The sequence below is a fragment of the Primulina tabacum genome, chromosome 8 (genome assembly GCF_025594145.1).
Source record: "Primulina tabacum isolate GXHZ01 chromosome 8, ASM2559414v2, whole genome shotgun sequence".
NCBI lineage: Eukaryota > Viridiplantae > Streptophyta > Magnoliopsida > Lamiales > Gesneriaceae > Primulina > Primulina tabacum.
In genome coordinates, this window is record NC_134557.1 from 7,186,571 (window position 1) to 7,315,901 (window position 129,331).

General features: G+C 34.2%; 12 protein-coding genes and 2 long non-coding RNA genes across 20 annotated transcripts; 8 read left to right on the forward strand and 6 right to left on the reverse strand.

The window, feature by feature from the left end:
* Positions 1–10,963: 10,963 nt before the first annotated feature.
* On the forward strand, positions 10,964–12,429 carry LOC142553483 (dof zinc finger protein DOF2.1-like). Its single transcript, XM_075663764.1, has 2 exons — positions 10,964–11,210; positions 11,466–12,429. The coding sequence occupies exons 1-2, from the start codon at positions 11,160–11,162 to the stop codon at positions 12,255–12,257; spliced, it is 843 nt and encodes a 280-aa protein (XP_075519879.1). The 5' UTR covers positions 10,964–11,159; the 3' UTR covers positions 12,258–12,429.
* A 4,987-nt stretch (positions 12,430–17,416) lies between these two features.
* LOC142554351 (interactor of constitutive active ROPs 3-like) lies at positions 17,417–19,025 on the reverse strand. Its single transcript, XM_075665027.1, has one exon. The coding sequence runs from the start codon at positions 19,023–19,025 to the stop codon at positions 17,685–17,687; it is 1,341 nt and encodes a 446-aa protein (XP_075521142.1). The 3' UTR covers positions 17,417–17,684.
* Positions 19,026–22,939: 3,914 nt separating this feature from the next.
* LOC142553484 (LOB domain-containing protein 15-like) lies at positions 22,940–23,932 on the forward strand. The gene is made up of 2 exons (XM_075663765.1): positions 22,940–23,210; positions 23,335–23,932. Exons 1-2 carry the CDS (start codon positions 22,989–22,991, stop codon positions 23,695–23,697), a joined length of 585 nt encoding a protein of 194 aa, XP_075519880.1. The 5' UTR covers positions 22,940–22,988; the 3' UTR covers positions 23,698–23,932.
* Positions 23,933–31,635: 7,703 nt separating this feature from the next.
* On the reverse strand, positions 31,636–32,463 carry LOC142554814 (uncharacterized). Its single transcript, XR_012822211.1, has 3 exons — positions 32,307–32,463; positions 31,826–31,892; positions 31,636–31,754 (listed from the first exon to the last, which is right to left on the reverse strand). It is a non-coding gene; the product is annotated as an uncharacterized LOC142554814 (long non-coding RNA).
* A 1,958-nt stretch (positions 32,464–34,421) lies between these two features.
* Positions 34,422–37,848, forward strand: LOC142553485 (uncharacterized). The gene is made up of 6 exons (XM_075663766.1): positions 34,422–35,061; positions 35,802–35,990; positions 36,114–36,353; positions 36,496–36,713; positions 36,794–37,048; positions 37,429–37,848. The coding sequence occupies exons 1-6, from the start codon at positions 34,677–34,679 to the stop codon at positions 37,702–37,704; spliced, it is 1,563 nt and encodes a 520-aa protein (XP_075519881.1). The 5' UTR covers positions 34,422–34,676; the 3' UTR covers positions 37,705–37,848.
* An 18,205-nt stretch (positions 37,849–56,053) lies between these two features.
* Positions 56,054–72,236, forward strand: LOC142553486 (tRNA ligase 1-like). Of its 2 annotated transcripts, none has more exons than XM_075663769.1 (27): positions 56,054–56,784; positions 57,603–58,097; positions 58,386–58,436; positions 58,603–58,685; positions 59,254–59,353; positions 59,851–59,929; positions 60,463–60,586; positions 61,204–61,310; positions 62,235–62,363; positions 63,521–63,585; positions 63,693–63,857; positions 64,147–64,307; positions 64,417–64,448; positions 64,940–65,115; positions 66,131–66,210; positions 66,877–66,942; positions 67,018–67,307; positions 67,590–67,697; positions 68,330–68,427; positions 68,850–68,910; positions 69,185–69,261; positions 69,351–69,422; positions 69,504–69,580; positions 70,261–70,345; positions 70,440–70,535; positions 70,828–70,986; positions 71,575–72,236. In XM_075663769.1, the coding sequence occupies exons 1-27, from the start codon at positions 56,620–56,622 to the stop codon at positions 71,968–71,970; spliced, it is 3,597 nt and encodes a 1,198-aa protein (XP_075519884.1). In that variant the 5' UTR covers positions 56,054–56,619; the 3' UTR covers positions 71,971–72,236. The 2 variants fall into 2 exon arrangements, with proteins under 2 accessions (XP_075519884.1, XP_075519882.1); XM_075663767.1 differs by having other exon boundaries at positions 56,055–56,784; positions 70,261–70,341; positions 70,433–70,535.
* Positions 72,237–72,426: 190 nt separating this feature from the next.
* Positions 72,427–74,674, reverse strand: LOC142553487 (exonuclease V, chloroplastic-like). Its single transcript, XM_075663770.1, has 7 exons — positions 74,353–74,674; positions 74,167–74,268; positions 73,926–74,047; positions 73,624–73,773; positions 73,398–73,545; positions 72,809–72,885; positions 72,427–72,737 (listed from the first exon to the last, which is right to left on the reverse strand). Exons 1-7 carry the CDS (start codon positions 74,548–74,550, stop codon positions 72,530–72,532), a joined length of 1,005 nt encoding a protein of 334 aa, XP_075519885.1. The 5' UTR covers positions 74,551–74,674; the 3' UTR covers positions 72,427–72,529.
* A 2,533-nt stretch (positions 74,675–77,207) lies between these two features.
* LOC142553488 (vicilin-like seed storage protein At2g28490) lies at positions 77,208–80,079 on the forward strand. The gene is made up of 5 exons (XM_075663771.1): positions 77,208–77,609; positions 78,261–78,442; positions 78,588–78,668; positions 78,736–79,158; positions 79,397–80,079. Exons 1-5 carry the CDS (start codon positions 77,255–77,257, stop codon positions 79,853–79,855), a joined length of 1,500 nt encoding a protein of 499 aa, XP_075519886.1. The 5' UTR covers positions 77,208–77,254; the 3' UTR covers positions 79,856–80,079.
* A 1,173-nt stretch (positions 80,080–81,252) lies between these two features.
* Positions 81,253–83,849, forward strand: LOC142553492 (protein disulfide-isomerase 5-1-like). The gene is made up of 4 exons (XM_075663782.1): positions 81,253–81,510; positions 81,982–82,040; positions 82,146–82,321; positions 83,561–83,849. The coding sequence occupies exons 1-4, from the start codon at positions 81,385–81,387 to the stop codon at positions 83,653–83,655; spliced, it is 456 nt and encodes a 151-aa protein (XP_075519897.1). The 5' UTR covers positions 81,253–81,384; the 3' UTR covers positions 83,656–83,849.
* A 1,322-nt stretch (positions 83,850–85,171) lies between these two features.
* LOC142553491 (4,5-DOPA dioxygenase extradiol-like) lies at positions 85,172–86,270 on the reverse strand. Its single transcript, XM_075663781.1, has one exon. The coding sequence runs from the start codon at positions 86,220–86,222 to the stop codon at positions 85,305–85,307; it is 918 nt and encodes a 305-aa protein (XP_075519896.1). The 5' UTR covers positions 86,223–86,270; the 3' UTR covers positions 85,172–85,304.
* Positions 86,271–89,851: 3,581 nt separating this feature from the next.
* LOC142553489 (E3 SUMO-protein ligase SIZ1) lies at positions 89,852–105,924 on the forward strand. 3 transcript variants are annotated; one of them, XM_075663774.1, is made up of 18 exons: positions 89,852–90,131; positions 90,318–90,434; positions 91,748–91,828; positions 92,308–92,350; positions 93,676–93,751; positions 94,122–94,281; positions 94,437–94,570; positions 95,341–95,409; positions 97,175–97,262; positions 97,360–97,435; positions 97,996–98,069; positions 99,019–99,126; positions 99,575–99,736; positions 103,380–103,484; positions 103,697–103,777; positions 103,864–105,097; positions 105,204–105,242; positions 105,336–105,924. In XM_075663774.1, the coding sequence occupies exons 2-18, from the start codon at positions 90,411–90,413 to the stop codon at positions 105,344–105,346; spliced, it is 2,565 nt and encodes an 854-aa protein (XP_075519889.1). In that variant the 5' UTR covers positions 89,852–90,131; positions 90,318–90,410; the 3' UTR covers positions 105,347–105,924. The 3 variants fall into 3 exon arrangements, with proteins under 3 accessions (XP_075519889.1, XP_075519887.1, XP_075519888.1); XM_075663772.1 differs by having other exon boundaries at positions 105,204–105,924; XM_075663773.1 differs by having other exon boundaries at positions 93,679–93,751; positions 105,204–105,924.
* LOC142553493 (uncharacterized) lies at positions 101,017–103,373 on the reverse strand. The gene is made up of 2 exons (XR_012821950.1): positions 102,268–103,373; positions 101,017–102,163 (listed from the first exon to the last, which is right to left on the reverse strand). It is a non-coding gene; the product is annotated as an uncharacterized LOC142553493 (long non-coding RNA).
* A 3,450-nt stretch (positions 105,925–109,374) lies between the features above and the next one.
* LOC142553490 (auxin response factor 4-like) lies at positions 109,375–114,340 on the reverse strand. Of its 4 annotated transcripts, none has more exons than XM_075663779.1 (12): positions 113,510–114,340; positions 113,341–113,397; positions 112,855–113,040; positions 112,685–112,769; positions 112,528–112,618; positions 112,027–112,191; positions 111,804–111,923; positions 111,627–111,702; positions 111,384–111,546; positions 110,526–111,274; positions 110,232–110,422; positions 109,375–109,901 (listed from the first exon to the last, which is right to left on the reverse strand). In XM_075663779.1, exons 1-12 carry the CDS (start codon positions 113,888–113,890, stop codon positions 109,835–109,837), a joined length of 2,331 nt encoding a protein of 776 aa, XP_075519894.1. In that variant the 5' UTR covers positions 113,891–114,340; the 3' UTR covers positions 109,375–109,834. The 4 variants fall into 4 exon arrangements, with proteins under 4 accessions (XP_075519894.1, XP_075519891.1, XP_075519890.1 ...); XM_075663776.1 differs by having other exon boundaries at positions 109,377–109,915; positions 111,477–111,546; XM_075663775.1 differs by having other exon boundaries at positions 109,377–109,915.
* A 6,779-nt stretch (positions 114,341–121,119) lies between these two features.
* Positions 121,120–121,873, forward strand: LOC142553494 (protein transport protein Sec61 subunit beta). Its single transcript, XM_075663783.1, has one exon. It carries the CDS (start codon positions 121,269–121,271, stop codon positions 121,578–121,580), a length of 312 nt encoding a protein of 103 aa, XP_075519898.1. The 5' UTR covers positions 121,120–121,268; the 3' UTR covers positions 121,581–121,873.
* The last annotated feature ends 7,458 nt before the right edge of the window (positions 121,874–129,331 follow it).

Here is a 129,331-nt window from a genome sequence, read left to right on the forward strand (position 1 = left end):
GGCATAAGCAATAACATGCCCTCGCTGCATCAGAACACATCCCAACTCTCTGTGAGAGGCGTCGCAATAAACCACAAAATCACCAGTACCGGATGGGATAGTCAGCACCGGAGCACTGGTCAATCTCTTTTTCAACTCCAGAAAACTGGTCTCGCATTCTTCAGACCAAACAAATGGAGCATTTTTCCGAGTCAGCTGAGTAATTGGTTTAGCAATACTCGAGAAATCTTTAATAAAAGGACGATAATATCCCGCTAAACCCATAAAACAACGAATTTCGGGCACTGACGTCGGTCTTGGCCAAGAAATCACGGCCTCAACTTTGCTGGGATCCACTGATATCCCATCTTCGGATATAATATGCCCCAGAAATATTATCTGTCTCAACCAAAACTCGCATTTCGACAGTTTAGCATATAATTTCTCAGTCCTTAAAATTCGCAACACAGTTCGTAGATGCTCAGCATGCTCACTCATATTCTTTGAATAAATCAAAATATCATCGATGAAAATAATCACACATTCATCGAGATATTTCTGGAATACACGGTTCATCAATCCCATAAACACAGCTGGAGCATTCGTCAAACCAAATGGCATGACAATAAACTCATAATGTCAATACCTGGTTCTGAATGCTGTTTTCGAGATATCAGAATCTCTGACTCTCAGCTGATGATATCCCGATCTTAAATCAATTTTGGAATATACTGAAGAACCCTGCAACTGGTCAAACAAATCATCAATACGAGGCAAAGGATATTTATTCTTTATCGTTGCCTTGTTCAGTTGCCGATAGTCGATGCAGAGTCTCATCGAACCGTCTTTCTTTCTTACAAATAGTACTGGAGCACCCCAAGGAGAAACACTCGGTCTGATATACCCCTTGGCCAGTAAATCTTCCAGCTGATCTTTTAATTCTTTCAATTCAATTGGTGCCAGTCTGTACGGGGCTCTAGAAATCGGAACTGTACCTGTCATCAATTCAATGCTGAAGTGTCTCTCTCTAACTGGAGGTAATCCCGGGATCTCATATGGAAAAACGTCAGCAAATTCACGTACCACTGGCAAATCAGCCAATGATGGACTCGACTTCAGTAAATCTACTGAATATACAAGGAATCCCTCTGCTCCTTTCTGTAACAATCGAGTCATAGATAATACGGATACTAAAGGAATTCTCGATCTAGAACCCTTACCGTAGAATTTCCACTATTCCGTCATATCTGGTCGGAATCTCACTATCTTGTGGAAACAATCAACTGTAGCTCTGTACTTGGTCAGCATATTAATACCGATAATACAGTCAAAATCAGACAACCCCAGTACAATACACTCTAACTCAATCTCATGCCCGTCATACTGTAGTATACAATGTTTTACAGAATTTACGGATATCAAACCTGTCCCTAAAGGAGAAGAGACAGACACTACAGTAGCTAAGGACTCTACAGGCAATGCATGACTTAATGCAAATCGTTCAGAAATAAAAGTATGTGAAGCACCGGTATCAATCAATACATAAGCAGGGTAACCACATAAAGAACAGTTACCTGCCACAACGTCATCTGGTGCTTCTTGGGCCTGCTCCTCGATCAAAGCGAATACTCTGGCCTGCTGTCTAGGAGGCTGGCTAACAGTCTGGCTACCTCCTGGCCTCTGCTGTGACTGGGCTGGCGCTGGCTGGAATGTATGAACAGCAGCTGATCGTCTCTCAGTCTGTGCTGCTGATCCCGATGACTCAGCTCCCTGAGATCTTTGGGACCCTCTCTGTGAACACACTTTAGCAAAGTGTCCCGGCTGTTTACAGATGTTGCAACTACCAGTTACTCCCTGGCATTGCTCAGTTGCATGTCTTCCTCCGCAAGTCTTGCAATAAACTCCAGTGTAACTCTGGCTCTGTCTGGAACCACCGGAGCTGGAAGAACTGCTGCCAGATTTCTTGAATTGCTTTCCCCTGGCTTTCAAAAATTCTTTCTTCCCTCCAGTGCTGCTGCCAACCTCAAATCTGGAAGGTGGTTGTTGTGGTCTCGGTGCTGGAGGCACAAATAAAGCCCCTTTCTGTCTCATCAGACCGGCTTCTGCTTCTTTAGCTCTGTTCAGGGCGTCAGTAAAGTTATTCGGTCGCCCTGTGTTCACCAATGTGAAAATATCTGGGTTCAAGCCATTGATGAACTGATCAGCAGTAGCTTCCTCACTATCAGCCACATGTGGAGCAAATTTCAACAAGGAGGAGAACTTTGACACGTACTCTTCTATGTTCATCTGTCCTTGCCTTAGATTGGCAAACTCCGCCCCTTTGTCCTTCCGGTACGACACTGGAAAGAATCGTTGATAAAATTCAGTTCTAAAAACATTTCAGGTGATAGGCGTACCTCTATGCTCCATGGCTCTCTTTCTAGTAATCCACCAGTCCTTAGCAACATCGTGTAATTGGTGTCCAATTAATCGAACTCGCCTCTCATCTGTATACTCCAATGAGTCAAAAAGCATTTCAATATCATCAAGCCAACCATCGCATTCCACAGCGTTCTCTGTTCCTTTCAAAGTTGGCTGGTGAAATGACTGAAATCTTTTCAGTAACGTTTCCATTGGAGTCGGTGTTACATCCATTGGAGGATTTGATGTACTTTCATGTTCTGGTACTCGTCTCGGAGGCATATCTGGTTATCAACAGAATTAGTAACGCAAATACAACAACCAACTTCAGTCCTCCTCTGATCATCTTACTGCTGATCTAGAATCGGTGCTGATCCATTCTCAATAAAACATATTACTATATCAAATCAGATAAGCAAGTAACATGTATTAAAGCAGTAAGACATGCTAGCATTCAAAAGCAGGAAGGAAATCCTCAATCTACCCCGCTCACTAGCCTCTTCTATCTCAATCTAAAAGATCTATCGCTGTGATACCACCTGTTGTGAGGACCCGGACGCTAATAATCTTATTAATCGTCATTGGGACTAATTTAATTAATTATAATAAACAGGGTCTAATTTTTTTTTTAAAATGCGGAACGTAATGGCATACATCTTAACATACACGTCAGTATTAAAAGTACAAATCTTGCACTATATACAATCAGTCTCAACTAAGGTTTAACAACTATAACAAGTGTTTAAACCCTAACTCTAGTCCAAGTCCGTAGTCTCCACTCTAACTCGATCTTCCTTCACCTCTGTGACCCTGAACCTGTCTCACCTGTTGCTATGCACACATACAGACAAGACAACAGCCGGATAACTCCGGTGAGATATAAATATCCCAGTATAAACAATGTATCAATGCAATCATATAAAACATATATAAAAGTATAAACAATCATTAAAACATGTATCTAATCTGACTACATGAATCAATACGAATCTGTATTGAAGTCAATGACTTATTATCTTATCTCAACTTATTTCTAATTTAGACTTTGGTATGCTGTATCGAATGTCTACAATAGACGTCGATCTACATCTAAGCTCATCGATACACCGTAAGTCTAGAGTCTTCGCGGTTCTGACAAAGACTCGGCGGTTCTGCCCTAGCTAGGCTGATCTGCCCTAGACTCAAACACTGGCTCTGCTATAATTCAATAGACTAAACATATCAATCTGATAATCTGCAAATATCAATGCAATACAATAAAGTATGTGATTTTGGGAAACTCAAGTCAAACTTAACTCGAGTTGTGCAATCCCGAATCAACATTTATTTATACCTTTCGTTCTGTCGCTCTGATACAATCGAATTCTCGACTCAAAGTCAGTCAATGTTCAATCTGGCAATGACAATATCAATATTCTGTATCAATATTCTAATCAAATCACAACATCTCTGTTTTATCAAATTCTGACGGTACAACAGTACAATCTTGCGATACTGATAATACTATATCAGTCTATACCAATTCCAATCATTTACAATCAACCACCGTACAAAACTAATATCAATTCTAGTCAATCTTATTCTGAAATTCATAACAATTCTATATGATATCCGTTTCTTAATCTGACTTCGATTCTCCGCTGTCTAACATGTCAAGAACAACCTATATGACGTGTATTCAATTCTAACAACATCATAATTTCAAAACATGTCAAAACGTAGTAAAACTTACGTCCTGTAGTAGCTTGCGTTGATAGGAACACAGTACCGAAGTCGGATTTAAAATCTAACGGACGGATTGATCGCAAATCGAATTCTAAAATTCAAAAGCTATTTTCCCTCGAAGCTTTCGTTTCCTTTCTTTCTTCTGAAGCTTTAAGGATTACTGTATATATATATATACACACGTAACATGCACAAGGACGAGTGGCTCAATGTTTGTAGCACACGTCTCGCGCATATGCGCGACCCCAATCGGCGCATATGCGCGAGACACTCGGTCTCCGCGCGTATCCTGCACATCGCCTCGCGCATATGCGCGAGACTCTCTGGAGTTCCTCGCATAGGCTTCGCGCATATGCGCGACATCTTCCGCGCATATGCGCGAGGTCTTCTGCCTGTTTGGCGCATGTGCGCGCATCCGGTAGCGCATGTGCGCCGATGCTACTGTCCTCGCACATCAATTTTCACACGCGATCTCATTTCGTGTCTCGGTTAGCCCTTTTATAATTATCTCGATTAAAAATCAATAATTGTAATTTAACACGGTATAAAATCTCGGGCATTACATTCGATTTGCTATAGTATCCCTCCATGCATTTGCATTTGCTCGTTGTTGTTCTTCAGTGTCAAATATTTGATCAAAGTTGTTATCCTCGTAAACTTGTTCTGATGAATGTTGTGGAACTTCATTCTTTGGTTCAACTGAAAATTCATCAGAGAGACACTCCTTTCGAAGAAAATTGTGCAATTCAACACAAGCCAATACAAGCTCCGCCTGTGTTGTATATGAAAATGGAGGAGCAGTTTTGAATATTTTGAATCACGATTTAAATATACCAAATATCCTCTCAATGACGTTTCTCAAAGAGACATGACGAAGATTGAACAACTCTTTTGCATCTTCAGGGTGACGACCTTGGCCAGTAAATTCATGGAGATGATAACGAACACCTCTAAAAATAGCCAAGAATTGACGTCGATTTGCATATCCACAAACCATTAAAAAAATTTACCTATCGAACAGAATTTGTAGAATCAATTAACTAATGAATAACATCTATAATCTTGAAAATTTACAAAAGTTTAAAATAAGTAGCATATATAACAAAAAAAATACATTGTGGCACTTTAAGCCCGTTATTTCTTGATAAAACATATGTTAATATGTTTGAATCATGGGCAGATCCTTCCCACCCATTTTGTACGTAGATAAATTCTAAATTAAAGTTACAAGCTGCTAAAACATTTTGAGAAATTGTCCTGTGACAATTACGATAACTGTTAGTATTTTGCCCATACATTGTTGGAATATGAATGTCATCAATAGCCCCAAAATAAGCAAATAACAAATAAGTCTCCGACACAAAATAAAATCAATGAATAGTGATATGGATCAAACTCCTACAAAAACTTTCATAAGAAGCTAACAAACATATACATCTTTTAAACATATATTGTTAAATTATCTCCAATTTGTTCATCTTGGTACAATATATGATGACCCAATGTTGATAATTTCTTAACTTCAACGGAATGAAATATAGAAATTGGAACATATTGTTTTTTTAAGAAACTGATAGACCGAAGCCTTCATGTACACTACTGATGAATTATATATATATTGGACATTAAAAAATTACTAAATTTTAATAAAATATAATTATTTAAGTATTATAATATTTTCCAATTCAATTGATTATTATAAAGTTATCAATAAATTAGATTCATACAGTGCCTAACTTCTTCAAATTTTTTCTCCTTTTTTTGTTAATTAAAACAATAGAATTTAACATCAAAATGGTGAGACATGAGATAATAAATAATAATGAGATAGTAGTAACAATGGATGCCCAGTCCTGTTTCTAGAGTGGGTCTCATGTGAGACCGTCTCACGGATCTTAATCTATAAGACGGGTTAACCCTATCCATATTCACAATAAAAAGTAATACTCTTAGCATAAAAAGTAATACTTTTTCATGTATGACCCAAATAAGATATCCGTCTCACAAATACGACCCATGAGGCCGTCTCACACAAGTTTTTGTCTCTGTTTTTATGGTATTTTTAGAGCTGGATTTTTTAGCTTGTCCTCGCGAAATTTTTTTATCTTGTTATTGTTTTCTTATGTTATAAAATTTCAATTAATTCAAATTTAAAATATAAAAATTGAAATATAAAGATTGGGAAATCTGTGTGGCATGTTCCCAAAGCAGATTCTTTTATTCATAATGATGACCACCAATTTCCATATATTTTCTGGCACAGTTTTCGAACCTACTTTAGCTTTAATTTGCTTCTCCAATTTTTGTTTTATAATGGACTGGTCCTAATTTTGACCAGTCAACGAACTGGCCTGACTGATGCTGATTGGCCATAAGACACATTGGCCCACGTAGTTTTGTGGAATCATCATAATAGAAATCCCAACCCTATACGTTTGATCCTATGATATAATATTATTAAGTTTATAACAATATTTTCAGATTGATTCTTTTTTATCAATCTCTCTAACTCAATTCTATAATCGCCTCAGATTCCCCGAATTCTTAGATAAATGAGATCAGTAAGTCAAATACTTTTGATTTTTACAAGATACTTCAAAAGATATTATGGGAGTGCGTGTGCTATTTGAAAACACATTAGTGATAATATACCATAAAATATTACAGATAAAATTCTTTTATCTCAAGAATCTTTATATGTGAGATGCGGTCAACCCTACCGATATTCACAATAAAAAGCAATACTCTTAGCATACAAAGTAATATTTTTTCATGTATGACCCAAATAAGAGATCCGTCTCACAAAATACGACCGTCGACCTGTGAGATCGTCTCACACAAGTTTTTGTCTTCTATGAAAATCTCGGTGTCCAATTTATTATTCATTTTCGTATTTATTATCTCAAGTTGTCGTACGTGTGACCAATACTTCATAAGAGATTGTTCCAAGGTAGTATCCCAACTGTTGATCTAAAGGATATAAAAGAACCAGCGATTTTTTTCCACGAAACGTAATGTGACCTGAAAAAACACTTCTTCCTCTTAGTCATTTGGATTGAGGTTGGAGTACTCGAAAAACGTCATCCCAAGATATATAATGAACTTTCTACGTTATCTATTTAAATCGTTTGAAATTCTTACGGTTCAATTTATCAATTACTTGATATAGTTATCAGACAGAAAAATATTTAAAACAAAAACGAAGACCACATAAAATAAAATCGACCAAAAGTGTGATTTCCTCGCCTTGTTTCCAGCCAAACATATTTCCTATATTGCTATTATTATGTCTTTTGAATTTTATGTACAAAGTGAGACATACGACATTTTCATGGGATCCCAAGATAATGAAGAGTGGACTCAATCATTGTTCGTTTATGGCGAGCTGACAGAAGATGACATGTTAGAATATTTCTTGGGTGACATTGATTTTCCTCACCAATCTCAAGAATCTTGGATCGAGATGTTGGGAAAAGAAAAAGAAGAGAAGAGAAGAGAAGATCGGATATGGATTAGGCCCTATTTTGGGGATTTCTAAATTTCTTGATTGGATGATAATTAAGGGCTTTAGTGGGTGGCATGTGGTGTGGATTTTATTACTTGATCCATCGATCGATGGAGAGAATCAATTCTATGTTATTGATAATTTATGACAAAAATTAATGGTTGCTTGATATGGAGGCGAGATTATAATATTCATAAAGGAGTAGGTATCTTGTGAGACGATCTCACGATCTTTATCAGTGAGACAAGTCAATCATACCCGATATTCACAATAAAAAGTAATAATGTTAGCATAAAAAGTAATATTTTTTCATGGATGACCCAAATAAGAAATATGACTCATAAAATACGACCCGTGAGAACGTCTCACACAAGTTTTTTGTTTTCATGAAGAGGGTTGGGTTATATTTTTATCTTATATAAGAGTAGTTATCTTGTAAGACGGTCTCGCAAATCTTTATCTGCGAGACAATTTAACCCTACAAATATTCACAATAAAAAAATAATGCTTTTAGCATAAAAAGTAATACTTTTTCATGAACGACCCAAATAAAATATCCGACTTACAAAATACGACATGTGAGACCGTCTTACACAAGTTTTTGTCTTCATGAAGAGGGTTGGGTTATATTTTGTATCTTATATAAGATTAGTTCTCTTGTGAGACGGTCTCACAAATTTTTATCTGTGAGACGAGTCAACCCTACCGATATACACAATAAAAAGTAATTTCTTAGCATAAAAAGTAATATTTGTTCATGGATAACTCAAATAAGAGATCTGTCTCAGAAAATACGACTCGTGAAACCGTCGCGCACAAGTTTTTTCTCTTATATTACTGTTCTAACGGGTCGTGATATACGTAAAGTGTGTTAACATATAAAAATAATATCAAAATTTTAAATTAAAACGATATGAGAAAAAAATATAATAAAAAAAAATAAATATGATGTATGAAGCTACGTATATGTTAAAATAATATTTTTGAAATTATAAAAAATTTATACAAACATACATGATTGTATTGTTGGATTTAACTTTAATTAATAATGTATATATACATTATGAATTAAAATATATGTACGCACTCGGTACTTCTCATGATTTCACGTGACCAACAACATTATTTCGTAGGATGGCTTTAAATATTTCAAACTAGGTGTTGAAAATTTATTCACCTCATTCTTATTATAATATCTTGCCTCACCACCTTCTCAACCCTCCGGTTATTCTTAGTTGCACTCATCTCGTCAAATAGGTTGATCGGATTGATAATTTCTCAACCCGACCAAATGACGTGTCGGCTCGCCTTGACTCACCTAATATAACTAAAAAATTTCTGGGACTGCTGAGTTGTCCAATCTCACCAATTGGTGGGTCGTGATAGGCTATGGGCCGACCCACCCTGTTAATCATTTTGAAAACTCTATCTGTAACAATGGAGGTACGATTTTAACATATGAGGTTACATAAAGCTTCAGAAAATCCAGAGAAAACAAATTCATGAATATATCTATTTCATGTCAAAACATATTTTTTATTTTTTACGTTGAACTCTTTAGCGAGTCTGATGATCTTTGTCTTTATTTACATTTGAGGTTGAAGCAAATTACTATAATACTTCCCAACCTACGGATTATTTAGATAGACATACGAAAAATGGAGAACATGAAAACGAAACAAGGGCTTAAAATAATTGAGTTGCATATTCCAAAACGAGCAAATTTGGTGAAGAACTCGTAACGTCACTTGGCTCACAAGAGACATGATTGAGAGTCCACAAAATTCCAAATTAAGTTACCCGATCTTGTCAAACATTTCGTTTTCCACGCCATGGAAAATATGAAATAATCACTCAACTCAAATATTTGTCCCTTTCCCACACAATTACATGCACACACATTAAAATTGCTTGAGCTTAATAATTTTTGAGAAAAAAAATATGAGAATTTATGTTACACAGAACTCTTTTGATAACATCTTACATATCAATCTCTTGAAGAGATATATTCACACGATACCGTCACATAAAAGACTTACTTTATATGTTATAAGTGGTATAATCATTTAAAACTTCGCATAGATAAATATACAAAAATATTTTTAGGAATCCTAGTTATAGATTATAAACAAATGAACTAAAATAAGTTTTTATGATATTTTTATTAAATAAAAAAAACTATATGTAATTTGATAAAGGGAATTTATTTTTGGTTTCTAAAAAACATGTTTTACATATGAAAATTAGTTACTTTAAAGAATATGTCTCTTGTGAGATAATCTCAAGAATTTTTATCTGCGAGATGAGTCAGTCAACCCTACCGATATTCACAATAAAAAATAATATTCTTAGCATAAAAAGTAATATTTTTTCATGGATTACCCAAATAAGATATTTGTCTCACAAAATACGATATGTGAGAGTGTCAATATAAATATTTGAAATGATAAAACCGGATTAGATAGTGTGTAATTTGGCATCGTAAATTTGATCTCTATGTAAATTTTTTGTATTTATTTAAAATAATAAATTACTAGTTAATAACAAATAAACCAAAATACTAGAACAGTGAATTGATCCAAGAAACATATGGTCATATGGAGATGGTAGCAGCAGCGGCAGCAGCATGGTCCCCCTTCTGGCGTCCGTTTCAAATGGTTGCCGAGTAGGGCCCAATACCGTTGCATTTTCCACGCCAATGGACCCACTCTGCAAAATCTGCCTAAATTCAATTCAGACTTACGTTATTATCTTCCACATTATTTTATTATTATTTTTTTTATCGATTGTTCTCACAAAAATATATAGAGTAGGTCTATTATGAGACGATCTCACGAGTCTTTATCTGTGAGACGGGTCAATCTTACCGATATTCACAATAAAAAATAATACTCTTAGCATAAAAAGTAATATTTTTTCATGGATGATCCAAATAAGAGATTCGTCTCACAAAATACGACTCCGTCTCACAAAAGTTTTTGTCAAATATAAATTGTCAACATCGCTGATGGGTTTACTTTCATTTTCCCCACTTTGAAGAATTTTCTTTCAAATTATCTTTTTCCAAATCAAATTGGCATCAAACAAAGTGTAAATTAACTAAAAATAAGGATTGTATTTGTAATTTCGGAATAGCATGAAAGGACAAATTTGAATTGGGTAAACAGATTCACCAAAACATTAGTTTTTTTGAAGGTAATATTTTTTTAAAAAAGAATTAAATTAGATAGTGTGAGAGAGAGAGGGACATGGGCGATTAATGTTATAGTCCAAATTTGAACGAGGATTGTGGCATGAGCTGTGAAGGGCCCTCAGCCACCCTATGCCCAACTTCAGTACGATCCCCGTAATCATTACATACACAATCTATCTCTGTATCCACAGCCCCACACTGTCTTCTCTCTCCATCAGTATATATACATGTATATGTACGATGTTGCCCTTGTAGTATTTATATTTATATGTATGAATACCTCTGCATGATTTTCACATAGTTGATCTTAAATTGTACGAGAAGTTGAGGTATATTTTCTGAGAAGCTGAGGTGTGAATGGGGATGGATTCTTCTAGTCAAGCACAGCACCAACTCCAAGTACACCAGGTGGGATGTGGGTGTTCGTCTGTATTTATATGTTTTTTTTTCTTTGATGTTCGAGTGAAAATATGGTTTGATGATTTGAATGTACAGTGCTGAATCGGTTCGTATTTTACTGGTTTTCTGTTTCGTTTCGGTGTTCTTGAAGCTAAATGAAATGGGTTTAAGTTAAAATAATTGATTCTGCAGATCCTAGTTAGATTTCATTTTCTAAACATGAATAAGTCTTTCTTAAGCTGGAAATCAACTATATGATTGCAGGAAATGGCTTCTGATCAAACACTAGAAAGCATTTTGGTTTGCTCAAAAACCCAGCAAGAAAAGAAACCAAGGCCTGCAGAACAAGCCCTGAAATGCCCTAGATGCGACTCAAACAACACCAAGTTTTGTTATTACAACAATTACAGCCTCTCACAGCCGAGGTACTTTTGTAAATCTTGCAGAAGGTATTGGACAAAAGGTGGGACTTTGAGAAATGTTCCGGTGGGCGGAGGCTGCAGGAGGAACAGAAGATCGTCGTCTTCGTCTTCTTCATCATCATCGGCATCATCGAAACGGTCAAGCCAAGAACAGCCGCTGATCCCCATTCCAGGTTCAATCATTCCATGTTTGGCGAATGTGTCCTATGATTCCAATGATGTTAGTCTCGCATTCGCCAGGCTTCAGAAACAAGGACAGATGGGTCTGGATGATTATGACTTTTTAAACACGGGAAATCATCCAAACGTGCCCTATAACGATCATGTTCTTGGATCTGATGCTGTCAGGGGTGGATTTCTCGAAAACCCGTTTGGGTTTAATCACAATCTGTACAATGGAAACCTGCAGGGAATCCAAATGGGAATGGGTTTTGAGGAAATTAACAGCGGTACGACAAGTTCCACAGCCGTCACAGCGACAGTGAAGCAAGAAATCTGCAGCGCGAAAGAAGGTGAAAACAAGGTTTTGTGGGGATTTCCATGGCAGAACATTGGAGGGGATGTGAACACAAGCTGGAATAATGCGCTTGGATCGACTAATTGGCATGGACTTTTGAATACTCCTCTGATGTAAGAAATAGTTAAAAATGGGTAAAATCAAACATGTATGCAAGAAGAGTGGTGGGGTGAGGGTGGTTCGTTATAGGGATTTGATGGTTATTTTGTTTTCTTTGTCATTATAACTTAAATTTTAATCTTACGGCTATGGATTTGGTCTGTACTAAGGGGGATTTGATTCATTTTGAATCAAATTTACTGTTTATTTCTTTTTTGGTCATAAAATCTCTTAACTTCCCAGATCCACGAGTTACCAAGGTTCGGTCGACCCTACCCCTGCGGGCACTCGATCCAACGGCTCGGATTTTTTCGAGCCAATTTTTTTTTTTTTTTTACATGGAGGTGGGCCCGGATCACTCATGTGGAGTGATCCGGGCCGTTCATTGCCCGTGCAGGCACTGCCTGCACGGGTAGGATGAAACAAACCAGTTACCAACATGTTAGTCGTCATGATATATCGGTTGAATGGTCTTAAAATGAATTCGGCAATATAACATTCGAGTTCTAACATGTTTTTTTTATCGTTAAATCAACAAAATGTTAATATAATAAGTATGCATTAGTTTTAACACGCGAAAATGTTAATATAATATGTATGCTTTAGTTTTAACACGCGAGCGCGCACGCACACAAATATATTCATGCGTACGCATGAGATCTGGGTTATGTTTTTTGGGAAATCTGTTGGGTTATGTAAAGAAAGTGACTAACTGAAGAATTTGATGTTCATAATCTGAACAATCTGAAACTCTGGACAAAGTACTTGGAATTGGCAGTGTTAAGTTCTCAAGAATGTTCTTATATTATTAAATGAGAGTACATCGTCATATATTATATTGTTGAAGGGGTTTTCGAGATATATTCTTTCATAATTGTTTCTTATTTTTAGGTAGATGTATCCCATAAAAGAAATTGTGATTGGAATTCTATAATTATTATATAATAATATTAAAAAAATTGTGATTGCTATAATTATTATATAATAAGGGGGACTACTCAGTTTCCACGTCCTTGCCGGACCAAATCTTACTAAGATTTGGGCGTGAGTTCAAATTCCATGTAAAATAATAAAAAAATGTACTATATTCTAATATTTCATATAATACAAGGTTTGGCTCTTTGCTAGGGGCTGCCTAGGTAGTTACTACATTTGGACACGCGGCCACCCATTATTTTAATTAATTTTAACGTTCAATTAAGTTAATATATCAAAATAATCTTTTTATTATATCAAATTACAAAAACATCCTTCAAACCCTACTCATCATCAATATCTCTTTCAATCTCTTTTTTTATCTCATCAATTCCATGGTTAAGAGCTCTGAAGCACATCCATTATAGTTCTTCAAATATGTATGAATTTCATTTTTTTGTCCACATAATTTTTTAATACAAATAATGATTAATTTTTTGTTTATAATAAAATGTATGCATATATATATGGCAAAACAGTTTTGTTTCTGTCAAATTGTTGAATATATTGACTTGATCATTGTCATGATTTTTCTATAATTTTAAGTTTTTTAAAATTAAGAATATCTTTAAGTTGAAATAATTGGATGATTTGCGATTTACTGCAATTGAAATATGTGTGAATTTTTTGAAATATTTGTGAATTCTTTTATTTGTATATATTAATGAAAGAAAAATTCGCGATAAATTTACTGCAATAAAAATATTTTGAAATTGAAATATGTTTGAATTTTTTTTATTTGTATGTACTAAAATTTGTATATTTATGTGTTCTTACTGATTGTTGAAATAATTCTTTTGCTGAGTTCTTGGAAACCATACAAACTTATCACATAAACTCGAGTTCTAAGATCTTAGTATGGAATTGATGGAATGTCACAGAGTTATGGTGAACTTGAACCGTCTCCGATGGAACCTCCTATGTTGAGTTAAATATTCTTAATATTAGATTTCAATTAATTATCAAATATTGAATGACACAAGTTTATAAGTGCATAATAATTAAGAACAGAGATTGAACAATGATTGTAAAGTAATTTATTTGAAATAATGAACAAAAATGTAGAGCAACGGCGGAGAAGAGGAATGAGGTCCATGCCATGAATCAGCCTCTTTATTTATTTATGTTTTCCTGATAACTAGTTAGACAGTAAAGAATTGGAGTAAATAATTTAGAATAAAAAATGTAATATATGATATTTCAGTTATACAAGACATAATGTAAAATGTTTCGTAAAAAAACTATTTTTAAAATTATGACTTTGAAATATGTTAAAATAATCAATTTCTCAATTAAAAAACTACGTTCTAAAATAGGACAATTACAAAAAGTGTGATAATATGACATAAGAATTAATAGAATTTGGTTAAGATTTTTTACCAAATGGTAAGGATAATAAGACCTTAAGACTTAAAAATCAATGTTTTCATAATCGGATCATTGATCAAACCGATATACATTAAAGTAACGGTTCAATCGGTCAGACTGGTTTAACTGTATGGTCTGATCGAAACACTGCTATATTATATAAAATATTAATATAATACAGTAAAAAATAAGTTTTTAATTATAAAAATTTTAAGTTTGCACATACAAAAATATTTACCAAATTTTAAAATCTAAACAACACAATACATATATCAAAATATAAAATGTAATTATATATATATTTTAAACAAAATATTACAAATAAAATAAGCTCTAATACTATAATAATAATATTTTTAACAAAGTTCAAAATCCAATAATCATATATTTGTATAAGAATGAATAAAATATAAGATATTAAATATATAAATAATTAAATTCTCTAAAAATTCTTCAAAATTTTTGAATTGTGAATGGAATCGATTATTTTTTACTGGTTCACTTCGACCAGTTCTTGATCGATTTGACTATTTTAACAGTTAAAATAATTTTTAAGTATGAATCAACCTGACTAGTTACCGGTTCCCCGTCGAACCGGCCGGTCCGATTCGATTTTGAAAACATGGCTTAAAACCCATGTGGTCTTGGTTTTAAGAGGTTGTTTGGCTCAACTTGTAATATGTTTGAGAACTTATAAAGCCTCAAAATTTGTTTGATAATTTTTTTACTATTAGTATAATAATTTAATTTTAATTATTTATTATAAGCTTAATAATATGAATTTTATCATAATAATTTAATTGATAATTATTATTTTAATATTATAAATATCCGTTGCCGTAATAATAATATCAATAATTATTATAATCGTGGTTAAAAAATAATATGTTAAAAATAATTATTGTATTATTTTATAATGTTATGTGTTTTGCTAATTATTATTTAAAAAATCTTATAATACAAAACAAATATAAATCTTTGAGATTCATTTTATCAAAACAATTTAACAATTTATTTTTAAAATAAGCTCTTAAAACAACTTATAAAACTCTAGAAACTTATAGATGTTTTTAATAAGTTTAGTTAAATCACCCTCTAAATCTCATTTACGTAGATAATAGTTAAATTAGATCAGAAATTCATCCAACTCTGTCGTATGAAAAGTGATACTCAGTGAAATTTAGGGTCTGATTCCAGTAAATGTCACTAATCCAAACGCATGTTTCGAATTTATCCTAAGTCTGAAATCACAAATAAGACCGTTAGAAGAGAACCGAGAGGATGTTCTGGTGTAGCCCCTCCGACGCTCAAGTCAGAGACCGAGGATATAAGTGGGAAGCAGCTAAGATTGCTGCTGAAAAATAATATAGTGAATATGAATGTGTTGGACACTCAAATCTGATATTTATAGGAGAATACATGGGCCTGTCATTAGCCTTCTACCTTGGTTGGGATGAGCTAGGGGTCCAAAATCTGATTTGGATCTGATCTTAATGGGGTCCATCCATGAGATATAAAAAAGAAAGAAGGAAAAATAACCCGAATTTTAAAGGATCAAAACAACAATATTTTTATGCAACATACGATTACGATCAAAATGTTTGAATTCAAGACTTCAACTTTTAATTAGATCTAAATGTTTGCCTTCTACTAAGGGACAGCTGCCCATTTTCAGATAATTATTTTTGAAATTTTTATTTCTTTGTTTGTCTGTTTTTTTTCCCTAGAAAATATATGAAATCGTTTTCTTTAAATCACAGTCTTGTTGTCATTGTCGGGAAGACTGATTTTTTGGACAGTCAATATTACTGCTAAATATGTCAGCCAATCAGAGCTTGAAATTATTGCAACAACTGATTAATGCCTTAACCTGCCACAGGAAAAAAAAACATCTATTTAGTTTGAATGGTATAAAATGATATTCCACGACACCATTTATTTAATTTTAATGCTAAACTAAATCATAAATATATTGGAATAAAAGCTTCTTTTTCCTAAAATAAGAATTTTAATTTGGTAAAAAATTAAGAAGGAAAAAAACCAAGAAATATGAATTTGGTTTTCCGGGGAGAAATACTTTTTTTTACTATTATATCCAAACAAAAAAATGATTAGATTTTATAAATATATATATATAAAAAAAAGGAAAAACTTTGCTTACAAGGCAAATGCTTATACATGTAAACTGAGCCAGTATTTATATAATATTAATATATTGAAAAATTATTCCTATGCATACGGGTCCACCTGGGTACCTAATCTCGGATCCAGACATGTACCCGATACGAGTTTGGAGTATCCAAAAACTTAATTTGAAATGCCTTTTATAAATGGACATAATTGGGCTGAATTTAGTGGACTAAAGCCCATTTATACTCCTATACCAGTTGAGTATTTCAAACATCAGGCCCAACGTTAATTTCACAGCTCACAAAGAAATATTTACTAACGTTTCAATATGATTTAATATTAAAATGGATTCGAGCAATTTTGCTTATGAGAATCATTCGTATTTTTCTAAGTACCGAAGAAGACATCAACGTGAATTGTAGTGATCCTCAAATCCAATTTTACGAAAATAGTTCAAAATTTTAGCTTTGCCCATACTTTCATCTCCTATTATTTGAAACACCATCGTAGAAGTATTGAAAAAGAAAAGAAGTCAAAACAACTCTGATTTGCCAAGAAAAGAATTCAAAACAAGAACATGAACTCTAACATCATTGATCCATCAACAAAAATGATGAAAGTTGATTTTTTCACATGCTAATTGACGAGTTGAAGTGGAAAACACCAAGTGACTGATATTAGTCACAAATAGTAAAGGAGGGCAAAAGTAAAGAAACTGTAAACATGGATAATTATGTCCGAAATAGTTCTGATAACTGGTAGCAAGTTGGTTTACTATAAACCAAGATTCTGAATCACCATGTCGAGAAAGTACTTGAAGAGGGGAAAGGGGAGGAGTGAACTTGGCAGCGAGACAACAGCGTGTCTATAAGAAGAAGAAATCATGGTAAACAGTCTTAACAAAGTGGTTAGTTTAACAAAAAAAGGTATATGGTGTAGGAGATAGTGATCATCATTAACAAATGAGACGTCCTATTTCTGTTGTTTCTTCCACAACACTCCAAACCTTCTGAACAAGTTGGCATTTTTCTTCTTCAATATATCTTCATCGATATCATCTGCATAAGTAGAATTAATATTTCCCATTCGGGGGCTGCAGTTGCTGTCCATTGATCCTGTTAACTCCGTGAAATGTCTGTTGTTGTTACCTGCTGAAAGCATTGCTGTTGCTGCCTCTGCTGCCTTCCTCCACTGATCTGACTGAACAGTTGGCCTTCTTAACTCAGTTTCCATCTCTGCATTTGCTGCTTGTGCTGCCTCCAGCTGCTCAGCCATTTGTGCCGCCCTTCTGTTGCTCTTCTCAACTTCCTCCGTCATGTACGTGATCTTTATAAGAGCCTGCCTCTCGGCAGCTCCCGTTGACTTGAGATCATAAACAACTTTAGCACTAGCTTTACAATGGCTGATGTTCTTGATTTCCATTCTCAAAGTTTCATTTTCCCCAGATGCACTCAGCCACTCTCTCTCTTTATCCACTATCAGGGCTTCGATACTTTCTACACCTGCCTTAGATTTTGCGAGCTCCAACTCAAGTTCATTTCCTCTCACTCCGGATAGCATCTTCTCGAATTTTAGTGTCAAGACCTCATTCTCCTCGCTTATACCTTGTAGCTCGGTTTCTTTATCAATCAGGTTAGCCTTTAACTCTTGAATTTCAAATTTAGATTTCCTCAGTGTTTCCTCGAGTTCAGTTTCTCTCTGAATTGATGTAGATTTTACAAGTTCCAGCATTTCGACCGTATTTCTCATCTTCTCTGTGTTTTGAGCTTGTTCTCCATCGTATCTTATCTTAGCAGCTTCTAAAGCTGAGCTTAATTGTTCAACTTCAACTTTCACAGAAGCAAACTCTGCCTCAATGGATTCTTCCCCGGTTCTGTTTCTCACAATTTCAGACTCACTATCTTCCTTTTGATTTTGAAAGTCTCTATTACAAATATCAACCTTGAGTTTGCTCACAAGTTCTTCCAAGAATTTAACTCGGGCCTTCGACTGGCCAAGCTCAGAAGCTACATCCTCATATGCTTCCGTTGTCTTATGTCCATCGGACCTAAGTGTTTTCACTATTATTTTGGCAATTTCAAGCTGAGTCAGAGTTTCTACTCCTCGCTTTTGTGCATGTGTTTCAGAATCTTTGCATTCTTTTAGCTGTTTCTTCATGTCTTCGACGAGTAAGTGAGTCTCTCTCAAGTGTTCTTTCAGTGCATCAAAATCTTGTCGTGTAGATTCTGAATCTTTGGTCTGAGTTGCTTCAGACTCGGAGACTATTTCAAGCTGGAATTTAAGTTGTTTCGTGAGAACCCGAATTTTCAGCATTTCAGCAGCAATGCAAAACTCCAGCAGAAGTTAATATTTCCAGCAGCTAGCAATATTCAGTAGCAATGGAAAATTCCAGCAGAAGCTAACAATTCCAGCATCAGCTAATATTTCAGAAGTTGATATTTTCCAGCAGATAGAATTCCAGCAGCAAAAGAACGAGATTCCAGCAGACAGTTACTAATCCAACTCATGACTTGTAACTGAAGCATTTAAAATGGAATAAAGACTGTTAAATGCAGATTATGACCATTAATAGGGAGTCTAACAGTCAGATTTTGGTCTATAAATAACACCCTCAAGTATCTGAATTGGTGTTACACAAATCTTGAGATTATTACTTAAATTTTCGAGCTAAGAGAGTGCCTTGTTCGAGCTGTAAAATCCAGTAGCGAGAGCAACCAGAATTCCTAGTAGACTTCAACCGAAACTCTAGCAAATTACTGTAAGTGGGCTTATATATAAATATCTTGAAATCCGTTTGATAATTCTGTTTTAAAGCTCAGTTTCTGTATGTTTGATTTCTGAAATATGATTTTGAAGCACTGAAACTCCCTAGTGAACTAATGTTAGGAATATATATTCTGAATATGTCTGAATTCTGATTCTGATTCTAGCCTCACCCCTTAGAGGAGAGAACATATAGAGGACTGATATCAGTTTAGCCATGAAATTCACTAACGTGCTCAGTGCTTACTAATTCTGATTTCTGTTCTGAAACCTGTGATATCTTAATTCTGATTTCTGTTCTGAAAATACGAGTTTTCTGTATATTATTGTATTACTGTTTCTGTTAAAAACGATTTCGAAAACTGGGAGTTATTCTTGCCCCTGCTTACTGAGTGACAATCATATCACTCAACCACCAAACCCATATCAGATAAGAACGAGGAAGAAAAGTTAGAAGAAGGAGCAGATTCAATTCTGGGGCTGGTGAAGAAGACCGTTGTTTATCAGTTCTAGTTTATGTTTATTCCGCTGCATTTGTTAAGACGTCGTTATATTTGCTTTTACATTTCCGCTGTAAAACATTTGGCATTTCCGCTGTATCAGACATTGAATTATTCAGTAATTATGAATAAAAAGACTGGTTTCTGAATTTTGTACTTCTGAGACTTGTTGTTGTCGAATGTAAATTTGAGAGCAATGCCGATGTCAACCAATCCCCGTCCCAGAACGTGACACTGCAGCTTGAAAGGATTCCACAAGAATCGGACTCGATCGAAGCTATTTTCGATATAGAGCCATAGCTGAGCAGCTGATTTTACAATGTAGTCACCATACGGACCGCTCCAATTTAGTAAATCTAAGAATATTTTTTCCCTCAACTTGTCATTTCGAGCAACACTTGGGTTATCTGATCTTTATAGCATTTTTTTATGTGTGCATATATATGATTTCATGGGAAGAAGGATCAGGAAAAAGTACAGCAGTCTTATTTGGGTTTAGAAAAGGGGAAATAGATATTCATAATAAAATATTTTGTGATGTACTTTTCGTATCGTATTTGTATCCATTTATTTAACTCACCACGTACATTATGAACATTTTTTTGACCTGGGAGCCCGGAAGTTACTTTAAGATGATATCGGTCTAGATTTTCAAACTAATACAATAATCTATAAATTATGTTAAAAAAGTAAATAGTTTTTAATCATTGATCGAATGCTCACCTACTCCATCAACTCAGATACCAATTTTAACGGTGATGTGAAAATTTCATATAAAATCTAACTGTTATTTACACAATTGGGATTTGAACTCAAGATTATATAGTCTTGAAACTCGCCCTTGATTACAGGCTTAGAGAACTTTATACATGCAAAAATTTGTGTGAGACGGTCTCATGGGTCGTATTTTGTGAGACAGGATATCTTATTTGGGTCATCCATGAAAAAATATTAATTTTTATGCTAAGAGTATTTCTTTTTATTGTGAATATCGGTAGGATTGACCCATCTCACAGATAAAGATTCGCGAGACCGTCTCACAAGAGACATACTCCTTTATACATTAAGAATATCTTAAATGTTGGTGTTGGTTCATTTTATAGGAAGAAAATATAGCATATAAGATCACTCTTTTTACTTTTTTTTTTCATTATAGAACAACAAAGATTGTTTTTTTTAACACGTATTGCATGTGTCAACTCAAACTACCAAAAATTAATTCATATTGCAATACTAAAGTAAATTATCACATTATTGAATTTTATTAAAAATTAAATTGAATATGGATTTTATATTTAATTCATTTCGCAAAATATTTATTTAAAGTCTTTTTGTTTAATTTTGATCTTTCATTCTTTTATCTTTTTTTTTTTCTTTCTGGTTTTCTTTTGGCTCCTTTAGTGATGAATAGTAATAACTTGTATCATTTGGTATCTCAATCTTTTGATCTTTGTGTTCTTTTTTTGCTAGAGTTGCGTCTCTCTTTGGGTTGGTTTATGTTTTCCTTTTGTGCTTTTGCATTCCTTTGTCGGTGGAAGTCTTCATTTGCTTCAATTCATTTTTCATTTCTATCACACTATTTATTTTATGCGATTTATGTATTGCAAATAGCCGATTTGAATGTTTGACTGTCATTAAATACACATATTATTTTGTTAAATTATTTTATGAAATGAAATTTCATGATTTATATCATTAAATAAAATTAAATAACTTAATCAAATTTCATTATTTATTACATGTTGGAAGAAATCTTTCACGGGTACTTCGATCAACAATGTGGCAATATCTTTAAATAAAGTTGGTCTTGCAAAATGCTCATTTTCTTGAACCAATAATGTCAAACAATATCTATATATTGTGTCTTATATTATTATTTTTTGGATTTTCAATTGAACCCTATGTTAAATTATTTGTTACATTAATTTTTGAAATTATACTGATTTTGATTAATATACTTTGGCAACTATCTTCATATATAGTTGTTTTGATTATAGCTCTCATATAGTTGTTGCATGTCCCGTAACACGATTTTTATGTAATAATAACTTACGATTAAAAAGTGTATCATCATTTTTTAAAGTAAATTGTTCATCATGCTTTCATCTCTGCTACTTCGTTACAATAAAGGTTGAATAGAATTTTCGTTGTTGCAAATGATTGGAGCTGTGTTATATATAAAATATTTTACTCCATTATATAGTATATATTTTTTGTAGATAAAAATTTTGTACCAATTTTAATATGGTCCTTAAACGTCCGTACTTTTTATTTTAAATATGTACACTAAATTTTTTAACATGCTGAATACTAAATAAAATTCAATAAAATCTGTACACTAAATTTTCCAAGCATGCATCAAACTTGAACATAAAATTTAATTTAAAAAAGCCTTTAAAATATTTTATTTCTAAATGCACAAAAATATTTATCCAAGAATTGCAATTCCAAATAAAATACGAAATGTATTTTTCTCTTATGTCTATAAATCATTTTTCTTGTACGCTGAAAAACTCGTATTAATACAATGAACATAATTATCGAATCAGAGGCGTTACAATGGACATGATAAAAATTATATGATACTGCAATATACTACATGTCTTTGAAAAATATTTGGGCATAGATAATACAATAGTCAAAATAAAAATAATCATTCATTAGTAACAATAAAAATTACTAATATAGTCGATGGAATCCTAAGCTGCATACTTATAACGAACTTATACACTCGCATACTTATTAAAATTTCATAATTTTAGGTTTGAAACCAATATGTTTTAGTCATTATCCTAATTCCAACGAACCCTGGGAAAGCAAACAACTCTGCATGGTCCCATTGTGACATCGATCGAGTTTGAAAGCCAATAGTACTTTTTCAAAGAAAATTACAGGATTTATAGCCCTTTCCTTTGCCTATAAATACCATTCAATTTGTGTAGCATGCCAATCAAAGGAACTCCCTCCAATTAATATAAATTCTATTTCTTGGATTCCATCTCTATTATCAACAATGGAGTTTACTAAATCAACACAAACAACAGTTGCTGCGCACTCGCTCCGGTCGTCTCCTCCCCATTCTGTAATTCTAAGCCCATGTGCTGCTTGCAAGATTTTACGCAGACGATGTGTCGAGAAATGTATCTTGGCTCCACATTTCCCTCCGAATGAACCACTAAAATTCACTACGGCTCACCGTGTGTTTGGCGCGAGTAACATTATCAAGTTGCTGCAGGTATATATATTTTTTATATTGAGTACTTACACAAACATTTCTAAAAATTAAATATTCAGCCCGAATTATTTTTTTTAATAAAAAAACTGAAACATTGGACAAATTCTTGAATTATTTATTACAGTACATTCCCGAGCGACAAAGAGCTGATGCAGTGAGTAGCATGGTGTATGAAGCCAATGCAAGACTTAGAGATCCTGTGTACGGATGCGCAGGCTCAATCTGCCAACTCCAAGAGCAAGTCAGTCTACTCCAAGAACAACTAGCCAAAGCACAAGCACAGCTTGTCAACATGCAATGCCAATACACCAACCTCAAGGCCTTCATTTGCATGGAAATGACACAACCGGTTCGCGTGATATCGTCGGACGATCAGCCATCGTTCGATGATGTTAGTGACAACCTAAATAGTTTCGAGACTAACTCGAGCAGCTTCCTAGATGAAAACAACAACAATGATACTTTGTGGGAGCTCCTCTCCACATGAGAGATCAAGTTTCACATGATTCAAGATTTTGAGTCATATTGGACTTCTATGGGATATTGTGTTCTTGTATAATTAGAATAAAGATCAAAATCCTGAATTGAACTATTTGGATTGTATTATCGTACTACAAGGGAGAATGTTAGAGAAAAAGTTTATAGTTAGGTAAATCTAATAATTTCCAATGATCATTATTCTAAAGCAAAGACATGTTCTTGCCTCCATGTTATTTTATCATTTAAAAGATGAGACACGTCATAATCTAAGTCTCATCTCTTGCTTTATTCGTTGAACTCGTAACTACTTTTTGGTTACCTACTAATTCATGTCTTCGTCATCAACCTTTCTTCTTTTCTTTCTTTCTTTCTTTCTGAATTATGTGTCGTTTTTTTTTCTTTCGATTTACTAGTTCATTTTCCTCTCTTTTCCGATTATTTTTCATTTGGTCTTTCGTCTATCTTGAATTTTTTTTGCTATTTGTTAATATGTATCTGACTTTTTTTTGGGTGTAAAATAAGCTATATATTTTTCTCTTTGATCTTTTTTTTTTTTTTTGAAATCTTGTGAAAACACTTGTCATATTATATCCAAGTAAATAAAATCGATAGTCGATAACATTTTGAATAAAAGGTCCGGAAAATTTGAATTCTTTTTTTCTCGGGGGTTGTTTGTTTGATTGTTTCATTTTTCCATCCAACTACTAAAAAAATTCGATGAGGAAAATGGAATCAATTGTTTGACCAACAACCTTTCTTGCTCCCATTTCTTTAGGCAACGTGGAGTACTTCAAAATTTTAGCTTGATTTCCATGAAATTATAATTAACACACACACACACACACACACACACACATATATATATATATATATATGCATCGTATTATGGATTGTAAAATAGAAATATATTGTTACAATTTTGTTTTATCTCATTGATACTGAAAGAAATATTTTATTCTTTTATTCTTTTGCTAAATTGATATTATTAATTTAAGATTTTGACTTTCTAAATTATCAAATCTTGCTTGATTTAATTCTAAATGATAATATTTTGGTTTACTTATTTGTAGATTATGAGATCTTGCTTGATTTAATTCTAGATGATAATAACTTGATTGATTTATATCTAGATATTATATGATTTTTTTAATATGATTTTTATCTCCAAGATATTTTATCCATGTTTAAAAGAGTGCTATCCCTAATGAAAATATTATTTCTATATTTTCTAGGACTATTTTATGGATGGATTTTAGGTCAAGCAATGATTATATATATGAAGAACTTCACGGCCGCAAGAGTTGGAGAGAGTTGGACTGGGGAGCTTTTCACATAGAAGAAAATATAAGAGTCCAACATATATTTGCTCTGCAGTTTTTATGTGATCGGGTGGTCACTTTATTGTGCAGGCTGAAGTTGTGTGTGATCGTGTGATCACTTTGTTGTGGAGAGGATCAGCCGGAGGTTTTCGGAGTGTACGTAGAGGTCGGCACGAGAGTTCTTGCATAGAAGAAATATACGAGAGCCGAGCCTATTTTGATTAGACGTTTTCGTGTGATCGGGTGATCACGTTACAGCGTAGGAGAGCTGATGGATTTTTCTGAACACATACAGAGTTCAGATATTGAAGATTTTCGTGTGAAGAATTTGGATGATCGATTCACAGATTTTGTGTGTTGCTGATTGGTGTTACCAACACTCAAGAACAATACTGACGCAGAGTGTTGATCGAAGAGTGGTTTCGTTTGGTTTTAAGCAATACGTGTTTGTTTTATGCATCTAGATTTGATTTGTGTTTTTGATGCATATTTTAATTCCTTGGAGTGTCAAGGAATTTAATTTTGTTATTTTCACCAGTATTGTTTTGGTGTAAACGATTTACATATTTTTCTAATAAAATTTTTGCCATGAGGCATCGTACAAGTATTCGTACTTGTGCATAATTTAAATCTTGTGTTAATTTATTAAAGTTTTATTTGTGTGTTAATAATTAATTTCCGCTGCATTTTGTGTGCTCGTGTTAACAACATCAGAGCACAACACTAACTTCTGATACACACATTATAATATTTTAATTTATTTACTGTATGTTTATGAGCAACATTCCTTTCAGATACACACAAGTTTATACATACATACATACATACATCTTTATATTTGATTAGCTATGTACGTTTAATACATGTGAGACTTGCTTTTAAATCCCTGGCAATATAGTTAATTGTGTGTTCAGTCTTTGTCAGACCGATACTTTCTTTGTAATATCTGCTTCACGCCAAAAATATTTATGCACTCTGTGGGTCCATAATTATTTTTTCGGATGAAATTCGATACAAAACATCAAAAATCTATCAGAACAAATTATTTTAGATTTGATACAAAAGATAAAATTTTGAGTATATACAATTGAAACAACTATATTAATATCAACTTACCACACTTGTTTGTGCGCTCAAATATTATATATTAGTACCCGATATTTTATACTGAAATGTCATATATAAATATCACATATTCAATTTTTTGTATCAATTTATATCCGAAAAAACACATGTCATTAATACCAAAATTTGTTATTAATGTTTGCGTATTCAAAAATCATATATTTTTGTCAATCTGAAATAATTAGTACTCAAATATCATATATTAATATCAGATTTTCAAGGTTTTGTACTGAATTTTCATCCGAAAAAGACGTGTCATTAATATCAAAATTTGTTATACATGTTTGGGTTTCAAAAATCATATATCAGTGTCAGGTCAAAAGCATTTATTTCTGAAAATTCATATATTTGTTCCAAATTTTCAATGTTTTGTATCGAATTTTATCCGAAAAACACATATATGCTCAAGGAGTGCATAAAATTTTTTTGGTTAAGCATAACTGCAAAAAAAAAAAAAAAAAAAGATTTAATAAGGACTCAACAAACATTTAACTATTGGAACGACGATTTATTTATCCTTGGCTCATGTTAAATTCAAAATAGTTATTTTTAAATTTCCTGTAATCAATCGATCAATATAAGGATTATTTGCTGTCTTGCAGTTGCGCATATTTATAAGATATATAAGCGCTTATTCCAAGAAAACCAAGCAAGAAAATAACTTCAAATCATGGACATGTTATCGATACAAAAGAAATAAAAATCATTTCAAATTATCGTAAACTTTTGAAAATCAACAAATTGGGTTACAATAAAACATTTTCTACACGTCCTAGTACATACTTTTGTCCGCTATCGTGTAATGTCGTATGAAAGGACCAATATAATAGAATATACTTCACTTTATATATATATATATACATAAATATATGAATAATTAAATATCTACAATATACTATAGATAGACATGTGGTGATGTACCTTCAATTTTAGAATGAAAATGAAAAGTTGGAAAAATTAAAGTTGAGGCAAGTGTTAGAATATTTTTTTAGAGGAAAATTTTTGCTTTATCTTGGTGTTTTGATTTGTGACAATTTTTTCTCAAGATACAACAACTCTTTCTTAAAATAACAGCACTCTAAATTGTTAAAATAATAAACACACAATTTATGATACTCTTTTTTGTAAAGAAAGAAGTAGAAAGGAAGCAATATGAACGTAATCTATGCATAAATTTGACAATCAAAATTTCTTTGTTGATGTCTCTGATCACATGCATCCATTATTTGGGACATGTTTCATGCAATATATGTCTCCTTTTCCAAATAACTTATTAAAATCGTCAAAAGACATCATTTGAATACAATGTACCATGATAAGTCACAATTTTGCTATTATGCGTCGCCAGGCGCCCTGGAAATTCCAGGTCACAAGTGCTGAGACGACGCCTCCCTTGTCGTTTGAGAAATTTTCTCGTAGCTTTTAAGCCACACATTTGAACGTTATTATTTGATCGATTTTTTTTATTTTTCTTTTGTTTAATTTCTATTCATTAAATTAAAATATTTCAACAAGACATGCATACATGCATTACATTTTATATATATAAATTTTGACTTGCTCTGTCACGTAAAATTAATGAATTGAGTTGATAATATTCTGTCCCATCAAAATAAAGGTAAACTACCTAGCGACATTGTTAGAATTAAATTTATTGTGGAGATGCTAAGGAAAAACCAGTAGATGTTGGATTAAGTACAAAACCAGTAGAACCAGTAGATGTTGGATTAGTTCAAAACCAGTAGAACCAGTAGATGTTGTAAACCAGAAGTACTTATATCGCGCTAAAACCTGCTTAAATAATTTCTTAGCTAAAACCAGAACTAGAAGGATACAAAATTCGAAATATACACTAACAGAATCTTGCGTATCTCAAAGTCTCTAAATATTACCGTTGATCTATTAACGTGATACCAGCATTTATTGCTTCATTAAATGCCATTAAATGCTATACAAGAACATTCAAGACGGTATACCATTTTTGGTATGAACTGCGACTGATTACTTTTGATGTATTCTGCAGGGTCCATTTTAAGCAATAAAGCTGAACCACCAAAAAGAAAAGAACCGTTCAGTTTTTGAACGTTGAATAGAGCCTATATATGGAGATGAAGGATTTCGTGAAGTAACACGCAGCATTGAACAAAAATCTGAATTGAAAAACATCATTCGAGCATTGTTAGAACTTTCAGTTATCTAAAGAGCTCAAACACTAAAAAAAGCAGCACACGCTTCATTGCATACTCTTGATCATTGAGATCATATTGTGCTAGCTATTTTTCGTTATATCTTCTCAAGCTATTCACTTCACTATTTCATTGATAGAAGAATTTGTAACTGAAAAAGAGTCTTTTCCAGAACTTGAGATCATTCAAGAAGTTGAGTTGTAAAGCTAAGAGTTTCAATAGGCGAAGGGTAAGTCCTGTTGAAGTGGGTGTGTACAATTGTTGTGCTGTATTCACCAAAGTCTTTTAGTGATACCTTCTGGAAACAGAAGAAGGGGAGACGTAGAAGATTCATCTTCGAACTTCCAGAAACAAATCTTGTGCTATCTACTGCTTTTCGACTTTATTATTTTTCACCCACTAACCAACAGATCGTTTTCCGCACATTATCTTGTGATCTGCTGGTCTTTATACTTGAACAAGAATCGTTAAAATCTCTAACAGGATTTTAGCACATCATTCGAAAAAATTTAATAAGTTGGCCATTGAGTTTATTCAAGCTCCTTCTAAACTCAACCCGATCCTCAACAGACATTCAACACAAAATTGGTCTCCCAAAATGGAGAGTCACATGCTATAATTATCGCAAAACATTTAAATTGGCCGGATAATTAAATTGCATGTTTTTTTTAATATTTATTTGTTTGTTTATACTCTGTATAAATGGAAGCACATTTCAATATTTCACGCGATATACCTTGGTTGTCCACACTTGACAGGGCAGGAGCCAAGTATGAAATTGATTTTATATAATTTGTGGCATTGTTATTATTTTATTTTTATATTTGAAATTTAAAAAAAAAACGATGTCCGGACAATCTTAGCATACTTATATTCTGTCTTCGACTTTGGAATATGTGCTATTTAAACAGCTGTTACATGTTCATTTAACAACATTTATCAATTAAATAATTTTGATGGAAACTATTTATCAAGGTTCTAAAAAGCGTGAAGTGCTCCGAAGCGCGGATGTCGAGCTCTAAATTTTTCAAGCTTAAGCGATATTAGCACATGCTTAAGCGTGAAAACGCGTTTTTTATTTTTAGTGCAATTGTAATTATCTCAAACCAATAAATAAATAAAATAATACATAAATATGATAAATTTAAGTCTGATACATTAATTCTCATATTTATAAAAGCATAAAAATCTCAAAATTGCAATCTTTATTTGTTTTTGCAACTAGACCACATTGAAAAATGTTAAATATTTGTCAAATTATTATCACACATGCTTAATCATAATTAAAATTAAAAAATAAACATCTAAATTATAAACCTAATTTATTATTTAAAAATAAAAAGACATACCCAATAAAAAAATAAAAAATAAATAGATACGATTAATTGTGATTAAGCACACTTAGTTAAACGCCTTAATTACGCTTAATTCGATCAAACTACCGTTTAATCGCTTTTTTTTCGCTTTTCTCCGAAGCGGCGCGTTTTTCTCGAGCTTCAAGCTTAAACGCGCTTAAAGCGAGCTTTTTAGAACACTGCTATTTATTGCGTTTTTTCAGTCCTAAATAAATCATTTAACTGAGTAATGATCTCTGGATGAATTAAGATAACAGAACAATTTCAAAAAGACAAAAAATTAAATTTCTATACAACATTTTTGAAAAAAAAACCCACAATTTCTAAATCTTGTTTGATTCATCGACATAATTATACAAAAATTCAAATACTGGATTAGAGTATTGACAGCGATTAGCCATCTACTTTGATTGGAAAATTAGACCACACTCTGTAGGAGAAAAAAGTATTGGTATATATAAATAAATTGAATAGACCGAAAATAAATTATATGGTCGGCAAAAATTTATAAAAGAATATTGTAAAAAAATCATATTTATTTAAACATAACTAATTTTATCGATTTTTTAAAAATAATTAATAATATATTTATATATATAGGACCAAATGCTTACCGCTTTACCAAAAGTTATAGCTAATGGTAATGGTGCAACTCAAATCTTTTAAACCGCACAGCAGCTCAAGCACTACGGTTCGATCGCTCTACCAAGCATGGATAATTATTGCATCCAACAATCTCCCTCCCAATAATTGCATTCCTTGCAATCAATGAGAATCGAACACATGACCTTGGTTCTGATACCAATTGTAAGACCGAGTATTTGCCGCTTTACCAAAAGCTATAGCTAGTGGTAATGGTGAAACTCAAATCTTTTAAACCGCACAGCAGCTCAAGCACCACGGTTCGATCGTTCTATCAAGCAGAGACAATTATTGCACCCAACAATATATATAGGTGACATTAATTACACCTCATTTAAAACACATTCAACCATGTTTTTAAATACAAACTACGCATAAAAATGAAATAATTTTAGTTTATATACTTTTAGTTTTTTTTTTTTTTAAATGATATACTTTTAGTTATATGTCAAAAGATTTGACAAATACCAAATTATTATTTGTATTTTTGTTCATATCATCTGACTTTTAGGACGTGGGGATAATTTTACCAAATTAATATTAATTTATCTGTTTCCCGTAGATTACACATAACTATTTTAATTCTAGTCGTCGTAAAAGTTGATCAAACGTGATATGAAACAAAAGACGTAAGGTAAGGTCTTGTTCTTCGAACAGAAGACATAATATGTAATATCTGACATTAAATAGTGGATTGAATTCTCAGTTATATATTATATGGTATTTTTCAAAAAGTTTTATTAAAACATGGTGTTTTTTTGATAATTCTTGTACAGGCGGAGGACACAAAAGTTATATTGTATATATATATATATATATATATATGAATATATATTTTGGTATTCACATATTACATATATATTAATATATATAAATATAAATTATTAATATTATTTTAATTTTATTATATAAAAAATAAAATCATATATTTACTATGTTAGTAATAACTTTTTTTAATAAAGTTTTTTTAAATCCAAATTATTTTTACTTTTCTCATTTTATTATCTAAAAAAATACTGTACTTGGTTTTTATTGTTATGATAATTTTATTTTTAATTGCATTAATCAAAATATTTTTCCAATAATTTTTTTTATCTAAATATAAGTACATATAACAGTATTTTGATGAATTTTTTTATTTTAAATTAAATCTAAATGATTTTTATTTAAATGTAATGGTGTAAATAAATTGGACTAATTCTTTGTAGTTAATAGTATTTTAAATTATTTTTGGGGTCTTAAATGCAAGAAATGTCATCACGTAAGAAATATAGATAATGTTTGTTTCTTTTTGTGTTAAAAATTCCTACCTTTTCCAGAGAAAGCCCCCATGCGATGACCTGGACATCTTCTGGAAGCCCCATAGGAAGAAGCATCTCCGGTCTAAACATGCCCGAGTTTCCAATTTCGACCCATTTCTGTAAACCTTCATGATAACTGTGAAACAATTTCAGTTAGACTATTTTCCAAAGTAAAGTTTTAGCCACTTGGGATGCTTCGGTTCTGACCTGAAGATTTCCATGCTGGGTTCGGTATATGGATTATATGCAGGTTTGAATTTAAGCTTGGACATTCCTAAAATGGACAGATGGAAGAATCATACTCAGCAATCATGTTTGAATGAAGAAACTGTTACAAAAACAACACGTTTTTCAGTTAACAAGAGTTTTTATAAGAACTGATGTTTGATTGGATTGTTACTCCTAAAAAACAAGTAAAAAGCCCAAGTAAAGAAGCCAAAAAATGTAGCTTTTACTTCTCTTTAAATTATTTAAAAAATCTCTATCATATACAAAGCATAAAACTACAACTTATTTAAAAAAAACACATAAATATGTTCTGCTTGTGAGTGTTTTTAAAGCCAAGTACTTCTGTGTATCGCTCTTATTTTGTTCATTAAACGTTAAGCAACCTTATCTTGTCAAATCTACTTCAGTGTTGATACAATTCTATAAAGATCAAACACGTTGAACAGTACTAGGTATTTACCAAGACGAGAAAAGAAGTCGTGCAAAACTCCAATCAAATGCCCAAGGGTAAGTCCGCGATCACATATTAAGCCTGCCAACCGTAAGACAGTTTGAAAGTAAGCATAGAAAAAAGTGAAAACTACCACTCAGCCAAAAGAAACAAACATTATCTATATACTCAGAACAGCAAATATAACTGGCACAATTCACATCTCAATTCAAAGAAAATACAATCTAACTAGATAGCAAAGCCATGAGTTTATAGAAAGGGAATATTCCAGTTTACAGAGAACTCACAGACACGCATGATCATACGTGATTTGTTCCTGTCCACAATCTTATGAAGTTTAACCAACTGCTTGGAATCCAATCAACAAGTTCGGGAATACATTCCAGAACACATGCATAGCATATATGATGCCTAATGTAAACATACAGGAGTAGAACTGTAGAAGGGTCAAAGAAGAGCTGAACATTTAAAGATTGTTACTCACCTCACCATTTTGAATTTGTATAAGCAGACCCCTCACTTTGTCATCAACATGGTCGACCTAAAACAAATCGCCAAAGCAAGAATAGTTCAGCATTACAAGAACTATCATTTGTTTTCACAAATAAACAAGTTCTCACGCGCGCAAAGTCACATCTATTCGTCTAAAACATTTCTAAAAGCTCAGATTCAGTGGGGATTACCTTTCGTGACACCTGCAACTTTCCCATCTCTATCCATTTGTTTTTTATGGCCTGTTGGCTGCCTATTTTGACAGTGGAACACTTTCACGGCATCAAAGACTTGCTGATCTATATGTCATTTGCAAAACTTCATCGTAAATGGAGAAATTACCATATTTGTTGGCATGGTGCTGAGATTGAGGGCAGCTGGAAGGTTGATTTCTTTCTTTGATATTTACAAGTGAAGCACAATAACGTCATGCCTGATCTGATTTTTCCCATCTTTATTTTTTACAAATAGAGTAGTATTTTAAAAAAATTAAAGTTTTTTTGTTTGTTTTTGTTTTACCATTATACCCACTTACATATAGTTTGATAATTTACTAAAAAATGAAAATCTGATATCACAAAAAAAAAAAAAAAAAAAGGGTAGGTGGTATGACATAATCTTCTGTAGTGGAATATTGTCGCTGCATTCATTGCAATGATCAATGCGACCAAAAAACTAACGCTTGCGGTGATCTGTTTTGTTGGATTTCTTTCCCATTTTTAGATTTCAAAGAGTAAAAGAAAATATTATGATTCTTGTCAATTAATATTATTTTCATTATGTATATATATATATATGGAGCAATAAATTTAAAGGTTCTTTGGGATTCAGTCCTCCGAACATATGTTATAATTTAGTTATCATGGTATCTGAAAAACTTAGTTCTAATTCTATGTTCTGATATGTTTTTTTTATTTCAACTCTTTAGAGTTAAAAATTCGAATATTATATTACATATATTCAATTTAAGTTGATTGATATCCGATTTAAGTTACTTAATATCTGAAATGTATGCATTTCTATCATATTTTTAATAATATATATATCATATTGTTCCAAAATAGTGTTGACATTCAATATAAAAATTATAATGTGATTCACTTGATACTTGAAATTTGTATATTTTTGTGATAGTCTCAATGATTTGTATCTATATTTATTGTTTGTGTTTTCGTGTCTTACATATTATATAAATAATATATAAATTAAAACTTATTGATACTAAACCCTTAAAATTATGTCACGATTTCAACTATCTATACGTATTTGGACTAAAAAAATGATGAAATTGAAATGAAAAAAACACGTAGAAACAATTCAAACTGAGTTTTCTGTTATATGTAGACAAGCAAACATTAAGAAAAATTAAACGTAGATATTTCCAATTTTTTAATACTATTTTCACTGCAATTTTATTGGGAGGAATAGCAGCAAGTTAACGGCCGTTAGCCCCCCGTGCACGGCGGACCCCACCACGACGCCACCGCCGCTGTCATCAATCCCATCACCCTCATAATCGCAAAGCCAGTATTGACGATGTGGCATAAGCCTGGCCCTTGATTCAGTGCCCAAGCTTGCTTTTTTTACCTACTGGCTCAAGAACATTGCAGTTCGGACCCCTACCTCTGTCCATTAATGACAAACAAAAACAACTCATGCAAATATTATAGACTACATAATATATAAATAATCAAGAAAACGGCGTTTGATTGTCGATAGCTTGGCTGTCCATTTCATACATATGTACGAATACAATGGAATAGTTGCCAGAAAACCTCGTCTACTTGTAATCGTATTTGAGTATAAGCTTTCATTATAGCGTGTGAAAGCTTGAAACTGACGCCGCTGTGGGATTTTCTTTCGGAACCCATCTGTCGAATTCTGTTAATGTCTGAGGTCAACGAGTCAACGGCCTGGAGACCGGAATTTACGAATGTTCTTCTTGACGATGGTGTTGGACAAAATGGTTACGATTACAGCTCATCCGGAGTGGGTGGAAGAGCTCCGGCCGGGGTTGCTGGAGATTGGAGGTTTCAGGTGGCCGAGTTTGCGAAAGGGGCTGCGGAAATGAGTGTAGAGTTCGGGAAGGGATTGAGGGATGTGTTGAAGCAGAGCTTGTTGCGGGATGATTCTTTGATAATGAGAAAGTTTAAGGGGCCATGTATCAAGATTTGTACGAAATTGAGGTATTTGAATCGGTACCTGCCAGAGGATCGTGACCCTTTTCATGCTTGGAGCGTGATCGCTTGTGTCTGGATCCTTGCTCTTGCAGGTGAGTGTTGGTACGGTGTGAATTTGCTCTTGCTTTGTGGGATTTTATCGGAATTCTGTTTCTTGAATGGGACTGTGATTCTTATACAGTGAATTTACCACAAATTTGATTGCACGTTTGAATTAATGTGGAAACTAGCATGTTTATTTTTCAGGAATTGCTGTTGTGAACTCTAAACGAGCATCACTTGTTGTGTAGTTCCTGACGATGTCTTATTTGGTTGTGAAGTTATAAAAGAATGCTGGACAAATTGGGAGGAATCCATGTATCTAAGTGCGCTGATTCTTTTAAGATTCTGGCGTTTTGCAAGATTCTGGGGATAGGATGCACAAAACACATGGAAGGAGTTGGTCTGATTGTAGCAACTGTTGTTATTTCAAGATCTTGTAGTTCCAAGATCCTAAATTGGATTTAGTATCTAGCAATGTATAAGATCTTGGAATGAGGATTCAATTAAACTAAAATAGTGATGGGAAGTCTATTCAAAGCTCTTTTGAAACATGTGACTTTCTTGTTGTTTCGTTGTCGATCTTCTCTTGTAAATTTTTAGATTCCCATAGTTTCCCTCGGAATGAAAGGCGCAATGGGCTTAGTTGACTGGGGACATGGTGGTCGATAAAAACTAAACCCAAGTTTGCAAAATTTTGTCTTAAATTAGTTGTTGAACATGGAATTTGCTGTGTTATGAAATAATTTTGTCCGTTCAGATTGATAACTGATAGAATGAACATGATCTGCAGCTTTAATTGTAAATACTAATCACCCTACAACTCCTTTGGTTAAACAAATGAAGATTCACCCTACTAGCGCTAGCCTCATACTGCTTCCAGATGGGAGACGCTTAGCCTATCAGGAGCAAGGCATTCCTTCTGATCAAGCTAGATACTCAATGATTGTTTCTCATTCTTTCCTTTCATCTCGACTTGCAGGTATTTTTTTTATATTAACCATATTTTATTTGACTGGTATAGAGTTTGATGTACAGTAAAAAAGGAAGGCTAAAAGTTTCACTGAACTTTTTGTGTGGGCTCTGCTTTTTTTTTTAAACCTAGGAATTCCTGGTATCAAGGGTTCCTTACTGCAAGAGTTTGGTATTCGGCTTGTGTCCTACGATCTTCCTGGCTTTGGTGAAAGCGATCCTCATCCTCATAGGAATCTCGAGTCATCAGCTTTGGATATGTTCCACTTGTCTTATGCTGTGAATGTTACTGATAAGTTTTGGGTTGTGGGCTATTCTATAGGAAGTATGCATGCTTGGGCTGCTCTTCGGTACATTCCTGATAGGATAGCGGGTTAGTTCATGTACTAATTGATCTCTTTCTGTTATTTGAGCGGAAGAAAGTTACAACTATTGCTTCGATTTATGGTGGAAACCAAACGAGTGACTCTTGCCTTCTACATGTCATTTTGACTCATTCTTGGTTAATTTTTCAGGTGCTATCATGGTTGCACCAATGATTAATCCGTATGAACCCAGACTGACTAAGGAAGAGACACGAAAAATCTGGGGGAAATGGACAACCAAGAAGAAAATGTCGTACCATTTAGCCCGGAAATTTCCTAGATTACTTCGATACTTCTATCGTAGAAGTTTCCTTTCTGGAAACCATGGTCAGATGGAAAACTTGCTTTCCATCTCATTTGGGAAAAGGGTGAGCCATCTTAACTAAAAGCCATAAAAGTATTAAAGAATTTTATGCGTTCTTAGTTAATATGTTTAGCGAATCCATAGGATAGAGCTTTGACAGAGAGACAGATGTTTCAAGACTTTTGGCAGAGAGATGTCGAAGAATCGATTCGACAGTTAAACGTGAAACCATTTGTTGAGGAAGCAGTCTTGCAAGTTTCAAACTGGGGTTTCAGCATTGCGGACCTCAAAGTACAGAACAAACACAAGGGCCAAGGGCTTATGGTTTGGCTTAAATCACTTTACGGTTCTGCTGAAAAGAGATTTGATGGTTTTCTTGGCCCTGTACACATATGGCAGGTTAGTTGACAATTTACTTTTCTGTTAAATTTCAAAACAATTGTTGGCCCACCTTCCATTATCTCGAACCTTTTGGATAAAATGGTTTCAAGAAGATATCAATGACATTAGGTTAAATGCTAAAAACTTTTGGTGCGCAAAATCCCATATATGTAAATAATTTAGTTTTGGGTGCTTGTTTCTATACCTTTAATTTTATTGCTCGATGCATGAGTGTGTTAACGTGTTATTTTTTTATGCTCAATTTCCTATGGGCTTGACCTTTCGAGAGAAAGCAGTTTCGATGATGGATTTCAAATACCTATTTAGATGGTTGTTTATTATGTTTATTCACTTCAGACCAACAATCTTTCTTGTATTTGAAATTCCTATTGAAATAGGGAGGTGAAGATAGAGTTATCCCTCCATCAATGAGCGATTTTGTGCAACGAGTTTTACCAGACGCCATGCTGCATAAACTCCCATATGAAGGCCATTTTACATATTTCTATTTCTGTGATGAATGTCACCACCATATGTTTAGTACAGTTTTCGGGAACCCTCGAGGCCCTCTTTCCGGAAATGTGGATCAAGGTCGGATCAGTGAGGATCAAAACACGGATGGGATGTTCAGTGATACGGTAATTGACAGCGAAAATATTTCTAGTTTAGCTTGAAAACGTTGGTGCTGGAAAACACAGATTTTCTTGATATCTACTCTGGTTTTCTTAATTGTAATTGAGGCAAGCTAACGAAAAGTATAGAATACGATACATACAGACAGGTACTTGCATGAGAAAAATATGATTACGATTCACGAACCCAACCATTTGTCGAACTGAGACATTTAGTTTAGTTTAGTTTAGTATCACATGCACTGTAAAGAGGGACTAAAACAACAGATTGCCAAGAAATTGAAGACCTTGTAAACTTCAATTCTTTTCATCTCTATTGCACCTACATTGTTTGATTCTTGGTTTTGTAATGGCATGATGCTCTCACAGCTCATCATCAGCAGCTTGTTACGATGGCGGATTAAATTGTTATCGAGAACGAAATTCGTCTTCTTATGATATTTTCAAATCAGTTTCTGTAAAAAATTTCTTGCCCATTGCGTGGAAATAACTTACTGATCATCATCTCATTCCTAATATGGAAAGACTAGTTAGTCAATGGATGAGATTTGGATAATCAACACATCACACACCTTAGGTCCTTAATCACACGTGCACACACAAACAATTGATAATATTTTTAGAGCCAAAAATTCATTTTAGGGTGCAAAAAACCAATTGTATATATTTAGAGGATTAGTGTGCCAAAAATCGAATTTTATGTGATTTTAACATACATTTGACATGCACATATCCGTTTGATGTGTATAATAAGATAATTAAATGATAAGTAATTATAGTGATTAAAAATAGAGAGATTTTCTTAAATAGGCTTCACACAAATACTATAATCAATTTTAGCCTTTAGTTAAATTAATTTACCAAAATAATCTTTTTATCATATCAAATTACAGAGATATCCACTATCTTTTAATTCCTATATCCACCATCAATTTCTTCATCTCAAACTCTTTATTTTATTATCTCATCAATTTTGTGCGTATAGAACCGTGAAACACATCAATCCTATTTCTTTAAACAAATATGAATTTATTTTTCTTTTTTTAACTTAATTTTTATGCAAAAAAATTTGATTTTATATTGATATTATTGTGTGCGTAGGTATATGGGTTATGACAAATTCATTCTGTTTTGAAGGTTTGTTGTGCATACTCATAAACTGTTAGCATGGAATAAGGTAGAGATTTAATTGAGGCTATCGGATTTTTTGTTTATATTGCGTAAACTCACATTGATGTAATTATTACGTTTCATAACCATAGTTATTGATTATTTTGTTTATATTATTTTGAATGAGCAACAATCGTAATTAAAATATTATAATCTTGGTGGTTTTGTATGCACTAATTCAAACTAATAATTCATAATTTTATTAAAATATTTTATTGATATAAGTAAGTAGTATTAAAAAATTAATATATTATAAATTAAATAATACAGAATAAATGTTAAATCAATTCTTAAAAAGAAATAATAGATAATTAAATAAATGAATCATGAAAATGGAACATGTGTGGTCATAAAAAATGATAAGTTAGGATTTTTTAAATTATATAAGACATAATGCAAATTATGTAATAAAGAAGGTCATTTTTAAAATTATGACTTCGAAATAGACTAGAATAATCAATTTCCCTTAAAGATATGAGATAGTGATAAATAGCACAGTGAGATAAAATAAATGATGTTTTATATGATTTTAAAATTGTGGATTAATTTTAAGTATTATTTTAAAATGACCAAAATATCCTCACTATATATATATAATTATCTAACCGAAATATAATAAACAAAAATAAATAAATAATAGAAAATAAAATAATATTTTATTACAATTCATTTCGTATTATTAATTAATATCTTTTTTTCTTGTTAATATTTATTATATAATTATTTTTTATTACTTAGAATGATTTTATTTATTATATATTGATTATTTCTTATTAGTTTTATTACTAATTCATTCTTATTTTACTAATTATTCTTCTTTCGACTCGTCATTATTATTATTTATCATAAAAATATTTCTTATTATTTATTATTAATTTTATTATTATTATATAAATCCTGATATTAATATTAAAAATTCAATTTTTTTCTAAAATTTATTTTTTATACAGTTATTATTTTCGTTATAATTAATGATATATTCTTTTAATCGATAATTTAATTATAGTTTCATTATTAATTATAATTATAATTATTTCATAATTTTATTATTAAATAATTTCTTATTAATTTATCATTTTGCATGTACGGTGCGGGCCATGTAAGGCCCGAGATTTTAATTACTGTAATTCGAGATTAATCTGAAATGATTTATTTATTAATTGAGGTGATTATAGACGAAACGGATCAGACCGGGAGAGCCGAAAGAAGATTTGACATTTTGTGCAAGAAGAGTCCCCGCGCATATACGCGACATGTATGGGCGCACATGCGCGAGGAAGACAGAACCATGCGCGCGCACGCGCGACTTAGATTCGCGCATATGCGCGAGAGGTCCAGAGAGTTGGGCGCACATGCGCGACCTCAATACGCGCACATTCGCGGAACGTCCAGAGAGTTCGGCGCACATGCGCGGCAGAAGGCGCGCATATGCGCGAATGGTGAAGGCACGAGACAGTAGGTCTCGCGCATATGCGCGACTTATGTGCGCGCATATGCGCGAGCAGTCCGGTAGTTCGGATAAGGCTTCCGGCGCATATGCGCGGCTTTGTGCGCGCATATGCGCGCGACATGCAGAAGGAAAATAAGCCACTTGGTCTTGGAATGCTCGAAGATGTATATATATATATATATATATATATATATATATATATAAACATATACGTTTAATCTTCAGAAAAGGAAAATCAAAGGAAACGTTAGTAAAAATTGTCCTGAAAGCTTAGGATCGCGATTGTGCCAAATCCGTCCGTCTGATTTTGAATCCGACTTCAGTACTGTGTTCCTATCAACGCAGGCTACAACTGGACGTAAGTTTTGTTACGATTAGATACGGCTTGAAATTATGATGTTGTTAGAATTGAATAGGAATCATATATGGTGTTTCTGATACAGTGGACATCGTATAATCGAAGTCAGATTAAAGAACAGACTGGTTATGTAATTGTTATGATTTTTGGAATTGATTGATTGAGATTCGATATCAGATTTGTATTGTTATTGAAATTATGAGTTGCACCGATATTGATTATGAGTTCTGATATTATATATGTGGTGTTGGAATTGACGGGGTTATCGAGACCGTATTGTTATACCGTCGAAACATCCGTAAATTGATATTGATCAGACTCGGCATTGGTTGAGATGGTATTGTGGTACCATATGTCGATTGGCATTGATCAGATTATTTTTTGATTTGAGTATTAATCAGAACATGTTTCGAACTGAGTTATATACTGATATTGTATCTATTCGATTGTCATTATCAGATTGGGTATGGACAGAGTTGACTTCAATACTTCGTCTTCGTCAGACCGAGAAGATAAAGGTATAAGTTAATGTTGAGTTGGGATTGCACAACTCGAGTGAGGTTTGGCTCGAGTTTCTCTAAATCACATACTTTACCTTATTGTATTGATTTGATTGATATACTTGTTCTCTTGATTGATAGACAGCAGATATTAGACGAGTAATCTTGTGACAGAAGTGCCTGATAGTGGTGGGATCGCCACGGGCACATTGCACGATGTCACAAGATAGTGTATTGGCGATAGTGCCAAAGTCCGTCACCGGATGTTTGGCTATCGATGTGGATAGAATTGTAGCTTCTTCTATTACTGGTGATCGGTACCGTATCGATGTGGATAGAATTATAACTTCTTCTATTACTGATGATCGATATTATATCGATGTGGATAGAATCGGAGTTTCTTCTATTACTGGTGATCGATACTATACCGATGTGGATAGAATCCGAGCTTCTTCTATTACTGGTGATCGATACCCTATCGACGTGGATAGAATTGGAGTCTTTTCTATTACTGTTGGTCGATATGGGAATGCCAACTTCTGGAAACCGGGATCCCTAGACTAGGATTGAGTCTAGTCTTAAACGTGAAGTCATGAGTCTAATTGACAGTTTATATCGAGTTATGTTGATTATGTTCCTGAATATGGTACATGATGAATTATGTTCCTGATGATGGTACATGTTTAGAATAGGATTTATTCTTGATATGGATTTATATTCTGATTTGAATAAATGTTAGACATATCTGTTATATGCTGTTACATTGTTTTTATGATTGCATGTATACATGATTTATACTGAGAATGTAATTCTCACCGGAGTTATCCGGCTGTTGTCTTGTTTGTATGTGTGCATGGCAACAGGTGGGATAGGATCAGGGTCAGGAAGAGAACGAGGCTGGACTAGATAGCGTGGAGATCCGGGCTTCGAAGCAACTTAGGATTCAGCACTGATATATAGTTGAACCTAGTTGAATTCGTGTAGATAATACAAGATTATATGTTTATGTTTAATATGTAATCTGAATTGAATTACATTACGTTTCCGCTTTGTATTTAAAAAAAAAATTTAGACCATGTTTATTATAATTGTTTGAATTATTCCTAAAGACGATTAAGGAATGAATTAGCGTACGGGTCACCACAACTAGGTGGTATCAGAGCATTAGGTTCCAGAACAGTAGGTTCTAGAACTGTAGGTTCTTGAGATTGAGATAGAAAAGAGTGAGCGGGGTAGATTGAGTTTTCTTTCCTGCATGTGATTTACTTAATGTGGAATTACATTGTGTATGCTAGCATGATATTATGTTTACTGTTTTTAAATACATGTTACTTGAATACCTGAGTTGATTTGGTAATGTGTTTGATTTGAAAATAAATCGGAATCAATTCTTGATCAGAGGTAAGCTGATCAGAAAGGGACTGAGATTGATTTATCTCATGTGATGGCTAACTCTTGTGGTAAGCAGATATACCTCCTCGAAGAATTCCTGAAAGGGGTAGTACTTCGATTGATCAGATGGATGAGACAGAAACTTTGATGGAAACACAGATGAAGAGGTTTCAATCGTTTCAACCGCTGATTCTGAAGGGTAATGAGACACCAGTGGAGTGTGAGAATTGGTTAGATGATATAGAGATACTGTTTGATTCACTTGATTATCCAATTGAACAGAGAATTAAACTGGTGCCCAATCAGTTACACGAGGTCGCTAGGAGTTGGTGGATTACAACCAAAAGAGTATTAGAACAGCGGGGTACGGTGATTACGTGGGAAGTCTTTAAAGCTGAATTTTATCGACGATTCTTCTCAGGATCGTACCGAGAGGACAAGAGAGCAGAGTTTGAGAATTTGAGACAAGACCAACTGGATATTGAAGAATATGTTGCTAAATTCTCTACTCTACCGCGTTTTGTTCCTCAGATAGCTGGGAGTGATGAAGCTGTAACTGAGCAGTTCATCAAAGGATTGAATTCAGAGATAGTTGCATTGATAAATATGCAGCGACCTTACCATTTTGCTGATACTTTGAATAAAGCAAAAAAGGGCTGAAGCGAGTCTGATTAGACAACAAGAAAGGTGGTGTGCAATGCAACCCCAGACACAATAATTCCCTCTCCGATTGGATTGTGGCAGTACGAGTGGGAAGCAAGATTTGCTGAAAGCTCGAAAGAAACAGTTCAAGAAGTTAGGGAGCGGTTCATCTAGCTCCAGTGGTTCTAGCCCGAGTTACACCGGAGTTTATTGTAGAACCTGTGGAGAGAGACATCCCATGGAGCAGTGCCAGGGAGTGACTGGTAGGTGCAATATCTGTAAACAGCAGGGACACTTTGCTAGAGTCTGTCCACAGAAATGTTCCCGAAGATTTCAGGGAGCAGAATCATCGGGTGGTAGTGATCGAGGAACAGACCCAGGACACACGTGATGATATAGTGGCAGGTAATAATCTTTTATGATTATGTTGCATATGTATTGATATATACTAATGCATTCCCTACGATTATCTTTGACTGAGTTGCATTGGTATATGTTGTACCTGCTGGGTCTGTATTACTGTAGTATTGATCTTTGTACCTTTTGGGGAGAGAAATTGATATCAGTGAATTCTGTGATATATTGTGTACTGCAGTAAAAAGAGAATGAGATTGAATTAGATTGTATTATACTTGTGTTATCTGATTCTGACTACATTATTGATATTAATATTCTGACAAGTACAGAACTATTATAGATTCTTGCCAGGAGATGGTAAGATTCGGACCTGAAATGGTCGATGAACGAATGATATACTGTAAGGATTCTCGATTTTGAATTCCTTGATATCCGTATTATGTATGATTCGATGATTATCGAAAAGAATGGAGTAATTCCTTATGTATTAAGTTGATTACTGAAGTTGAGCCTATCTGGGAATGATTTGTCAGTAGCAGGAGAGTTGCTATAGTCGTTCCAGATGAAATTCCGGGTTTGTCTTATATCAGGGAGAGCGACTTCAGCCTTGATTTGATAGCAGGTATGGATTTCATTTTAGACTTCTGTACAGAATGATATTGATTGAATTGAAAGAATTGAAATGTCAGTTAGAAGATTTACTGCCTGAGAGTTAGAGTTACATTTGATTATATGTTTCTCGGGGAAATACTTCAGTTCTGTGTATGGGTTGATAGATCCTGTGTTCCGAAGTGTTCTGATGACCTTATGCTCGTTTTATCTAAGATATTTTGATATATTCGCAGCGTATGATTGATTGAATCGAACAGTTGAAATCTGTATTGAATATTCTGGGAACCGAGATTGTTGTATACAGAATTGTTCGACTATGAATCCAGATTGCAACAGATTGTACTCAGAGTCTGTGATATCTGAAGATAGTATACTGATTAATTGTAGCACAGTTGAGACAGTGATCAGTGGCTAAAAACGACATTGATAATGGCAAAACTTCAGAACGTTCAAGCCGGCTCAGAGCTGATGTTAAAAATTACAGCAGTTCCGAAGTTTGATCAGATTGTTCAGAACTTGATTTCGATAGTCAGAACAGTGTGTCAATCAGAATACCAGGTAGGTAATGCTTTATTTTATATAATTAGCTGAATTGTTTGTGCTAGATATTTCGAATTTGAAATGACAGATATTGTCAGAGGCACACAGTAGTAGATTCAGTATTATTCTGGTAACAGGAAATGTGTGATAATTCGAACGGACAGTTTTGATGTAAACAAATGAAATTAGTTAAGTCAGAGTTTGGATTGAAATGTCTAAATCGCTGACAGATGAAGACAGAAAGATAGAAACCAGGAGATTGGTTATACAGATTATCGATTCCTGAATAGAAATAGGAGTACAATTCTATGGATATGGTGATAGACTTACCGAAATCGTGCCAAGAATGTACCAGGATGTGGTTATGATTGAACGATTGTTCAAATCTGCATATGTATAATGTACAGAATGACGTACAGATATGACAAGACGACTGAGAGGTATGTCAGAAAAGGGGTCAGATTGTGTTGAATGCCAGAGTTAATTATATCATACCGTGATTTTGGTTGATTTTGTACTTTTGGCAGAATGTATAGCATGATTTTTTATCTATGGTTTATAGATTGACGGATAGTCGGAGCGAACTATCTAAATACTGGATGATATCAAGGAACTGTAGTGCTGGATTTTAGCACTAGTGACCTGATGTCTTGTCACTTTATGAAATATTGTACAATAATAGCTATTAGATGAGTATTGAGATAGCTACAGACGAGACATTGTACAGTGAGTACTGCGGATTTCCGCTGAATGAGAATGATATTGCGGTGATGCCTGAGATTGGATTTGACGGGATCCAAGATCTGATAAAGAAAATGAAACTGATTCAGAAACAAATGAAGATAGTTCGGAAATTGATATGAACTATGCCAACGTCGGGCGATGACTGGTGGTGTTTGAGGCCGGTATTGAGTTGTTAGGAGCTATTGATTGGTATATACGGATGTTGTATAGCCAGTATTTGCAATTAAGATTTCAGAATGATTTTATAGAATAAGTTTCCGGAATGAACCTCTATTATGCATTTCTTCTTTATCTGATTTGATTGCCTGTGATTTCGAGGACGAAATCGTATCTTAGAGGGGGAGAAATGTAAGGCCCGAGATTTTAATTACTGTAATCCCAGATTAATCTGAAATGATTTATTTATTAATTGAGATGATTATAGACGAAACGGATCAGACCGGGAGAGTCGAAAGAAGATTTGACATTTTGTGCAAGAAGAGTCCCCGCGCATATGCGCGACATGTATGGGCGCACATGCGCGAGGAAGACAGAACCATGCGCGCGCACGCGCGACTTAGATTCGCGCATATGCGCGAGAGGTCCAGAGAGTTGAGCGCACATGCGCGACCTCAATACGCGCACATGCGCGGAACGTCCAGAGAGTTCGGCGCACATGCGCGGCAGAAGGCGCGCATATGCGCGAATGGTGAAGGCACGAGACAGTAGGTCTCGCGCATATGCGCGACTTATGTGCGTGCATATGCGCGAGCAGTCCGGTAGTTTGGATAAGGCTTCCGACGCATATGCGCGGCTTTGTGCGCGCATATGCGCGCGACATGCAGAAGGAAAATAAGCCACTTGGTCTTGGAATGCTCGAAGATGTATATATATATATAAACATATACGTTTAATCTTCAGAAAAGGAAAATCAAAGGAAACGTTAGTAAAAATTGTCCTGGAAGCTTTGGATCGCGATTGTGCAAAATCCGTCCGTCTGATTTTGAATCCGACTTCAGTACTGTGTTCCTATCAACGCAGGCTACAACTGGACGTAAGTTTTGTTACGATTAGATACGGTTTGAAATTATGATGTTGTTAGAATTGAATAGGAATCATATATGGTGTTTCTGATACAGTGGACATCGTATAATCGAAGTCAGATTAAAGAACAGACTGGTTATGTAATTGTTATGATTTTGGAATTGATTGATTGAGATTCGATATCAGATTTGTATTGTTATTGAAATTATGAGTTGCACCGATATTGATTATGAGTTCTGGTATTATATCTGTGGTGTTGGAATTGACGGGGTTATCGAGACCGTATTGTTATACCGTCGAAACATCCGTAAATTGATATTGATCAGACTCGGCATTGGTTGAGATGGTATTGTGGTACCATATGTCGATTGGCATTGATCAGATTATGTTTTGATTTGAGTATTAATCAGAACAGGTTTTGAACTGAGTTATATACTGATATTGTATCTATTCGATTGTCATTATCAGATTGGGTATGGACAGAGTTGACTTCAATACTTCGTCTTCGTCAGACCGAGAAGATAAAGGTATAAATTAATGTTGAGTTGGGATTGCACAACTCGAGTGAGGTTTGGCTCGAGTTTCTCTAAATCACATACTTTACCTTATTGTATTGATTTGATTGATATACTTGTTCTCTTGATTGATAGACATCAGATATTAGACGAGTAATCTTGTGACAGAAGTGCCTGATAGTGGTGGGATCGCCACGGGCACATTGCACGATGTCACAAGATAGTGTATTGGCGATAGTGCCAAAGTCCGTCACCGGATGTTTGGCTATCGATGTGGATAGAATTGTAGCTTCTTCTATTACTGGTGATCGGTACCGTATCGATGTGGATAGAATTATAACTTCTTCTATTACTGATGATCGATATTATATCGATGTGGATAGAATCGGAGTTTCTTCTATTACTGGTGATCGATACTATACCGATGTGGATAGAATCCGAGCTTCTTCTATTACTGGTGATCGATACCCTATCGACGTGGATAGAACTGGAGTCTTTTCTATTACTGTTGGTCGATATGGGAATGCCAACTTCTGGAAACCGGGATCCCTAGACTAGGATTGAGTCTAGTCTTAAACGTGAAGTCATGAGTCTAATTGACAGTTTATATCGAGTTATGTTGATTATGTTCCTGAATATGGTACATGATGAATTATGTTCCTGATGATGGTACATGTTTAGAATAGGATTTATTCTTGATATGGATTTATATTCTGATTTGAATACATGTTAGACATATCTGTTATATGCTGTTACATTGTTTTTATGATTGCTGATAGGCTCGTAATAGTTGATATTTTTATTTCCATATTTCCCGTTATTTCAACCTCCGATATGTTTAATTGATACATTTTTGTGTAATTTTATTTTAGGAGGAACTTTCGCGGTCTTGGAGCAAATATGAGTTAAAAAGGTGATGTTTATCACATTTGAAGTTTCCAAGATAGAGTTTGAAAATGAATGACCAAACCAGAAGGAGTCTTGGAACAAGGCGTGGCCACGCCTTATGATGATGTTTCAGCTGCCAAAAAAAAAAAAAATTGCAAGGAGGAAAATATAGATAAAACATTATCTATTATTTTATATTTTAGGAATTAATTAGGGTTAATTCAGAGTTAGTGGGCTTTTAGCTTAATTTTTTAGACCCAAAAACCAAGCTCCACTTCACGTAAAGAAAAAAGAGGCGGCTGATTTTTGACACAAGAAAAAAGAATTCTCCAATCCAATCACCACAACTCACGAAGAGAGAAGAAGAAAAAGGCTCAAGAATTTCTTACCTCCTTTCCACACTTTTAGGCTAAGTTTTATTTTTGATTCAAGGGATATTTTTACTATTTCGATTTATCACTGTGAGGCTTTTTGTGCTTCAATTTAATATTTGTGTTTGTTCAAGTATTTGTTGATTTATGATTTATTTATATGAAAGTTGTATGTTGATTAATCTGAAAATTTAATTCGATATATAATTTTCTACTGCTATCCATGAATTCAGTGATCCGTAATTGTCATGAACGATTGGTACATGAGTAGCAATAGATTAAGTGTGTTGTGCTATCATAGCATATTTAATCTAAATAAATCAACGAAACTCGATCTATCAATTGCAGCTATCTCGGTTGTTAGATTTAGGATTAACTGTTTTCACAAAACGAAAATGCTATTTTTAATTAATATGGAACGCTATCGTGCCCAGTTAATTATTAATAAGTTTTGACTGGATGCTGGGTTCGGTCAATTATTTTAGGAAAACACAAGAATTTTAGCGGCTATCCCTATAATTCTAAAGTTAATTGCTTGTAATTGCATGAATAAATATATGTTAGACGATGAACAGTGATACAATTGAATAGTAGAAATCCCTTGAATCGAGCTTGATAATATTAATTTCCATTTAATTAGTTTTTCATCTTGATTTGTTATTTCTTCTTGCATGTTAAATTATTTCTAGTATTTTATTTAATTCATATCCAAAATCCCCCATTTATTTGCATTTTACTCGAAAGGAATTATCCCCCGTTCCCTGTGGATTCGACCCTGCTCACCATTACACTAGTTTTATTTAAAGAGTAGGAATTTAAGTTTGGTGGCACAACGACAGCGCACCAAATTTTGGCGCCGTTGCCGGGAAACGGTGCAAGGTTAGTTTTTTTCGAGTTTTTTTTTTGTTTTATGCTTTGTTCTTCTCTTACAGGTGATTCATCAAGAGAAGAAGAATTTTAGAATTTTTTTGTTGTGAAATACTTCGAGATGTTTCATCGACAAGTATTCACAACTTTTGCTCAACAAAACGGAGAGTCATTCTACGCAGCATGGGAGAGATTCAATAATTTAATAACAACATACAGGAATCATGATTTTTCTAACTATGTTCTTATTCGAATTTTTCTTAAAGGGTTGGATACAGTTACACGAAGATGGGTATTTAATAGAGCACTAACAACTGGTAGTCCACTACTTAGTCGACGTGAAGACAGTGTGATATATTTGTTAAATGATATGGCCGACTTTGACTACCATCAGTATTGGGATCCTTCGCTGCAGAGTTGGAGCCACCAATACACTCCTGAAATTAGCCAATCTGATTTTACAGATCAACCTTTCGAGCATCAAAAAGATGAGGGATATAGTCTGGAATTAATCATAAGCCGATTGAATGATATGGTAAACAAGCGCGTGGCATTGAATGAGGAAACTGTTGAACCTCAGTCAGAAGAAGTTTTGGAAGAAATATCAAACGAAGATGAGGCACCAATGAAGTTGAGAGATGACAAGCTCCTGAGACTATCGATTTGAGCTCGTCGATAATATTATCATGCATAAATCTAGGAGATCCTTGTCTTTCTCCATTGCCGATTTCAACAGATTTTGTTCTTCAAGAGCCAACGATGATACTCTCATCTCATGCCTATTATTTAAAGTCACGTTTTGTTGAGAAGACGAGCTTACATTGCATACATCAAGCAAAACTTGAGGGCACATAGAACCAAGACCCATATATGGTGTCATATGACACGTACTTTGGGCATCAGCCGCTCTTTGAATGAGTGCTTTTGAGGGTCGAGCATAACGACATTAAAAAAATTGCGCTGATTGGGAGGCAACCCAATTTTTATTTTTATTTTTCGTTTTTATTATTTTGATTTTTTTCCTTTTCTTTTTTTTTAAAAATAGTACAATTTTTGTTACATTTCTGCAGAAGATGTCTTCTAACAAGGCGTGACCACGCCTTATAAGAATACCACTTCTGCGGGAAAAAAAAAAAATCCAGTAGAGGTTTTCGCACAAGGCGTGGCCACGCCTTGTTGAAACACCTCTACTGTTAAACAAAAAAAAAATTGAAAAAAAAAAATTTACAGCAGAGGTCTTCGCTTAAGGCGTGGCCACGCCTTGTTGAGACACATCTACTGAATTTTTAAACCAAAAAAAAAATAAAAATTCTTAACCTACTTTTTTTTTTCCCTCTCTCTCACAGCAGCCTCCATCGCATCTCTCCAAATCCCCTCTCCCATCTCGCGCCACCTTCTCCAGCGTCATCGCGACCCACCAGCCGTCGCCGCTCGTCTGCTCTAACTTCCATAACCGAGCCACACTCTCACGTCCCCACCACAGCAGTAGATGATGTTTCTTTACGATGCTCATAATTTTTCAGGGGAGTTCTCTAACTTTTCCTACTATTTTATCGTTTTAGTTGAGCATCTTTTTTTTGTCATTGAGGACAATGCCAAGTTTAGGTGTAGGAGTTTGTGCGAGCAATTTGACTTTACTGTGGGATTTTTTATTTTTTTTCTTATTTGATTTTTAGTCTGTCGATTTAATTTTTTAGGATATGGAAAAAAAAATTGAAAAAAAAAAAGAGGAAAGATATTAACGTTGTTAGTTCTAAGCACGTAGTTCATTTGTTATCTCTTTCTTCTGAATCATGATTGCCTCCTATGCGAAAAAAATGATGTTTTCTTTGCGTGCAAATGTTTTTGCATGCTCACTTTTTACATTATGAATAAGTTGCTCTTGATGATAGTTAGAGAGGACAAGTGTGTGGGATTTAACACAATTGCTATATTTTTTCTTTGGTGAGCTTTGAGCCTATGAGCAATCATGATATCATGCTCCATTTTCTTTGATTGTGTGTTGTCATTGCATTGTTAATTTTTCTAGAACTTGCATTGTTATACATGTCTTTGTCAACACTTTATGGTGGATTAGGTGCATAGACAAAATGATAAGGGCATTAGGTTTAAACCATTTTCTTTCGCATCATCTAAGCCGTTCTTTGAGCCTACCCTGACTCATAGACCACTAGTGAACCAAGTTTGAGCCTCAGCCTTTTTCTTTGAATAAAAAATAACCACACTACAAGCTGTGATAAATCCTTTTTGTTGGTTATCCCCCTTTTTGAACCTTGAATTGGAAAATCATGTAAACTTTTCACACATAGCATCACTCAATCCAAAATAGTGTGAATTGCCGGAAAAAGTCAATCTCGAATCCTTATAGTAACCGTCTACGAAAAAAAAACAAAAAAAAAAAACAAAAACAAAAACAAAAACAAAAAAAAAGAGAGAGAAAGAAGAGAAGTAGACGAAGTGAAAAAGAAAAGAAGAGCAAACAAATAAAAAAAACGAAAAAAAAAACGAGGGCTCTTGATGTTATAATGAGGTTGAAGATGTTATTATTTGGATGCAATTGTTTTTGTGAAAAGTGCATATGATTTCTCCAATTCCATAGCTCATTGTTTCCTTTTATCCTACCTTACCTCCTAGCCACGTTACAACCCATTTATAGCTCTTTTTGTTTGTGTATTTTAATTTATTCATTTAGTGGAAGGATGTGATATATTTGCAAGCCTATGGTAAAAAATTTCAGTACATTTGACATGAGAGTTTGTTGGTATATATCATAGACACCAATGAGCGGAATGAGTGAATCTTGTGAGGAGTTGTTAAATCCCATGCATTTTAATTTCTACACATTCTGATTGCAGTGATTGTTCATGATGTTATTTTGTGAGGTGTTCTGAAATTAAAATGTCTTCTTGCATGAAAAATGTTTTGGATAAGTAGAGGAAGTGGAAGGAGGACGAAAAATTGAGATAATGAGTTGATCTATTTTATGCTTGAGGACAAACATCGTTTAGGTGTGGGAGATTTTGATAGGCTCGTAATAGTTGATATTTTTATTTCCATATTTCCCGTTATTTCAACCTCCGATATGTTTAATTGATACATTTTTGTGTAATTTTATTTTAGGAGGAACTTTCACGGTCTTGGAGCAAATATGAGTTAAAAAGGTGATGTTTATCACATTTGAAGTTTCCAAGATAGAGTTTGAAAGTGAATGACCAAACCAGAAGGGGTCTTGGAACAAGGCGTGGCCACGCCTTATGATGATGTTTCAGCTGCCAAAAAAAAAAAAAATTGCAAGGAGGAAAATATAGATAAAACATTATCTATTATTTTATATTTTAGGAATTAATTAGGGTTAATTCAGAGTTAGTGGGCTTTTAGCTTAATTTTTTAGACCCAAAAACCAAGCTCCACTTCACGTAAAGAAAAAAGAGGCGGCTGATTTTTGACACAAGAAAAAAGAATTCTCCAATCCAATCACCACAACTCACGAAGAGAGAAGAAGAAAAAGGCTCAAGAATTTCTTACCTCCTTTCCACACTTTTAGGCTAAGTTTTATTTTTGATTCAAGGGATATTTTTACTATTTCGATTTATCACTGTGAGGCTTTTTGTGCTTCAATTTAATATTTGTGTTTGTTCAAGTATTTGTTGATTTATGATTTATTTATATGAAAGTTGTATGTTGATTAATCTGAAAATTTAATTCGATATATAATTTTCTACTGCTATCCATGAATTCAGTGATCCGTAATTGTCATGAACGATTGGTACATGAGTAGCAATAGATTAAGTGTGTTGTGCTATCATAGCATATTTAATCTAAATAAATCAACGAAACTCGATCTATCAATTGCAGCTATCTCGGTTGTTAGATTTAGGATTAACTGTTTTCACAAAACGAAAATGCTATTTTTAATTAATATGGAACGCTATCGTGCCCAGTTAATTATTAATAAGTTTTGACTGGATGCTGGGTTCGGTCAATTATTTTAGGAAAACACAAGAATTTTAGCGGCTATCCCTATAATTCTAAAGTTAATTGCTTGTAATTGCATGAATAAATATATGTTAGACGATGAACAGTGATACAATTGAATAGTAGAAATCCATTGAATCGAGCTTGATAATATTAATTTCCATTTAATTAGTTTTTCATCTTGATTTGTTATTTCTTCTTGCATGTTAAATTATTTCTAGTATTTTATTTAATTCATATCCAAAATCCCCCATTTATTTGCATTTTACTCGAAAGGAATTATCCCCCGTTCCCTGTGGATTCGACCCTGCTCACCATTACACTAGTTTTATTTAAAGAGTAGGAATTTAAGTTTGGTGGCACAACGACAGCGCACCAATTGCATGTATACATGATTTATATTGAGAATGTAATTCTCACCGGAGTTATCCGGCTGTTGTCTTGTTTGTATGTGTGCATGGCAACAGGTGGGATAGGATCAGGGTCAAGAAGAGAACGAGGCTGGACTAGATAGCGTGGAGATCCGGGCTTCGAAGCAACTTAGGATTCAGCACTGATATATAGTTGAACCTAGTTGAATTCGTGTAGATAATACAAGATTTATATGTTTATGTTTAATATGTAATCTGAATTGAATTACATTATGTTTCCGCTTTGTATTTTTTTTAAAAAAAAAAAAAATTAGACCCTGTTTATTATAATTGTTTGAATTATTCCTAAAGATGATTAAGGATTAAATTAGCGTCCGGGTTCCCACAGGCCACATGCAAGCCTTGGAGATAATAAAAAAACCTAAAAATCGTGAATGATTATTTATTAATCAACCTCTTATCGTTGAACCAAACTCTAGTATATTTTGATATAGAAGTTGGAGTAAGATGAGAAGGAGTTGTATGTTAATATTAGGGGTGGACATAATTTGGTTAAAACCGAAATAACCGACCTGACCAAAAAAATTCGGTTTAAATGGTTCGATTTTATCGGTTTTTAGGTCGGTTACGGTTTCAAAATTAAAGAAATTCTATTTTTCGGTTCGGTTTACGATTTTGATCATCCGAAAATCGAAATAACCGAACCGACCATATTATATTTAACTATTTGGATTTTTGTATAATAAGCATTAGTCATGTGACAAGTCCAATATTGACTACCGACTAATTCTCTCGTTTGAGAGTTAGGATTGAACTTAGTCATCACTAATCATTATACGTCTATACATCTATCAGCTGTTTTCTTTCCTTCTACATCTAAATTTGCGCAACTCCATTCTCTGCTTCAAATTTCAATCTTCATAGCCCATGATACTTCAATAACTTATCGCTTTGTTTTTCTTTTGAATGATTCATTAATCATTATTTTATTTACTGGGTTGTTATCTTTCAAGCTCTCGGTTCTGTTTCTTAGATTGTTAAGTCATAGGTGTATTGTAATCATATATGTTCTACTAATCTATTCTCATTGTTTCTTTAATATGTGTTGCATCTATCAAGTATCAAGCGATGTATAATTTTATTTCTTAACAAAATGTTATAAAATCGTATATAATCGACCATATAAATCGAATCGTATTACAAAAAAATCAGACCGAACTGTAATAAAATGTTTTGGTTTTGGACCATATATATTCAAAAGATAGCACCGAAAATCTAACCGTTATAGAAAAAAACTAGACCAAACCGACCGATGCTCACCCCTAGTTAATATTAACAAGAAATTCTTTTATTTTAAATGTTATGTCAAAACTATGACAATTTAGTGGATTGTCTATACTTGTACGTGAAAACAGAAAGTGAGATTAATATTTTTTTTAGTAGATGAGGTCTTGGTCCAATAGTTAAAGTTAAGTTCCTAAATTCGTTGGTCTCTAATTCGAGTCACAGGTAGATTTAATTGTTTCTTTGTAATTTCTTTGTTTGAGACAAGCAAGTCTTGAGTTCACGCTCAAGTATTGTCGGTAGCATGATAAATTACATTATATATTTGTAATTTGAAACAATATCATATATGTACTCTCAAGTACCGTTGATAACAAGATAAATTACATTATATATTTGTAATTTGAAACAATATCATAGATGTACTCTAAAAAAATTAGAGAAAAAAATGAATTCCTTTTTCCTGAAAGATATGTGATTCGAAGATTGAGAATAGCTTAGAAATTAGAGCAACAAGAGTGTTGTGTCACTTGATTTGTTATTTGTTTTGGGCTGATCAACGGCACGTGTTATTAAATTTATGTTTTTAGCTTTTGTTTTATTATTCGTATTCTGTTGTCTATAATATTAGTACCAAATAAACTGAGAAAGCACATTCTAATGTGTATGTGATATTATTATTTGAGAAGTAAAATAATTTGAATTAGGGAAAACAAAGTTATAATCTACAAAATGTCAATTTTAATCATATATATATATTTGAAAAGTAAAATAATTTGAATGAGGGAAAATAAAGTTGAGTAGGTCTCTTGTGAGACGATCTTACAAATTTTTATATGTGAGACTATATATATATATATATATTTGAAAAGTAAAATAATTTGAATGAGGGAATACAAAGTTGAGTAGGTCTCTTGTGAGACGATCTCACGAATTTTTGAAAAGTAAAATAATTTGAATGAGGGAAAACAAAGTTGAGTAAGTCTCTTGTGAGACGATTTTACGAATCTTTATATGTGAGACGGGTCAATCTTACTGATATTCACAATAAAAAGTATCACTTTTAGCATAAAAAAGTAACATTTTTTCATGGATGACCCAAATAAGAGATCCGTCTCACAAAATACGATCTGTAATACCGTCTCACACAAATTTTTGACAACAAAGTTATATCTACAAATTGTCAATTTTAATCATATATACATACATATATATATATTTATATTTTAATAAATAATTTAAATATTTTTTTAATTTATAATTTTTGCTTATTTTCTGGCATAATTTAAATTTTCGCCAAACCAATTTATCCGCAAATCTTCATCTCTCCTGGGTTTCGGAGTGCCGTCTCTCTCTCTCAATCATCTCTGTCAAGAATTTACGCCCCATGAGGCAAGCCTTTTCCAACATCCCACATTCTCTTGGTTTCCGCTTTAGAATTATTATTGTTGTGTTTCTGGTTTTGAGTTAAAATTCTTGAAATTTGTGGTTTGATTTTGAAAAGTGATTCGTCCCGTTCACGCCCGTTTATTTTAACTGGAAGCCCAACGGTGAGACAAAACATTATTTCAAGAAGTTCAAGCCCACCAAACCAGCCCAAAGAACCTGTATGAATTCAGCCCAACAGCGAAGGCCGCAGCGAGGAGGAATCGTGCCACGTTTTGGAAGAAATATGTTTTGTATTATTGAAGGGATGAAGGTTGTGTAGATTTCTTGTTGTTCTGAGTCTGTTGGGATTGACTGGAGGCTGGAGCAGTGGAAACTTGAGAAAGATCACTCCGAATAAAGGCGGTGGTCTCTGCAAATTGACGCTTATATTCTCTTGTTTTTTTCCGATTTAAAAATCTTACGAAGTTTCAGTTTTTTGCTGTTTATATACTTCATCGCGATCTCGGTGGATGTCCGTGTCGCATAGAATTGTCTGTGGTTTCTCGCCCACATTGTATTCTCGTTCTCAATCATTGTCTTTCGTTCGGTGTGGAAGTTTCCAACTTCTTCACATCTTTTTTAACCATGTCGGTTATTCCTCGCCGCTTTTCCCATTGACCATGCCGCGTCATCAGGTACCTCACTTTTCTCTATGTGCTTATGCATCCGTATTCATTCCTGTTCATCTATTTTTGTCGCATACATTCTTTGAAAATATCTATCACAGAATGGGTGGTGCTGGATTATTATGTGCGCTGTATGTAATACATAGTTATTAGAAGTGTCCTCGAGACATGCGCATTTCTCCAGGGGCCGCGAGGCTCAATGCTTCTCCTAGATGCTAGCAGGGCAAATACTTCCATAAAGTATGTGTCTCGGTGTTGCTGCATGAGTTTTATCACCTCTTAAATGCTCAAAACACTCTTTAAGTTAGCGTTAAATATGGGGCTGATCCATTTTTACGTACAATAAATACTTGCTCTATCAGCATTTGACAGTTTTTATCTTTCATATTGTATGATAAATGACAAAAGTTTCATCAAATATACAGATTTTAAGATTGACCGGTTATTACTTGCTAGCGCACCTCACTTTGATAAGGCCCGTGTTTTTGTTTTGAGCGAATATCCTGTGACACCAATGCGACTTTGTGCACATTGCGCCTCAATTTTGTATTCTACATGCACGTCTATTCATTGTTTTTAACTTATTTGCTGCCATCAGTCATTGTAAACTGTGGTGAAATTGTTTTCATCTTCCAAATTATGTCCGTGTGTTGTTTTCAATGTTGATATAGGGTTCTATATTGTGTTATGAATGTTCTCTTGTATTTCTCATGTAGACTACGGCTGATTCTTGTTATTTTTAATCCTTTTTTTCAAAAAACATACCTTGCTTTTTCTGTCGACCATAAATTGAGATTGGTGGTAACTGAACTTATCATAAAATGTAGTGTGGTGGAGGTTCCAAAGGGCATAGGTGGGTAGAAAAGTCAAATCCAAATAGACAATCCACCTCATATTCGGTATCGGATAGTATTCCTAGTGCAACCACTGAAATCATCACAAACAGGCTCAATTCATTGGGTGTTGCAGAAAAAAATGAGCAGTCTGATGCATCAGAACCATCAATACAGTTTGGGAACATCGGGCTGACAAGTCATGCACCTATTCATGGAAAAAAATCTATATGGAAGCCCAAGTCCAAGGCATATGGAACAGTGATTGGAACCACAGCAGCAGAAGTCAACAATGCTCCAACTGATAGCATGGCAGTCTTGGCCAACAAAACTCGAACAGCATCCACTGAGAAACCTGATGCTGGTTTGAGTAAGTTGTTTAGTGGTATTTTATTGGAGAACTTTACAGTGGACAACTCAACGTACTCCATTGCACAAATTAGAGCTACATTTTATCCAAAATTCGAAAATGAGAAGTCCGATCAAGAGGTAATATATCTCATGTATCCTTTCTTATTGTCCTTCCATTTTTAAAAATTTTAATTCCGAAAACAATATTCGAATACCCTTGGTTGTTAGCTATGTGAGTTTTGAACTTTTTACCAAAGCGTCTCTTTCACTCATTTAAACAAATACATATTATTATTTCGAGTGGAACTCAGGGATTTTTATACGTGGACATGATTTTCCAGGTATTGATTGAGGAGATCTCGAGTTTGCATTTGAGGCGAAAAATTCATTTCTTTGTATTTACAAGTTTTTATGTCATTTATACAGATTAGGACAAGGATGATCGAAATGGTTTCTACGGGTTTAGCTACCGTGGAGGTATGGTTAATCGCCCTTCTTTTTAAACTTTTTTTACCCGTTTTGCATGCCATCTTTGGTTAACTTTTTTAGTTCCCATCATTTTTCTCATCCGCTCCAACTTCTCAAACCCTCAAAAGTCACTCACTTTCACTCCCTGTCGCTTTATTCTTGTAAAATTTGACAGGTTTCACTCAAGCACTCGGGATCACTTTTCATGTATGCTGGACACGAGGGAGGAGCATATGCAAAAAATAGCTATGGAAATATGTAAGCCCATATTGGATTTTTTTCCCTTGTGATGTTCTGTCTTCGTGCTATATCTCTTCAATGTGTAAATGTAAATTTTGTTTGTATCAATTGACTTGGTGGATTTCTAGATACTTGTTATAAAAATGCTTGTAATGTTTCACTGTCTCATATAAAAGTGTGAGAATTCTGCTAAATCTTTAAGTGGTTAAATTTTTTAATGCACCAATTTGTCTAAACCGTTGCTGTCTTGGGACAGTACTACCGTTATATCACTGTTGCAGAAGTTCACCATTGTCCTAACTATTTCTTTTTTGATGGAGCTAAACTAGGCCCCTGTCATCTGTTACACCTAAGTAAATTACCAAAACTAAAGCTGCTGTCTAGGCTTTTCCCATACCTAATTTCTTTCCATTGAACTCGGCTTGCTTCATGTTGTCACATAGGCATAATGCAACTGGAGATAAGTATGAATAGTTGCCTAGTTGGTAATTTGGTTCCCATGGAGTTTTGGAGATCTCTTAGTTGTACACTTTGTCTTTATTTTATGTTTTACTAATGATTGTTGAATGCTATGCATATACCAAAGTTACACTGCTGTTGGTGTCTTCGTTCTTGGACGCATGTTTCGTGAGGCATGGGGTTCACAAGCCAACATGAAGCAAGCCGAGTTCAATGATTTTCTGGAGGTAAATCCTGATTGTGCTCGATCATTAATGGAAATCGCTAAAACTTTTATGAAGCTTTGCTGTGGAATAAACGCTGTTGAGCTTTAAGTTCAGTTGATGCAGTACTGCAAACCATTTTTGTGGTCGGGTTTGGTTTGTACCATTAGCCTTTAGTTTGGTCTACAGGTTGGTGTGTGGTAATGTGAAAAGTTTAAAACCTTGATTTGGTTGAAGTTTGTGAAATTAATTGAACGAAATAAAGATTTCTTATGCATGAATAAAGTTAAAGCTACATAGCTCTTGTCTGTTTTTCATCTAAAAGCCAGTGCTCACCCGTTATAAGTTCGATATTGCTTTGACACATGCATCGCAATATGAATCACATGCTTTCTAGCTTCAGTTCATTTTATGTTTCCATGTGCAAATATTTCTGCTTATATCTGTATGCGTTGAGTTAATTCTTTTATAGTTTTTTTCCTGTAATTCTCAAACTGATGTTTACTGTTTGTTTAATTCAGCGTAACCACATGTGCATATCAATGGAGCTGGTTACTGCTGTATTAGGTGACCATGGCCAACGTCCTCGTGAAGATTATGGTGAGTTGATCAGCCTTGTCCTTTTTTTTTGAACTTCAATTGCACAGAAACCCAATATTTATAGTTGCTATGGGTTTTTCAGCAGCTATTTTATGGTTTTGTCAACACTTAGAAAATCTCCTTGGATTCAGTTTTAGACCGGGCATCATTATATCTCATTTGAGCGGATATGTCCTATGAGACTTTCGTAATCAGTTTACAAATTTTTTGGATACTGGTGGATTTTGTGATGATGGCATTATGTGTTCTCGTTTCTGGTTAGGAAACAAAAATAGGTGGTAGGAATGTAACTATAGTGGTGGATCTAAATCATAAATTGTCATGTGTGTATTAGTGTTAGGGTTTTATACTCTGCAAATTATTTTCACTTGTTATCATGTGATTCATGATCACTTAACTATCATTACCACTTTGCTTGCGCTTTTCATTTCGAAATTCTTGTGGAATTGTTTGAGAAAGGTTTTTCATCTTTTTTGGTATTTTTAGGTCTGTGTGCTTCCTTACTCTTGATATTTTTCTCCTTGTTGGGGCAGTGGTTGTTACTGCAGTCACTGAGTTAGGTTCTGGAAAACCAAAATTCTATCCAACTCCAGACATTATCGCTTTTTGTCGGAAATGGCGGCTGCCAACAAATCATATTTGGTTATTCTCTACAAGGTATTGATTTTTTTCCTTCCGCTATCTTTCTTAAACATAGGATCATAAATGGAAATGAAGATCTTTGCAATTTGGTTTTCTTTCCCCAAACTTTTTTTTTTGATAGAAAACTAGATATATTATATTAATTTAATGTTACATCATTTGCACGGATAAGTAATCCGCAGCAACGTTACAATAGGAGTAACTTAACCCAAACTCTACAACATCATTACAATTCTTTCCCCAAACTCATTTCTCAGTTGTCAAAAAGTAACCAAACGTTATCACCTCATGTTCAATCTTTTGTTGGCAAACTATATTTCTACTAATTTCTACATTACCCAAATCATTCCATTTATTCAAAACTCGCCAAAAACCTTGGGTGGATACATGTGTTTGCATCGACAATGAACTAAGTTGTTGCAATGATAAATGTGCTCGTGGAGTTGAATGGGAATTTTTTACATTTTCAAATTTCTGATGAAAACTTAGGCAAAAATAATTTGCAAACTGGCTGATTATTTATAATGACTCTAGAAGATCCATGACAATATTTTGAAATATGTACATTTAGCCATTAGCAATAGTAACTCAAAACTTATTTACACTGCTCATTTTATGTTATTTCACTTTAGGAAGTCAGTGATGTCATTTTTTGCTGCTTATGATGCCCTCTGTGAGGAGGGAACAGCTACACCTGTATGCAAGGCACTTGATGACATTGCAGATATATCTGTACTTGGTAAGGTGTATGCTTCGAGTGAAACTGGAACTTTTTATGTAGCCATTTACATTTATGTTGCAATAATTATTTTCTACTTTTAGCTGTTGATTTATACTCTGATTGTTGTGTTCATGCCTTTTGATGTTACTTTGAAACCGTGACCAAGTTTAACCTTATTGACCAGTCATCCTAGGCTGCCTACTCTTCGAAATTTACCTTTTATTTCTCATAGTAGTTTATCTTCCGATGCTTTTGATTTTATACATTGTGACATTTGGTGTCCATATCATATTCCCACATGTAACAATCAAAGATACTTTTTGATAATATCCTGAAATTCTTGTTTTAATTATGTTGGGGCTGCCCAACAGAATTCTCTGATACTTAAATCAGTTATTAAATACAACAGTGGTGATAAAAATATTATAGAAATGCAAGGGAGAGATTTCTTAGTTATAGCAAACATTTTCACTCGAGTCCTTATATCACATTTTTTCCTTGTATATTTTTATATGGTCTCACGAGTACAATTGCGAACGGCTGTCACTAATACATGACTAAACCTTACTGTCATCATCTCTGTTAACATCGTCCTCTGTTCTTTTTTGTAGCCGTGTTATTGTGAGGCACTTAATGGAATCGGCCACATCCATGACTTTCTTTGCTGCATTTTGTTAAAAATTCCCTATCAGGCTCTGTGTGACTTGTCTAATATATTCTCCGTGCGAAATTGTAAGCTGGAGTCTGAAAACACTTGTGTCATTGGCAGACAGTTTTGATACTTATCATGTACTTTTTATATCTGCTGTTGCTTTGCCTGGTGCTCTCTGTCGTATTTAACGTTCAAATTCGATAACAACATGGATCGATTTATTACTGGAAAGGATAGTTTGTCAATTGGGTTGAATGCGAAGTTTAACTTTTGCTTTTCATCATCTGCAGGATCAAAAGACCATGTAGAGGTGCAGGGAGAAATCTTGGAAGGTCTAGTGGCTCGAATAGTTAGCCACGAGAGCTCAAAACATATGGAACAGGTTTTGAGAGATTATCCTCCACCTCCATCAAATGGAGGTGAGCTGATTATATTCTATGGACATGTTTCTTTTGTACATGAAATAGACTGTTTTCCTTCAAGGTGAGCTGATTATATTCTATTAAAAGATATTTAGTTTATAATATTTTTTTGGAGTACATCAAACATTTAGCTTGAAGAAAAAAAACACGCCCCTTGTGTAATTATCTTTTTGTGGGGTATCATTCTTATTGTCCGTGACTAAATTAGTTGGAAAAATGATTCTGTTTCAAGGTAAATATATCTTCATTTGAGAATACACACGGTCATTCACGTTGACCTCTAGGTTGTTCCCTTTGCCTGTTCTCTTTGGAGAAGTGTGGTCATTTCTGCCCCCACTTCGCCTCTCCCCTATTTACCATTCTTTGATGAGGTGTGCTTTATGATTTTTCTAATTGAAAAAAACATCTGGAAAAGTACGATACATATATGATATACCACAAATTTAGTGTTAATTCCCCGCCTCACTTGCAGTGGTTGTTTCAGGTTGAGGTTCCCTGTTAAGAGCTTACAAAATGGTGTTTTATGACTTTAATTCAGGAGAGTTCAATCGTGACTTCATATGAGCAGGATTTTTGACTGGAAAATTCTTCCTATTTACTAATAAAAGTTTTTATCAGGTGTATCATTTCAAAAGGCTTGTTGGAAACCTCAACCAGTCAGTTGTTTATTTGGCTGCAAGTATAAAGATTTAACCGAGGAAATAGTTCAAATATTTAGTCGATTATGTGTCATTTTTCTTAGTGCTGATAATTAAGAAAGTTTGACGAAGTATCTCCAAGTATCTACATGTTGTTTGATATAACATTATGATCGTATCAACTATGCAACTGCTGTGATACATGGGCACATGAGTCAATTATTTTTTCCTTTTCAAGATGTCTTTGCTCAGGATTCATCTATTTATGAAGAACACTATAGCAGTCTATAATGTATATCAATCTCTTGTTTTCCCCTTCTAATATTTTGGGATTCCAAATATGAGTATCATCATGTTGATGCTTCAAATTCATCGTTAAATTGTGTTAATGATGTTTCACTTCTCTAAACTAAATGTTCCAACCTGAGATTTTACCTCGATGCATTTCTATATTGGTCGCTTACTCGTTGATAGTTTTTTCTCTATTGATGTTTATTGTTTCACATTTTGTATCAGCTGATCATCATTTGGGTTCTAGCCTACGGGAAATTTTTGCCGCTAATAGAAATGATGAGAAGCAGGTAATTAAGATTATCTTTTCTGGGAAATTTCAGTTTTCAGTCTTTGATATTGTACTTGGAACATTACACATTTGTATTTTGTTTGATGTTTGATTATAACATTATAGCAAATAAAGGCACTTCTTAATGGTGTTGGTCCTTCTTTATGCCCAAATCATTTGGATTGGTTTGGTCATGAGGTCTCTCAATCTCATTCAAGAAATGTAGATCAATCAGTTTTGTCCAAATTTCTGCAATCTCGTCCTGCTGATTTTTCCACTGCAAAACTTCAGGTAGTTTATTCTCTTATTAATCAACTTGATGATCTGGGATCTTGAGGGAGTTTGTGAATCATCATTTTGGGGGTGTATACTTATGTTAAGCATTTATTCGTTGATGTTTTACACGTTTCATACAGTTGTTTTGCATTGGATTCATGATTCTCTGGGATATGTGTGTATTCTGATTCTTTCCTGGCTAGTAAAATTGACTATATGTCAGTGATAACTAAGTTTCTTCGACCTTATGCACTGTTGTTTTCTAATTCAACAATATATAAACTTTACTAAACTCATTCATCAGGAAATGGTCCGTTTAATGAGGGAAAAGCGATTCCCTGCTGCCTTTAAGTGCTATCATAACTTTCATAAGATCAACTCTGTGGCAAGCGAGAATCTTCATTTCAAGATGGTAATCCATGTATACAGTGACTCAGCCTTTAGACGCTACCAGAAAGAGATGAGGTGTGCTTTTACCTGTGTGTACTTTTCACTTTCTTCCATTTAAGTAAAAGAACTACGTGCTCAACTACCTAGCCTTTGCATTCTTTATCGATCAAGATGTTGCGTGCAGGTGCAAACCAGGATTGTGGCCACTTTATCGAGGTATACATCCTTGTTTTCTCAAAGAATGCATTCTCTATGATGTATTTGTTGTTCTTGAAAGTGCAGCTGTGGAGACCATGTTAAGTATGTAAGACGAGCCGGCCAGTAAGCCTTGCGAGTGTGCTTGAATTAGCGTGTGCTTAAGAGCATTATATCTTGAGTCAAGCTTGAGTTTCTTTATTTTATACATGAAAAGGTTCTGTCAGTTTTTATTTAATAACAATGTTTATGATTGTACGATGTTTTATTGATTTGAAGCATACCATGCCACACCCACCACTTTCCCAATCTCTCCGCGCCCCCCGCACATCATTAGTTTCACCATCCTTTTTTTCCTCTTGTTTTTTATAGGTTTCTTTTGCTTAATTATCTCGGTTCTTTCATTTTTTCCCTAATACTTGAAATGACAACAGTTTTAGGTCACTAAGTTCTAATCTTTTTGAAATTAACCCCCCCACCCCCACAAAAAAAAAAAAAAAAAACTCGCGCAGGTTTTTTTGTGGACCTAAATTTGTTCAAAGTTAACAAGGAGAGGCTCACAGAGTTCTCAACAGAAAACAATGCCGTGGTAGAAATTGATGGTGACACCAATGGTGCATCTGCCAAATATGGTTTGGCTGACGAAGATGCAAACCTAATGATCAAGTTGAAGTTTCTTACATATAAGGTCTGAGATTATGAGATGATTTGGATTCCATTATTCAGTGGCTGATTAATTCCAATTTTCGTCTTTTTTATTTGTAACATTGTTGGCAGATTATCATTTGAATTATAGAATATTTGGCTTAAAGAATGATGCTAAACTGTTATGTGTCAGTGTGTCATTAAACATTTCACCTTGAGGAGAGGTTAAAGTTTTTTCGTTATCCCGTGAATACGTTATCTGAAGACTATAAAAGAAATGCATGACTTGATTATATGAATTTATTCTCACACGCACAACATAGGACACCAGTTTCCATGTAAATTAGGTGCAAAAGTCCAATTATCTTCTTCAGAGGACCAAATATCTTGAAAAGAGTAATTGAATTTTATTTGTGCTGTGGTTCTTCCATTCCAGTGTAGCTATCTAACTCTCTAATCAGTTAGGTGGAAGTATGATTAACATGAACCAATATCTCAATGTCAACTGTCACCAATTTTCACGATCAATTTTCAGTTTATTTTGAACGATGAATTGATGAAAAAAGTAGGTGATTGTAGAGTTGAAAAGGATATGCAGTTTCTGGTTTCAATAATTAGCTTCTGGTTAAGGATGTTGTATTTGATAAACAACACGATGACTTGAAGTCGCGGTAAATCTTCTTAAACAATTGTATGTTTGATTAAAATCTTCAAAAGTGAAATGGATTTTTCCTTTTAATGGTGAGATCTCATGGTATTTAGCAGAGATAAAGAAAATGGTTATTGTCTAACCAACACCAAATAAGTATATGGTGCAAGACTTAGTTGTGGTGCATCTGATGATCTGATTTGTGTGTGTTGGTATGTTGCTAGGTTGTTAATCATAAGGGAACTGAAAGCTAGCTGCCTAATCATAAACAAGATTTGTTGTTGCCCCATTCTATCTACTTCTAATGGGCTGTTTTAGTTGATTCTGTGGTATTCCCCACAAAAAAATTAGTACATCTGGGTCAGTTGGATATCAAGTTTTAATTCTTCTTGATAGTTTGAATTTACAGATAAGGACCTTTTTGATACGAAATGGCTTGTCAATTCTTTTTAAAGAAGGTCCAGCTGCTTACAAAGCCTATTACCTGAGGTTGGTTTCACTAGGGACCTCACTTTTCAGTTGCATTTATACTACAAAATTTATGTGATTGATCTTTACTTGTATCATGAAAGCGTATGAGGGCAATTGTCAAATATCTGGCATATGCTCAAGATGAATTATCTGAATGATTTATTTTATTTTATTTGAGACAGTGATATGAATGATTGTGTGTCATCAGTTGCTTAGCTTCTTGTGTCTCGTCTTAAAAATCATATACTACCTTTTTGTAGAGACTTCCTTTTTATTACCAATTGTAAGTGATTATTTGCTTTAGGCTATTTTTTTCTGGAAGAATTATACATAATATACTAATTTGAAAATAATCTCCATATCAATATACTAATTTGAAAATAATCTCCATATCAACATAGCGGTGGAAAAAGTACCATTCTGTGTCTATTGGAACCCTCATTTTGAAACAAAATTTTGGACATATTTATTTTATTAGGTTGTGTGTTGCATTTGCTGCTTGTTATGATTTGTTCTTTTTCGAATTAAAGCAGAATTTCTGACAAGTAAAAATGTTGAACGCATTCAGGGCCAAGGATAGCAATGTTCTTGAAAATGTGAATATTGTCTCACCGTGTCTATTTGATTTTTTTTAAGTACTTATATAGTTTATTACATCTCTATACTATTATGTGGTCATTCTAGACAGATGAAGATATGGAACACTTCAGCTGCAAAGCAGAGAGAATTAAGCAAAATGCTGGACGAATGGTATTTCTGGATTTCCTTTAACCTTCCAGCTGGAGTTTCGTTACAGTATTTAATGATGTCTTAACTTCTGTCAAGGGCTGTATCGATTTGTAGAAAATTTGGAAACAAACAGTTGTCTTCATCCACATATCTCAGTGAAGCAGAGCCATTCCTTGAACAGTATGCAAAGTGCAGTCCACTTAATCAGGCTTTGATAGGATCTGCTGGAAATTTGGTGAGAACTGAAGATTTCTTGGCTATTGTGGAGGGAGGCAAAGATGAAGAGGGTGACCTGGAGCCAGAGAGAGAAATAACTCCTTTAAGTCCAACATACACAGTGAAGGAAGCTGTTAGGAAGGATGAGGGTCTCATCGTTTTTTTCCCAGGTAGAAGCTGATATCCTGCACTCCTGATGTATCTATGGCTATTATTAGTAACCTTTCTATCCCACTCTACATAACTAAAAAAATTCAGGAACATTTCTATTATCATGCTTGTTCTTGACATCGACACCATCCATTTAAAGTAGTTTTTTTTTTAATTGATTTATGTCGTTTGATTTTCTTATTGTTGGATTTGATAAAATATCTGCCATTGCATGACTCAAGTTTGTCCTATTTTCTTTATCGAAATCTTGTATACCTGCACCTTTAATTGATGCATCTTAGGAATACCTGGTTGTGCTAAGTCTGCCCTTTGTAATGAGATATTGGGTGCCCCTGGAGGACTTGGTGATGATCGACCTGTTCGTAGTTTAATGGGTGATCTTATTAAAGGTATTTGGTTAGTATTTTATTTATATTTTTTTGATATCTAATCGTTGTATTTATAAAGAAATTTTCTTGTTACTAACAATTCAATAGCCACCATTCAACAATAAGAAACCAACCACAAAAATTCTGTTCTAAGAAAGAGATGACATGAAGTTTTTCGTGTTTATATGCATATGATCTGATTTTTGATATTTTGTTGTGGTGGGATGACAGAAACTCTCAATCATGTTTCTAGTTTTATATTCAGTTCATTTTGCTGTTATGATCCAACATTTAGGCATCCGTCTATGCAAGATGCAACTGAAGGGATTTTTTGGAAACATATGAACAAAACTAAGAGCATGCCGAGATTTATTGGAAAAGATGCATTTTGCTGTACAATCTCTGTTTTAAATTATTACACCAGATGTCTGAGTGTGTGTATTTATTTATTTATTAGGTCTTCAAATCCTCTTTATATTCTCGAAGGACCTCTGGATTACTGTTTTTATTGTAAACAGAGCTGAAAGATTTCTGTGCAGCTATTTGTCCTGAAGAAAAGATTAATTTCTTTGCCAAATTGTTTTCGTGACACCTAAACCTCTTACTTCTCATATATCTTTCTTGAGTTTAATTTGCATCATGTAATGTGACAGGTAGATATTGGGTGAAAGTTTCTGAAGAGCGCCGTAAGAAACCATATTCTATTCTGCTTGCAGACAAAAATGCGCCAAATGAAGAAGTTTGGAGACAGGTGATACTTTTAGATATTTCATTTTTAGTCCTCCCCTGCAGAATGGTGAAGTGTGTGACTACTTCTGCACGACATTCGCCTTCCATGAGAGTTGGTAGTTTCTTGTCTACTACAGAATGGTGGTTTGTGTTCTGCATATTATGTTAAAAATATTAATGTTCGATATCTCAATGCTGCTTTCTCAGTGTTCCTTGTTGCGACCAAGATTCTTTTTGGCATTGGAAGATATAGATGGGACATCGGATACTGACTATTTTGTTCATTTTTCTCCATTTTCATCTGTTCTTCATTCCACATTCCCTGAGTCTTCTCTCCTTGTCTTTAGATTTTCCTTAGGGCTATTCTATAAAAGAAGTGAATAGTAGGTGATTTTGGTGATCCCGGACTTTGGTTTAATCAACTCACTATACCTATCCCTGTAGATTGAGGACATGTGCCGCAGCACAAAAGCATCTGCTGTTCCAGTAATTCCTGATTCGGAAGGTTAGCTGTTATTGCTTTAGTCTTTTATTTATCGTCACTTAAGAATTCTTTACATTTGTCATCAGTTAGATATATGCATGCTATATGATGACCTTATTCTTTGATACTTCTGTCTAGTCTCTGTTCCGATGTGCATACAAAATGGATCTACATCATTGATGAATGTCACATAGATTTCAATAGTCCACTTTTTCCGTTGTTGATTGTATGTGCCTTTGTTCTAATGCATTTCCTAGTTGGTTTATGGATCTGCTTTCTCCTCTTACATCTTCAGGAACCGAGTCAAATCCATTCTCTCTTGATGCTCTCGCTGTTTTCATGTTACGGGTGCTTAACCGTGTCAACCATCCTGTAATAATCAATCTTGCTATTCTATTGCCACCTCCTCCACTCTCAGCATAATTAAGACTTTCTAAATCAATTTGGTTTGCATCTTTAAGGGAAATCTTGACAAGTCATCGCCAAATGCTGGTTATGTATTGCTAATGTTCTACCACCTATACGATGGCAAGGTACTGCTGTTTTGGGTAGTTCTGATATTCATGTCTCATTTCTACTAGATACTTCACAATGCCATTGTCCTACATTTGCAGAGTCGCCAGGAATTTGAGAGTGAGCTAATAGAACGTTTTGGTTCGCTTGTGAAGATGCCTTTGTTAGAACCTGACAGGTTTGTGATTTTCATAGTATCTCCCTGATTTGGAATAAGTTCATTCTTCGCGTGTCAGCCTTAGTTGATTTTTAAGCAAAAGTGGTGGGTTGTGATTCTTTTCTGCTCTTTGTCTACTCGGGTTATTCTATGGGATAAATGCACTTCAATTTTGTTCTTTGAAGAACAAGTTCCAGAATTCTTTGTTCTTTTGAAATGTCTACCGTGAATAAAGACTTGTTGCAATTTTATGACGACAGTTAGCAGGAAGCATGTAGTAGGGCACATCAATAACTCATTATGCACACTAAGTGCAGTGCAGTACATAATTATGCACACAGTATGTTCATGACAGTGTTTGAAATCACTGGCAGTCTATTAACGTTAGGTGTTGGCATTTGAATAATGTTCGGCATGATACTCAGTGAGGCATGATGGAGTGCAATGAAAACAAATAAGGCATTGCATGTCCTGCGACTATACTCCTAGCTTTTCTTGCTATTACTTTCCTTTAGGCTATTAATTAGTACATAATATCTGCTGTAACTTCATTCATGTGATTGGTTTCCAGGAAATTCAAATGCTACTTTTTCCCTTTTTCCATTTTCTTTTTAGCATATTCCTGAAGGCGTATGCATACTTTCTATTGTCCTATCTTGTTGCAGACTTACAGTTTTTTATGTTTCTATCTGCATATGAAGATCTTCTCTACCCGAATCTGTGAGATCTATTTTGAAGGAGGGGATTAATCTATACAAGCTTCACACTAACAGGCATGGAAGGTCAGTGTCATGCATGTGTATTAATTTTGGAGCTCTAGATGGATTGAAGGATTTAGTTTGATAATATCTCCTTTATTATTTCTTATGGTAGACTGGAGTCCACCAAAGGAACATATGCCAATGAATGGGTTAAATGGGAGAAGCAATTGCGTGAGACATTACTCGGGAATGCTGTATATCTCAATTCTATTCAGGTTAGTTTATGATTATTCAAACACGTGGATTTAATTCTCATTCCATAGGTTAGCTTTTTGTTGATTTAAATCTGAAGCCTCCGTCAATCTTAATTAGCTCAAGTTGCCGCTTTACAAAACATATGGTCGTCATTTATCATGCAGCATACCTACGTTCGGTACCAACCTTCGGCTTTGGTCGCTGAGAGAATTTATCTTTCCCCTTTATTCTAAATCGATGTCCTTTCCGGTCTCTGCCTTTGGTCCCATGTAGGGAAAGATTATGTTCTAGTAATGTACTCTGTGTTTCCAGGTCCCATTTGAATTTGCCGTTGAAAAGGTTCTTGAACAGTTAAAAGCAATTGTTAAGGGAGAGTATGCTGCTCCAAGCACTGAAAAGCGGAGGTTTGGGACCATCGTCTTTTCCGCTGTCAGCCTGCCTGTGTCGGAAATAATAGATCTCCTTGAGAATGTGAGTTATTGATTAATGCATTGACAAGGCTACTTAGAATTATTGATAAACTAATAAATTGGGTAAGCATAAGTTCCTTTTGCCATCACCTGAATTGTTTTTTGATTGTGGAGAAATCTTTTGTTAAAGAACTTAAAAAATAATGACTAATTTCTTGATATGAGCATTGAATTCGAGTTTGGAGAACATGTGTGATTTTATTTTTTTTGGATTGAGGGGGACGTGGATTATGTGTCGTCCACTCATGCTTAATCCCTGATCAAACAAATGATATTTTTATATATTTTTAAAATGAATTATACTAGTAATTGGTAACAGTTAGTTTTTCCTACAGCTTGTGACTGAATTTGTGTTGCTGATTAATGATTCGTAATTTGTATCTGTTTAAGAAATAGATGCAACAGGAGAGTGGCATAGGTTTTTCTTTTCATGTCTAGTTTTTCATATGCTACTTTCCCGTGTTATCAATCGATGGTTGCATAATATGCGTATGTTGTGTGTGCTTTTGTTGTTTTGTTTCGAGTGCCTGCGTCCCGTATGCATAGGCTATGAATATTCACAATTCTTTTCTGCACTGTATATCTGAAGCTGTTAAGTGGGAAGGACCCGAAAATTGAAGAAATCCTCAACACCATGAATTTGAAGAGCAACTTAACAAAGGCCCATGTCACCCTAGCTCATAAGAGAAGTCATGGTGTAACTGCTGTAGCCAGTTATGGTCCCTATCTCAACCAAAATGTCCCTGTCAATATAACTGCACTGTTTTTCTCGGATCGATCAGCAGCACTAGAAGCAGAGCCTGGCACTGTCGATGGAGAGAAAATAAGTTCGAAAAACGAGTGGCCACATGTTACAATATGGACTGCTGAAGGAGTTGCAGCCAAAGAAGCAAACATGTTACCTCATTTGTTCAAACAAGGTGAGGCTACTCGGATTGAAATCAACCCACCTGTTACAATAACAGGAATTTTGGAATTCTTTTGACTGTTTGTGGTTTTTCAATTTAGCTCTTTTTTTCTGTTTTGGTTCTTAAATAAACAAACTCTCACCTCCCACAGTTTTGATGAAGCACGTGCTGCCTTTTACCCCCTGTCGTATAGTTTTGAACTTTTTGCTCGTTTGAACTGTCAAACAATTTAGGATCAAGGATTAGATTGAACACTTCCGAGAGCTTTTCTGATTCCGTCTTTCAGAAACTGTGCACATTGTAGTATGCGTCAATAAATTATAATACAAGATTAACAAGTTTATACACGCTCACGGCTTTATTCTATCTTTCATTGTTGTGCTATAAATCACAAGCTCAGTATAGATTTTACAGGTTAAAAACTAGTTTTGATCGATGTCTACTTAACATTGATGCTACATCCAACGCGACATCTGTTAAATATCACCATGTATTCTGATTATGGACCTGATATTTGTTATATATCATAACACTGAGCCAAAAAGAAGCTTGAACTAGTGTGTTTCCGAGGGATGCCAACAGAGTATTGGGAAAAACCAATTTACATAGGAATAAAAAAGGAAAGAGCTTTCAATCTCAGGTTTGCTTGAAGTTAGAGTTTGCTGGGCATTCAGAAGAAAATGGGCAGAAGCTACATTTCCAGCGTTCCTCAAATGGGGTACAACTAGCTTCTCTCTTTCCGCGCAAAAACTCGAGATGATACTTAATTTTTCCCGTGACCCAATCAGGGTCGTAAGGAAATTGGTTCTCCATTAGCAATGTTTGATTTCCTTTCAATTCGTATCTGTCTCAAGAAAATTCTATCACAATGGGATCATATCTTAGATATTGTATCAAATCTTGGTTTAGACTCACCTTAACAGTAACTGGTCATGAGCTGGAGGTAGTAAAGAACAAGTAGTTCGAAAATACTCGACCAGGTCGTGGAGAGTCTGCGTATCACACCACATATAGACAAGTTAGCCTAGGAATGTAGGTGGGATTTCCTTGTACTTGATATATTTGACATTTATATTCTGCGAGTGTTATAATTTTTTACCAAAAACCTGAAATTTGGTCGTACAGTTAGTATTTATAATATTTTCCTTGACTTATATTTTCGTTCCACTTTCAAAATGTCCTATATAATCACTTCATCTACTTTTATGACATATTCTAATATTGTATATTACGTTTTTTAAATTTAAGATGAGATGAGATGGCCAACGGAAAATATTTTCATAAATCGCGCTAATCCTCAACTCTACGATTCATCCAAAAAAAAAAAAAAAAAAAAAACTCTACGATTCATGTGTGATGAATCGAACGAGATGGGTTTCAAATTCTTCGAAAATGAAGAGCTCCCATTATGAAAAATAGGCGTAAATTGATACTTCTATTTCAAGTTTCAACTTTAGTGCAAGAAATATGACATCGGAAGCCACAATCAGGAGGAGCCATTTACCTCACAAGGGAAACCCGCTTTCACAGTTTTCTTTACAATATCTGGTGATAAAATGTGCTCTGGATTCAATGCAAAGTGATCATAGAACTTTTCCGATGTAAATTCACCTAAACTGTCCCACAAGATTCTGTAGCACATTGTTTGGAACCTGTCCGAAACAGAAAAAAGTGGAGGGCTTCAGCAATTTGTCAATATCTATGGAAGCCAAATTTAAATGAATCTATACCTCCCCTTTCTGATTTGTGGCTCAGCAGGAAGCGTTGCTCGCCGTCGTGTTTTCCTTTCGACGATCATTAGAAAATTCTCAGAGTTCGAGTTTAACATTCGAATTACATCTATTCTTCCCACCATCCATTCACCTTGTGTAAAGCCTACTCTGTATGTACAGAAAATTTGAAGTCATTTTTGGTTTTTTAGCTGTTGTGTATGGTGATTGGTGCCTAGTATTACAGATACATCACAAACATTTCTATACTATCCAAAGAATTCTCACAACTGTAAAGATGATATATAGTATCTTAAACTTACAAAGGTAACTCACGTGTGAATCCATGAATTAATAATTCGTTTGCATGGACGATAAAATTCATAAACTTATTCTCCCAGACATTTTCAGCTGATCGAATTCGGTATTTTATTTTCTTGATCACCTGTCCAGATTCTCAAGGAAAGTCCTAAAATTAGTACAATGAAAAGGTTGAAAACTGAGGTCATGCATGTAATAGGCATGATGTATAAAAAGTAAGAAAGAAAAATACATAACTCACACCTCTTCCTCAAGTGCTGAGTGGCGAGCATTGCCTGTTTTCATGGCTGTAGTCTTCCTGGACCTTTCGGTTAGAGAAAACTCCTTCTGTTTTTCACACCATTCCTGTAATGATACAGATTTTTAAGACAAAAGTACACGGTGGAATGTTCGCATTCTCAGCACAACCAAATGAAATAGATATGCTACCGAATCAATTAGGTCCGTAACAGATAGACCACATGATACTCGCCGGTTCTGATGTAGAAAAGAACCTGAGAACTTGACATCAGGATGCTCGGCTACCGTATATACGGTTCGAACAGAAAATAGAGTAAGAGGTCGAAATAGCCTTGCATTCCGATGTAACAACGAAGTGGCGGCAAAGGTAGCTTTGATGAATGCCATTCTGCTCAATATTCTATGAGGATTTGCGCATCAGAAGGGGTAGCAAAGGATTTTATGGGCGATTCAGCGACGGGTTTTGAGGGAACTAAGGAAGACGTGATCCACTTATAATGGAGGAAGTGCTTCGTGTAATGGACACGACCATTTTCTCGTCCTCCGTCTGCATGAATATAAATGTGGCCTGGTTCGTTTAATTAAGGTCCGATTCAGTTAGTTAGGTTGGTAAATGAGAGCTAATCAATTTACTTTTATTTATTTCTTTATTTTTTGAAACAGTAGTTTATTTTTTTAGGAATTTCAGTAGCAAGTAAATTTCTCCCAAGCTCTCTATTGTAATAAAAAAATTTAAATATAGGCAAATTTTTTTTAAAAAAAATTCTTAATATATCGCATAAGTAGTCCACAAGCAAATTCACAATTTTTTTTTTAGAAAAAAGAATGACTTCGTTCTTAATGTATCCCTTAAGTACTCCACAAGCTATATACTATATGAATTTTGTTGAAACTGCTTCTCCTAAAAGTCTGACAGAAAAGAAACGAAATGTGGTACAATAATATATTTATATTTTAACAAATATTTAATAAAATAAATATATTAAAAGCATATACACATGATGGGATAAACATGTGATATATAATATAAAGATAAGTTAATGATAATCAAGATGTATGATATTATATTTAATATTTGGTATGATTTTAATAAAAGTCATTAAATTTATATATTAGATTGTAATGATAAAATTAACCTTATTATAAAAATTTTATAATTTCAAAGTTGTTGCTTGAGTTCATATTTCTTATCTGTTCATGCGCCGACAGTGCTTGGATGATTTATTTTTTTACCTAATTTTATATATTATATAATATGATAATCGAGCCCTTAATTTTGTGAGTCAAGTCAAATATAAATTTTTAAGGTTAATCGAGTGATATTAATAATTTTATTGAGATTATACAAATTATTTATATAATTATCTCGAGTTTATTTATATAATTCATATTATATAATATATAAAAATAAATAAAAATATTTATTTGATTACCTACAAATGAAAATAATAGGGTTTATGATTTTTATATATTGAGGGCAATTAAGTCATTTGTGGTGTTTTTATCATTAGATTAAAATTATTACATCTCATAAAAAAGATATTTTATCTTTATATAAAATTATTTATCACGGGCTTTCTAAAAAGGTACCAAACGTGGGATAAGGATGATTATTTATCAATCACTCTCTTATCCCATGTACCAAACTATACTACACATGATAGGATAAACATGTGATATATAATATAAGGATAAGTTAAGGATAAATAAGATATAGGATATTATATTTAATATTTGGTATGATTTTAATAAGAGTGATTAAATTTATATATTAGATTGTAATGACAAAATTAACATTATCATAATAATTTTTTTAATTTCAAAGTTGTTGCTTGAGTTCATATTTTTTATCTGTTCATGCGCCGATAGTGCTTGCATGATTTATTTATTTTTACCTAATTTTATATATTATATAATATGATAATTGAGCCCTTGATTTTGTGAGTCAAGTCAAATATTAATTTTTAAGGTTAATCGAGTGATACTAATCATTTTATTGATATTTAAAAAAATTATTTATATAATTATCTCGAATTCATTTATATAATTATCATATTATATAATATATAAAAATAAATAAAAATATTTATTTGATTTTAATTTCTACCTACTAGCATAGATTTATAAAAATCATTATAAATTGAGGGAAATTAAGTCATTTGTAATGTATTTTATCATTAAATTAAAATTATCACACCTAATAGAAGAGACATTTTATCCTTCTAAAAAATTATTTATCAAGGGCCCATGATATTATCATGGGCTTTTTAAAAAGATATCAAACATAGGATAATGAGGATTATTTATCAATTCCTCCCTTATCTCATGTACCAAACTATGCCTAAGAGTCTATAAGTTATAAAATGCATATTCGAATTATAAATCTTAAAAATAATAGAAGCGCTCAACTCATAATCGACGAATTCGTAGGTTTAATTCATACTGAATGCACGCTATCAGGACCAATAAGTCTATTGGAATTGGCTATGTATTAATAAAATCTCATCATCCTTACATAATCAATTGGTATATTCTTTATTATGTTAGCTAAAAGTCTTATTATAAAAAACTAAATAAAATAAATATTTTAAAGTATTTAAAAAAAATATTATTTGCCAAGCATTCTTAATTTTATATATTCTAAATAAATTTGAAAAATATTCGTTATAAAAACATTAAACATATCTTCATGTCGAGTATATGTCTCGAAATCAAATATATATTTTAACAAATATGTTTACCTTAAAAAATTAAGAGCAGTTAAAACTATTATAGGCATTTTGTATCAAAAGAAAAGGTGAAATTAGAATGTAATAATAATAAATAAAAATAAAAAATGTAGGAAGTGAGCGGCATTCATTAATTAGTCAGTCGATGCATGTATGACCTTGTCTCAAGGAGGGGGAGCGGATATTTCTCACCCACACCGCTGTCTTCAACAGAAAATGCCACCGTGCTTAGCAATTCATGCATGGCAGCCATCTGTGCCCTTTTTTTCTCTACATAAGCAGACCTCTCGCAGCTCAAAATCCCAGAAAGAAAAAGAAGATAGAACAGAACTCTACAAATCGAGTTGAAGAAGAGAGGAACAATGTGGAAGATCAAGGCACTGTTTGTGCTGGCCCTCTTGGTGTGTTTCTCACTGGCGGCGACGGCGGTTGCTTATGAAGAGGAGGAGTGGGGGGAGGGAGGTGGAAGGGGCTGGGAAGAGGGTGGTGAAGGAGGAGAAGAGGGTGGGTCTGGGCGGCGGGAAGGGGAGGACTGGTTCGTGTTGCAGGATTCGAAGAATGTGGTGAAGACCGATGCTGGGGTCATGAAAGTGGTGAAGGGTTTTGGAGGCAGAATTATGAAAAGCCCGATGCATATTGGCTTCATTACAATGGAGCCCAGAAGCCTTTTCGTCCCTCAGTACCTGGATTCCAGCCTCATTCTCTTCGTTCGCAGAGGTGAATAAATATCTGTAAATTACTCTTTTTACGTGTTTGTTTATACCTGACTGTGGATCTTCATCTTGGTTGCTCATTAGTATATATGAGTTGAAGTGTAAAATTTTAATTTGGTTTCTGCGTGTTCGTTAATGTGTAGAGATATGGCCGATTCATGTGAGTTAAGTTTAGTTTGATGTCTCTGTGGTTTTCTGCATGTTTGTTTTTGGTAAAAAAATGATTTTTTAAGTATTTGAATTATTAGTTCACTGTCGTTAGACTACAGCTCATATGAGTTGGACTTGGTTTCTTATATTACATCAACTGATATACAATCCTTTTATACTTTATTAAGTTCACTTTCTTTTGTACTCTGTTAATTTGATTTTTCTCGGGAATAAACTGTTACCCAACAATGTGCTCGTGTATGCCCTGTATCTTAATTTTGAGCTTTATGTTTTTTGGTTTCAATTTTACACTGGTGGCGGATTGGTTAAAGTTTGAAACAGGCATGGGAAAGGGTTTTTTTAACGGATAAAAACATGTTTCGGATCACTTAGCATAAGCTCAAACGGATTCCATCTCTAACAGAACCTGATGGTTGGAATATTGTTGGCCTTGTGGAACTTGTGGTGCTGAAAAATAGACCAAATTATTTGATTGTATGAACAGGGGAAGCCAGAGTTGGGAATATATACAAAGATGAACTGGTGGAAAGAAGTTTGAAAATGGGGGACATATATCGAATTGGGGCGGGCTCGGCTTTTTATTTGATTAATACAGGAGAAGGGCAGAGGCTTCATGTGGTGTGCAGCATAGATACGTCGGAGAGCTTGGGATGGCATGCATTCCAGGTAACTCCCTCATTTTCAAGAATGATTTTGCAAATTGTTTGAATGATCTAGGACTTGATCGATGCTTATGTAATTTGTAACATAATGGATCAGTAATGATGATAATTTCTTGAGATTATGTTTGTCGTAATGTGTTTGTTTGCAGTCTTTCTACGTAGCTGGTGGAACTTATCCAAGATCAGTACTTTCGGGTTTTGATCCCTTGACATTGTCAACAGCATTCAATGTAAGTGGAAATTGATCTCTTATTTCCCTATTATAGTAGAAAACTGATTAAACTCTGTGGTTTTCAGGTTTCGGAAGGCGAATTGAGCGAACTATTGACAGGACAAAACAAGGGTCCTATTGTTTACTTATCGGAGCCTCATTCGGAGCCCCATTCACCTAGCATGTGGTCCAATTTTTTGGACATGGAACAAGATGAGAAACTTGCACATATGAAGAGGGTTGTTAGGATCAGAGGAGGAGATTTTGAACAAGAAGAGGAGGCGAAACCTACATGGTCATTTAGGAAGCTTTTGATCTCTATGTTTGGAAAGGCTGGCAAGAGGGGGGACAAGAGAGGCCGGGTTGGCAAGGGGCCGGATTCTTACAACATCTACGATAGGAAGCCTGACTACAAGAACGATTACGGTTGGAGCATTGCTTTGGATGAGTCTGATTACTCCCCGCTCAAGCATGATGATTTTGGTGTTTATCTTGTCAATCTCACTGCGGTAAAAATCTTATCATGGTTATTGTTTATCTTGTCAATCTCACTGCGGTAAAAATCTTATCATGGTTATTATTGATATTGTACTTCCCTGCAATAACATAGATCTATAGAACTACACTAGCGTACTATGTAGTTGGCACATCCACAAGTTGATCTAATATTGATGATGTATGGTGAATTAAGCTTTTAGTCTTTGCATTGCAAAATGATAAATCGCCCTCTCTTCCAAATGAACGTAGGGATCAATGATGGCACCCCACGTCAATCCAAGAGCAACGGAGTACGGAATCGTGTTGAGAGGAGCCGGCACCATCCAAATCGTCTACCCCAACGGAACTCTAGCGATGAATGCCAAAGTAACAGAAGGCGACGTCTTTTGGATACCTCGCTACTTCCCATTTTGCCAAATCGCTTCAAGAACCGGCCCCTTCGAGTTCTTTGGCTTCACCACATCAGCCCGCGATAACCGGCCTCAATTCCTCGCAGGAGCCAACTCACTACTCGACACAATGAGAGGGCCTGAATTCGCAGCAGCATTCGGGTTGAGCGAAGATAGGTTAAAGGAGATTCTTGGAGCGCAAAAGGAGTCGGTAATCCTACCTTCGGCAGCCGTAGCACCACCCGGGGAAAAAGCAGCACCAAAGTTGATGGCAAAGGTCATCGACACCTATGGCAATGATATAGTTATGGGCTTTTAGTTCTTTCTTCTTTTTTTGGTATGTTTTTGGTTCTTCAAGGTAGTGGACATGGTTGAGTCCGAGTTCTTGTTCGTTTCGTGCATTCTGCAAACTAGTGAATAAACTCGAACTGTGATCTCTCTCCTTTGTTTATGTTCATTTTGAGATGTAAGCTTCTTAATTCAAAGCTGCTTATAATGTTTGGAAGAATCAGATATGAGATAAATAAAAAAAATCTTACTCTTTGTTGTGTCCGAGTATTACTCTTTTTTGGAGCTTTATCTCATGATAAACCATATAGCTAAGAGAAATCATGAACTTGGTAGGGTTAATCGTCTCATAGATAAAGATTCGTGAGATTGTAGCACAATATATTTACTCTTCAAGTTTATCTAAATATTTATCCATACGTTACATTAAATGAAATATTTATTATTTATCAATACATGATCTATTGGTATATTGCATGGATCTTAGATTGTAAGAGAATATATCGTATATAACGTCAGGATTAAATATTGATAAATACATCTACTTAAGACTAAATATTTGAGTTCAAAATATTTATTTATTTTAATATTTATCATTACAAATGGGTTCAGAATAATAATGAACCAGATCTCTTTGATAAATTCATAGTCTTTGATAAATTCTACTAGTAAAAAATACACACGTGTTTTATGTCTTAATATTATTTTAAATTTGATCAAATAATACTAAACATTTAACATAAAATTTAAAAGAAGTTTTGTTTAGATAATTTCTATGTAAACTATGGAGTGAATTGAGGAGGTTTTTAGTAGGATAAGAATGATAATTATGAAATTGAATATTTTGGTATCCTCCATAGTAGTTACTCTAAATGTCTCACACTTAATAATATGGTATAGATAGTATAGATATATTATAGAGGTATTAATTTTCAATTATAAAATATTGACTCGTGTATATATTAGATATGCATACATCTTTATATTAAATTAATTTAATTAAAACATGTATTATAATTATACATTTTAGAAAATATAAGTCTTACAAAATCATTTGGAATTGAAAATATAGATTAAAAATTTTCTACCACGAGTCTTTATTGTTTTCGTTTAAAGAATAGATATGGGCATATATAATGGTTAAAATAAGTTTTAGATTTCAAAATTCAAATTAATTTTTTAAAACTCAGACTAATAATATTCTCTTATAAACATATTTTTCTTAAGGCAAAAACTTGTGTGAGACGGTCTCACAGGTCATATTTTATGATACAGATATCTTATTTGAGTCATTATGAAAAAATATTATTTTTTATGATAAAAATATTACTTTTTATTGTAAATATTTGTAAAATTGTCTTATTTCATAAATAAAAATTCGTGAAACCGTCTCACAAGATACGTGCTTTGGATGGTTTGCGTAAATTGTCATTTCAGGGGTAATTTGCAAAACAAGGCCAAAATGGTCATTTACGTCTGATTTGGGATTACAAAGTCTCCACACAAACGCTGGTAAGCGACGATCACCGTACGCCGGTCAATTCCTCGCCGTTGTCAGCGATGATACGACACCGTTTGAGTAGTCTTCAAATCTTGTTGCTATACTGCTTGTTCTTCTTGTGCTCAAAACATGATTCTGCGAGAGCTGAAGTTATTGCCCTAACAACCGAGACTTTTAATGACAAGGTAAGAAATTTTTTATGTTTCTATTACTGATTTTCTATACAAGATCGTAACTTTTGGCTTTGGTATTTGGAAATCATCGTATAGAGATCTGTACCAATATGTGAATAATTGTTTAACGTGATATTCCTTGGATTTTTGTTGGATTTGTCTGGTCACCACAATTAAAATATTGGCCCTGGTGGTGCGGTTATATCAGAAGCGTGTGGGCTTTATATGATCTGCGCGATGCCCTTCTTGTGGTGAATTTATTGTTTTATGTGAACCCGAAGTTTAGTTTGCTTTACCTTTTATTCCGTAAATATCTTTTTGTTGTATTTTTCACTCCTTCAATGCACAGTGAATAGCACAAGATAAAAGGGAGATATGTAAAAATAAGAGTTGAGAATGTTTTATGTAAAATGAAGATTATTTCTGCACTTATCCATGCTTCAATTATTTTTTTGTTTTACAGTCCTTTTATGTATAATTTAGGTTCAGGAGAAAGACACGGCATGGTTTGTAAAGTTTTGTGTTCCTTGGTGCAAGCACTGGTAAGTTTCAATTATGAATGCTATTTTCAACTTTAGGATCAGTCTGGATGTAAAAACTCGAATACCAGTTGGTGTTGGCTAAACTCTGGTTTAATTTGTCTCCAGTAAAAACTTGGGGACACTGTGGGAGGAATTGGGAAAGGAGATGGAAGGTGCGGATGAGATTGAGATTGGTGAAGTTGATTGTGGAACAAATAAATCAGTGTGCTCTAAAGTAGATATTCATTCATATCCTACTTTCAAGTTATTTTATAATGGAGAAGAAGTTGTGAAATATCAAGGTAATGATTTTTTTGATTTTATATTCACGGTTTGAGTTTTTAGTTACTTTTTGTTTGATGTTTATTATTTTAATTACTTCCTTCGCGAGCTTTATCATCAACTAGAAGATTATTTAAAGTTTGAGAGGCATTCCCCTTCGCGTAATGGCTCGGAATTATATTTTCTCTGAAGGGCAAACTGTTACATTAAACATAAGCAAATACCTAATTGAATAGTATACTCTTACTCTCCCATACCATCAAGGTATCTGAGTTGCTCCATTTGTCAGGCCTAGGGCCCATGAGCCTGCCCAACTATCTTGCAATGAGCTAGTAACGATCATGTAAATAGAAGTTCTTGGTTTCTGAAAATAAATCATACAAATTGTTGGAGTGATTTACCGTACATTAGTGAGATAAACGTTTTCAGATTTCTTGAATAGTTCAATAAAATCATCTTGGAGAATTGATATCACAACTACCAAAGTTTTCTTCCCAGCTTTGAACATCTTTTTTTTTTATTTTTGAAACGATTTTTCATATAAAGTTGTTTTGGGAACTATGTTGCATGGATAGGGTACAGGTATCTAATCGAATACGATACGGATACGGCGATACGAAAAATTTTGAAAATATAAGACACGATACGGCTAGAATACGACAATTATTAAAATATATAGAAATATTATTTATATATATATATAAATTTAGTATTAAAAATTGTAGAGATGCACATATTTATGTAAATATATTGTAGAAATATATATACATATTTATGTAAATATATACAATGTACAATTTCAGAGCAGTAATTTAAAAAGAAAAGACCGAAAAAAATTTCAATTTTTTTTGAAACATATCCAAAAACGTGTCTCTGTCGTGTCCATGCGTATCCGACTGGTCAAACATGCAAAAAGTCAATAACACCAATTTTGTCGTATCCGATACGAGTATCCGCGTGTCGTATCCGTGTCTGATACTTTTAAAAAAAATTAGGAGTGTATGTGCTACATAGTTTGGGAATAAAGCATGTGTAAAAATTATTACGAAAGTAGCTCATAATTCTCAAGATCAAAAGTCCTCATGCGTTTATCTGGATATTCACCAATCATTACCTTCTTATCGTTGTTCTTTTTATAGCGAATCTGTGATGCATTTCCCTTCATAAAAAACCGCAAAATGTATAAAGCTTATTGCTGGAGCTGAAGAATTTCAGATTTTACTAATACTAACTGTTTGATAAAAAACTGAACGTTTCAGGAGCCAGGAATGTGGAATCACTTAAAACGTTTGCGCTGGAAGAAACAGAGAAGGCAGCTACAAAAGCACAACTCAACAATGATGCTGCGTTGTAAACTTTCTCGATGAAGTTGGTTTTGACCTTTTGTTTTCTCTTACCCTCTTCCAGCAAGTGGATTCATGAGTTTTCTAGCATGCCACACCGTAGATTATTTTATTTATATCGCGTTTATTGAGATTTCCCTCGTAGTTGTGAACTTTCGCCTTTTGGTGTCCCAAATTTGTGAAGATATGAACTACTTATATGTAAGCAGTGACAATTGGGTTGTGCTCGACAAATTTATCACATTTAGATGTAGATGGGATGTTTTCCTGGATGTAGACACCTTTGACAATCGAAGATAGTTAGCTTGATAAGGATGGCATTTTGAGGATCCTAGCAGATATACAAGCGCAATGTTCTTTGCTAGCTTTGACCTGCATGACACAGCTTGTTGAAAGACGTTAAAATGGAACGAATTTTCTTGTTCGGGAGAGTTTCTTGTTCCATGACCAAAGTTCTATTCATGATAAACTCATTTCATGACTATCTTTTGATTTCGAGATTCCTTATCTCCTTAGTGTTAATTTGATATTCTCACTCACGGGTTGTTATTTTCTGCCCTTGCAGTTGCACGTTAGCACTTTTGATTATTTGATGTAGCAACTTCTTCTTTTCGCCCTGACATTTAATGTAACTCTTGAACCAAAATTTGGCAGACTCTGTATTCGTATATGCTGAGAGTATCTTTGGATTTCTAGTTTAAGGGTAGCGTTTGTGTTATTTTGCTTTTGCTGACGTTATTTTGAAAGGGAAGATCACTCGTTTATTTAGGAGAATCTAATAATTATCATACTTTTGAAGGTACATGAGCAATTGATTACACATTGATGACTTTATTTTGTGCATACATTGTCAAGTATTATATCTATATTTGTGTTTTTTTGGTATGAATTATTTAGAATATTTATTTCCGTCCCCTAAATTGGATTTTCTGGCTCCGTCCTGTTAACCACCCCCGTAAAAGAATTCATGTTGAGGCCTCGAGCGACTATGATACTGCAGTAAACCTTGAGAAATTTAGCTTCGTTTTTTCAACCAGGTCCGATAGCCTCATACACCATGCAAATGTAAAGCATAAAGGATTGCTATACCTTTGCTTTAAGACTCCTTTCGGCAATAGTTTGTCTTTCTAGATGATCCAGAGACGCACTATGATTCTTGTTTTCTCTCTATTGTGCTTAAAGCACTATCTCAAGAACCAGGTAAAGGTACAAAGGCGAATAGCCTGTGATTCCGTTGTTTATTCATGAACGAAGTGCTTTTTCGCAAGTTGAAATGGCGTGAACGGCTCCTCATGGATTATAAAATCATAATTCCTCTATATTTTCCTACAATGAAATGACGGAAAGGCACAAATCCTTCTGATGTAGAAGGACATGGGATTCGCGGGGAATAGAAAAAAGATGGCACGAGTGCCGGGCTCTTGCATGACCAAACGATTTCAAATGTTTCATAATTTTTTAACATCAAGCTAACCAAGGACTACAGAAACAAATTTCCAATCATGTCAAAGAAAAACTCTTGATGGATAACGTTAAGAGGAATTATTTATTTGGTTCACTAAATTTGACAAACGAATTACAGAATAAATCAAACAGGGAGACACCGCTACACTTCATTCGAATATCACAAACAACAAAAGTATCCGAACTATCAGCTATTTCAAGATTTTTCAGTGAACTTGTAGGATGAATAAGAAAGTGTGCCAGCGCTCCAGCTGGTGTGAATAAGCTCACCTCTAGTATTCTCTCCCGCCGCACCCATCGCCACGTGCAGCGGATAAAAATGGTCCGGCCACGGATGCGCTACCTTGGCATACGGCGCCTTGGCTTCATAATCATTCACGTCTTCGTACCTCCCTTCGTAAAGAGCTTCCTTGATCCAATTATCGAACTCGTAAGCCCACGGTGTCACCGAATTTCCTGCCTGGCCGTTCATAGCCCGCAAATTATGGGTGGCGGCGCCTGACCCGATTATTAAAACACCTTCGTCTTTCAGCGGCGCCAAAGCCTTCCCCATATTAAAATGGTGGGACGCGTCCTTATCCGTCTGCACGGAGAGCTGGCACACGGGGATGTCCGCCTCCGGGTACATCAGCATCAGCGGCACCCATGCGCCGTGATCCAGCCCCCGTTTCTTGTCCACGTGCACGCGCTTGAATCCCGATGCCGACAACAGCTCCTTCACCCTGCTCGCCAATTTCGGAGCGCCGGGAGCCGGGTACTTGAGCTGGTACATTTTCTTCGGGAAGTTGTAGAAGTCGTATATGGTTTCACTGGGGCCTTCCACGGCGTTGACCGTTGGATCGTCCGTCTCCCAGTGGCCGGATATTATCAAAATCGCTTTGGGTTTCACCGGAAACACCTTCTTCTGGAATGATTTGAGGAATCCACGCGCCGGGAGGGAATCGTCGATTGAAAGCGTTGGCGAGCCATGGGAGATGTAAAAAGTCTCCATCGTCATCTTCTCCTTCTTCAAGAACTCCCTCGATTCAATTATATTAGCAACTTTCACAGTAAATACAAGGCAGAAACACAAACACCCGATTGCGTATATATAGAAGAGAGATTTTGCGTTCATTCCGTGGGAGCGATGTTCCCCACCTCTGATGTTGACTTTTCTTCACGTCTTACCTGCCCTTTTCTCTTCCCGTGTTATTTTTTCAAATTTTAAACGTTTTCTATTTACGTTTGCCATTGCGCAATTTTTGGACTAGCTACTTATCGCAATTAACACGAAACTTCGAGAAGAATAGAGCATTATAGTACACAAAAGCATTGATAAAACTGAGCGCAAGCTAGATTCAGTTTATAAAAAATTATTATTTTTTATATCAATAATATTATTTTTAATTATATATATCGATCAGATCAACGTGTTTTGTTGATATAAACCGCTTTGAAACTTGTTATTAAAAATCGAAATCGGTTATTAAGATCCGGAACCAAACCCAACCAAAACCACTTTATGCTTCTTAAAATAAACTAGAACCGGACTGGTCCTGGTTTTGATTTCAAACCGGTTCCATGATGTATGTGAAACCGGTCCGAAACAAAAACCGGAACCAATTCAATTTTTTAAATTTTTTAAAAAAATACGGGGCAACAACAGCTACCCCACGCGTTCGTTGTGCCCAAAGGCTGTAACAAGGAGGCGTTGGAGAGTCCAATTGCTCTTTTGCCTAATCCGATTAATAAAATTGCAGATTGGCCCTGTTTTGGGGTCATCTGCAATTTATTTTAATTGCATATTAGTTTAATTGTTATATCATAAATAGATGTTCATTTGATATCTCTTCTTTCTAAATTCTAAGTTGCGACAATTCTTGCAATTTTATAGTTTACTTCAATTATTCAATTAAATTGTGTTTCCAAATTTATTTATCCATTTTTCCAGAGTATAATTTATGGGTAGGTCTCTTGTGAGACGCTCTCACGAATTTTTATATATGAGACGGATCAACCCTACCAATATTTACAATAAAAAGTATATTTTTAGCATAAAAAGTAATATTTTTTCATGGATGACCCGAATAAGAGATCTGTCTCACAAATACGACCCGTGAGACCGTCTCACACAAGTTTTTGTCATAATTTATTTTATTTGTATACTAAAAATTATTTACTATATTTTTCGATAATATCTTCTTCAACCTGTGGTGGTGCTCGTAGAAGTGGTGTTGATGTTAACTTGATTTTCGAGTTCGAAGAAAATTTGAGCTTTGAGGATTATATTGGTACATCAACAGTGGTATCAAAACCAATTTTCTCAATCATCTGATTTTCTATTGTTTATTGTTTTAATTGTATTGAACGAATTGTTTTAATCGCATAAAAAGTCCAAAAATCGCAGGCCCTTAAAGTTTTTTCAAAAAACAAAAAAAAACAAAAAAAACATGAATATTCCGCCCGGAAGTTTTTCAAAAAAAAATAAAAAAAATCATGTGTGTTCTGCCAGGAACAGTTCCGGACGAAACACGCAAGCAGCAACTGCCGAGATGCATTTTTTTTTTTAAAAAAAAAATACAAATTTCATGACTGTTTCGCTCATGGCAGTGCGCTGTCCATTTTCCGGCAGCGGCTTGGGCGAAAACGAGGATGCCCGAGATGGTTTCAGACAGTCCCAAGCTCATGGGCTAGAGAATTTTGGGCCCAATTACGATTTTATGATTTTTTTAAAATTATGGATCAAAGTAGATATTTTATGAATATTGGATAATTTTGTTTTGAAAATAATTTTAATAAAATCATGAGATTTTATTATAAAATAAATAAATTAAAATATGATTTTTATTATTTATGATAAAGTAATTTTACAATAAATTTAATAATTAATAAATTAGATAATTATATTGATTTATTTTTTTAATCAAATTTTATATTTGGATTTCTTTTAATATTTCAGTTTATATATATATGTTTATATATATGTATATATATAAGAGATGAAGAATCTTATTTTTTAAAAAATAAAACATTATCTAAACAATCAACGAATCTCTGTTTACATAAGCTTTGAGATACAAAGACATCTCATCCAAAAATACAAAGTTTCGATGGGAATAAAAACTTCTACAAGCTAATTCGTGCGCCGCCACTTGATTGACACTACGGAGACAACGATTGAAAGAAGAAAGCTCCAGATTTGAACAAAGTCTGCGGATGTGATCATTCATTGGAACGTCCATTGAATAAGGATGAAATTGGTAGATTACTTCGGACTGCTTGTAATGCATCATATTGGATAATAATCTTGACTCATCTCATACTTATGACCCTTAAAATGCCATTTTGAATAGCCAATAAGTCGGCCAGGAGAGGGACATAACAACCATGAAAACTCTTACCTTCAATACATAAAATGTTTCGTTACTATTTCTGCCCACAATTATCACTCCAAAACGGTCCATAGTTGTAAGAACTGATGCATCCACATTAACTTTTATTACTCCAGGAATTGATGGTTGCCATCGGGTAATGCGAGTAGGTTCCATTCCATAAACAAGTGCTGACGGAGAGAAAAAACGATATAATTCACATGAACAAGATTGTTCATTGTCTTGGAATTAATGGAGATTTCCTGCATTTCAGAGACTTCACCAAATCAATACGAACCCTTATAATGCAGTTGTTGCGTTATAATCCACAATCGATTGGAATAAATCACGAACTTTGTCTGGAACTGTTAGGCCCAAATTGTGAACCCAAATAATTCGAAGGCCCGTGAGATTAAAGGCTATCAAGTCAAAATAATTGAGCGGTTGAGGGCTTGGTCCACGAATGATCGAAGAAGTTGAGGAAGCCACGACCCATGTCCAGTGATAGTGGAAGATGTCAAAAGTGCTCTGGAAGAAGACAGAAACATCAGAAAAGACACAACAAAACATCTAACAAAGCAGCATCAAAGCTTCTTCAATTATCTCAATATTTTATCAACATATTTTCTCAATTTCTAGCATCATAGTTTATTTAGATTTTGGCATATTCCTCCAACTTTCTTGTAAAAATGTCGTTCATGTTCATAACAACATAATTAAATTTGATGTCGTTCATGGATTTTCTCTACAATTTCATTATATTCCTCAGTTTATGCTTTTCGATTTGAAGCCATACCGATAGAATTAGAACTAACGGTCGAATCGGGACACACAACGAAAGTCGGATCATTCCATATTTGGTACGATCATGTGCCTGATACGTCCCGTAAGTTTTGTGAGAAACATAAACGATTCAAGATAAACCAAGATCTGATAATTTCCATACATTTCTTGCAAAAGAGTAGTACCAAAAAATGTGTGAAGTATCTATCATTCGAATAAAAATTGCATATTGGACATCATTGATCTACAAGTAATCTTCTTCATTAAAGATGGGCTCATGCAGAGAGTGAGTTGAAAAGCATTCCCCAAACATGGAATGCGTTTCACCTCCTGTTAGTCGATATCCCATAGAGTACTGTTCACTTTGGTATCCCAACCGCCGGTTTCAGTGGCCCTAAATCGGAAGACCACTGTGAATCAAAAACGGATAATCCTATACAACATGACCACAATAGTACTTCATCAGTAAGGATGAGGATTGGACGTTTGACTTTTTGACTCTGAAACTGAAAAAGTACCAAAATGTCATAAAAGTACAACAAGCTATTTCAATTATTGTTTTCAATTTTTTTTTTATTTAAGAAAGATCGTTCAGAAAATGCCACGGGCTCAAAATGTTTTAATTAATAATTTAAAACTGGTGAGCGTGGACTTGGGAGCAGTCGATCCAGACCCGGACATGTTTGCAGGAATTAACCGGAAATTATAAACGGCGATACGTCCGGAATTTGGTGAAGTCCTCTTTCCGGCTGATGATTTTGGGGTAAAAAAAAAACACACAAATCTTACTGTATGCGTGAGAGAAAGGGTCAGCTGAAAGGATACTTTGTTCTCTCCAAAACCCTAATTGCGCACACAACCGGGGGACTTTCGATTTTTTAGATTTCCAGGTAATTCGCAAAAAAAAAAAATGTATATATATCCATATTTGTTTGGAGAAATACTTTAATTGTAAATTTTCTCATGTCTTTATTACCATGCTACTGATTTTGCGTGAAGTAATGAAAAAATGTTTTTTTTTGGTTCCATTAATATGGATGATGTGATCGCCATTTTTTTTTTTTGGAATGGATCAGCTAATTGGAGAGATGCATGGGCTAGAAGGGTAATTGATTTTTTTCTGTTTCTGCTGAGGTCGGCTGTGGCATAGTGGCAGAAGGGTTAATAGGATGGACCTGGTGGCAAGTTGCAGGGTAAATTTAGTCTCGATTCAGGATTTTGTTTGATTCTTAGTGAATGGAATTGTATCCTATTTTCCTTTTTATGCTAATGTGTTGCGATTTTTTGTCTGTTATTCTGTCTCGTGACAATGGTTGCCATGTATATTACTGTTAGATTAGATTGCTATGCTGGAAATGTTGCAGAGTGACTGCAAATTTTAAATAAATTATGATTTATGTGGAAGCAACATTTGCTGATGCTTCATGGTTACATTTGCACTGGTGTTGTGCTGTTGCACATGCTTTTTGACTGAACCATTTCAGCAATGAGGACACGTCCCTTAATGGTGCCAAGTATTTCATGCATAACATCTTTAAACAAGCACCGGCTAATTGCTGTTTGCAAGAAAAATGGTTACAATCATGGAAGTTAATCAATGAGCAAAATCTTTGCTTTTGATCTGATGTGATATCAGATACTAAACTGAATTTACTCTTTTTTGTGTGTGAATTAAGTTAGAAAATCTTCAATAATGAGGTCTTGACCTGAACCTGTCTTGTTTGAATCATTGTACATTTCTTAGATTTCTAAGCAAGCCCACTTGGGATGCAGTTAATCTGTTTTTACAACAGTCTCTACCATAATTTATCTCATCAGTTGCTTCTACTAGTGTTTTGACTAAAAATTGACTTCTGATGGATTCCCAGGTAGACCATATCTATAGTTGCTAATTATACTGTTATATGGTGGTGTGTGGCTCTAGGGAATAGAATAGATGTTTTTACCCAGTATGGTCTCTGCATCTTGTGTTACATAGTTGATTCATTGCAGTTTTGAGTTACTCTGAGTGCCTGATTCCGAAAATATGCTTTATCCGTTTTGATTTGGAGTGGATCTTTCCCCATTGAATAGTCTATTGGAGCTTAATTTTCGAAAAACACGATTTTCCCTGTCTTCAATCAACTTGTGAGTTTGCATTTTCAAATCAATCATATCAAGACACAACTACTGCATAATCATACCTTTTCCCTCTCTTACACATTAACCTGTCATATTGATATTTCATATTTTTGATATAATCATTACACTCATTTCAAAAAAGCATACCATGACATTTTTCAAAATTCCCATCCAAACACCATTTCAAAAATATCAAAAAATCCTACAAAAATCTTCTCAAAAGTTTTCAAATTGAATATAGCAAAACCAAACCTACATCACATTAGGATCTCCTTTTCCCTAGAAATCGTGTCAATTATTGCTCCATTTATCTACATCGTATGCTTGTTTTTATTTTGGAGTTGGGGATGTTTATGTTAAACTGATTTATTTTATTTTTCCGCAGGACAAACTAGCATATTTTCGAATAAAGGAGCTCAAGGATGTACTCACGCAGCTAGGGCTTTCGAAGCAGGGAAAGAAGCAGGTTAGATCAAAGATGATGTTGGAGAGTTCTTACTATAGAAGTTTTGCGCCTCTCTGCCCTTGACCTTTTTTTTATTTTCTTATTTTGTGGCCAAGTCAGACTTTAGAAGGTTCAATTCAATATCCAGTTTGTTTCTTTTGTGGTTTTCATTCCCCTAACTTATGACTTTTTTCCTATGGATGTAAATAGAGAGCTTCTTGATCTGGTCATCACGTGTTATTGCGAATTCTAATACATCGAAGTGTTTTCCAAGTTCCGTGTTCCATTTTTCAGCTTTTGAAAATCTGAATCATTTAAATTAATTTATTTTCTGGACTAAATAAGGAGTTTTTTCTTCGTGCAACCATTGTTTGTTGATGGCATCACTATCCATGTCATTATCTCTTCAGCTCTTGGACATTTGTAAATATCAAATAAGGCATTTTTTGGTAGTAAATAGAATAATACATCAATTATATATGTGCATTGGTTGTGAACAGGACCTTGCTGATCGAATATTGGCTATTCTCACTGACGACCGAGGTACATGATGATTCCTTGTTTTACGTTTCTTCCAATTTCCTTTCCTGCTTATATCTTGCAAACTAAAAGGAATTATTTGCCATGATTAGTTACTATTATTTTCTTGTCTGGTGATTTACATCCTAGGCTTTTTGAACTACGATTGTCAAAATGGCGCAGCCTGAAAATGTTTTCTGTCAACTTAACCTCAGCTTAAAAGACTTGCTCTAGTAAAGAAAAAAGATGATTTTGTTTATAGATACCCAAGTTACTTTATCATATGATGGAAGTGATCAATGTCTCATTATAATCGAACGTCATTCTTAACATATTTAAATAAGAAATAATTTAGCATTCATCTTGTATCAGGTTTGCTATCAATTTTTGTGTAATTTGTCATAGAAAGGGTTAATTTTCACTACTGTTGCAACTTGCAACTGATCAGATAATAAATAATTTTCAATTCTAATGCTAAATATTTAAGAGCGGATACATGATATTTTTTTGTCTGCTAATATTCAGACAAAGTAAACATTTTCTTAACTTATCATAGCTCCTCCTCTGGCCTCAAATTGATTTTCAAGTATCGGGATGTCCTTATTCTGCTGTATTCGAAATAGATAAAACTTTGTGAACTGAAAAATTTTCTTCATCAGAAGCTTAAGTATATCTAGATTGTCTACATGTGTGCATTTTAGGTATTATATTAACTTGGATTTGGCCAAACCTATTAAAAAGAAGCATACTTGCATGAGAAAAAAAACTAATCCCAATCTTCATAAGTTGATTCCTCAACGTTTCATGTGGCTCCCTCATGGCATGTTAACTGTCTCCCTTGAATTGGTTTCACAGTTAAACCATGAAGGTCATTCCATGTTGAGAGCCAATGCATGTAATATCTTCTTTATTGGTGTCTGTTTTGATAATCTTGTCCTTTCATCATTAGCACAATTCTTGAACAAATTAGTTTGTTCATCAACGATTTTTCATGTTCATAAACGCCAAGCGGAATAAATGACAACAATAATCATTGGGAAGGAACTGTACGGAAATCCTCGATAAATTCATTGCTTTCTCAAAGATTTGGCTTTGATCTAAAATTTCTTACGCTATTTTGTGCAAGAGAGTTTTGGTTAGAACCCCTTCTGTCCAAATTTACTTTGTTTGAATAACAAACAAATTACAGATTCACATACGAAAATTCAAAATGCATCTTTTTTTTCTTTTCGCTGAAACATGAGATATTTTGGTGTCACAACTTGTGACAATGTTATGCACAAGTCTGCATGTCTTTTTAAATCTTTGACTACACGGCTTTGCATAATGCAATCTATTGTTGTGTCTAACAGTTTCAGTAATGTGGGCCAAGAAAAATGCGGTTGGAAAAGAGGAAGTGGCAAAGCTAGTTGATGACACTTACAGGTGATTTTATGTCTGGTTCTCTTAGAATTATATGAAGATACATGTTTACTATTTAGAATCGTAGTGGTCCTCCATATCACATTTCTTCCGTTTGCTTAGAGCATTATTATAGCCATAATTTTCCTCATGTATTTTCATCGTAAACAATCCAGTCTGTAAAGTTTCAGTGTTTCACTTTAATATTTGTGGTTATTGCGTCAATATTTATAAGAAATTTATGAAAAGAAAGATAGAGGAAAAGTGTGGGAGGTAATGCTCAGGAGTCGGACAGTTGCAACACCTGTGGATGATAAATTATGGAAAATGTAATGGAATTTGAATTCTGCTTTGCTCCATAGTTGATTTTATGCCGCTTCTCTGTTATTTTCAGAAAAATGCAAGTTTCAGGTACAGCGGACTTGGCATCAAAATCACAAGGTGTCTCAAATAGTAAAAATGTAAAAGCTGAAGAACAAATTGAAGAATCTTATGTTAAAGAGAAGATACACTGTCTCTGTGGAAGCACGCTGCCAACTGATTCTATGATCAAGGTACGTTTTACACGCTGCATATTTTTCTATCCTTGGCTTACTATTCATCTCTCTTGTTATGGTAATTTTCTTGCTGCAGTGGGGATTTTGCCACCACTGTTTTTTGAGCCTAAATGACCTGTCCAAATGTTTTAACTATATTCGTTCTCAAGCAGTGTGAAGATCCTAGATGCAATGTCTGGCAGCATATAACATGTGTGGTAATTCCGGAGAAACCTATTGAGGGTGTTCTACCAGATACTCCAGAGATCTTTTATTGTGAAATTTGTAGGCTAAGTCGGGCCGATCCGTAAGTGGCTATTTTCATGTTTTCTGTTTGTATTTTCATTATGTGAATTCAGGTCCTATCTATGTGCATTCCTAGCTTATTGTTCTTGCTGGAACTTGTTGCTTCTCTATGTTATATCACGTTTCTAATTATTTGTTATTTTCAATTTTCATTTGGTAGCTTTTCTATTAAGTCGGTTATTAAAAAAAATTGGAAAACATTGGTATAATTTTGCTTTGTTGTCAATTTGTTTCCTAATTTCCCTCTTTTACAATCTGCCTTAACTTTCTGTTGTTCGAGGATTTGAGTGTTTCATTATCTAATGCTAACTTTCCTTGGTTCAACGTGTCTTGACATACACTTTTCCTAAGAGATTGCTTCTTAAAGATCTGAACTTTGATAAAATAGATATTAATCTTTTTCTGCTGCTTAACAAGCTTTTGAATCAAGTGGGTGCTTTCAACTAGGCTGCAGTAGTGATATGCTGAATAACAACGTTGGTCAAACAGTTACGTCTGGTATACCTGGCAATGGCAAATGAATAATATTTTTTTGGGAAAATTTCTATGTATAGTTACAATGGTCGAAAGGGTAAGACTTTCACCATCTGATAATGTGTTTCATTGACTTGTTTATACTTGGTAAAAAGTTCTTGTTTTCATATATATTTTGGCCTGTGATTTTGGGTTAATATTTGTCAAGGAATGCCCAATTCTCTGTTCTTAATTTGTTTTCTCCTTTGTTTTTGTGTCTCTTGTAATATGGTGGATTTTGTTGTTTCACATATGCAGCTTCTGGGTGACAGTTTCACATCCTCTTTATCCTACAAAGCTGAATATCACCAACGTTCCAACAGATGGGTAAGCTGATGGTATCCCTTCGTTTATCTTAAGTTTGAAATTTAACCATTAGATGTAAGTGACATTGTATTTGCTCAATCCTATTTATGTAGGAATCCGTTGAAAGAAAATTTCCAGTGTTGACGCATCTCTGCTATTTTGTTTTCCATCTTAATATCTTATGGTCTATGGATGGCACTTATTTAATTTACTTGTTTGCAGATTACCAGATTGCCAATCCTGTGTATGTTTACTGTTTGGGTGTTATTGTCATTATGTTTACTGTTTGGGTGGTATTGTCATTATATTTACCCATTTCAGTGGTATCTAAAACATTTCATTTTTTGAATGTCCCAAGAACTTTTCATAAGTCAAATTACAATTTCTGCCTATCTATTAACTCCGTGTAAGACCTTGAAATTTAAGCAATAGTTATTAGTTAATGCATAAGAGACTGGCGTGTTCAAAATATGTAGTGAGAGAATATATGATACAAACTTTTGGTCCATATCATGCATTGGTTTATCATCTGCAATTGTCAGTGATTTATTTCTATACATGAATTTGTATTTTTGGGTGGTGGCTCCTAATTTTAACTTATAGACTAAATGACACTTGGTTTATCATGAGATTATTGGTATTTAGCAATTTGTATTGCCAACTTAGGCTTGTCAATTGGGAGATTTTGAAGTAGCACCTTTGAATTTCGGAGAGTGGGATAATCATGTTAAAAGTCACAAATTTTTAATATAGAGTTCCTTCCAACTTCCATTTCTTCTGGCCAACATTAAAATACATACAGCAAAATAAATCTTTAACCCTGAAATAGAGAAAGTTGGTACAATTTGTGTCGTAATTTTTTCTTTTAACTTTTTTGGTATATGTTATTCTTGCTTAGAGATTTTCAAGGACCAGATTATATGGCCATTCTGGCGTTAAGAATTCACAAATTATCGTAACACTTTAGGTGGTTTTAATTGATTAGTATGTCCATTCGACGGCCATCAGTTTTCCTATGAGCGAGTTGATTTGCCAAACGTGGCATTCAAAAACAATTTAGTTATGATCAATCAATCAGTTAGTGGTAAACCTGTTGGGCTTATATGGTTTATTTTTCATGCCCGAAATAGGTTGGATTTTAGGTATTTGTTTTAGGGTAAATAATCTTAATCTTAACATTATTCTTGATTTGGGTCAAGGCAGTTCATACAAGTGATAACATATTTGGGTTTCATTTACCCCTACAAGTCTCTGTCCTTTTCTGGATGTGCTGAAATAAATTTTAAAACTTATTGGTATGATTTGGTTAATCAGCCCTTGATGTAGCAAAACCAAGCAGAAGCTTAATCTTCAATGTAATTGAAACCTGACAGAAAACAGATTTTCAGAAAAAAGAAGTTAAGAACGAAACTGAATCATCGATTTTGGTTTTGGTGCTATTTGAAAAGATTATTGAAGAGTGTACACCAAATATCTGATGTACATTAGTTTACTGCAGCCAGTCTAGAATGGTGGGATTCAAAATTGTGTGTCTTAGATTGGATTTCATTTTATACTTCTTGGTGTGAACTCATTTTTCAATTATCTTATGATGTGCATTTGGGCTCTGCCTTGACCTGCATTCTGGCGATATGTTTGCCACTGAAGATAACTTTTATCTTGGATCTTATTCAGTGATGGTTCAATCTCTTTGTTTTAATGCTTATGATTGTAATTTCATGTTTGCTATATGGCCATGCAAGTTTTGCTAGCTGACTGCAACTGATAGACATTTGACATTTTCCAGCTCAAATCCTGGCCAGAGCATTGAAAAAACATTTCAACTCTCTAGGGCAGACAAGGATTTGCTGTCAAAACAAGAATACGAAATTCAGGTTTGGTTAGGGTTCCTTGTGATATAAGCAATTTATGTTGTGCGGGTTTATAATATTTATGCTCATTGCATACTGAACTTGGGCTTTGATTAACCAGGCATGGTGCATGCTTCTTAATGACAAGGTGACATTTAGGATGCAGTGGCCACAATATGCGGATCTACAGGTCAATGGTATTACTTCTTCTGAGGTTGCTCAACCTTGTAAAACAATGATTTATTAAATAACAGAAAGTTTATTTTTCCCCTTCATCCATTTCCTGCTAAAAAATGTTTTTTGACTTACACATGGAGATTTAACATCTATGATACTTTTTTTTGTGTACGTTGCAGCAAATCATGCTCTGTCCTTTAAAACATATGAAAAAAATATCACTTGTATATGCTAAATGCTAAGTACCTACGGTATATTCTTTTTTTTTTTGAGAAGAGACTATTTATTATTGGTAGAATTAGTTTTACATAATAAGCGGATGAGTAATCCGCACAATGGGTTATAAACCCGAGGAAAACATCACACTAATAATTTCATGCAAAAACAAATTTCCAGTCCCTAATCAAGTCTGAAACAGACAAATGACTGAATTCTTTAATGTTGGTCGTCCAAACAGACAAAGTACCTACGGTATATTCTGATGTATACTTTTCAAATTTGAACACAACCAATTGTCTTTATTATGTTCTTTCACGTTTCTTATTTATTTAAATAACCATTTTTTGATTTAACCTCACAGGTGTACCGGTGAGAGCAATAAACAGACCTGGCTCTCAGCTACTTGGAGCAAATGGTCGAGATGATGGGCCAGTTGTAAGTTTTCAGTTTCTTGACAAGTTTCTATAACTGTTTATCAAACTTTGAAACCGTCTCTTACTTTTGTTAATGGACAATCATAATTTCAAGCACATTCAGCCAAAGCTGTTCAATATTTTTCATTGGTTGGGGATATCATTAAAAAGAAAATAAAAGAAAATAAAATAAATTATATCATAAATTGATGTGCTGTACTGTGAGACGTGGAAATAAGGAGCATGCTGCTCGGACGTCCTTTACAATAACCCCCATTGGACATGGCAGTAGCAACTAGCATAAAAAAATAAAATGCTATCTAACTTTTGTGTGTGTGTGTGAGACATTGTGGAAGCGATGAATAAAGAAAAGTAAGTGTCTAAACTACTTAGTTGTAAATCCCTAGGTGTAGAAAAGCTTCCTCCATGAGGAGCCTATCACTCAGGGTAGAACTTCATCTATCACGAGGCTTTCTTTTTACAAAATATATCTTGTGCTTTATTTTGAGGCATATGTTCCAAAAAAAATTTCATCTTTTAACATCTATCTGGGAAGCAGTCTGCCAAAGCATGCCTTTCCGTAAAGAAGAGCCAACTACTCGGGGTAGAACCCATCTGCTGTCATTTTAGCTTATTCTTTTTGAATACCAGAAAATTCAAATCCAAGTTTTCCTCAACAATTTCAATACATGGATTAATTAATATTTCATTTGTATTCGTCTTCGTTAACTGATTGGGTTCAGTATACAGAAACTTTGTTGAGTTCTAATAAAAGAGAGAAACTTCACATTATTGTTATGATGGGACTCATCTCAAAATTTATCCACAGAATGAGAATAATATCACTCCACATCAGTTTTGCTTGGTTGTCTCTTTATTACTCCTTTTTTATGTTTTTCCTTTTTTCTGGATTTTCTGTTTTCACTGGTTTATTTTTATGCTATTATTAGTATAACCATGTTTTTATGTAGATTACACCATGCACAAGAGACGGAATAAATAATATAACCGTGACAGGCTGTGATGCTCGTCTATTTTGTGTGGGAGTTAGAATTGTAAAGCGGCGTACCCTGCAACATGTTAGTTAATCTTCTGGGACTCTTTATTTTGGACTTTTTTTTTTATCGTTTTTGTGTCATTATCATTTGATTAATTCATGAGATAATTTCACTTTTTTTCTGATTTTCCTGGTCTGATTCTCATCATCAAGACTTTCTGATGTGCTTATCGCGTTTTTTAGTTCACTTCCATCTGTGCGATTTATAAACAGTTATGTATCCTTGTTTATTTATAAATGGCCTTTGTTTTGGTGTGTGGTAGCGCCATTGTTTACAAAGATTTTGTAGGTCTTCACTATAAATTTTTCGTGTTCTTCAATTATTTGATTGATTGCACATTACCTTGTATGATTGCATTCTGATGATTGAATTTCTTCAAAACAAAAATTGTGATTTTTCGGCGTTTCTGTTCTAGTTTCTGTTTTTGTGATTGGCTGACATAATAGCACATTGACCATCGCTTTCTTAGGTCCTAAGCATGATTCCAAAAGAGGCTGAAGGTGAGCTATTTGAGGATGCACTGACCCGTGTTCGTCGTTGTGTTGGTGGTGGGGATACCACAGAAAATGCTGATAGTGACAGTGATCTTGAAGTTGTTGCTGATTTTATTCCTGTCAATCTTCGGTGTCCTGTAAGTAGTTTAGTCTTTTTTGCATTTGCTCCTGATCAGTAAATTTAAAGAACCCCTCCCCCACCATTTAATCACAAATTATTTTTATTTATGCTGATTTTCCTTACTTTTTGTATCAACTATTACAATTTTGTGCTCTGGTCTTGTATCTATATGTATCCCAGTAATTTTTTTTGGTAGTTGGTAATTTTGATGATCTTAGAGTAGGATTACTGTTGGTTTCCATTTTTTTATTGTAGTTCTGAATAAAGGACATAATTTAAATTAGGAGACTTTTTATGTGTTCTGTTTTGTTTGTCGTGTTTTCCTGTAAGTAATGTAGCCTCTTTTTCTAAGTTGTGGGCATTTATTTCTTATTAAGTTGATTGGAACTTAGTGAATGCATCCATGATCCATCCCATTTTGGTACTGAAAATCCTTGGATCAATTGATTGATTGGTTTTGTTTCCAAACATCAGTTTTCCCATTTATAAAATAAGAACAAAGACGCTGTTATCTCATTTTTTTATTTTCTGAAAACTCATTTTTACATCTCCCACCATAATAATTATCGTAATTCAAATTTTCTTCTCTCCCGAGAAACACCCAAATATTATATTATATTATATTATATAGTAGTACAATGTCTTATACAATTATTGTTTACACGTATAATATAGAAAAATAAATAGCTAGACAAAAGTTACACGATTTGACTGTTATAGTAAATTTTTTTTTGCTTTTTCCTAAAACAAAACCAAAACATTCATTTGATTTCCCCATACATTTTCAAAAATTTGTTCTCCAAAACCAAACCTCTGGAAACAAAACCAAACACACCTTCTTGTGGTTTGTCATGGAGAAAACTTTTTCTGCACTTTTGTACATCAGATCAGGCATTTCTTTGCTGAATGTTGCTTTCAGGCCTGGAAAACTTGATAAAGAGGATGTCTATAGATTTGCTACGTCTTTTGGCATTTTAAAATTTCACGGTCAACTGCATTCATATGAATGAGATCACATCGATAAGATATTAAGGTCTTCTGGGTTCTTATTGCAATTTTTTTTTATAAGAAACAATATTTTATTAAATACTTAATAGCTTTTAATAACAATAAGCGAACTAATAATGCACTCACGACAAAATACTAGACAAGACTTGGCCCTATCAATAATATACAATAGTTCAATCTCTCAATAAATTTGAGATTGAGACATTCTGAAAGTGTACATGAGATCCAAGCCAAGTTCGTATTTTGATCTTGATATTTTCCTAGAACTCTTTTCTCGTATCTTCAGCGTTGTTAAAAATTCATATATTTCTCTCTACCCACACAAACGAACATATGCCATTAACCAATGCTTTCCAAAAAATTCCGTCTCTTTTGTCAAGAAATTGTCCAAGATCTGTTTCGAATAAATCTTGCTTTGATTTCAGCACCACCCAAACCAATCTCAGTTTTTCTGACGCTCTCGCCCACAACCCACTTGTGAATGTACAATGAATTAACATATGATCATGCGTCTCCCTGTCATTCCGACACAACACACACCAATTAGCACAGAGCACACGTGGACCATCTCTTTTGCATTATCTATGAGGTCGGCAACTCACCCAGAACCGCTGTCCACGAGCATACTTGAATCTTTGTTGGAACTGGAGCTTTCCAAATAACATTATAAAATGGAAAACCGGGAAAGCTACTGCTCGAAAAGATAGATTCAAAGAAAGATTTGGTTGAAAAGAGACCTGACGTATCCTCACCCGACACTTGGACATCATCTACCCCTTCAATCAACCTGATTCTAACTAAATCTCCTAATAACACACTTAACTCACACAACTCATCATCTCTCAAAACCCTCCGAAAATGGAAGTCCCATGACGGGGAAGATGATGAATTATTAAATAAAGCAAAATGAGATATAGGAATATTATGAACTGAAAAAAGATGAAATAAAGACGATAAAGATCCTGAAAGGAAGAATCCCCCCACATTCTATCCTCCCAAAACCTGACCTTGGTACCTCCACTAACCACCGTCGTCGCTAATTGATGAAAAGTCTAGTAAGATCTAGAAATAAACTTCCACGGGCATCTGAACGCCACGTTTCTTGCTAAAACCGCATCTCATCCATTATCTTGTAACTCGTATTTACTCACTATAATTTTTTCCACAATGTCCCGTCTTCTGCTTAAAACCTCCACTACCATTTCCCCAACATGGTCCTATTCCTCAAACAAATATTCTCGATACGCAACCCCCTCTATTTTTTTTGTTTGCACACCTGCTTCCAGGCAACCAGACTACTGTGATTCACCATCAACTCCATTCCAAAGAAAATCCCACATATCTTCTCTATCACCTCAGCTTTACCTTTGGTACCCTAAAAAGAGACATGAAATACATCGGTAAAACATTCAGAACGGTTGCAATCAACGTTAACCTCCCCCCTCTTGACATAAATGTTTTCTTCCAACTTGTCAACTTCTTTGACAGCTTAGTCAAATCGGTTTTTAATGGATTTCCTCTTAAAGGCACCCCAAATACTTAATTGGCCATTTCTATGTATCACACCTAATTTGCTGAGCTAACTCTTCTACTTCTTATTCTTTGTAATGGAGACCCAACAAAACATTTTTTTCCAAATTGATTTTTAACCCTGGCATTTTACAAAATGACCTCACAACTTCCACCAAAAATCAGACACGATTCTCTTTCTTGACAAAGAAAAGTGTCATCTGCAAAATGAATATGAGTTATTTCTACCTTATCTCTCCCAACCTCCATCTCTCTAATTAAGTCCATGGCCTTGGTCTTATCAATCAGCCTCTCCTACACATCCACCACCATGTTGAACAAAAATGGGGACAGAGAATCCCCTTATATAATCCTTATCTGTGCATGAAATTTACCCATTGGTCTCCCATTAATCATAATCGAAAATTACACATTCGAGACATGACCCTTGATACACTTTCTCCATCTCTCACCGAACCGTTCTACCTTAATAACAAATCCAAGAAATTATAATCCACATTATCATATGCTTTTTCAAAATCAACCTTCAAAACCCGCCCCTTCTTCCCCTTCCACCTTCCACCTTCCACCTTCCTTCTTCCACAAGACAACATTCAAGTGTTCTCCCCTCAATGAATGCATTCCGAGATTCTGATATTGCATATGACAAAACTTTCTTCATCCTTGCACATGAACTAGTGGTAAGACTAATAGGTCTAACGTCTTTAACCTAGATCGAATCTTGTTTCTTATTGCAATTAATATGCTCTAAATTTAGCTTTTTGTGACTTTGCAACATCCCTTATAAGTTAAGACATCTATGGATACAAATATCATCATCTTTTACTTGCGCATGAATCAACTAAGTGTCAATTTTGTCACTGTCGATGCTACATCATACAATTCCATTTGATTTTTTTAAATATTATATGTTATTTAAATTAGTTTTTGGTTAACAGTCATTGATTTGTTCCATACAAGAATATTTTTGTTGAGTTTCTTGACTTGTCTTCATCTAAATTGTTGATGGAAATCAGGGTATGGTCGGTGCATCTGATTATGCATTCTCAAAAAAAACTACCTTGTTGAGCTTATTTCTCCTACCTGATTAGAATTTGTATTGGTGTGCGTGCATTCTTCAGATGAGTGGTTTAAGAATGAAGGTTGCTGGAAGATTTAAGCCCTGTGTGCATATGGGCTGTTTTGATCTTGAAGTTCTCGTGGAAATGAACCAACGCTCTAGGAAGGCAAGTAAAATGATGCCATATATATATATTTAGCCTTCCTGAACAGATTTTCTTGTCTAGTAGTTGAATTCCTATTTTTGTGAATATCACGTAACTGATTTCTACGGTAGTAACATATATCTTTATGGTCATCTAACTTTTACAGCTTGTTAAAATATTGTATCTTGCCCTTCTTCCTCACTTATGTTCCATTGTTGTTGTACTGGATCCAGTGGCAATGCCCTATTTGTTTGAAGAACTATTCTTTGGAGAAAATTATTATAGACCCATATTTCAATAGAATCACATCTCAGGTATTACCTACATTGTGCCTCGATGATGAATATTTCTTTTTTATTCTTTTCTTATGAATGCTATGCCTTCTAATTTTATTTTATAGATGCGAACTTGTGGAGAAGATGTCACGGAGATTGAGGTGAAGCCAGATGGTTCTTGGCGTGTAAAGGCAGATGGCGATTGTAGAGGTCTTGGAGAGCTTGGGCTATGGCATTTGCCTGATGGTACCATCTGTGCTGCCTCCATGGAGAATGAGTCAAAACCGAAACCTGACTTTAAACCAATCAAACAGGAAGTTGGTTCTGATAATCACGCTGGTCTGAAACTGGGTATTAAAAAAAACCAAAATGGTTTGTGGGAACTCAACAAACCTGATGGAATGCATGGGATCCCACTGGAAAATAGGTTCCAAGAAAATTTTGGGAACAAAACTCTGATTCAAAATGTAATTCCAATGAGCAGTAGTGCCACTGGAAGTGGCAGGGATGGCGAGGATGGTAGCGTCAACCAAGATGGTGGTGGAAACCTTGATTTTTCCACAGCCAATGGCATTGATTATGAATCTTTTTCTTTGAACATTGACCCATCAAGTGGATTCAATGACCGAAATCCTTCTGCACCAGCTGGGGATATTGAAGTTATTGTACTCAGTGATTCAGATGAAGAAATTACGCCGTTAATACCTTCTGAAGTAGTTTACAATAATTCTATGTCAGATGCTGGTGGAGCCCCATTTACAGGTCCACAAGATGCAATTCCTGATTCTTATTATGATAATACAAACCTTGATAATGGTGGAGGTACATGCCTCGGCCTTTACAGCCCAAACGATGATGACTTTGGGATCAATATCTGGTCGTTGCCTTCTACTAGTCAGGGAGTCCCTAGCTTTCAGTTATTCGATTCTGATGCAGAAGTTCCTGATCCTTTAATGGACATTCAGCATGGTTCTCTTAATTGTTCATCCACCATGAATGACTTTGCATTGGCCGCCGCAGAGACCGGCATGGGACCCTCAGCCTTCGTCCCCGAGTCTACTGCTCAGCATTCAGATATAAATAACGGCTTACTGGATAATCCTTTGGCGGTCAATGGAAATGATCCTTCGCTTCAAATATTTCTCCCCACAAGGCCATCTGATACACCTGTGGCGCAGTCTAATATGAGAGACCATCAAGACCATTCACATGGTAGCATTCGTAACGAGGACTGGATTTCTCTTAGGCTGGGCGATGGTGGTGCAGCTGGTCAGGTTGATTCTGCAACCGATAACGGTTTGCGACGAAGACAGCAACTAAAATCAAAGGATGGTGCCCTTAGTTCACTAGCAGACACGGGTATGTCATTGAATTCTCTGTTAGTTGTTTATGGTTCGATTTTGATATCCATTTGTAGAATTGTCACCCTGCCTCTGCCATTAATTTTTCCTTTCTTTATGTGCAGCATCTTTGTTGCTTGCGATGAACAACGACGATAGGTCTGGTAAGACAATTAGAGAAAGATCAGATAGTCCCTTTTCATTTCCTCGCCAAAGACGTTCTGTAAGACCTAGATTATATCTATCTATTGATTCAGAATCGGAGTAAAGCCATCAAGTGGCGTATTTAAGGGAAACATCTTTTAACCATCTGCATCGAAAAAGTTCTGCAGAATGCTGTCAGACGCCCCCAATTGGAGAAGATGTTTTCCAAAATGATTCAGGACTCGTTCTTGCTTCGAGTTGGTATTAAAGTGCTAACTGCATTTATTACCGCTATAAGACTCATCATGCTGATATCAGGTCCCGGAATAATTTGTATCCAGGCAGGATATATCTACACAAACATGTTAGCATTCATCATTTTGGCCAGGTTTCTTGGTGATTTTCAGGTCTAGTGCTACTAAATTGTATATTCGACAGTTGCATTATTTGGAAAATGGGAAAGAATTTTCATCTAGTTTTGTTTTTAAGTTAGCGGGAAGGCGTTGGTTGGGGAAGCATGTTCCCTTGTGGTCTTAAGGAGATTGTAGCCTGTATATTTCATAACATAGAAATCATTTCCATATAGATATATATGTATTATACTGGTAATAATATCTGCTATGTGATGCTCTAAAAATCTAGTGGATGTTGGAGTATTTGTGTTTAGCTATTCGGTCAATCAAGTTTACCTCAGGTGAATTATATTCTGTTGGCATAAAAGAACTCGAGTCCGATGATAGAATTACCATGTTACATATCCTTCCTTGTTATTTGGTTCGGTTGAATCTGGTACAAGGTTGGGTTTTCCAGGTCGGTCCAAATTGTTCCGTTTCATGAGTGCCAATGATAACTATTGTCGGCTTTTAGGCACCATTTGGTACGAAAGACAAGATTCAACGTTGATGCATGATTCTCGAGTTTGACTTAAATTTTACAATAATTGTAATTAAAAAAAAAACTATCTATGTTATCATTTATTTTCAATTTTTCATCTGATCACACGAGCAAAGCGAAGCCAATGCTATAAATGGATAATGAAATCTAATAAAAATAGAAAATTTCAAAATTAATTTAGTAAGAAATTATTGTACCCGGCTTTAGATTTTCGGGTCACTGATTATTAATCTCATGATGGCACCAAGAGAGCTGGAGATATTTCACGGGAAGTCCATCATCCATTCTTCAAAATAAGGAGTGGGATCTGATATCATGATGTTTGAATAAGCAGGTCTATTGCCAAGTTCCTCCAGCGGATATACTTAGCGACGGTTTTTGAAAAAACCCTTTGCTATTAGCGACTGCTTTATAGAAACCGTCGTCGATTTGCTGACACGCGAGCCCCACGTGTTTTGAATTATTTTAACGTCCAAAGAAATTGGACATTTAGCGACGGTTCGCTAAACGTTGTTACTTATTTTATGTATTGGTTTAAAGTATCCGTTGGTGAATATAACCGTTGCAAAATAGCCGTTGCAAAATAGCCGTTGGAATATAGCCGTTGCAAATTTCAATATAAATAGACACATTGTATTATACAATTCTTTATTCTACAAACATACAATTTGGCAAACAGATACACTTGAATTTGTTTACTCCAAAATGTCTCAATATTCCAGTAGTTCAACCTCTAGCTCGACAAGTGAAAACGAAGTACAAGTTGAAGTTGATGACGAAGATTATGATCCGGGGAAAGAGCTAATGTCATTGATACTTCAACAAAGTCGACAAATAGTTGAATCATGTCAAAGTAATAACGTGATGCGGCGAAGAAGAAGGTTCATCCAAAGAAATCGTGAAGCCGGGCATGCGAGGCTCTTCAACGATTATTTCTCCACAAACCCGGTGTATCCAGATCAAATATTTCGAAGACGATTTCGCATGCGAAGAGAGTTATTCTTTCGAATAGTGAATGCACTTGAGGATCGTTCACCGTATTTTCAGCAAATGGACGATGCTGCGAGAAGAAAAGGCTTGTCACCACTACAAAAATGCACGGCTGCAATTCGTCAATTGGCGTATGGAGTCTCGGCCGACCATCTTGACGAGTACCTACGCATGGGTGAATCAACTGCCATCAAGTGTCTTTTCAAGTTCTGCGGATATGTGGTTGAACTATTTAGTAATCGATATTTGAGAAGGCCAAATGCTGATGATGTTCAACGTCTTCTTCAAATGCATGATGAAAGGCACGGGTTCCCTGGAATGTTGGACAGTCTTGATTGCATGCACTGGGAATGGAAAAATTGCCCGGTTGCTTGGAAAGGCCAGTTTACAAGAGGCCATAGGTCACCGACAATCGTGCTTGAAGCGGTCGCGTCTCAAGACTTGTGGATATGGCATGCATTCTTTGGTGTCGCCGGTTCACGTAATGATCTTAACGTGTTGTACGAATCTCTCATATTCAATAACGTCTTGCAAGGAAATGCACCAGAGATTAATTTCATGGTAAACGAGACTCAATATACGAAGAGGTATTATTTAACAGATGGAATATATCCGGAATGAGCCACTTTCGTTAAGGCTTTTCCTTGCCCGGAGGATCCAAAGAGGAGGCTTTTTAAGGAAAGACAAGAGTCTGCAAGAAAAGATGTTGAACGAGCATTTGGGGTGCTCCAAGCTCGATGTGCAATTGTCAGAGGTCCAGCTCGTTATTGGTACAGAAAAAAGTTAAAATATATTATGTTAGCATGCATTATTTTACATAACATGATTGTCGAAGATGAGGGGGTTCACGTGACAAATTGGTACAACGATGAAGGTGACGAACCCGCACAACCCGTCCAGGGCTCAAACCGAGGATTTCATGAATATCTCCGAACAAATTCCGAAATACGTGACACTCATGTGCATCACCAACTTCGTGCCGACTTAGTTGAACATATTTGGTCACAATACAACAACAATCCTTGAATTAGTATTTTGCATCTTCTATTAAATTTAATTTATTTTCTTTTATTTTTATGCAAGTGTTATTTATTATTATATGTTGTACCGTTTTATTTTAGGTTTATAATAAATTTTTAATTTTAAGTAAATGACACTCATAAAATTAAATTATTTTACGTATTGAATATATAAAAACAAATTATTATTAATATAAAATAATAATAATTTAAATTTCTTAAAAAATTTGAAATTGAATTTATTTAATGTAAAATAAGAGTAAGATGAATGAGTGAACAGCGGGACCCACAAATAATGAGTGTGAATGTTAAAATGAATGTGGGAGAATAAATGTGTTAATGTAATGTGTATGTGGCATGTGGACCCCACGATTTTTGATGAGGTGGTGGGTGTTATAACACCCACCAATGCGGATGCTCTTAGTGGTTTGACAATTTTGTTGACAGCTTTTGACGGAAAACATGAAGATTATAAATTTTAGTGTCATATTTATTTAACCACCTCTTTTGTCTCTACAAATCACGGGGATAGGGTAATCACAAAACTCCAGTGTGGAAGATTTCTATTTCTGGCAAATATGTTTTGTGATTGATCTAGATATTCAGATGTCGAACCTCTTCCTCTTCCGGTTGTTTGGATAAGTTTGTTAGGTGAGATTTAATTTAATAGGGTGAGGCCCACATTAAATAAAATAATAAGAAAACATATTTTCCCACTTATCCATCATCGAAAAAGTTTCAAAATTGAACGAGGAAATTAGTTATAAATAAAGCTCAATTCTTTCGGTTATTGTATCCCAAAATCAATAGTTTTTCAGCTTTGATAAAAAGAGAGTGCATAAAAAAGTGTATTTTTTTTTTAGTGCGGGAATTCTCTTGTGTGAGTTAGAGAAATTATTTTCTCGGTATACTCGGGTTGAGAGTAAGAAATATTGAGTGTATTGGTGTATACACTTGTTTATAAAAGTTGCATTACTCCGTGGACGTAGCCTATTTTTGGGTGAACCACGTAAATCTTTGTGTTCTTGTTGATTATTTTATTTCGCAATTTTTCGGTACTATATTATCATCGTGATCTGTATCGCTTCGATATAATTTCCCAACAAAGTTATATACAGTTGATGGATCACTAGAGATGTTTATTGTTCAAAGTAGACATTTGCAATATTTTGTGCTCTCTCACTCTGTCGCATTGCACGAGACATATGGAAAATATTCTATCAGTACATGGAAAAAATGAAACAGAATCACAGATGTAAACAACAAATATTGCATACGATTTGAACAAACAATGCCACTTCGATCCCATCCTGAATCAAAAAGACGGCTAACAATTGACACATAAACAACCTATCTATCGTTGTCATTCTTTGCATGACAGCTTGAGACCACTGCTGGTTTTCTTTTTTCAGAAATCAAGATTTCATTACAACGATCGACACATTTCAACAGAAACCACCTCATTAACCCGCACAATGTGACCATTGTACAGGACTCATTATAATTAAGTTCACATGACGATAACACGGGCGCATAGTCGATAACTGAATGGACACAGAAAAACTCACTCAGCAGCATGTAAAAGTACAGCAGGCATTGTAGCTCGATAACCCATAATTCACATCCCAACAAGAGTTGCGGAAGAATCCAACTGGCCTCCAGATGCATCTGTCATGGGTGGTGCTTCTTCCAAACAGCTTTGAGTGTCATCACTGTTTATTCCAATGCTCAGTTTCTCCACTTCCTCTCGTGTGTATATGTGGATCTTTGAAACAACTTCAATAAATTCACTGCGGTTAAGTTGAATATCCCACAAAAGTTAACATTTGAAATGGTAAGTGACCAATCCAAAAATGTTGTGTTCGAATAGCGAAAAAGCATCAGAATGATGCCTTTTACCATTAGTGATGCCAAGTTTATACTGCTAATTAACTACTCAGAAGGTAATTAGCAATGATGAGGAAAATAACATTTTCGTTTCTTCTTGTGATCCCACAGGCTTCATTGGCATGGAAGCTCTAGTCTAAAAGTTGAACAGAGTTGATTTTGATGGTTAATAGAAACGTTTAAAGGAAAATATATATGTTTATCCTGTTTGGAACTTACTGCCATGGATCATCACCAACAACCATCATATCATTCTCGCTGTCTGTATATAAAATACGCCACCCGTTATTGGAATCACGCAAGAGTCCTTCCATGCTAAACAATCTTTCAAGTTCTGTCAACAGGTTATCATAACCTTGTAGTCTTGAGAGATCGATGGCTCTCCCCACCAAGCTACCTTGCTTGTGAACCTATATATATGTGTGTGTGTGTGTGTGTGTGTGCGCGAAAAATTAGCCGTAGATTCTCAAAACGAGCATAAAGGTTATTTGAATGTCGGTTGTTTAGTTTTACCTTTGTGCAGCTCCTCTTGCTTGGTCCTTGGGAATTAGATGAAACATGATCGTCCATCAGTGAAAACCCGAAAAGTTTACATTCTGGGACCTTATCCTTTAATTTATTTTCATCATTCACTTTTTTGAGGTGCATTATTGTAGTGGGGGGTGCTGATATAACATCTGCCGCCCTCTGCTCATTTGAGAGAAGTGGCACATTTCCTATGTCTTTTGAAGTTCCACTTAAAATGGAGGTCGGGTCTAATGAGAGATCTCCGGTCTGAATATTGGAAAAATTGGAAAGCATAAGAGGGCCTTGTCTGGCTCTGTAGGCGCCCTTTTGCGGAAACAGCATGCGTCTAGAACCTTCGGAAGCTAGAGGATAAAAACAAGGTCGAGGATTTTGATCAGCGTCGAAAATATTGCCACCCAGTTCAGGCTTGGACCAAGCACCGAGATTTGTATCATTTTTACCAGCTAGAGATCTCAGTGAGAAAATTTCTTGACCTTGCAAAACCTCAGGTGACCAACTGGATTGCAGAAAGCCCGAGAAAGAGGAAAGAGCCCGATTTCTGACAAACTCGGTGTAATTAATTTTTTTCATCTTGTTTGATATAAGATTTGTTGCCGCAGGATGAGTTTCAAAATCGAGCTGGTGGTTAATCCTGTCACTTTTATAAACGGGTGATGCTAAAGTTGCATTTTCTTGACCTTGCAAGACCTTAGAGGATCTTGTAGACTCCCCAAAGTCAAAACGAGCACCCCCATCTGCATAGAAGAAAACCCGGCATTTTCAAGGTCGTGCATGAAGTTGGATAAACCAAATGAGAGTTAATAACGCAGTGCAAAAGCCAAAAACAAACTGAAAACTATATACCAACTATTGGGCCCCCAACTAGGGTAGCCAGTAGGCTTGACCTCAGTTTCTTGATTCTTGGGGAGGATTGGATGCTCAGAGGCGCAAAATTACCTGGGAATTCAATGTCCCACGGAGAAACTCGTTCTTGGTGATTACTCACAATATCTTCATCCCAACGAACCTAAAAGTTATATGGCAGTAGCAATCATGTCATGTAAATGGAAAATGGAAGTTGTGATATTAAGTAAAATCTTAATATACCGTCAAGCTTCTCCATTTTGAGTTTGGCCATCTGTAAGGATCCATGTCGCTGATTCCAGTCACAACTCCACTAAACCTGCAGGATCAAAGATGCTTCTTCTAAGTATATTTATATATTACATAGTAATGCACCAAAAAGACAAAACATCTCAGGTCTTAATCTGCAGTCTAAGGGACCTTCTTTCCGGAGAATCATCCAAGTCAAATTTCATTTTGAATCTCATTCCAATAGGTATCTGGCCTCTGGTACACTTCACGTATTTTTCATGGGGAATGACAAAGTCAGCATGGCTTGCCCTGCGTCATATGTGTAACATAATCCGTTACAACCACAAGGGATAACATGAAAACACAACCTATCAGAGAAATTTATTTCAAATATATTTGCACGTTATAGTACCTAGGAGTATAGAAAACATGAAATGTGATATTGCTTGATAATGAATAGGCTACTGATGAAAGGACATTGGGATAAGAATTCTGATTTTTAATGATGGAATCAGGAAGGCCGTTTCTTGGTCGAGCGGCTCTTCTAATCCCCAATCTCAGGTCTCCATCTTCTCCCCTACATTATCACATAAGATGCATTCAAAAGACTAATTAAAATGAGACTGTTTATTTCCGCTAATATGAATTCATCACAACGGACAAGATTAGATGAATGCCTTGATAAAGAGGATTAAGAACCTATCTCCAAAACCTTGATTTTTTTTTGGGTGCCAATGGACTACTGAGCAAAACCATTGAGAATGAAGTGTATATTGTTGCAAGAATCAGAACTGTCATTTGATTTCTTCAATTAATTATACTTTTAAGAATACAGGACTAAGGATTTCACACGCGTAAAATGTATAGCGAATATGCGTGGATCCAGAAGTCCTGTGTTTCGATGAAAATGTACCTCAGAAACAATATTGCATCTCCCGATACAAGATTCTTTTGGCTGACAAAAATACTCCACCCTGTTGTAAGCAAATGCCGCCTTGGCTGGCCTGCGATTTAAAACCAGTTTGTCATGATTTTCTACATAAAACCATAGATAGAATCGAAACTCATACCTCTGTAAATGTGTCTGAACTTCCATTCCACTCCTTGAAGATCTTTGGCTTTGAGTTCTTGTGAGGGCCTTTGCTCTTTATAATCCTACAATGCAAACTGAAATTCACTCGAATCTTGCAAAAACAATGAGAACTTGTTAGAGTATTCATGTTAAGCAAAAGATTTGTACCAGAGGGGGAAAGCAATCTTCAGCAGCTCTACGAGGAACCGAAAACCCTCCGTGCGTACTAGTATCGGAAGCAGTAAGAGTTTTGCAAAACATGTGGGACGTCAACTTTAAGGGAAAAGCTCCATTCTCATCCTCTGCAACTCCTGCGTTTTCTTTCTCCTTTCCTTCCAACTTTAGACCTACCAGCTAAATGAATCCCATGACAGTATCAAGAATTGAAATTGAGCTTTAACCAAACTTAAATTTAGCGCAGGAAAACAATGACTTGAAAATATATTTTATAGAACAATAAATTTAAAGAAAATCCACAATAACTTCAAAAAAAGACGAAGTAATCAAGAATTAAGAAACAATGGTCACTGGTAAGAGGGAACAAGATATTCACCAATTAAGCACGCTCAACATTGAGAGGAAGATGCCTAATAAAATAACATCGAGAGGAAGATTTAAAACAATTAAAGCAGTATAATTACCAATTATCCTTACCTCTTGTAGAGGAAGTAGGGTAAGCTGAGTGTAGACCTCGTCATTTTCTTTGTTAGCCTACTCGAGACAAAACAAAAAGGAAAAAGGCAAACTCGTAATACAAGAGTGGAAGAAATTACCATATAGAGTGAAACCAAAAGGGTGTTAGGAATGAATCTAAACAACTTACAAGTAGCTGAACATCCGCAACCCTGCAAAAGATCTGCGGAGGGAGATCAAAAGTGGGCAGTTCCAATGGCGGAAAAGGCAAGGCAGAAGCAGCCTGTTCCATATGCCCTTGAGCAAAATACACCACCACACTCCCTTTATCAGGCAAATTGGTGAGTGGGCCTGCGCAGGCATGCCACAACTCTGCGTACAGTGATGATTTATGAGATTCTGAACTTGGGAAGCTGGAACCTGATGCAGCATTTGAAGAACAAGACGAAGTTGAAGTGGATAAACAGCGTTGAAGACAACCACCAAACCCTCCAATATCACATTTTCCTCCATTTTCTTCACATGTATTCTTCTCTATCTCACTCAAAGCATGGTTCAGATCAAACTCCATCAGTTCCCCCAGAATTTTACCTTCTCTCGTTTGTTCAGAAACCCAAGCTCACACAAACCCACTAAAAAAAGAAAGAGTCGGTTATACTGATCAAGGTGCGCTGTAAGTGATCAAGTTCCTTTTTTTCAGATAGTTATGGTGTTCCCACAAAGCCTCAAACTGGTGAACACATACAGGTTGCGCCTTTAAAGCAGAAAGTGTAGTGAAATTAACTTCACATGAAATTAAAATGGACACCAAGAATAGTTAGTTGTTCGTAAAAGATGCAAATACAAGAAATGGCATCAAACAGTAACAGAAATTCAAAGTATGATTCCTTCCCCATTGGCAGTTATGTGAGAAGGGAGCAGTTTCAGCAGACATGGACACTTGCTCGGGAAGCACAGAGGCAAAAGGCAAAATAAGCCAATATAGTGGCGCCCCTTTTCGACTTGGTGACTGTTTTTAGTATGCCCGGACAATATATCTAATTTTTTAAAAAAAAAATTATTTAAATTATTTTGATTTGTTTATATAACTAAAAGTTTTGTGAGAAATATATTACAGTCATTTGGATTTTACGGGGAAAAAAACTTTTTTATTAGTAATAATAATAATAAAGGAACTGTTTGAAGTGGATGGGACAAGGTGAGACAGTACAGAACCCACAGCCATTGGCTAACCCCACTCGTTTTGTAATTTCCCTTAACTATTTATAGTATTATCATTATTATTATTATGTTTTTTTAAAAATTTCTAAAAAGGAGAAAAATATTCATTATTCAAATAAATATTTTTGTATTATTATTAATTATAATTAGTTGTTTAATAAATAAAACTTGTGTGAGACAGTCTCACGGACGATATTTTATAAGATAGATCTCTTTATTAGAGTTATCAATGAAAAAATATTAATTTTCATTATGAATATCGATAGAATTAATCCGTCTCGTAAATAAAAATTTTTGAAATAGACTGACAAAAGATTTAATCTATGTTTGGAGGACATGCTCGCCCTATAATACGTCTGGATATACGAAACGTATACAACTATTTATCCCTGAAAATTCTCAAAATTAATTGACCTTGAAGTTTGGATATAATGACAGGAATGCCACGGAGCAACCACTTTTAGCGGAAATGTCCAAACTTTAATCTCTGTCGCACGAGTATTTGAAAAGCCTGTTCGCAGAGGTCACACCTACAGCATATTAAATGAATTCAGATGTGACGTTTCTTAGTTCGAATATCATCTTAAAAAAATATTTATTTTAAATTCAAAAAATTATATAAAAACTAAAACCTAACTCAAAAAAATATTAAATCAAAATTATTATTTTTCAAAATAATCGTATATCTAAATATTAAAGATAAGTTTTTGGTCATCATTCGTTTCATTGTTATTGCCGCTCAATATTCATCAACATCAACCTTCTATTTTTTGGGTTTTTTTAACGTTTTTCGTAGATGATCCGAACTAATTATCAAATAAAGATATAAGAATAAAAAAAAAAGTTTTCAAAATATAAGATAATATATGTGCAATGCGTATCAAGGAAATGGAAAGGATATATATGATAAATTTCATATCTGATCTAACTACTTACTGCCCACATAAGTAGGATTTGAACTCAAAATCATACGAGTTTTCGGGACTTCACCTTTGTCATTATGCCAAAAGATATCATCCATGGCTAGATAATTATAATTCTCATCAGTCCTTTTGGTCCATTGATGTTTTTTAAAAGATTAGGTCTCTTGTGAGACGGTCTTACGAATCTTTACCCGTGAAACTGTCTCACACAAATTTTTGTCTTTTTAAAATATAATAAAAAGGGCCATCTTTAATATATATATAGGGGTATAATGGAGTAAAATTGGCGTTATGTGAAAGTATGGGAAAGGGATAGATGAGTTATAAAGAAATGCTTTAATGGAACCACGTTTGTCGGGGGGAGGAAGTAGGGTGGGTTCCCATGTTTCACTCCCCCGCTTTCGTCGTACTCTCTCTTTTCCTTCATCTCTCGCTTTCTGCCAACACAATTTATCACTAACTTGGGAATTATAAATATGATATCAAGAAAGAAAGTTACGATACGAATAACAAAGCCCACTTTCCAAACTCGAGACTATAAAATATATATATCAAATCTATTATATATATATGCTGATGTCTCGATTCACATGTTGCGTGTTTATATAAATGTTTAATAATTTTCAAAACATATAAATATAAGATTAATAATTAACAAAAATTCATTCCACATACCACTATCTAGTTTTTTAAAAAAAAATTGTAGAAGTTTAAAGTTGTTTTTGAGACATTTGTTTAGGTAGCAAAAGAAAGGAAAAGCAATATTGGTGAAAGCTTAAAAAGTTGTGAACAATAACATAAATATGGCAAAAACTTGTGTCAGGACGGCCTTACGGGTCTCTTATCTGGGTCATCCATGAAAAAGTATTACTTTTTATGCTAAGAATATTATTTTTTATTGTGAATATCGGTAGGGTTGACCTGTATCAAAGATAAAAATTCGTGAGACCATCTCACAAAAGACCTACTCCATAAATATTATAACAAATTATTTGTGTTCGTTGGTAACCGTTATTACACATGCAATTTGCTAATTTGTTGTCCATTTGAGCCACACTTAATTGACTTCCCGAAAAGAAAACCTTACAAAATTTTGGTGATTTACTTAAATAATCCACCATCAATTGTTCCATAAAATTGCACAAGTCGATAAGATAATTAAGTTTAAACTTGGATATATATCCAGTTTACATTGTCTAAGTCAGTTGTCAGGTTGATCGACAAAGCTTTCCCATGCACGAAATACATATCCATACATATTGTATGTACATATTAATATTTTATTTAAACATTATTCGATGCGAATGATAATAAATTGATTATTTAAATGTTTAAAATAATGTAAAATATTATTTTAAAAATAACTCAATAAACAGTTCGAATTCCGATGAAACATGAATGACAATAAAACATTAAAACTAACAAAATTAAATTGAAGAAATTCGAAAATAAGGAAATCGGGTACTAATCTTACCATCATATACACAAATATTATTAAAAATTTAAGGGGTAGTGATGGTGATATTTTGATGTCATGATGCATAATACCCAAAATATTCGTACCACAATAGTTATTCTAATTTTGATATACCATGATATAATCTCTCGCTTAGATAAATATTTCTTTGTAACACAAATTTTTATGAGACGATATCATTAGTCAATTTTATGAGATACATATTTTATTTGAGTCACCCATAAAAAAATATTATTTTTTGTTTCGAAATTATTAATTATTATTTCAAATATGGATCCGTATCACGAATGAATATTCGCGAGACCGTCCACAAAATACTTAATAAAGTAAGTATACCATAAAATGAGTATATACTAAAATAAATACATTTACTAATTAGATAACATCTCATAAAAAATCGTCCAAATTTTTTTTTTAAATTTTAATGCAAGTTCCTAGGTCCGATATAATTTGCGCCATATGTTTCAAAACAAGGGCAAAATACAAAATCAACGACGCCCGGAACCAGACATTTTGGAAACTACGATGATTTTCCAGACAAATTGTGGTTTTCGTACGAGTGTTTCCGAGTGATGTATTACATTTCCGGCATTTGTTTAAACTTGGCCACGGTTCTTAATTGGACTTTTTATTTTATATATTGTGACCAAATAAAAAGGTGCCGTTTTAATCAAGAATTAGCTCGCAGCTGCCTCTACTTTCGTCGGTGCGATGTGCCATCCAAATTGGTAAAAAACATATCCATCAATTATCACTATATATTTCATAATATTAGTATATGTACATAGAGTTGCACCAGAAAATTCAAGATTTAGTGATCCGATAGTCCGATAACAGAATCGTTTACCGTTAAAAATAAAAATCATGTGTCGTCGTATTCACGAACTCGAAACACTACACATATTCCATCAAACGATATCCAACTGAGTGCAGCATAGAATCTATCGAGATTCCTCGCAGCTTATGATGTTTTGTTAGGATGAAGTTATTTAGTGGTTGCCAGCACTCGCAATAGCCCGACATGTCTCCTATATTATCCCAAAGCTGGGCCTTCAACTTTAATCATCAATCGCTGGCTCGGTATGATTTGAGGGCTTTTGTGGGCCTGCCCATTATATTTTGGGCTTGGATTTTTTTATTATATGTGGGCCTCTCTCTTTGAATTGACAATTTGACCAAATGAGTCTTGTCGTTGTCCCATGTTGAGTCCTTGTTCTAACATAACATGTTTCTTGTCATTATCATTATGTATACCTTTTTGGTTGTTGGAGGTTTGGTATGTATACAACACTTGCACTAGCCACCCGTTGGTTCGGGATCATTTATTTCATCCAGTATTTGGTATTAGTTATATCATAATTTAAGTTAAAAAAAAATTATGTTATTCTTATTTTTCAATTTTTCATTCTCACATATTTACCCTTATCATATTAGCACACGAATCAAATAGTGTCTACAAATTGACAAAAATATATGTAAGACGATCTCACAGGTAGTATTTTGTTAGACAGATCTCTTATTTGGGTCATACATGAAAAGTATTACTTTTTTATGTTAAGAGTATTACTTTTTATTGTGAATATCGGTAGGGTTGACCCGTCTCAAAGATAAAAATTCGCGAGACGGTCTAACAAGAGACCTACTCCTAAAAAATTTGGTTTGGTAAAACATATTTTGCGAATATAATTATTTGTTTAAGTTATAACGCGATATGTTATTTTGATTGAAAAGCTGCACGTACTTGTAGAATTACGACCCAGAAATTAGAAGGGTTAAGATATTTGACTTTTCGAAAAATTCTCATGCTCCTAAAGATATGACGTATTTGAAAGTAATGTTATGGTATAGCTACCAATATAGCATGAGTGAGATCAATTGTGAACTTGTAATTCGAGCATTTAACGATAACATTGGGTAGTAAACTTCCGTACAAACGACTAATTCGAGTATTTAACAATTGTGGTTAATCTATGCTACACCGAAAGTGTTTCTCTCCTACTCCAATATTATTGGATCATGTGAATTCATCGTTTCTTTATAACACCACAAAAATATATAGTAGTATGAGAGTTTTAGGCATAGTTTGGTGCACTTGATAACTAAATGATTAATAAGTTATCATCCTTCATCCCATGTTTGGTTCATTTTTTAACAGCCCATAAAAATTGGATGGGCCCGTGATAATGCTGGTCCACTATAGAGTAGACATCCCTCTAAAGTATGTTTGGTTGATGTGATTAAATAAGGATAGATGAATACTCACATACTTATCTAATGTTTGGTTAAAATTTTAAGATATATTAATAATCATTTTGACCTGGTTTAAGACCTAATTTTATGATTAATTATTTGATTATTAATCTAACAAATTAAGTGTGATAAGTTATCAACACACCACAATAATATTTAAATTGTGTTTAATGATTATCGTAATATTTTCAAATGTATTTTTAATAAATATATTTAAATTAATTTTAATAAACATAATTTATAATTATAAATATTTAATTATCTATTTAATTATTTTAAGAATATTTATAATTATTTAAAAAAACAATAATATTATAATATCACTAAACTTTATTTAACATTAAAAGCAATATTCAAAATATTACTACTATTTTAATTATTAATTATAAATATTTAATGAAAAAACAATAATATTGTAATTATTACTAAAATTTTATTTAACATTAACATTCAAAATATTATTGCTATTTTAATTATTAAAATAAATGCATATTTACAAATTTATTTCTAATAAATATATTTAAATTAATTTTAATAAATGTAAATTTTAATTATAAATATTTAATTATCTATCCAATTATTTTAAGAATATATATTTAATTAGCATTTGGGGCATTTTAGTCATTACAATAAAATTTACAAAATTAATCCATCATTTTAAAATTATACCAAACACCATGTTATTTATCCCACCATACTATTAATCCATATATATCATTTTTTAATCACTCTAATTATTAATCATTTACTTATCCTATCACACGTACCAAACGGAGCCTTAATATATTGTATTATGTGAGCACCGATGATGTAACACTAACAATTAATAAAATTATAATATGATATTAATAATAATAATTAGTTAAATCATTATTTTTATGATAAAATAAAAATTAGATCAATGACGATAAATAAGTATAATACTAAATTATAAGGACAAATTGGTATTAATAATATTAATAATAAAAGAATAATAAAATTAAATCCATAATCTGTAGAAATATAAACAATAAACTAATAATATTGTTAATTATAATAAAAATTAAGTAATTTAAATAATGATGCTTAATGTATATGTATCGTATATTTTGATCTATTAATCTGTATGTATAATATATGTATCCAATAATTTTACTAATGCTATGTTCTAGATATATATCAGACGAAATAAATTTATATTATTTTTTTGCTATATTTATAAATGTGTTTTTTATTTTATTGTTTTAATAAGATAAATTTGAATTTCGGTAGTAATATGACATTGTTGGATCTGAACGAAAAATAATCTTTGTCATAAATATTTTCAACTTACGTCGATTAATTTTTCCCCACGATATAATCAAATAATTAATAGAATAATATTGGAAACGATAATAATAATAATAATAATAATAATAATAATAATAATAATAAATAATATTAGGAAATAAATTAATATTAGTTATAAAAGTAATATTTGTAGGATGCTATTTTTAATAGACTATGTCTCTTGTGAGACGGTCTCACGAATCTTTATTTGTGAGACGGGTCAACCCTACCGATATTCACAATAAAAAATAATACTCTTAGCATAAAAAGTAATATTTTTTGATGGATGACTCAAATAAAAGATCTGTCTCACAAAATACGATCCGTGAGACCGTCTCACGCAAGTTTTTTTTTTTTTAATAACCCTTCTACAGATATTTCATATCCCAGAAATTTAAAATTTCATTAAGGTCAATCCACTCGAAAAAGCTAGGATTCTGGACAGAACTAGTGCAGCCCAATTAATCGGGTCATGGTCCATGATGGTTTTGAATTTTCGGGCGTACTGTTTTTAACTCATAATTCTTATGATTCGTATTTTTGTGAAATCGATCTTTTATTTATTTAACTTAAAAATAAAAAAAAAGACCTATCGAAGATTGAGTAAAGTCCACCCTCGGCGTTGGTACACCATTTCACGAAGTAATTTCTGATCATGTTTATCCAAACAACTTCCGATTTTCAATATTATATTATATAATTATGATTATCCTATTGATTTCTCCGAAAATTTATTGCCTTTACCCACACCTCCAGTACATTGATTGACGATGGTACGCGGTTCTTCCCAATCGCAAGCTTCCTCCGGAACCGCCTCTCGCCCGGGTGTCGTGGGAGCGGCCCCGCGCGGCTCCGCCGCCGCCACGGCTGGAATGCGCCGTCGCAGGCTTGGAAGCGGATCCTCCTCTGACGTCGGCGGTGGTGCTGGATCTGGTGCCAACATGCTTCGCTTCTACACGGATGACGCGCCGGGGATGAAAATCAGCCCTACGATGGTTCTGGTGATGAGTCTCTGCTTCATCGGCTTCGTCACCGCTCTCCACGTCATTGGGAAGTTCTACCGCTACAGATCCGAAGCCTGAGCCTACTGTAGATCGGATCGCGGGTTCGGGTTCATCGATGTAATAACTGACGAGCCCACGGTTAGTTTTTTAAAATCGACTTTTTCGAAAAGGTGTTTGAATTTGGAAGAAATGCATCATCATAAAAGAGAAGCTCACGTCCAGATCTTGTGTTACTGAATTCTGATTTGTAGTGATGGGGCTTGAGCTTAACTTAGCTAGTTCCAATAATTTCACCGATATCTATCTACTCCGTATTCAGTTTTTTGTTACTTAAACTGAGGATTGCCGTATCCGTTTTCTTCCTTTGAGCATCATTGATGATTTTGTTTTAAAAACATTTGTCAGTGAGATCTTGAGTGGGTACATCATACTCGCAAGAACCACTAGTCTGATTTATTTTTGTTTTTTTGCTAAAACACTTCACGAATTGATGACCAGAAATCTTTATTACAAATTCATGGAATGTATGTCAGGAATTTGACAAAAATTTGTGTAAAACGGTCTATTTAGTATGTTGTGAGACGGATCTTTTATTTTGGTCATTCTTGAAAAATTATTATTTTTTATGCTTTATTTTTTTTACAGTGAATATCGGTAGGATGGATTCGTCGCACAAATCTTTTATGCTTTACAATTTATCCATTTTTGAATCGCACAAGGTGATGCTAGATAAATTTTAGTCATTGTTACTCTGACTCATCTGTAGCTATTTTCGTCCGTTTTAAATAATGCTAAAATTGTTGTATCCGTATAGTTCGGATTCATGTGTAAAGACCGAACGTCCGATGTTTTACTTAAAATTATATATGATTATAATAGTATAATTCAATTTTTTTAAATAGTAGAACAGTTCAAGTATCACGTATTATGAACGATTATTCTATCCAAAAATCTCATTCGATAATTGTATTTTTGCAAAATATAACTTGTGATTTCGGGTCTGATATTAATTATAGGATCGAGCGCATGTTGATTTACAAAAAATTATAGTTGTTGGTAATAGTGTAATACAAATTTTTTTAACGGTACAACAACTCAAGTATTACGTTTCGTTTCGATTGTTATAATTAACATGAACAATTATTAAACTCAACAATATATATATATATATATATATATATATGTGTGTGTTCTATGTCGAATTACATATGAAACAATTGTAAGAAAAATGAGTTTTATATTTATTTAGAATTGATAGAATAATTTGAACGAGATAATTTTTGTTCATTTATTTTTATCCCTTGATTTTTCGAAACAAATAAAAGAATACTCGACATGCAAAGCAACTAATTTGTTTTTTTGTTTTGTTTTTTTTCATCTAATATTAAGGCTAATTAGACGTGGAAGTTGTTGACAGTTGACACAAATCTCGGAAGGAGGAGGTCAAATTTATTAACTGAATGCAATATTATAAATGTCTTGGTATTTTTTAAAGAGATTAAAAGTCAAAAATCAGAAAGCCATGGGGGTTTCGAAATTTTGTGTTTTTATAACAATTTTCTAAAATATTTTTTCTATCTGAAAATTGTACAATTAACAAGGGATTCACGGCCAGTTTTACTTTTAACACTGCACTGCAAAGGATAAATTTAAAATTTTACTGAGCTATTTAAAAGTCTTTCCAACCTTGCACTGTTCAAATGCCAAAATAATGCAGGGCTGGATCCCTAGCAGTAGCACTACGTGGCGTCGCTTAATTTTGTTTTATTTATTCATTTTATTTCTCTTTTAATAACCTCTATTTTATTTATTTGTGAATTGACTGGATTTTTAATTTTTTAACAATAATAATTCAATATTATCTTTAAATATTTTTAGTTAATTTATATTGTTTTTACTAAATCATTTGTTGTATTACTATTTTGAGTAGGTCTTTTGTGATACGGTCTCACGGATCTTTATCTGTGAGACGAGTCAACCCTACAGATATTTACAATAAAAAGTAATATTTTTTCATAGATGACCCAAATAAGAGATCTGTCTCACAAATACAACCCGTAGACCGTCTCATACAAGTTTTTGCCTATTGTTTTAATTAATCTCCCTTTTATAAGCTTGTTGAATATAATTATTAGTATAAATTAAAATTTTAATTATTTTCACTTAAAATTTATAAATAAACATTGTATGAAATAAAATCAATGTTGTAAATAAAATAATAAATAATATTTTAAAGATATTCGAGGTTGGAGAAGAGTTTTATATTTGAAGCATAAATTGTGTTATTTTGAAGTTAAAACTGAATTAAAATAATACAATGATTAGAAGATGATTTATCATTTTTGACGAGAAATCTTCCGTTCGACCAATTGGTGAATAGATGCTAATTATATACACAATTAATAATTATTAGTTTGAGCTAAAATTATTTTGGATATAAGCTCTGTATTAAAATAATATGGGCAGTATTTTGAGGGGGAGGGGGAGGGGTAAGCGATGCATTTTAGATTACCCAAAATTATTTATTACTATTGCCAGAATACGATGTTGCAAATCTATTTTATTTTATTACAATTGAGGACATGATAGAAACGGCCAATAACACCAATATTGGATAAATTTCCCAAAAATTACGGACAAATTTCCCAAAATTATTTTCTATAAAAATTACATTGTAATCTCACTATTCTTATAATTATATTTTAATTCTAATTTAAATATAAATCAAATGAATTATAAAAGTTATTGTACAAGCATGCAACACATGCATCAGTAAACAAATATATATTAATAATTAGCGACCATTTTACACTCATTGTGCCATATACATACATACATATATACATACATATATATATATATATACACGTTATATTTTTTGTGTTAATTTTTTAATTTTTACTTTAATGTTTTTTATAATAATTTTTATATTATGAATTATGTAATCATTTGAAATTTCAAAAAAAAAATGGATAAAAATTTTAAAAAAATATTTTAGTACTTTTAAAAATTTAAAAGTAGATACAATAGTGATAAAGGTGATAATGATAAAGAAATGCAAAAACTTGTGTGAGACTGTTTCACGGGCCGTATTTTGTGAGACATATATCTTATTTGGGTTATTCATGAAAAATTATTACTTTTTATGCTAAGAGTATCACTTTTTATTGTGAATATCGGTAGGATTGACCCGTCTCACAGATAAAGATTCGTGAGACCGTCTCACAAGAGACTTACTTATAAAGAAATTCGTAAATTTTCTAAATTAAATTTTATAATATATTTTATTAAATGAAAATAGAACACTTTAATAATTTTAAAGGGGTATTGCTAGTATTTAAAAAATTAATGATGACACCAAATTAATTATTCTAGATGACTCAAATTTAATAATATATTAATATAAATACTATAAATAGTATAGACAATATATAATTTTGAAAATAAATATTTAAAAAAAGAAATTATATAAAAATCTAAAACTTTTTAAAATGTTTCTATAATAATTTTTCGTGTCATAATTGATATGATGATTTAAAAATTCAAAAATATAGATAAAAATATATGAAGAAATGTTTTATTAGAAGATGACAATTATTAAAAAGAAAAGTTCGCTAAAATAAATTTCATAAAAATTCATGTGAGACAGTTTCGCACATCAATTTTATTAGACATATATCATATCCGACTCGATCCCAGTAAAATATTAATTCTTTGCCAAATTTATCTGGGTCTATCCGTATCATAGATATAAAACCGTGAGACCGTCTCACCGAAGATCTACTAAACAAGTTTTTACGTATATTAAATAATATGAAATTTTATATTTATAATTTGAAAATATGAGTATTATTGGTTGATAAAAAACCAATATTGATGTTGCTGAAATCCGGGATGTTAGTTGGAAGGTCGGATCTTCACTGGTGAAGTTCGGATCAGACCTTCGAAAGCTAGCTGGGAGGTCGGATCGTCACTTATGGAGCTCGGATCGGACCTTCGAAATCTGAAAGCACAAACATGAGTGTTAGAAGGGGGCCGGAAGGTTGTTCCGGCGTAGCCCCTCCGACGCTCAAGTCAGAAAACAAAAACCTGAGAGAGTAATATGTGTGCTGAGAGAATGTGAATATATGAATGAATAAATATTGAACGAAATCTGGTATTTATAGGGGAACAATAGAGTTCTAGTTTGATAGATTTAGATCCTCAGAATCTTTGGGAGATTTGGTTAGATCTTGTGCCAGATTTGGTTAGATCTTTAATTGGCTTTATCTTTCTGGACTTTGATTTCTGTGGGCTACTCGCTAACGCCTGAGTAAGAGCTCTCGTAGGTATGAGCCGCCTGAAGTCTGGACCCTGTGGGAGCTCGGCCGAGACGTTTCCAATCACCCCGATACCACCATCTTGGAGGTCGGGTCGGCTTTATGTTGGGAGGTCGGCCGACCTCTCTAATCGACGAAACTGCGGATATGGGAGGTCGGCTTGGATGACCTCCAGAATGACCTCCTGGGCTTCTCTGAATGCTGGGTCCCCAACTAGATGGGCTACCGAGAGCGGGCCGAGCCCATCCTTAATCTGGGGTATCAATTATCATAACACAACTTTAATTATTCTGAAGCACTCAACTTTAATAAAAATATAAATAAGAGTTTGTTATTTAGTATGTAGTACAATATCATTATAAAATTTTGCTTATTTGTTTATGATAAACTAAAAATTTATATAAAAAGTCAATAATTACATCAAATTTGATAAAATAAAATATATATATGTGAAAATGATTTATTTAATTTATCATTATTATTATTTTTAGAAAAATATATAACAATCTAGATCTCAATATTAAAGATAAATAATTATCTAAGCACATGTATATCTTACAATCATACTGATTAAAGTTGAAGACTCTATACTAACTAATTTATAATTGATTTAGTGAAATCTAATTTAAAATTACAATTATATTATAATTACATAACCTTATTTTTAAGATAAAAACTTGTGTGAGACGGTCTCACGAGTCGTATTTTGTGAGACGGATTTCTTATTTGGATTATCCATGAAAAATTATTACTTTTTATGCTAATAGTATTACTTTTTATTGTGAATATCGATAGGGTTCACCCGTCTCACAAGAGATCTATTCTATTTTTTAAAAAATTCAATAATATATTTATATATATATTTGACAAGCAACCTGTAAATCAACAGATATGAAATGTTTGTGGCTTACAAACCAAGTAAGAAAAGTATCAATCAGCCAACAAAAAGATGGGCCGAAAGAAAAAACAAAAGCAGCTAAAAATTGAGCAACTCGGTTTGCTGCTATTCGAATATCGTTTAGTCTTAGAGCACTTGAATCAACATTAAATCCTTGATATATGAGGCACAAGTTCCCATGTAAATTAGAAATTCGCTTAAGTCGATGACTGCTTATTCCGTTAAAAGAATCAGTCATAACATGTGATCTTCAGCCCTTCACACATCGCAATTAATTCACCGTGAACAAGCGATAGAGGTTTAGAGATATTCTGCCCAAAAACCATTAACATGTTGTCATCGTGATACCTCACTACTTCTTCCACACTTACGAGTGTGAATTCTCATTGTAGCTCACATCTACATCAAGTCGCGAATGCCCAGCCGGCAGGGGAGCTCCACTTTTCCAGAGAGGTGGTCGATTCCTTCTCGTCGTCCACTTTCATGCAACTTAGTGTACGCTGGTATTCTCTCAAATATCGGCTACTCTAAAGAACCTTGTGTTGTACCATTTATCTATGTATTTGTGGATAGTGTACAATCTTAGAGATCAAACAGCTCATCCTCTCACATCAAGTTTCCCAAAAGTATTGTACTTATCTATGCTCTTTTTGCATGTCCTCTGTTTTGTAATGGAAAAAAAGAAGATAACTGAACTAATCGAAAGTCAATGTCTAAAAAATTGAATATATATAATATACATAAATAAATTAGAATGTAATAGAATACGAATCATTGTAGAGGGGCGGATGTAGCCAAGTGGATCAAGGCAGTGAATTGTGAATAAACCATGAGCGGGTTCAATTACCGTCGTTCGTCCTCAGACTAAAAAAATGATTTTTTTTAGTGAACGTATTACAGCTAACTCCTATTTTTTTTTTGTAATGACAAAAAAAATATTCTATTTTCTCGTTTATTTACTACGACGACGAACAATCAAATTATTACTCTTCTGAAAGTTTTCCATCAGTCAACATATCAATTGCAAATTGTCCTGATGTTGCATATATATAAGCTTTATCAGATACTTGAACTCACGCTCTTTCTAGAATAGCCGTTAATAGATGGAACTTAAATAGTGCATGAATGTTAGAGTCGCCGCGATTATTGCAAAGAGGACAAATATAAGAGACTGTAACATGATGTACTAACAAGTTTCTTTCAGGTTCGAAGTATGTGTTGATCAAATATTCCGAATAATTTGTGAACAAACTCCAAGGCACGTTTGCAACGCTTTCTTTTAATAAATGTTTTCTCCCTCATTTTAGTCACAAAGATATGAAAAATCTCTCTCAGGATACAATAGAGATATTATGTATTTGTAGGTGACTAAATCAAATCAGAATCCAACAAAAAACAATGAAATTTCTTGATCTAATGATGCCATATATATAGAAACGAAAATTCGATTCAGAACATATATATGCGACTCTTCATCAAACATTACACCCTTTCATGAAAATCAATCATGAAACAATGTGTTTTTTCCAAAGAGTTATCTTACCCCTTGCTAAGATTGTGTGGTTTCTGAAGAGTTGTCTGACCTTTTCAGGTCGATGCCCTTAATTTTCGCAGCAGTACACATTGTTCGTTATCGACAAACTAAATAATTATAATTATGAAAATTGGTCTGACAGTATGTCATGTATAGCTCCCCACCAAAACATTCTGACCTTATGAGGAATCACAAGGGATCAAAAAAATTTCCACCATTTTGTCAATGAGTGCTCTGATCGGTTATCCGGATTTCATCCCGTCCAACCCCAAGGCAATATCTCTCATTCACTGAATAAATCCCTTTTGTGTCACACATCCAAAAGCGTGTGTCACACCGAGCCTCAGTAGAAACATGAATTTGCAATATTTCCTCAGTTACAAAATCTGGAAAGGTACCATCATAATGTTATATCCCACCAGTGTCTCGAATAAAGACATGAACTGTAAGTGGTCCCTCATATGTGTTCAACAACCGTCTCAAATCTTTCTTGAGTTTATGCACCCATTTGTGGTCAAAGGTTTAATTTTAGTAGAATTTCCATCTCCAATTCTCCAGTAAATGACTGATTCAAGAATGCTACGTCCACACAAGAGTGAACACCAAATGTAAAAAGGAATATGTCCTAGCTCAGCATCCATTACATCATTATTCTTAAGGTATATATATATCTTGCCTTAAATACTCTTGAAACTAGTGAATTTGGATATCTCACAATGCCTCATATTTGTTTATACAGCAAAGCCATGTTAAAAATTTTCAGATCTTCGTTTCATTTTCCTTTGTGATTCATCAGTTCCCCACCAGAATTTTGTGCATTTGATTTTCTATGGCTTTACAGATTTGTGAATTGCTTGGATGATCGATTTTATCAGCACCTCCTTCCCTGCAATAGGGAAAAACAATTGTTTCCCCAACTCGCTGCGCTCTTTCCGATAGATAACCGAACTGCACTCTTTTACTACGTTGAGAAAATATTGGCATGCCGAGATATAGATCATGCACATGCACCACCGGAATGGCCAGGGACTGTTTTAATCAGGGGTGTTTATTGGTCTATTCTATTTTCTGTTTTTTA

What these genes read in the sequence shown, in the direction of transcription:
- LOC142553490 (XM_075663775.1), bottom strand. Translation starts at nt 113,890, where the DNA reads ATGGAGTTTGATCTGAACCATGCTTTGAGTGAGATAGAGAAGAATACA. An exon ending in TTGCGGATGTTCAGCTACTT is followed by an intron (nt 113,398 to 113,509) that starts GTAAGTTGTTTA and finishes TGTCTCGAGTAG; the next exon opens with GCTAACAAAGAAAATGACGA. An exon ending in GATGCAATATTGTTTCTGAG is followed by an intron (nt 112,192 to 112,527) that starts GTACATTTTCAT and finishes GTGATAATGTAG; the next exon opens with GGGAGAAGATGGAGACCTGA.
- LOC142553492 (XM_075663782.1), top strand. Translation starts at nt 81,385, where the DNA reads ATGATACGACACCGTTTGAGTAGTCTTCAAATCTTGTTGCTATACTGC. An exon ending in CCGAGACTTTTAATGACAAG is followed by an intron (nt 81,511 to 81,981) that starts GTAAGAAATTTT and finishes TGTATAATTTAG; the next exon opens with GTTCAGGAGAAAGACACGGC. An exon ending in GTTCCTTGGTGCAAGCACTG is followed by an intron (nt 82,041 to 82,145) that starts GTAAGTTTCAAT and finishes ATTTGTCTCCAG; the next exon opens with TAAAAACTTGGGGACACTGT.
- LOC142553487 (XM_075663770.1), bottom strand. Translation starts at nt 74,550, where the DNA reads ATGGCATTCATCAAAGCTACCTTTGCCGCCACTTCGTTGTTACATCGG. An exon ending in TTCACACGTGAGTTACCTTT is followed by an intron (nt 73,774 to 73,925) that starts GTAAGTTTAAGA and finishes CTGTACATACAG; the next exon opens with AGTAGGCTTTACACAAGGTG. An exon ending in CATGACCAGTTACTGTTAAG is followed by an intron (nt 72,738 to 72,808) that starts GTGAGTCTAAAC and finishes TTCTTGAGACAG; the next exon opens with ATACGAATTGAAAGGAAATC.
- LOC142553486 (XM_075663767.1), top strand. Translation starts at nt 56,620, where the DNA reads ATGTCCGTGTCGCATAGAATTGTCTGTGGTTTCTCGCCCACATTGTAT. An exon ending in TTAACCGTGTCAACCATCCT is followed by an intron (nt 69,262 to 69,350) that starts GTAATAATCAAT and finishes TGCATCTTTAAG; the next exon opens with GGAAATCTTGACAAGTCATC. An exon ending in TAATAGATCTCCTTGAGAAT is followed by an intron (nt 70,987 to 71,574) that starts GTGAGTTATTGA and finishes GTATATCTGAAG; the next exon opens with CTGTTAAGTGGGAAGGACCC.
- LOC142553485 (XM_075663766.1), top strand. Translation starts at nt 34,677, where the DNA reads ATGTCTGAGGTCAACGAGTCAACGGCCTGGAGACCGGAATTTACGAAT. An exon ending in CCTTTCATCTCGACTTGCAG is followed by an intron (nt 35,991 to 36,113) that starts GTATTTTTTTTA and finishes TTTTAAACCTAG; the next exon opens with GAATTCCTGGTATCAAGGGT. An exon ending in CCATCTCATTTGGGAAAAGG is followed by an intron (nt 36,714 to 36,793) that starts GTGAGCCATCTT and finishes GCGAATCCATAG; the next exon opens with GATAGAGCTTTGACAGAGAG.
- LOC142553491 (XM_075663781.1), bottom strand. Translation starts at nt 86,222, where the DNA reads ATGAACGCAAAATCTCTCTTCTATATATACGCAATCGGGTGTTTGTGT.
- LOC142553483 (XM_075663764.1), top strand. Translation starts at nt 11,160, where the DNA reads ATGGGGATGGATTCTTCTAGTCAAGCACAGCACCAACTCCAAGTACAC. An exon ending in ACCAACTCCAAGTACACCAG is followed by an intron (nt 11,211 to 11,465) that starts GTGGGATGTGGG and finishes ATATGATTGCAG; the next exon opens with GAAATGGCTTCTGATCAAAC.
- LOC142553489 (XM_075663772.1), top strand. Translation starts at nt 90,411, where the DNA reads ATGGACCTGGTGGCAAGTTGCAGG. An exon ending in ACCTGGTGGCAAGTTGCAGG is followed by an intron (nt 90,435 to 91,747) that starts GTAAATTTAGTC and finishes ATTTTTCCGCAG; the next exon opens with GACAAACTAGCATATTTTCG. An exon ending in TGCGGATCTACAGGTCAATG is followed by an intron (nt 97,436 to 97,995) that starts GTATTACTTCTT and finishes TTAACCTCACAG; the next exon opens with GTGTACCGGTGAGAGCAATA.
- LOC142553494 (XM_075663783.1), top strand. Translation starts at nt 121,269, where the DNA reads ATGGTACGCGGTTCTTCCCAATCGCAAGCTTCCTCCGGAACCGCCTCT.
- LOC142554351 (XM_075665027.1), bottom strand. Translation starts at nt 19,025, where the DNA reads ATGCTGAAAATTCGGGTTCTCACGAAACAACTTAAATTCCAGCTTGAA.
- LOC142553488 (XM_075663771.1), top strand. Translation starts at nt 77,255, where the DNA reads ATGTGGAAGATCAAGGCACTGTTTGTGCTGGCCCTCTTGGTGTGTTTC. An exon ending in TGGGATGGCATGCATTCCAG is followed by an intron (nt 78,443 to 78,587) that starts GTAACTCCCTCA and finishes GTTTGTTTGCAG; the next exon opens with TCTTTCTACGTAGCTGGTGG. An exon ending in CATTGTCAACAGCATTCAAT is followed by an intron (nt 78,669 to 78,735) that starts GTAAGTGGAAAT and finishes TGTGGTTTTCAG; the next exon opens with GTTTCGGAAGGCGAATTGAG.
- LOC142553484 (XM_075663765.1), top strand. Translation starts at nt 22,989, where the DNA reads ATGGAGTTTACTAAATCAACACAAACAACAGTTGCTGCGCACTCGCTC. An exon ending in ACATTATCAAGTTGCTGCAG is followed by an intron (nt 23,211 to 23,334) that starts GTATATATATTT and finishes TATTTATTACAG; the next exon opens with TACATTCCCGAGCGACAAAG.